Raw genomic sequence first — 144,179 nt, 5'->3', positions numbered from 1 at the left:
TGCATCACAAGGAACCGTAATAGCTGAATGCTCAAACCCTTAATTATTACGCGCGTCTGCTGCAGTCTCAACAATTATTACTGAATTAAACACAGGCACATCTTTCGGTGGAATATCATGATATAATTTATTATTATACATAGCTATATTTCCTAGTGCATTAGCAAAACATGTACAAATGAATTCACATTTTTTTTTTTTTACATTAAAATTATGATAAATTTGTCAGAAGTGCAGATAAGGACACTGTTATGCGATCCAAAGGTTTTTATATAAAATATTATAACTGCTTAAAAACACATTTCATATAGGTATACGATGATAATAACCGTTCTGCTAGTGCTTAAGGCGATTTATAACAATTCTTACGAATTATAGTCTCGATGTTATAAAAAATACTATACGGTGACGAATAATATTATTATATAACATGTTGTTCGGCCTCGGAAGAACGATAACTTCCACTGTCAAAAACACGTGTTAGATTCATGATGACCACCGGTGAACTATCACACTATACAGGAAATTTTTATTTATTTTTTTGTTTCACTCAACGGAATTTTGCGAGGTTTCGTAACAATAATATAAGCTTAACCCTTAGCTACACGCGCCATTTTTTTTTCAATAATTGCACGCGCGGTGTATTTTATACACCAATTTGTTTTACGCAGAAATCAATGTCGTATTGCATATATACTTGACTTTATTTACTAATAAAAGAACAAAATACTACTTAATATTGTTTAAAATTTAATTATAAAAAAAAAATTAATAAAATAAAATTTTGTTATTACTATATTATTATTGATAAAAGCAAAAATATCTTACTCGCGCGGTGTATTTCGTTCACCGATACAAAAATATTTTATACGGAGCTTGTTTGTGCGGCTACAAACATCAAATGACGACTGAAATGGATTAATAACTATTACATATTAGATAAGAAAAGGTTAGATTAGGAAAATAACTGAAAACAAATAAAAACTAAAATAGAACAAGATAAACAAAAATATTGGTGTACAAAATACACCAGCGCGTGTAGTTAAGGGTTAAGGCACTGCCCCTGTATTCCGCTCCGTATAAAATACGTATATAGTCCGTGATTCACCAAATTATAGTAACTCTGAGTGATCTGAGTGGTTGTTTGTTAATGTATCATTTTAAAATCACTATAATAATATAAACATTTAACAGTAAAATAGTGTTCAAAAATCCTATCAATAAAATATTAGGTAACTGTTGATTGATTATATTTAATCAATGTTATTTCATTTAACAGTAAAATAAACATTAAAATACAATATTAAACATCTACGATAAAAATAATATTAATGTTTTCGTCATATCAATTTCGTTGAGTAAAATAAAATGACGTTTGCGTGCATATGTTTGAAAACTGAGCGACTGACTTCAGAGCCGATGCAGATTTTTCGTAAAATTTTGAAATGGAGCTGATATTGTTCGAATTTTTGTAAACTTTTTATTCGGATTCGATTGATCCCTTTCAAATGTATCGTTAGTATATTTTTACTAATTTAGTACAATTGTGTGGGTTACATGTTATATATAAAAAAAAAATAATTTTGACTTTGTTGAACAGTTTATGGAATAGTTACTTAAAATTTTTTACTCAAAGTTTACAATCGATAAATTCGGTTAGTTTTTTAAATATTTAATTATGTAGGTTAAAAGTTGTATTGCGTGTCGTCAAGCATATAATTGCGTACCTACCTATCTAAGTTAAAAAATAATAAATATTTGTTAAGTTGTTCATGATTTCGTTTAAATTATGTTTGTGCACTTGTCACATGTGTGCAGTTAATAATAAGTTCATGTTTCTTACTACTTGTTGTCCGCTAATTTAGTTTTATCATTTATCGTTATCGTTATTAATGTTATTTAATGATTATATGTTTTACGAAAATGGAATTAATAATAAGTGGGAGATTGAAAAATCTAACATAGAACACAAAGATACTGTTTACTAAATTAATGATTAATAAACAATCATAAGACTTTTTTTTTAAATTAAATTAAATACATTATACTTTTATAGTGGTTATCGAATCCTTCGAAAATTTCCAAACAAGTTCGCTAAATACTACTGTAATAGCATTAGGTCCCATAATATCCCAAATTCACGAATATAAAGGGCAATAGCTGTTCTCGCCACCTACTTAAGAAACTATTGGGATTCGTAATGCCCAGAGGGTGACATTGAAGTGGGCGAGGACACTTAAATCATAAGTTCTTTCTTTCTATAGTAACAGTTAGCATCGTTTCTGTCAGTTAGAATAATATAAATTTAATTTAATTTTAAACCTAAAAACAAAAATTACTAAAACGAAAAAATCAGAAAACATTAATCATTAATGTAATAAATCTATATAATATGTTAAAACGTTATTAAATTATATGATGGTTACATACAAATAACATAGATTTAACTATAACAATATGTGTAGTAATTTAAATAACCAAGTAGGTAATGTACATACTGCGATAGAAATATAGATTTAAGATTTTCACAAGAATTTAGAAAGCACTTTAAATTAAATGCGAAAACTGCTTGAGATATAATACGTATCTTACATAAAATTATGATTTTATTATGTGTGTAATATACATGTTACAGTTAAATACGTTAAACTAAAATTAACGTTATTTTCTGATAATTAACGTTAATACATTTTGTAACGAATAATTAATTATAGGTAGTACTTAGTAGTACAATGTTATTCGATGGATAAGCGCTAATTCAAATTATTATTGATAAGTGATGAATGATGATCATCTTAAATTCAACGTTTTATATCATACCTAATAAAAATCAATATAATAAATTAATCCACCATTTTAATTGACTAAATGTATTATTATCATTATTATTATTTATTTCATTGATAATAATAAAATATATTTTATATACTGAACGGAGTGATGAATGTATTGATTTTACAATGATGTGTGTCTTTTTGTGTGTCTGTCATCACGTTTTGGAGTAGTAATAGTACTTTGATTTTTAACTTCAGCCCTTCTTTGAAAAAGAAAACGAATCTAGCTGGTACTTTGGAGGATCAAAAGTAAAAATTTTAGTAGATTTCCAGAGCTTGGTTCGACGGTGGAGGAGAAGAGGACGGATAAGCAGCTGTGGAGGAACTTCCTATTCCAACAACTGAAGGGTAAGAAGAAGACTAGACAGCTTATAAGCCAACAATATCGGCTAGCAAAGCACCCTAAGCTGACTTCGAACCTGGAAGCCACCAGCACACCGGCCTTAAAGAGGAAGTAACTCGCATTTCAATATCATGAATAAGAAAAACATTTTTTAAAGTTATTGTTAATTTTTAATAATCATTAAATATTTGCAATATTTAAAAAACGTGTACAAATAATTACCTATTTCCACAAGAGATCCGTGATATTTAGAATTACATATTTTTCAAGCTGCTCGACAGGTGCACTTACTGTAGGTTTTGCATTTCATTCTACAGTGACAGCATGGTAGTACTTCTCTAATTATCATCGCGTTTTCTTTTGCTGATTTAACTATTCAGTAGGTACGATATGCAACTAAGCAAATTTTCTTCACGAAAATCTAGTAATCTAATGTATTTATATGTTTAAGAAAATCATTTCTAGTTCCTAAAAATTAACAATTTAGTAATTTAGAATTTAAAATATATTATAAAACAAATATATAGAAATATATTTAAATTGCATAATACATTTATATTATATAAACGATATTAAAGATAATACCCAATAAATGTTGTGGTAATTTACGAGTTAGTCAACAATGGGTATAGAAACATGTATAATTATTGTATCAACTTCAAGCAAATAAAATTTTTTATTGGATAAAGTTATCATTATTTTGCTCTTTTTTTCTAAAATATTTAACCAATTTAATCTTTTCATCATAATATTTCTTGACGTTGATCAACTAAAATAAATAAAATAATAAAATTACAATTTTATTATAATACAAAAATAAAGTAATGTTTAAATTAATAAACATTACAGCTATTCATTATCTAATATCACTATTGTTTTCAGGTTATAGAACCATTATGTGTTAAGAACGACTTATTGTCATTATTTTTTTTCTAATCTGTTAGTACAGTATAACATATTTTACTTTTTATTTCAATTGCATTCATATTTAAAGGTTCTTTTATACGTATCATGTTTTAAACTGTACAGCGATAGAATGAGATGAATATAATTTACAAAAGTTGCATATGGATAAAAGTTTAACTGTAGGTAAGTTCTACGTAATAATAATATGACCGATTATTGATAAAAATAGAATAATAACAATGGAGTTATAATTAGATAAATATAAACTAAATAAATTTATTTTATAAAAAGCCCAGAAATAAGATAGATTTTAATACATATAATGACGAGTAATATGCACGTTTAATAGGTACTGGCACAAATTACCCCAAGTTAAATTCCTATAATTTATGTAATATTAGACATTTTCGAGAAGTATAAAGTTCACCGATCAAGGCTTAAATATAAAATAAGATATAGAAATTTAAATAACAACATTTTCCAATTTTTTATATTTTTTTAATTAATATTTATTTTTTTCAAAAACATTACGACTTAAATTTTGATAATACAAGTGAAATGATTTATCTCCAATAGACTTAGCTTGTGGAAGAAACAAGAGTTAAAACTCGTAATTTTAGTTATTTAATTCAATATATAAATGCATCTTAGTTCACGTGGTATAATACTATAATAGTATAATATAATAATACCATAAATGATGACTATAAAATATAAATCATAAAAATATAAATTAAAAAGAATAATTCAGTTGAAAATGACAATATTGACTATATAAATTTTAATTAATTATTTACATAGAAAAAAAAGATAAAATAAAGTGTTATAACTATTATAACATATACAATTTATGATAACATGTTAATTTTAAAATATTTAGATTATAATTAACATGTTTTTTATAGGAATTAAAATGTTGATAACTTCATAGATCATAGATTTTATGCAAAATGATTTGGATATTTTTGATCATATTCACTTTTATATTTATGAATTCTTTAAACATTGCAATAAAAAAATAACAATCATTTTTAGTTTTGCGAAGTGATTATCGATAATTACTAGTAAATTAAGTTATTTTCATAAACAATATATGTTGTCGTAAAATATACAGTATACACAATAATTAATTTTGCGTTATGTATTTAATCATTCTTGTCGTATACGGTGAACCAATTAGTGGAGATGCTATACGTCTCCATCATATTATTATACAGCTGCACTGGTGACATAATTATAATATTATAAAATTACAGTAACGAGAACGATGAAGAATGTATGCAGACATCGGAATAATCACCTTGATTTCGTATTGAACAATAACTAATAACTATAATATATTATACTGTATTTATAAGATAATAAATGTAATAATAATAATAACGTACCTATACAAAATACCGCCAATTCGAGCACTGGACTATTAGGTATTTATGATCAATAGTGTAATAGTTTCTAGTTTTTTAATAACTAAAATCTACACGTACCTATTGTTAATTATTTTTAAACAATATATTATTATAAAATTAAGACCATGTGAATTTTTGATATCGAAACGCGTTTACAGTATTACATTATTATAAATTATACATATTATGACCATTTATACATGCGAGTATAAATATGGTATGCGTAACTTATATTAATGCCAATCATTTGTAATCATTACGTTGATAAATCTATGGGAGTTTTGAAATATTTGCACATCTTTATGAAATAATAATGTATGAAATAATAATGTTACTATTATGGTTAACATGATTGTATTCATCATGGTCAGAAATTCGGACATACATACAATTTCGGTTTAAAAAATGTACGTCAATGTTGTTGAGAAAAAAATCTGGGAAAGCATCAAAAATCATAAAAATATAATATACTATAAAGTTAGTCACATTATAATGTATTTAAACGTTGTAGACATTAATTATATAAAATTAAACGAATTTCGCTTAATTTTTTGGTTTACAATTTAAATGTTTCGAAAATAAATACATATACAGTATGCTTAAGAGTATAAATTATTAAGTTTTAATGGTTTTATATGTTTATAAATGACCATGTTCAGAGACCCCTGAACATTAAAGTATAAATTATAATATAGCTAATAATAATTAATATAATGTTTAACGTGATTCACTCAATTGCTTCATCACCCAATGTGAATATACATTTAAATTTTTGCATTATAGAAGTAAGGCTTCCATTAACCATTACACCAGTTATTAATTCTTGCCCATTGTTAATTTTTTCATTATAATATATAATTTTGTATTTGTTTATTTTAATTTACTACAATATGTTAAGCCAATCAGATTTGTGTTGCTCGATTTGTGTATTTAGATATATTCGTTTTTCATGTTCCTCGAGATTATCAAGACATTTTGATTAGGTACGAAGAAGAATGTCACGGTATTGTGTTTTATTAGAATTGAAACGTCACAAATGTGTCACAAATTGGTTATTTCCAGCTATATGGTAATAATTGAAGAATACTATGCAAGTAAAAAATAACTATTATCAATTAAATTATAAACATATTTTTATATTTTTATTATCAGGTAATGGAGCAGGTAATTCATATGAATTTATTTAAAGATAATATATTATATTAAATAAAATCAAAATGTCATATTATTTTGAGTTTTATGTACATTGATATAAAATGTGTTCCAACTATCAATATAGATTTAAACAATAATTAAACTAAGATTTTTAAATTTTAAACTTTTATGTGATTATCTCGTAGCATACGTCTTGTATACTTCAAAACATTCTTTGTGTCAGATGATACATTTACGAGTTAGATCTTGAACTGAACAATTTTAGGTAAGCACTAATCTAGTTGGTCCTGATTTTTTTTTTTTTTTTGTAATACACTATTTGAGTCTCAGATTGTAGATGCTTAAATACATCAGATATTGTGTATTTGTATATTTAATTAAGATGTCCTCGATAAACATTTAATAATACCTACCTATAAACATTAAACAGCAATAAAGACATATTAACGTGATGACATTGGGAGATTATAATGTCACACTTTTATAAGTATTGGTATTTGATAATGATATCTATTAATATTATATTCGTCAAATATATATGCTTTAAAATTTCGTTTAATAATTGTTTTGCGCTAAATCGATCTTTCACAAATAATACGACAACCTGTTGTATTACTTGTATTAGGTACTTATCAAAAATATTCGGGAGCTAACTAGTAAATATTAGTACCTGCAGCCTTTTAAGTGTCCACACTCTTCAGTATCTAGGACCCAACTCATTTTCGTACACACAGATATTTAAAGCAAAACAAATATTTAACTTACCGTTCGCAACGTTACACTTATTTCCGGGTTGAACGTCTGGCCATTTCAAAAGCTGGGGTCACTACCTTAGGCCCAACCTGTGAGCGACGGAGTTATAGGGAATGTCTTATTTTTTATTGGGCGTACGATAAAAAATGAGTATATTATGAAAAATAAAATATATTATAATAGTTAATAAGGAGTGATAAAAAAAACAAATGATAATATTATGTTTTTATTACTCAATCATTTATCAGCTACAATATAATGGTAATATGATAACAATAATAATAATGTTAATATTAATACGATGTCGGAATGACACAATGAGATGTTCATATACGATAATAATAATAATAAAGCTGAAACACGTAGCCGTGTCATACGCACTTGTTATCCCTGATAGACACGTCTCGTTGTGATATGACTGATATGAGTATTATTAAGTACATAATAATATAATAATAACATGATGGATTTCAGGAAATAAAAATAAAATATCGGCCTTTATTAATATAGCAAAATAAAAATGAATACCTCATTATTTATGACGATTGTATTTTGTTTAATGCCGGTATTTTTATATTTATTTAATATCGGCCATCTCAACATTACTAACAAGCGGACACCATCACAGGAAAAAGGATCGGGCGAGTCTACATGGTATACATTTTTGCTTCTGAGATTTACAAAAAAATTATAAAACAATAAAAATCTATGTTGGCTGTTAAAATGTGTTCCGCTTCAGGCGAGTGATAAAGAACTAGTGAGAGAGAAAAAAATAAAACGTCAGCAATTGTCAATTAGGATTCACGAACCATATACAGTGAAAGAAAAGTGATCGAAATACGTTACATAATAACACTAAATAAAATGCACATATATGAAATCAGAAGAGTTGGAAAAATAAATGGTTAACAGTGATTATTTTTGGATATATCATATAATACCACGAATCTATTAAAATAATAAAATAGTATATAAATATATTAAATAGCGACTATTTGTCGCGATACAGTTATTACTCAATACCATTCACTCGTTTATCCATTTATTATTTTAATACATTATTAGAGTATCATGGTTATATAACGGCAAATTAAAAAAAATAGTCCTATAAGAAAATAATAATGCCTACTATTGTGTTATTGTTGTAAAATATAAATGTACCTACTACCTAGTATAAATTTCAACTTAATTTAAATTCAGCTTATAACTATACTGACTACTGGATTTATATTTTCTTAGAAATGTTCAAAATATATGGAAGTATAATATATTATTATAAACAATGTCCCGAGAGGATTTACCCATTGCGATATCTCCTGAAATAATGAGGATATCATAATTCTATTTTCTAAAACTCACAGGGACAAGTATTACAAGTATTTCATATTTGAATTGAATTTAATGTTTCGGTAAAAGTTTAAAAAAATAATTTATTATTTAATTATTTAAAAAAAAAATCGAAGATAGCCATTTTGTAGAGTTTATTTTTCTAAAACGTATTAATATTTTATTTTCATTAATCTCATGATTTTAATATTTTTTTTCTAGTTTTCAGAAAAATTGTAAACTATATTTAATACCGTGTATATAAGTGCCAGTGTTATCAAAAACATGTGGCCCGCGGGATCATGCCCGCGGAGTATACAAAAGTATTCTTAAAACTAAAAAAAATTTTAAAAATCACGATCCGAATGAAAATAAAATGTTGAAGTCAAATTTTTCAGAAAAATAAATTCTATTTTTTTGAAAATAATTAAATAAAAAAATGTTTTTTAAACTTTTTACCAAAAAATGAAATGAAATTAAAATATGAAATACTTGTAGTTCTTGTCCCTGTGAGTCTTATAAAAAACAGAATTATGATATCTATATTATTTCAAAAGATATCGTAATGGGTAAATCCTTACAGGGCACTGTATAATGTATATAGGTACATGTATATGTATATTAGCATTATAATTATTATTAAACGTAGCAATTTTTCAGTAGAATTATTTTTACAAGCGAAATATTTAAAAATATACGTTTTAAATATGAGTCCAGGCATTAATAATGATTTTGTCCATCTAAAACTGAAATGGGCAACTTCCTGAAGATTTCGCGATAATTTTCTTATTGAGGGTGTAAAAAATCGTCCCGTTTTCTGGTTGAAATGGTACCGGGTCTGTTTAACGGATCGACGACGATTTCAAACGAATCCGCACTTGTGTCCGATTGCTTTTATGTTTTCGAGTGCAGATTTCATTGGTGCGCACAATATTATATTATACAGACATAGAGTATCTGAGTATTCTATATAACAACAACAGTAATAATAATAGACACTCACGATGCCTTTACAATATATAATGTACTATTTTGTGTACAGACCTACTGTGGTATAATAATAATAGTGTTATTGTTGACTGTTCTTTGAACACGTGTGATGTCCACCGTGATAATAATAAAAATCTATGCAGCATGTATTGTGGTTCTGCGTGTTATTAAATTTTTATCGTTGACTACGTGAGATTTCGTACTATGCCAATGAGGATATCTAAATAAAATAATAGGTTATAAATTGTAATATATATATAAAACAAAGTGGCAAAAAAAATCTTATAAGAATATACAAGTAAGAAGTTAACTTCAAATCTTTATACATACCTATACTTTTTTTTAAATATCCAATATTTAGACTAAATAAGTGACAGAAATAAAAATGAAAATAAAATTAGCATACTTTACGTATTAAAAAAAAAATAAAATAAAAATGTATGATAAAAAAGTGGATACCATTCTGCTGTATAGTTGGAGTCTGGTCTCTGGTGGTTCACTGTGATGGATGTGTTAAATTTGAATTGAATGATACGAGTACCTATATCGCCGTATACAAACAACTATTCTGCACGGAGACAGTTTATAAGCCATACTAATTGGTCCTAAAATATGCGAATTGCCTCCCTCCCAATCCGTATCATAAAAAAAAGTTTGATATACTCTATAGTTGCCTCCCGTATAAAATTCAGTAGTGGTTCAACTTCAATATAATATACCACTTAAATAGATGAATAAGCAAACATAATATGTATTATAAAAATTATAAATATTATAAATGTTATTATATAAATAATAGATATAAGATTAACTTCATACTAAAATCATTAATAACAATTATATTAGTAAACGCATTTTTTAGATACTCGTATTTAGAATTATTAAAAAAAAATAACATTATTAAGTATATATTTATAAAACTACACAAATAATAAATACCAATGTTTACAAAAATAATATATTTATATATATATATGTGTGTATATTGTATATATATAAGCAATTTTAAATATTATATTATAATATTAATATATTATGGTTAATTTATAATTTATTATGTTATAATTTTCACAATATTATACATTTAATTGTCATAATAAATAACGTTTTCGAAACGTATAACGTATAACAAGTCATGATGTTTTAAAATGTTTGGAACCAATTTATCATTTATTGCCTATACCCATTGGGAAGCAACTAAATACTAATACTAAAACCTTTTCGTTTACTATAAAATTTAAGGTACGTCGCTGTCGGGCGGCAAGCCAGCAACTCGTATATAGTCAGGAGGCAATTAGTACAAAAATTAATAATTATTAACCGTTTCGATCTCGGGAAGCGACTAGTGTACGCCTGTCAGCCTTCACTAAGTATTTTTCATAATATGTTTTTGGATACTGATATATTGAAGTGACTAATTAACTATTATTATTATGGTAGTTTAATATTATACGCAAAAACATTGAATTTAATATATTATTTTATTATAATAATATTTATTTGTTCCATATTATATTATTATTATAAACTTTGAGTCAATAATACATTTTTGTAAATTAGTGTTCATAGATATACAGGTAAATACGTAATATTATTATCTTGAAATAATCTACATAATATTTTTAAAATGTCATTGTTGCGTATAGTAAAATTCATAATGTACGTAAAAGTTTTTAGTCTCTACGAATAATATTTTTGAATCACAACTAAAAATTTAAAATTGTTATTCATCGTTTAAATTACACAATTTCATCTAAATTGAAACATTCAATTCAAAACTAGTTCAGCGTGAAAAATCACGTTTTTCCTTAATTTTTTTTATTTTTGTCTTCCTTTCACCAAGTCTAAAAATAAACTCATTGTCAATACTTCAAAAAATAATGACAAACATACGAAAAAATAAAAATAATCACATATCATTGTAAAATCAATATATAATTCCTCAATCTGCTTAGAATCTAAAATGATAAATAATTATTTCTAATAGGTAAGTCATAACTAATAATATCTAGTATTATATAATAAATAAACAAGTGCTTTGTTTTTATAGTAATTAATTATTTTATTACATTACCGCAATTGTTCCATTTTCTACCCTGAAGTTAACTCTAAGTATAATTACTACTAATATAATTTTGTACTAATTATTATAAATCGACAACAACATTCTGTATATTTATAAAACCTGCAGGTATATGATGCTGAGTGAGCGTTTACGTTAATAAACAAGTAGCCTTTTTTCTATTCACTCAACTAAAAATGTTTAAGTTATAACACATATAAGACATTATTAATCTAATTCGCACGTTAAGCCACCAGCAAAATGTTAACGGTAAACTTTTAAATCTATCTAATACGGTAATACATTTGTCGGACGTTTCTTGAGTGTCTTCTCCAGAGTTTTAATGGACTTAATACTATTACTAGTTAATTTCACCTTGGTTGACATTTATTAGTTTTTGCTTACTTTGATATATGATTATTTCAAGGTTAAAAAGAAAAACTTTAATTTTGAAGCTAGTTAACATTGAGGATTAAAATTTATTTCCTGCTCTCTGTAAAAAATTTTCATATTCATACTTATGGATTTAAAATAGTGACATAACCTAAAATATATTTTTTAATAAATATCAAATAGAAATAGTATAAGTAAACCGAAATTGGCTGTTTGTATATTAATGAGATAGAAAGAATGTCATAAACGTTTGAGCTTTAGTTTTAAATGTCAATAAACTTAAATCAATAGAAAATTACTAATGGATAATATATTATGAAATAACTATAAATATATTTATTATAATAATCAAAGTTTGATCGTAATCATACGGTCTGTGAGACACGACAGAATGATTAGGTACAGACCCGGTGTACTGATTTTTTTGTCTCTACACCGCACCTCCATGCAAAATAATTGAAATAAATAATTTAATTTATCTTAGAGAAGGCACTACTACTCATTATGCTCGTTTCAAAGGCAGTTACGTTGGATGCGAATTCGAGTCTTTCGCCAGTTCATTCGTCTCGCGAGATGAATGTTTAGTTGGGTTTTTTTTTTGTTTCATCACTCTTAATATTTCAAAAATGTTATAACCTCTGGGGTTGCACGTCCATCTTCTATCTAAATGAGGGATATAAAAAAAAACAATACAATACACCCGGCACATATTATGTAGCATATATTTTAAACAATTCTCCAACACGTGGTGCAATAGTCGGTATATAATAGGTATCACACTTTACTACGATACTATACATGCAATAGTATAAAATAATACAGTGGTAAATATTTGGCAGAATATTTGTATAAACTATACTGGATGAATGTCAATACATTATTATTATTATTAGAGTCTGTCAACACAGAATAATACATACATATGTATTCGCTACACCCTACACAGCTCCTAAGCCAAAATAACCTAGAAACCTCTTATATTCGCATACCTTACCTCAAACCTGCATGACGTCTTTAAACATGCATTTAGTAAAAGTCGTTAACAATTACAGTGTACCAGTATAATAAAGTTGTACGTCTATTTAAATATACCTACTGGCACACCAACAGTTTTAAGTGTAGCTTATTCAAAATGCTAATACTATTAACTCTAATTATCGATAATTTAATCGTCATCAATGTATACGTTTAATTAAAATGAACGTCTTATTTTTTATAATTATATCAGTAACCTACTATTTAGTTTATGTAGTGAGTTAAAACGTATATAATATTATATTTTATTAACTTATCGGATTCGGAGCCGGTGGACTATAATTATTGAAGACGGTTTTACGACTATGTGTTATTATTTTTCGATTACAAATTTTTGGTCGGGAAACGTGCAGCTTGAAGTGTTTGGTGTATTACTTGCAATCTATTGTGGAAATTGTAAAAAAGATTAAGTTTCCTATTTCGTTATGTCAAAATATTGATGATATATTACATCCTATATTTTTATGAAGGAACCCATCTTAACAATTTAAATTTTTCAGTTAAAGTTTAAAACGCTCAAACAATAGTTTACACTAATATTTTTCTCTTATAGTCAATGAACAAGTATATATTACACGTTGCTTACAAAATCTGACTAGCGAATACAATTTATTGAAGCTTAGTATAGCTGTGCGTATAAAATTAAAATTAGTATTTAAATTTACTAAAAAAAAATGTTAAATAGTAAAAAGTGGATAAAGGCATTAATAAACATGAGCAAAATTTTAACAAAGAAGACACTTTAATTAATTTTGTAAAAAACTAAAATCAAATACTTTTCATCTATATCAAACATCTATAATAAGATTTACGGTCTAAAACTTTTAAAATTATGTACTATAATAAATTATTAATGTAGAGAATATACATAAATAATATTGATTATTCATAACACATTATAAAAATATTAAATTAAAAGAAAAAAATATTATCTACTTAAAAAAATGATTAATTATGCATATAGCGTTTAATCTAAAACATAAAAAAAAAACCAAAAAATATGTATAATGAAGTTAACTACCAATATTATTGAGCTTTCTATGAGGGTCGTGATTGATACTACCCGTAATTGTTATTATGAGTAATCGCGGTCGGTCATTTTATTCTAAATTGTGTATCCTATTGAATGTCAAAAATACAATTACTAAATATATTTTGAATTCCATCGATTTGTAAATGTCGTGGTTGGTAAAAATACCTATAGTTTACTAAGTTAACAAATCAGATTTATTGGTTTATAAGAAAGAATATTATGGTTTCACGACGACATTATATCTATGTGATTGAAAATTACCTTTATTTTAATATATGTTGCAAAATAGAAACAACCAATTTTGTTATAAAATAAAAAGTTTAAATTATTTAATTATTAATCATTTAAAATACTGTATGTATTCGTCTATTTAATATAATATTATGTAGATTCAACAAAATATTCTAGTTTTAACTTACCATTTATCAATACATTGTCACCTAAACTTATATCATACTTTTATAATATATTTAACAAACCATAATTTTATTGTATTATAAAAATATATAGAAGAAACAAATCACATGATAACGATTTACATAATATAGTAAAAGCCATACTTACTCTACCGTGTCTTGGCGCTACTATTAAAACTACTAGCTAGTCTGAACATGGTCGGTAAGTGTAGAGTAACGGCAGCCGTGCTTTTCTACTTACCACCTCTTTTTTTCTGCACTACGTCTAGATGAAATGCGTAATATTTTGTTATTGAAATAACTTGTAAAATATCGTATTTATAATAATTATTATGGTTAAAGAAAAATTAACTTGGTGCAATGGTGCCCCTAAAATGCATAACTATAACGCCGTGTTATGCTTGTGTTGTGTAAATTATATTACCCATCAATTATCGAGAAAATGGACTCAACAACTATGATGTAGGAAATTATCTAATTTATTGATTTTTTTTTAATAAGTGTACTCTACACTCTACTTTACGTGTAGGTACATATGACTTAATTTATAACTATAATATAGCAGTGATATAATATAATATTATTTTATTAATTAAAACGTGCATTCAATTCCCATTTATTTTTTGAATTTTTTTTATTTATTATATAGATTTTATAGATTTTTATGTTCTATATTCTTTGCATAACACTTTAAAAAAGAGATTGGAAGACCTAAACTGTAATATAATATGTCAATATTAAAAGTACTTCTGCAATATTATTTAATTAAGCAGTCTAAATAATTTGTATTATAATTACTTGAAATGCCTAACATTATGACTTGTCTAAATGTTTTAAATTTAATTTTCTTGCTAATTAAAATATAATATTAGAATCTAATAAAAAAAATGATTTTATCTACCATATCTATCTTTTATTCTTTATCTTATAGAGATGCAACTTTAGTTATATATTCTCAACACTGGACTTAAAACCAATAGCAACGCTTTTGAGAAACTATGACGATATCTATAAGGTAATATGGTTACACATAACCACAGCCACATATTATAAGCATTACAAACGAAGAGGGTGTTTGCGTTCACCGCAGGTCCACAGAACGTGGTGTTCAAAAGTGGTGCTACTAAGAGTAGTCTCTGAAAATGTCCCTTTATGTATTGTGAATTGTATTAAATAGTATTTTTACAATATTTACTGTAAGATATTTTGACTTCGTTTACTGCCAAGAGCATAATGTACTTACTGATCGATTCGCCTGCTCACTGTTACTTCTAAAACATTACACGTTTCCATATTTAGTTTCTTTGTCACTCTTTCTATATATTTATGTATAGATCTTAAAAATGTTTAACGTTTTTACACTGAAAATGATATATTTACTTTTCATATCAACTATTTATAAAAATATATATGTATACATATAGACTATCACATGCTTCAACAATGTAAAGGTAATTACATGCACTTTTAAAACGATTATAGTACTTTTTCGGCGTACCTAGTGATTTTGGAACACATAAGTAATTTTTAATATTATAATTAAATAGTAAAAAGCTAAATTGTACGTCATCAAAGCTGTGTACAAAAGATTGTTGATAATTTTTCAGTTGTTGAAAACATTATGTACGACTCGTTGATTTGCATTCATAGAAATTTGATAAATCAAATTTGATAAAAAACGGATAATTACTATATCTAATAGTTTTGATTTTTAAGCTATTGACATATTAGTTGTAAGTTATATAATCTATTTATCTCGTGTACTTTTCAAATGTGCTGTTGTGTATGGAAAAAAACCCCTAAAATTCCTAAAAAATCTCATACAATTTTAACATATTTTTATACCACAGGGCACAGATACAGTATAATATATATACATAGTATATATATACATATATACTATAGTATTAACAGCTGTACAGTGAAATATCTGTTTATTAATATTCCTTAATAGCGGAAACACTAAATTCCCCATCAAAATATTTGTTACCTAATCTGTTAATTACCCACCTTTTACAAAAGTTTGCACCCCTGAATATAGGACATATTATTTTAATTTCTCTTTAACCTCGGTGATATTTCTACCTTTTACGATATTCGTATCTCCAACATAATATTTCGAATAATTTTCAAATTAGTAGAAGGAAAATATTGGTAGCTTGAGTATTTATTTTTCTTGTATTATCGCCACATGGGGATGAACCGTTTGCAAAATACTTATCCTAAAATACAACACTTACTCCCAAAGCATGAATATTACTATTATATGAATACAAAATAATACATTCCGTATAGAAAACATTCATGGACCAACAATACAACGTTCCCAAGGGACGATTATTATAAAATAAATTGTTATTTTTCATTTTTATTTTTAAATATCTAATCTATAAAATCAACAAAACTAAATTAAAAAAATTAATACTCCTTAAAATAACAAACCGTCAATTTATAGCAATAATATTCCGTTGCTATAAAAATAATATTGAATCATTTTTCCGAAAAACAATAATGATTATTATAATTTAAAATTATTCGACTATCGGCTGATTGTGCAGAGATGTTGCGTAAGCCGTCAATTAATAATTTCGTGGAAAATGTCCTATGCACCAAGACTGCTCAGTTTAATATTTTAATTTAATATAATTATATAATATTTCAATAATAACCTACTCATGTATAAAAAAATTGTATATACTTAATAGCTATAATTACATTTTTCTTATTTATTATTTTGAATATAATATATAGTACAACTATACAAACATCGTTAATTGTGATGGTTTACAGGCCAACAGTCAACTGTTTTAACCTCAAATTGGTCAAAAATAAAATTGTAAAACAAATATAAAATTTGATATGATTTTCTTGTATTTTAACTTACTGATTGCTAATACATATAAAAAATTAAGAATTTATTGATTCATGTACTCTGGTGTCTTTGTTACCAGGTATGTGATATAATAAACCGGGCATGTAGTTTTTATTTAATGTTAAAACCTTTAATTCAACTTTAAGGTTAGTTTTTGGTAGCAAATTGGATCTAGTGACTAGTTGGAATGATTAAACTACTTTTAGAAGGTAATAATAAAGGTAATTAATTAAAAACACATATCTATTTTTCGATTAAATAAAATTTTGTTTTTTTCTTCTAATGCAAAAATAAAATAAAAAAATAATAGAGATTTAAAATTTTCACTAGATAATCTTAATAGTATTTATTTTGAAACTTTTTAAAGAAAAATACTCTGCAATATTTAAACTGTATACATATAATATTATTTTATCAAATGTGATAACCCTAACACAAGTCACTAAAATTAAAAATATTGACATTTAATATTATTACTAACCAAGTCTAATAATGGTGTAACTATTAAAAAACTATTCACTAGTCAAAAATAAAAATAATTTTTATGATGATTATGATAAAATAATTTAAATATAATAAAATATGAACTCTTTCTTAATATAATTAATATAAATAATATAATCTCAATATCTCAGATATTATAAATTCTTAGATTATTTCAGAAAAAGATGGGCTACTGCTCTTCAAGTACATAGTAGATGTCGAGTGATTCACTGCAATTGATGTGTTAAATTTGAATCAATGATATTATATATCATAGTTAAAAAAAAACAATTCAAAGCGGAGACCTATAACAATAAATTCATATATTTCATAATATCTTTTTATAATTTTAATATTAGTATTAAAGTTATTTATTTTACTATTAATATTACGGTAGGTTGATTTAATTTTTGAAAAAATCATTGTATTTAGAAATATTATCAACATTTAATTATTATAATAATTAATGTTTAAATACTATATTAATGTAATAATGTATTATAAGTATTGTTAAAGTTATTAACTTTTAAATTAATACTATGCTTTATCGTAAAACAATGTGAACAGGTAATGGTTTAAAAAAGTATTATCTATAAATTTATCTACACATTTTTAAAATATTATTGCGTATAGTAAAATTCATAATATACGAAAAATAAAGTCTCTCTACTAATAATGTTTTTAAATTACATCAAAATAACTTACATTGTTATTCTTTGTTTAAATATGTTGGCAATTTCAGGCTACAACTCCGTTTGTGCACATTTACCTTTTTTTACAACTCGTTTGCGCAAAAAAAAACACAACTCGAATGCGCACATATAATATATATTTTGGCTACTTGTGACGAAAATCCCTAGTATTAAAAGTCGTTTGCGCTACACATTTTCCTTCTCACTTTGAAAGGCTTAGGACTGTCTTTCACTTTGAATTTGCATGAGTATATCAATGACTTGACGTATGTGTGGATGTGATGTATAAAATTAGCTATTATAATGTTTATGGAAACTTTCTGCGATATTCGTCGTCTTGGGATTGCCATTTGGTTCACAAGCCTATAAGATTGATAGAAAATTGCTGTTAGAATTAACATAATATGTATTCGTTGTTTTTTAATATTAATGTCATTAATATTTGTAACACTAAAAAAAAAAAAATAAAAAAAATAGAAAAATAATGGATAATATTAAATATTTATTAACTTTAATTGGTAACGTAAAATTAAAAATAACAAAGAAAAAATATAACATAGAAAATAATAAATAATAATGTTAAGTTTAATTTCCAAAACAGATTACTAATTTTTAATCATCAAAGAAATTAAATCAAATACCTATTCATTTTTTAAATTGTGTAGAACGTGTTTGGACATTTTGTGTCATTTAATATACTCCGTGACACATTTGGACTAATTTGACGACACATTGGTTGAGAAACAGGCATGGACAAATAAATAAAATACAACCTGTTTAATTTAAACAATGAAGTATTATTAACAAATTAACTTAAAAGGGTTCCTGTTCGATATAACCACGGGCGATTGTTATAAATTGCGACAGAATACCGGTTAGATAAAAAGGTAGGCAATGAAAAGGTCTAATGTAAACTCCACCAGTTTTATTTTCTTACCCGTAATGGGTATATGATACACCGGTGGAGGCTAGCTTAAAGCCATCCCACATTAAATACATTGACATCTATTGTGATGACATATATTGAAATTTCCGGCGTAATATTGAATCGACCCCCCAAATTAAGGTGTACTCAATATTTTACCCTTAATAAGTATCATTGAATTGGCTTCTAAGAATTTACTATTGAATTAGCTCCCTATAATCGGCAGCATACGATTGCGGGCGTTTTACCTTTTTAGGTATACGATTGCGCGTGAAATTGGGTGCGACGTTGCCAAATTTTTCACTAAACAAAAATTAAGTTAAATCATAGTTATTTTTAATATTTAAAGCTTCAGTTGAGATTATTTGACTTTTTTCTTTACTGTCCGGCTTATTTTTGAAATCCAAATCGTACTTTCCATCACTGCAATTATTATTATTAAAGTTATTGGAATTCATATAATAAATCATATTATACATAATTAAAGTTATTATATAAAAATGTAAACAAAATAAATTGCTTTACACGTAAAACTCAGAAGCAGTAACGTCCATTCCAATTTTGATTTTTCCCATATATCTAGCGTTTTTAATAGCTGTTTCGATTAAACGCAGACATTCTTTGCTATCAAGAATATTTGGTGCAAACCCACCTTCATTACCAACTAAGTTTACATTAAAAAAAAAGTACTTGTGGGCTTGTTGCGGAGTTTAAATGCATCCGTAACCGCAGTACTTGTACATTTTCCATTCCGTGTTGCATAATAAACAACATTAAAAAAACTAGCCTATCGTTCGTATGATGATTGATGATTTTCTTTAATATTTAAGTTTTAATTCGTTTTTTTAATATATTCGTGTTAATTGTTATATTATACTATTTGTGTAATTTTTATTTAAATAAAATATAGAATATTATGAAACAATATTAATAATATTATGTATTAGTATTATTAATTTAAATTATGATTACTTTACTTTTGTACTACATAAATTGCCAATATACTCGTGTTTACAACAACACTTTTTTAGTGCACTTTGGTTTTGCAATTATAATGCGTGTATCCTTGCCCACCACTTGTTGAATTTGATGCAAGAGCTGTCTTAAAAAATTGTTTGATCTCTTAGTATCTATACGTCATACACCACTAATAGCTGATTGATATTAAAGTTTCTAAGTCCACTGAAAACTGGTTTCTGGTGTTTAATTAATTTATAACACCATTTTAGAAGCTTATTTATTAAAATTATTATCTACTATGTCTAATACTAAAGCTACTTTATTTATTTTTATTATTATTATATTTACATATTATTATTGTGTCTTTTCCATTTTCTCTAGATTAAGCGCATTTAACGAAAATAATATCAACATTACCAATGTAATATAATATTAGCAATATACCTAATATTTACCAATAGCGTGTAGTTATGTAAATGTCGGCATTCACTATTAAATGTTTAGAAACAACATACATGTAATTAATATTTCAATATCTAACGATGACTTTGGTATACGAAGACATTCACCGATAACTGTTAGCATTCGCCAACTGCAAACACTAATATATTCATTTTATAATGATTATTGATTATGGCTTATTATTTCTCTGTATAGGGTTATTATGGTAACCCTAAATTGGCTACACAACGAACGGTCCTAAATAAATACATAATATTATAATGATTGTTTGATGATTTTTATTAAACTTTGTATCAAACAAAATTTTGTTTTTCGATTTAAACATTATTTTCACTTTATATTCACCGGGTGTGCTGAATATTGTTTGTATTGCGATTTACTTGAAAATTGCAATCACTAATGCACTTGGGACTGGAGCGTGTACTTGTAATATTATATAGGATTCTGTTTATGTTTACGTTTACACATTCAAAACTGTCATTAAGTAAATAGTTGGTGTTTTAAATGTTAAATCAATACATAAGTACATATATTACACAGTTGTTTTTACATTACTTTCCAGTGACATTTATGCGTTATCAAAAACGATTTTTGAATAAAAGATAATACAGGAATATTTCTTATCTCGTAAAATATTTACGTTTAACCTCCATACATATTCAAGGATAACAACGGACAGCAAAGCTGGACACTAACTAGGTAAAAAGTTACTTTTCAAGTAATTTTCTAATTTAACTAGTTTAATTCAATGCGTACAATTTTTTATTCATAATCTATCATCCAACGTGTTAAAAACCAAAATTAACTAATTATTTTTGTAGTTTTTTTATACTGTCTCATAAAAAGTAAATTGTCACGTGTAGACTGTATTATTATGTATAAATAATTAATATTTAGTATTTTTCGATAGTAAATATATTTCTCATAATATTCTTCATTGTAGTATATGAATTTACACCAGAGTTTTAAATTTAAATTAACTTATATTATACTATAAGTACTTAATTATTATAGTTAAATGTACCTATAATACTTTACATTTAAACAAACGGATTTCTAAATTTATCCTTTAAATTATAAAAACTAACTTCTAACAATCTAACTATAAGTTAGAAATTTGGACAATTTAGATATAGTTAACATATATTCCAATTTTGTTTTAAACTTTTTAACTTTAACTAGTTGAAAACAATGATTAACTTTTCCAACTTAACCTGTCAATGTACAGACAATTGATACACTATACATATTTATGGTTTCATTACTAATTAGTAGTAACGACTAAATTGCTGAACGTCTCAGCTCCATTCGTATGATAACCGACCGGAGAGAGCGAAAATGCGCACAGCATAGCCTGCTAACGGATTTGTCAGTTTAGGCAGCCATTTTGACTGCCGTTAGTCTCCACTCTCCGCCGAAATCGCTGTCTGATCGTCGTACGGTATTAGTGTATTTTATAATATTGTAAATGTAAACAATTGTCTATTCACCATGTTATTATTTCCTTTCGTTTATAATATAAAGTTACGTTAATATTTGTCTTATATTTATTAGTTTTAAATTTATTATTCTGGTATCCCAACCCTTCTTTAGTAAAAAAAAATCAAAACATTTAAGGACGGAATCTGCATAATATGTGTAATGCGTGTACATACGAACATACCTACCTATTAGATAGTACCTATAATATCTAGGTACGTGTGAATTTCTGTTGACGTGCAAAAAGATTTTTAATCGCATAATACATTATAATAATGTACCAAAAAAAAGAAAGGTAGTACCTTAGAGACCAGTTTAATGAACTTAATTAATTTTTAACTAAGAAACAGTCTTATATATTATATCTGAGACTTGAGCCTCATTATATAATACACAAACCATAATTTATAATTTAAAAAATATATATAATATGATATATATATATATATACTGAATACTTACTATTAATCCATTCATAACCAAAATATTTTTTGCAATGCAGCTAACTACCACTTCAACTACTACAATAAAATTTCTATTTCAAATATATAACAAAAATTAAAAACCTATAGGTTTACCGGAACATATCTCCAAAAATATACTGCACGACCATAATACTGACAAATGCCCGCCACTTATTCAACAATAGATTAAAAATTTTCGAAAACTTCATAAGTATATCAGTGAAAATGTTGATTTCCAAACACAAATATTTAACAAAATACAATATACTGACTCCGCTTACTTATTCAAACATAAATACACAACTTCCTGATCACTGTTAAGCAAACACAGTACAGGCAGCATAGTTATTATCGAAACCACTTACCTATCGGAAATATCGTCCCATCAGTACTAGCTAGTAGTACTTACACAAATATATACAATGACACGTCTAAAAATTACAATGGAGTTTGGTTTGTTTCGCGGAAATAATACACATAGAAACACTATAAATATTCATTTCTGACTAGTATTGGTATTTAATATTTATTATATAGTTGAGATATAGATCATTTAAAATAAAACACGTTTTATTTTTGAATTTGAACTTTCGCATTTCCATAGCCAATTTTTGAGCACTATAAAATTAATTACAAATCCCTACTTTAAAAATAACTAATATAACTCATTCAAGAACAGTTAACAACTGCTAACTAACGAATTACATTCATTGGGATCTACGATACTATGTATAGCCATACCTGTAAAAAGCAGACTTGATTGCAAACAAATCTACCTGATCCCACATTCTATAATATTATAATAATAAACTTATCACATCCTAAAAATAAAAGAGGCATGGTAGAAAAATTTGAAATACCTATCACTTACAAACAAATTAAGAAATATACAACTTTCAATTAAAAAATTTAAATTTTTCTTTATTTTAAAAATAAGAGATGAAGTAATAATCATCTGAGTCAAAATACAATATGCGTACTCAATCCATTCGATTACGAAGGATCCAAAGAACTATCCTTTCTCAATTCCTCATCGCGAAAGAAACGGTCTCAACACGTGATACATCACACATAAAAGGAAAACCTAATGATCAATTACATTTACACCAATCAATAAAAATACACAGAAGCATGAAAAATCTTTATTACTCAACCTCACTTTAATACGTACTTAACGAAAAAAACATGGAAGTATATTTATTTTTCTATAATTTTGTAAAACAAACATTGTAAATTATTGTTTTTTATTTATTTTTATTTATAGCCTGCATAGGTAGAGGTACTTATTTAATCTAAAAGTAGGTCCAAATAAAAAAAAAATAACCATCGATATTGAAGACTTAACGGCTTATCAGATAGGTAAAAATAAAATGTACTAAAATAGACTCTGACTCTATTTTACCGTATAAGTTTAATATTAAAATTGTACGGTGATAATAATGTAGTATAAGTAGGAAAAACAATTTTAAATGTACATAATACCAATGTGTTTAATTATTATAAGCATAATAACGGTATATACCGTTTTTATTGTAACTATTATCGTAGTAGTTATTTAAATTTTCATTTATAATAACATAATAACTTAACTACTTAACAATAAAAAAATATACCAAAATATTAAAATTGTTTTAAAAAAACGTATAAAAATTCTTAACTGATGATCGATTATAGGGTCTATTATAAAATTGCCAATATATATGTATATAGCTAGGTACCTATGTAATGTTTGTGTACGTATACATTTCACACAACGCAAAATACCTATTGTAATTTATGTTATAAATATTGTAAATATTATAAATTACACTATAAGTACAAGCAATGATGTTAGAAAAATTGAATACCAACTAGATATTCCAGACTTTGCTTTAATTATTACATATTTTATAAATTATAATAATACATTGATATTTCCAAGAACAAAAATGACAATTCGTAATGGTAAATAGTAATTTATTACTAACTTATAACTAAACGCAACTTGATATTTCATGCTGCTCGTATAATATATTATTTTTTGAAATTGAATACTAAAATGCTTCTATTATTAGCTATTGTATACGTATACGACATACGTAACTAATAACTGTTCAAAAAATGTGACGTGCAATAAAACCGAATTAAGTTTTAGCATTTAAACGTGTTATAATTCTATGTATGTAGTCGCTTATAAATACTATATAATTTTTAAGGAAAATAGGATTTTTCTATTTGCTTATTCATATCGCGTAGCAAAAAATCGAAAGAAAGTTTTGTGCAAGAAAACAAACTATTTCATAATGTAAACATATTGTATAAATATTGTATTTGCATACTACGTATATTTGAATTTTCCGTCTCTATTAAAATTATATTTAAATTCCCAAGATAAAATCGCAATCGACAATTTTTTTTAAATTGAGAAAAAATCCATTTCAATGAGCGTTACTACAATGTTCAGAAGTGAGAAACAGCAAAACTTACAACACAATCACGTTTATATACGACGAGTATTTACTAGTATTAGCAATAATTCGCGCCGAAAATCAGATATATTCATGTATTAAATATTTTCCAAAAGGTTTGCTCGTGGGTCTAGGAGCTGTTTTTTAAAAAAACAAAATGTAATCGTGCTTCGCATGAAAGCGAATTTACGTGCATGTAATAACAGGTACTTTATACTTAACGGTTACAATTTTATAATAATATAATTTATTTAAATTGTACGCGTGTTAACCGTTAATTATAAATTAATAATCTACAAAACGCTGGCTGCAAACATCTCTTACCTTACAAGTTACAATCATTTTTTTTTTTTAGTTTTGAGTACCAACTTATTATGCTAATATGTGTGACGCAGATTTTAAATAATAACTATGCAGGTTTTTGTATTTTATTTACCGACTTGCTAGTGCCTATAGACAAGTACCTATAACATTATACAATAGGTACTCAAGTATTTATCCATACTCAGTCTCAAACGATTGTTGTTTCAAAATGAACGGTCATAACTGGATTAATCAAAAATCAAGATGATGTCCACCCGAGTTTTGAGCACACTGATGAGCACGAAATGTGATCAATGATCACGTTATTCTATATTTCTGGTCCAAAAACTAATAATAAAATGGCAATAAATAAATAAATAATAAATATCTAGTATAACTTATTTACAGTAGGTAACAATTGTGTAATACAATTATATGTATAGGTAAAAATGTACAATTTTTAATTGAATATTCTGGTATAGAATATTGTTTTTGAAAACAGTGCTGTAACATATTATGAGCATATATAGTATACCTTAGGGTGGCCCTACATCATATAGGTGATTTTTCAATATAATATTTGTTCAGTCTTACTCCCCAAGGGTAGGTTATATACTATGCCTAACCTATAAAATATTATTTCGTAAATTATAAATGCATATAATGTTTAATATATCAGCGTTTAAAAGATTACAGATCATTGAGATAATAATATTGAAATTTTAATAATTAATCACAACAAAATCCATAGACTCATAGTACTTATTCGGGCAATTTTATTTTAAAATAAAAATGTAAACATTATGAAATAAAATATATAAACTTCTTTGAATGTTTGCAACCTACTATATAGAACAACGTAACATTTTGGACAATCGTATAATATTATACAAAATATCAACAAAAAGTGAGGTCTTTATTGGATTTGCATTAGCTTTACTTTACATTATATACAAAGTGTAAAAAACTAAAAATTGTAATATTTTTCAATTATTGGTTATTACTGTGCCCTTGAAATTATGAATTGCTTTCATTCGTTAATAATTCAACTGATTGCATAATTGTTATTTTTTTCACCATTATCAATACGTTACTCTGTGTAAAATGAAAATACCTACATTTTTTTAAATCACGAAATTTATTAGTAACATATATTATATTACATACTATCACAAAGACGATAGGTAGTATAAATGAATAACAAACTAGTTAAGTAAACAATTGCACAATTTATTCAATCCTCAAAGGGAAAACAATTAAATATTATAAATAGTTAAAAAATAATCATCTGTTGTTACGATTGGTTAATTTTTAGAGTTACAATAAGTGTCTCAATGGTATTTATTAATTACTTAATATGTTATAAGTTTAATATAATTACACGTTACATAAAAAAATATATCGAAGAAGTAAATAATACAATATTGGCACTTGTAAATAATTTTAATGTAAATTTATTAACCATCGGTATATAGAAGATTATATACATTAAAATAAATATATTATATATAAAAAAAAATTACAATAAATAACAATATTGAACCGCTAGATCGCAATTAATATGAACGGTGACACGGTATTACGATTTTTTTCATTTCTTTTTTTCCGTTAAAATGGCACTTGAATATCATTAAAGTATATAATATTATACCCGCTATACGTGTATATTATATACAGGCAAAAGTATTGATTTTGTTTGTATAGTAAACCATAATAATACATATATATTTGTATATAAAACGCGTTCTAATACACGTTCTGATATTTTTATGAAATGAAAAGCTTTAGACTTTTACTAGATAAACAGAAACAACGAGTAGAATACAAGTTCAGACAACAAAAAAAAGATATGTAAGAAATAATAATACTCAATTTTTTAAAAATTAAAAAAAAATACACTAGACAGGATTAATTAAGAGATTAATCAACGTTTTGATTAAATGAAGTAATAATAATTATAAATATCGATTAAGGGGTTAAACACCAATTATTCGTATACATATTTAACAATATGTTTGCTCCGGTGTATGCAGGTCTTCAGAGCCGGAACGGTTCACGGGAATCCGGTTTGGAGTCCCTGCGTTTCGTTTCGGACGCGTTCGACGGCCTTCGCGACAGACTAGACGACGACAATGGCGTGGTGGCCAACGAAGACTGCAACCTGTGTGCGAGGAAGATAAAACCAAAATTATTTTTCATCGAACTGATAACACGATGATGATGAACACCGTGTAACACAAGACAAGACCACTTATTAATACACTGTTATACATATACATATTATACGCATTATACACGACATACGTACGGGTAGACGACATAACCTACTTGTATTATATCATGTTATGAATAACGTTATAATAAACACAATTATAAAATTATATAACATAGGCAGAAAGCGGGGTAAGGTAGGCTTTTAGACTTTGTAGTTTCGGATAACTGACACGGAAATCATAACTTTTTTCAGTACCTTTGAAATTGTTTTTACATTATATACTTATTTTTATAATAATCGTAATGGAAACATAATATAACAAATGCATTTCATATCTAAAATCCAAGATTTAGTAAAACTCAGTAAAAAAAAAAAAAAACAGTGTTATTGTTTGTTTAACAAAAAACCGTAAGTTTTCATGAAATATCTAAATTTAATATACATAAAACTTGTAATTATAATTCTACATAAAAATATAATACATTATTTTTATTAATTAATTTAATAACAATTAAATGCTAATCCTAAATTATTTTAGATGTTATTAACAACATCATTTTTAAATTTTAGTGAAATGAAAAAGGAATATTATAAATGTGATTAATAATGTAGCAATTCAGAATCGGTAAGTAATTACAGATATCATATAATGTCATACTGAGGGTCTCCAAACTTTGATTAATAAAAGCACCACTTGAATCAATGAAATTCCGTCAATTAAATGTAATCTGATAATACTGATAACGTATTATATTGGACACGTGAGACATAATAATTTTCTCAGTAATTTGAAACGTCGAAATTTGACTTTAATTCGTAATAACTAATAGATAACTACATTGTATATGGTTAGGAATTGAAAATTAAAAACTAGTAAGTTGATTTACTTTTTAAAGTATATAATGTATATTATGTAGAAGTATACTTATTATGTATATATAATACAAACAAATACTAGAAAACACGTACAAAAATAAGATTGGTAAAATATAATAACTAGGAAACACACATTATTGCAGGCAATATAAATTATATACAACTAGTTGATTCTTTTATCGAACAACACTCATTATTTCAAAAGCTATTATATTAATGTTTTTGAAGATAATTTTTAATATTTTTTAGTGTTATAATTTTTTAAGTTTGTATGTTTTAAACGACAACATACATTTTTAATTTCATATTCTGGAGCAGAATATTTTTCCGAGTATTTCTATACATAAAAATTGAAAATCGGACGAGTAGTTTATGACTTATAAGTCTCTAAAGTGTATGTGAGCAGAGTGGAGTGGTACCGGTTATTACCTCGCATTTTTTATTGTCTACTACTCCGCTCACCAAAATTTTAAAATATTTATAACTTATAAGCTACTCTTTTAAATTTCGATTTTTATGTATCAAAATACTACGAAAAATATTTTGCTTCAGAACATGAAATTAAAAATGTAGAGTATCAATCAAAAAAGTAAGAAAACTTTAAAATATTGAAAAAAAAATATTTTTTAAAAACTGTAGTTTTATTTTGACTATATATATTATGTAAAAATTATTCGTTCATAGATTATAAAATAATGAGTATTGTACAATAAAAGAATCACTCAGTATATTATGTAGGTTGCTTGTACATAAGCAAACAGTGAGAAAATAAGCGGTGGGACTAAACAATAATATTTTATGTTAGCATGGTGTTGCAACTTGCAACAAACATCCTTATACAGAGTGATTCGTATAACCTCCAACACTCTTAAGTATAGGTATAAGTAAAATTTTTGTGATTTTGAAATAATATAATAAGTTTTTATACCAATATAAGTCAATCGTCGTGTTGAACTTTCAATTTTTTTATAAATATTATTTTGATTATTTAAGTTTTTGATAAAGATACCTGCACCACAAAATATATACAGTGTGTCCCGTTTTAAATGTACCACTAAATATCTCAGCCCGATAATCTTAGATTGAAATACGGTTTGCTGCAATAGCTAAGGGGTACTGAAGTACACATTTAAGGACAAATTTCAAATTTTTAACTCTTGTAGTATGCGCATGCGCAACACAAATTTTTTTTTATAAATTGCAACACCTATTTTTGTCACCGGATATGGATAGATTATTTTATTCTAAGTAATTTTGATCTATTGACCATAGTTCTAAACCAAAAATTGAATGAGTTACACCTTTTGGAAATTTTAAAATAATTAAATTTTTTTTAAATTTTTATTAAATTCTTTGTATAAAAATATGAGTAAAAAACTAGAGGTATGTTACAAATATTGTATAAAAAACACTATTTTAAAGCAACTACGTAGCAGGTTTAATAAATCACTCTGTATGGTATAAATAATATGTATTCGTATATTTTTGTCAGTAGTGCGTGTATATGTGACACACGCATATAGAGCGTATATACACGATGTGTTAGCAATAGCATGCAGGAGAAAACGATAATACAGCGAAAATAACACATACAAATGAATAAGAAAAGCATTGATGGGGTAATACACAACAAAAACGAAAATGCGTAAATAGTAATAATATATTACGACGCAATCGACACAATATTATATGCTTTGATTGTTGCGCTTTACCCGGCAGACGGAGACGAAGAAAGGGACGGCGACGACGAAAGGGGCGGTGTAGACGATGAGGTGGGCACTGTAGTTGAGGAACATTGATGTACCGCGAGAACGGGTATTTTCGAACCTGGTTGATGGTTACGGCTGCACAACCGTCCAAAAAATAAATTATGTTATTAATTTGTGTGTAACATAAATCGAATCGAAAAAACGCATCAGACAAATAATTCGGCACAGCCCACCCTGTAGTGACATATTAATGACGTTTATGTCACAAACACCGAGATCGATGTATTTTTTTGATAATTCAGGTAAAAGGTAAATAAATCAAATTAAGTATCAAACATTTGTCCGGCAATGATGACGTGTATATATATATATATATAATAGTGCGTGTGGTAGTCGAATAGAAGCGTCGTGACGTTCGATTTGGATTCAAAAGATAGGTAAGCATATTATAGATATGTAATTTTTAAGCTGACTTTTTCGAAATGAAAACAATTGTGTGAATACGCTACTATCAATAGAATTCGAGCGTGTCTGAGAATACCATACCTGACATTGATCAAATAAAATATATAACATCACGATGTACGTCGACACGACATATCCGATATATTAGGCGATAGAAAATATTTAATCGCGGGAATTAGGTAGTTATCCGGTAAACAGTTAAAATTCACACAAATTCGTGTATTGTTTACACACAAGAGATATACAGTGATAGTTTTAGTGTACAGACGTCGCGTAAGTGTATAAAACAAATGTTTTTTAAGTTAAAAAGATAATTAAGAATTAATCAAAGTTGTAACATTTTCACATATTTAAAATACACGATTATAATATCTGCAGGTGCATTTTATTTTTCCATCACCGCGATTGTATTGTATACGAAACGTGCTTATTAGAATGTTTGATAGAATACTAATTAAGTTAATAGATATAAAATTACTGTACTACTTAAAACGTTAAAAATGTTAGTTACCTAGAACTTGAGTTAGACAACGTAGGTATACTTGACGACCTGTGCATTGACAGGGACCTGCATGTAATAGATAAATAACAGTAATGTGGTTAGTGAGAGTAATAGGCGAGTTAATAATATTTAAAAAGTTAATGTTTAATTATATGATGATATTAATTCTAGGTAAATTATCGTAATAATTAATATTACATAATTCATACTATTTATAGGTATATAACATATTTTTAAAAAATATGTTAATTTCAAAAAAAAAAATTATCAACAAAAATGTTTTCAGAAGATCTATTATATTATAAATATATTTGATTATATAGATACATAATATGTATGTATGTATGTATGTAAATTGTATATATTACCTGGTAGACGATGACGGCGATTGGCTGGCCAGTGTAGACGGCGATCGTACTCCTCTGCCTGTAGTGCTGGCCTGTCCATTAAGCGTTGATTTGCGAGTGGCGGACGTTGAAGAGGGCGTCTTGCTAGGCGTAAGTCTTGGTATGCGACTTGGCGTAGTCGAATCTAAAACACAACGAATATATACGTTTTATTTGAAAATAAATGTATTCTATTTTATATTAAGTTATATACCAATGACTTGTATAATTAAATTTTTAATAAAGTAAAAATATGCTAATAAACAAATAATAATAATAATACCTAGGTTTTATCACAGATCATTAAATCATTTTAAAGTTAAAAAGAGTGGACGAGTTAGCTACGAATTTGTGAGATAACACTCACGCTTCACTCTGATCACAAACACTTTAAATGCAATAAATATTATACATTTATAGGAAAATTGACATAACCATAAAATACTGAGAAAATGTACACACGACAGTGGTGTATCCAAATAACCTATTTATAACGCCGTGTAATGTTAATTGTATTTTGATGCATTAAATACAATATAACATAGGTAATATAATTATCACGATATTATAAAAAGATACAAAATTGTTCACTATAAAAAAGTTGACTTCATAAAAATAATTATTACAGCATTTTATAATGCTTATCGTCGGCTAATAAATATAACTCTGCACAAACCCATAAGTACTTCAACAAGTCCAAAATATTTAATTTTGTTTTTAGAAATCGACAACGGAATTACTCATAGATTATGTATTATGTTACAGGCAATGTAGAAAATCTGGACACTGTGCACAATGCCCGAACATTTTGGGCAATGTAATAATGATCATTTTAATACTCGAATTGCTCATACATTGCAAAGTGTACCTTTCCCGGATTCAAGTAGGCAAAGTAAATTAAATACAGGGCGCTGCACACTGATTAACTACAGCATCTAAGTATATTCAAAAAAAAAAGGTCGCCCAAACACATTATGCTAAATTGCCCAAACACATTACAATTTTTAAAAATTCGCCCAATTTAAACACATTATAAGAAACTCGCCCAAACACATTACTTTTATTATGCAGGTAAAAATGTAATTCGTCCAAACGCAGACCGCCCGAAAACTATACTTAGATATTTTATTGGTACTCGACACTCGTAACCGATAATACGAACCGATCCGTAATCTTAACGATTAAGTGATCGCATAGTATATTGCACGAACATCATTACTGCTATTCACGATATGCAAAGAGGTGTTTATCCAGGGTAATGGTAATGTGGTACTACCAGTACAAATTTCTTTAAGAGAAGTGGTAAGAAAAAGTTCTAAATTGGGTGGCAAAAGGTACTTGCAATACATTATATAAAACTAACTGGTGTAAATGTAAAACATCTGGTCGACTTTGCATCTCAAAGTGCCACAATAGTGGTATATGTGGTAATGAATAAAGTAAAATAATGCTATATATTTATGTGCTTAACATTATTTTTTACTTTTTTAGTAACAATTAATTTAAATGATTATAATTTAATAATAAAAAGTATTCATTTTGCTCATATCAAACCACTTTTAGATAATAATATTAATTCTTCAGTTGTATGTACTTACCGGTACTGTCTAGAGACAAGTTGGAACCGTGTCGGCTGGGTGGTTTGCTTCCGGGACGGCTTTGTGGTCTGCTAGCTGGCCTGCTAGCCGGTCGACTGGCTGGTAGGCTACCAGTGAGCCCGACGTTCGATTTTCTGACGGATGGCGTGGACGGTTTCCTGACAACCGAAGTCCTCGAGTGCGGTGACGATTCGTTATCGCTAAGCGAATCTGGAGTGCCGGCCGTGCGGTTCACACCCATCTTGCCCATCGGCACGCTCCTGGAACTCCGTTCACGTACCTGATATACACACATTTCCAGCGTTAAAAAAATCCCTGATTACGGCACACCACTCATCGAATACGACGATGATAACAATACTAATGTGTATACGTATACATAATTATTATAAAAAATAATATTACGATAACATATTATATAAATAATGTATAGCGGCGGTGGCGATTACACTATATTATAATGGTAAGTTGCATGACGGGCATCGTGGATATAATATATATATATTATATATAGGTATATCCAATATAAGGGTCTCCACTGATTTTTGATCTTCTCCTCCTTTTACCATCTATATTACAAACAGCTTGGATCACTTGGTAGAGAAATTTCAGAAATTCTAGATGTTTAAAAAATGTTAACTAAATAATAGACTCATAGTAATTATTACTTATGGCCAAGTTAGCGTATTTTTTTATTCAGATGGATATCGTTAGATTTTTTTTCAAATTTATATTTTTTATTGAAAATTATTATGCACAGTTATTATTGGTTCGCTTTACTACTATACCCCTACACCACCGCCGCCTAATACCAGTAAAATAAATATAAATAAAACATAAAAAAAATTGAAAAAATGCTAGAGTGCAGTTTTTTCTTTTTTTCGACAATTTACCCAAAACGTGTTGATTTGCCTGCTGGGACCCATTGCAAGAGGATACGAACACGGCAAGGATTCTCGTTGTCTTAAACTCTCGAATATTGGCATCAACTCTCTCATAAACTCTTCGGCTGTTTAATTTTTAAAACACATGTATTTACTATCAGTCATCGACACATACTCAACATGCTCTCCCCCGAAGTGCCTCGACGTAACCAAAGATAATTTCATTTTATTTACTATTTAATAAGTATATATTATAATGATACGATTAACTCGTAAATATGATCGCGATATATGCGGAAGGAAATAGTAGGTTTTTGTTTTATTAAAAAAACCCTTGAGAATTAATTCATAAATTATATTATATATGATTTTCGTTTCTTTTCCACACCTCGCTATAAATAAATAGCATATAAAAAATATGCACTCTATACAAACCACAAGCCGACAGTTCAGAAGTAGAGCTCACGCCATGTATGTATATGTATATTGTATGTGTAATACTTACGTATTATTTGTACTACACGAATCGATCGAAAATTTACCAAACTTATAGGTACACGTACAAATATATATATATTTTTAGACTATCACTATTTTTGCACATTAGTATTTATTGATGTATAAATAAAATAGTGTGATAAAATGAACGGTGTAAAATCTAATTACATCTTTCTTAAGTTCCACAAGAATTTGTAAGTTATAACATCTTCTGTTTGAATTTTTTTAGTGACCTAATATTATCAGTTTCCTATTTTTACAGATGATATTAAGCTTTTATTTTTTTTTTTAAGTATTTAGCTGATTACTTGTATATTCAGAAAGATAATTCTAAGGTATATGAGTAGGTAAGTTGGGTCTTTATTTCTACGTCTCCAGATATTATATAATAAGACTTATTCAAAAATTTGTAATTATTTAGTTTCTTTTATGGTCTTTTTTATGGGGTTCGTGCAATTTTGTTTAAGAACAAGGGACTGATCTTAGTGCGTAAGATGAAAAAAATATTATGCGAATTATTGAAGTGGTGCAACAAAAAGGCACGACACACAAATACCTTGACAAATATTTGGCACAATTTATGTGATAGCATATGTAATTCCGTAAATTCAAACCAATTTGATTCAATTGGCCATAAAAATGTTTTCTTTTCTATAAAATAATACTAATTTTATATCATTTTCATTTTCCCAATTAATAGTTTTGAATGGCATAATGCAAATATTGAATAATTTAAGGTTTAATAAAAATACATTTTAGTTTTTTGGGGGGAAATCAATACATAAAAATATGCAAAAAAAAATAGTAGTAAAAATAATACCTATACGATATAGGTATGTTCAATTATATGGTAGTACGGAAAATTCTTGATTGATTCAGGTAGTCTAGATAATACATAAGCATCTAAGTTACACTTATATACGACTAACTACTACGCACTCAGAAAAGTAAAAACTACAAACTAAAAAAAATAGCAGCAGCGAGCAAAAAAAAAAAAATAAGTAAAAAAGCCAATATTTCACTGCACACATTATATTTACTGCACGATGCAATGACTATATAAGGCCAAAAAAGTGTTTATAAAGTATATTTAAGTACAGTCCGTGCTTTCTTACTTGGATATATAATAACAAAATAGTATATATATAATATATACTTAGTTATTTGACGGATATATTAGTCATTTTACCTTTGTGATCGGACCGGCAGTAGACACAGACCGCTGTTGTTGCGCGTTGTGTTTCGGTTTGAATGCGGACATGCTCTGTGATACGCCATCGGCCAATATGAACTGCTCACGGAGTTCGATGTTTGTGCGTCCTTTGGCTGTGAGTGCGTAAAGGAAATGAAAAGGTGTGATGAGAAGGATAAAATTGTTAAAAAAAAAAAAAAAAACAAAACAAAAACAAACAAAATAAACAAACACATCACAATATTAAAATAGTGAGAAAAAAAAACAAAAAAAACGTTAATGTGTTAAATAATAATAATAACAATAATTAAAATTAAATCAAATATAAAATAAAAAAACCAAAACATATTATTAGTAAAACTAATAATATTATACTATATAGTATATATAGATATATGAAGCCAAACCGGATTAGTGTCCTCACGCCAAGTTAAACATTCAGCGCGTATAAACTATTATACGTAATATTTATTAATATTAAATTATTAGCATGCTAGTGAGCGGTATATATTAAATTTAACTTTGCAGGATACGTGCATAGGCGAAACTATTGGATTTGTGTACGTTATATTATTTTTACTGATAATTGATATATATATATATATATAAGGTGTAACTAGACTATTTGACAAATTTCCATTACAAATGTTACTATATTTGTTAAATAGTCCTGTTACACCCTGTATATATATACATATATACATATATATATTATCGGTTTCGTCTATATTTTGGTTGCGCTGAAAGAAATATCTATATAGAGACATATTATATAGAATATAGTTATGCAACATATTATATTATAGCTATATATAGTTTCGCTTATTTGAACACGAGTACAAGGATTTCAGGATTTATGGGAAGCGGCTACAAACTCGCTACAAATGCATACGTGTGATACATATGCGCGAAATACGTGACACAAAAACTATATTACGAGTATAACATCATATTTAGTGTAGCATACTAAATAAATCGACGCAATACCTGCAAATTCTACGAAAAACGTATTCTAAATGCGTTACGTAAGTACTTAATTAAACTTTTAAAATATCATAAAACACAGTGTCTGACGTCGACCTTGTAATAATATACCTTTTTGATAGTTGAAGAATGCTTACGGTACGCAGCACAATGTACCGCCGAGAAATACAAAACAACAAAACGCAAAAATAAGAAAAACCATAAAAAAATAACCACGTGCATCGAAAAACAGGGTTCAAAAATATGTAACGACATAGCGATCATACAGTTTAATTGGACTAGGCTGTAAGGACACCACGGTTCGTGTTCTTCAGGCACGAATGGGTTGGGCATCGGCAACATTTCAACTAGACTCGACCAAAAAAATAAATCAAAATCAAAACGGAAAAGAAAGAATAATGAAAAACCAAAACCAAAAAAAAAAAAAAAAATCGTAAATATAGGAAATGATGGACAAGGACAAAATCAAAATTTAACAAATAAAATATGAGAAACAACAATATCATAATATTATGTTAAATTACGTACTTTGGAAACTAAAATCATATTCAATGTTAATGTAATATATATAATAGTATATTATATATATATGTATAATGTACACATGCGTTTGAGTTAGTATGTATAGAATATACACTCGTTTAAGTCCCTTTTACTTTCTCAAGAGTTTGTTTTTAATAATTATTAATATAGTATGTATTTATATATTGATATTATTTAACATATTCTTTTCTGTTTGTTAACCATATGTATGGTATGTATATTATGTTTACCCTTGTACTAACGAGGCACCGGTTAAGAGATACTAAAATAACAGTAAAATTAACTTATTAATTAGTTATTATTAACATACATATAACATATATAATTTATTTATCAAAAAATTACCCAACCATCGGTTAAAGATTAATTGAATTACTATTATATATATATATTTATTTATATGTATTTAGAATGTTTGGTGATAAATGATAATACTGTTAACGAATTACTCACCTCTGCACGGATCGTTCTTAACCAAAAATTCGTCGAGAGCGACCCAACCACCGCCGACACGTACCATAACGGTCGACCTCAATATGCGGACTAGACGCAGTTTCTGACTATCACCGAACTGTATGGAAAATCAAAATGAAACACGTCAATAATCGCAGCGCAAATCCTATAATTATTATTGCGCGAGTAACACAATAATACACAAAATCCTTCAAAACTTATATTATACACTCCGTACCCGGTATTTTCCTTCTCCGACTTGGAACACTCTGAACTTCTGTCGACAAGTACACAGCATTACCAGCCTCTTAACCTCATCGTGTATTTTCTCGGCCTCGGTGTCGGGTTTCTTTTCTTCCCAATCGGGTCGCAATGCGGCTATGAATTCTTTCCAGTCGATCAAACCAAGTTTGTCATGATCGAACATGTCAGCCACGGCGTTCATTTCTAGTTTACTTGTATCAAATTCTGTTTAAAAAAAAACGCGTGTATAAGATACAAATTAATTAGACAACTATAATAAGCACGCCCTCCAGATTCACAGCCTCACAGACTTTTTCCTCGTAATGCACCATTTATTGATAAATTGAAACATACCAAATAATATTAGACTCAAACAATTAAAATGCATACTATATATTATCGACTGTTAACTCACTGGTTTTCATGATTCCATCGATGAAGTCATCTCTCGGTATGAGACCATCATTGTTCTTATCCATTTTCCTGAATAGGTCTGTGAGCCGGGATTTCTTGTGGTTCATAAACTTCAAGAACTTTAGATAGAAATCAAAAGCAATTAATAAAACACATAATTGAAATATACAAATATTTTATTTGTTAATTTATTTTAATATTCACTTACTCGTTTTCTCCATAGATCCCACGAGAAGTTCCTCACTTTCTCGACTTCTCTCAAATAATTAAGATGTTCCTGCAGACGACGCTGGCGTTCCCAAGCCATCAGCCATACGGTATGCCATTTATCCCAAAGCTGTCGGCAACGCGAATTTCGTAACAGCGGCTCTTCCACTTTACTACAAGTAGAAGTAAAATAGAAAAATATTATGTTAAAATCTATACAAGATTTATTCTTCATTAAAAACACGACACAAACATTAAACTAGGCTTCTACATTTTACAAAGAGTACAGAAAAGAAGAATACAATACGGTACTTCATAATAAGTAACCATAATATATTTATATTTGTATAATATATATATATGGATAACCTATAAAAATGTAGACATTTTTAGCTTACCTTCCTTTAGCTGGGAATCGAGGTCCAATATGTGGCAAATGATCCATGGATTTATCCCGTATGATTTGACTGCCCCGACTAAAAAGAAAAAAAAGAAAAGAACAACATTTTAATTTTTGATTCAGATATAGCAATTTTAAATTAAACCCATAAAATAAATAAATATAAGTTAGTCAGTGTGATTTTAAATTTTAAATTATCAACACTAATAAAATTGATAAAAAAAAGTTTTGAAAATATTGTAGCTTAACAAACAGCGAATAAATTCAATATTTTATAAAAAAAAAAAAAAAAAATGTCAGCAATCTATAGACAATTTTGGACAACAAGGTATAATACCTATTACAATATGTATTTATAATGAATAGAACTTAAAAACGTAAATACGTTTCAGCCAATGTAAAATGCGTTAATAACTATTATAATATATGTATATATGTGCATAAACAAATATCAATTGATTACTGACACTTATGTATCCAAATTAACTGGCACCCGCCGTTTTTCCCGAAAGAACTTTTTCTCGATTGGTATTTTAGCCGAAAATCCGAAATCTTTTTTCCGAACAAAAAATAATAATTGTTATGACTTGTAATAGAAAAAATTAAATTAATATAATACTAAACAATTAATCGAATAAAATGAGAAAAAGTTGATAAGTTAAAAGTAAAACTATACTTGGCATACTAGAAAAACATGGATCAAATAATTTATCAATAATAGTAATAATAAAATAGATAAATTTAATATATTTTGGAAAAAATCACACTTAATTTATTCTATTTTATTCTTTTATATAAAAAAAATAAATGTGAATTCTTGTGTCCCGAAACTGACAAAGAAAAATAAAAAATGAGATAATTGAACAGCTTAAATAAGATCCATACTTAAATAGTATATGTCCACACAGTAAAGACTTGAAACTATTTATTTCTTATATTTGTTTTTATAACAAAAGAGTGGTCCTAATAGATTCTAGTGAGAGCTTAGGGATCATGTTTTTTACTACTTGAATATTTTAATTTAATTTGATACTTATCTTCTATATTTTTATTAATACTTAAATATTTGTTATTGTCTTTGTGAGATAAAATTTAAAGTTTTATTTTTCTGCTCACATAGTTTTAAAATTAAATATACCTAACATGCAGTAATATGATAAATTCAATCACTCATTTTAAAAATATATTAACATGAATATTTAATCACCCATTATAAATATCAATAAAATTACAATAATATGTATGTGCATTGTGCATTTTGTACCAACCTTTGTCTGCGTTGATCACTTAAATCATGTGAACTGCCAGCTAAGTCCTCTCGGCTGAAAATGTGCAAAAGTGCAATCTTATAAATATTAAATATTAAGCGTGCAATATTGTGATATTTATATGAAGCAAACATAAAATGAAAATATTTCTATAACACAATAAGCTCTAAGTAAACAATCATGCAACTGAAAACTAATCATGAATAAGATTTGAATATGGTTTTTATTTTACTTTTTTAAAATTAAGATAACATAAAAATTATTAAATATATCAAAAAATATACATTAATAAATACTGATATAACAAACCTCATAGTAGATATTTTCTTAGCTGATGGTTTTCTTCCCACTGGAGCAGCAGGTTGTTTAACTTTGCACACAGTGTCCACTTCAGTTTGTCTTTTAGAGGTGCTTTCCATGAATTCACGATGTTCTTCTATCAGTTTTTCAACCACTTCTACACTGTCTGGTAGAGGTTCAGATTCAAGATCCAACAATCTGTTTTCTAATCTAGTCAACCAGGAGAATAATTCTTCTAGTAATGAGTCCAAGTCTTGAAGAGACTGTAGGTGTTCAACTAGTCTTTGCTCACGCTAAAAATACAAATTATTAATTAACAATAGTAGAAACAGTTATTAACTTGACTTGTTTTGATAAGGATGTTATTTTACTTGTTTAGCCCAAGTCCAGACTTCTTCCCATCTAGACTGAATTATAGTTATCCAGTGCTTGATCACACCAACTGCATCTGGATGTGCTTTTTCTAAGATCCTTTGAGCCAAAGTAACGGTAGAATCTTTTTCATGTTCTTTATCAGACATTTCTTCAATGAACTTTCTATGCTCATTTAATTGGTTTCTTGTTTCTTGTTCATTATCTGGTAATGGTCCAATGAACCTTAATTTCATCTCTGCATCAGATAACCATTCTAATAGTAAATGCACAGACTTATGTAACTGTTCTGCCTAAAAAAAATTATAAACAACAATTTCAGTTAATTATATAAATTTATAATTCAATGTTTTTTATATTTATTTTTATTACTTGTCTTAATGCATCTTCAAGTCGTTCTGTTCGTTTTTCGCACAGTTGGCTAGTACGATTCCACAGGCCTTCTAAATCGTCCAATTGATTTTGGATTATAGTACGGTCAGCATTGTTGGCTTTTGACATTAGATCTTTACCAGTTTGTCTTACAGTTTTCATTTGTTCATAACGCTTAGATAATGTATCTTCAAATGCCTAATATAAATATTAACATAAATTATATACACTTAATAAAATTCAATGTTATTCGTAGTATTTAATTAAATTATTTACCTTATGCTGTTCAACTAAAGCCATTACTGTATCCAAATCTCCATGCACTGGTCCATCATCTGTTAGTCTTTTTTCAGTTTTGCGTAACCAATCCAAAAGAGCTTCCATAGCATCTTTAAATTGTCCACAGTACAACAAAGCTTCTTCCAACTTCCTTTGCCTATCTACAGATTTAGTGCATACCAAATTCCACTTTTCTTTTAATTCATTAATCATTTTGTTTAAGGGTTGTTCATCACTCTTAGGAGCTTTTTCTTTCAATGCTTTGCCCATTCTCATTGTAGAGTCATATGTTGCTTGTTTACCACTTAAGGCTCGTTGTACATCTCTGTGTTTGGCCAAACGCTGTTTAATACGCTCTGGATCATTACCAACACTGGCATCTTGGGTTAACTCATCCAGGTTCTTCTCTGCAGTAGATAACCAATCCATTAGGCTTGACCATGCTTCATTGAACTCACGGGCTTCCTTATAACCATGATCAAGTGCACGAGTTCTTTCAGCACTCTTTGACACAACACGTTCAAAGCGATGTTGTACACTAAAAATACAAATAATAATTTAAACTAAAATTAATTTTAAAAATAACATTAATACCAATTTTACCTGATTAGTAAGTTTTTGATGAGTATAACATCTTGTTTCTGTGAAAAGTACTTCAGATGAGTTCCTTTCTTGTCCAAATGAAGCATTATTTCCCGATGGGAGCTAACATCTTTTTGGAAAGTCTTATGGTCTTCAATTTGTGTCAAAATGGTAGCCAGAATACGAGAAACTGGTTTCAAGTTAGATAATGTTTTCTCAGCATCAGTCAGCCAATCAACAAATGCCTAATAATTATAATAAAACAATATATTTAAAATATTATTAAATGTGTATATTTATCAAACATACCTGTAAAGCATTATGGAATTCAGTAGCTTCTTTAAGTGCAATTTCCAATTTGATTTTCTTATCATTAGCTCTGGCAGTCACACTATCCCATCGCTGTTTTAGGGTTTTCAAGTTTTGCTGCAAATTTCCAGAGTTAGGTGATTTTTTCAGATATTCTTGACCTTGAGCCAAAACAGTTTCCACTTTTGGTCTATTAGATTCTAGTTCATCATATACTTCCATGAAGCGTTCTAACTGTTCACTTGCTGTTTCAGGTAAGCCACCAACAGGTTTTGATGTAGCTATCACACCATCAACTTCACCTAACCATGATAGCAAATCTTGAATTTCAACAGCAAACCTTTGGGCTTCTTGCAGTGCATCTTCCAATTCCAACTGCCGGTCAGCCGCCTTTTGTAATAAGTCTCTCCAGCTTTTATTCAGAACATTAAGTTTATCTTGAGTGGAGTTAGCTTCAGCAGATCCTTTTCCATTTTCAATCAATTGTCGACCAGCATCATTCAAAGTGTCAACACTTGACTGATGGGCATGAATGTCATTTACCAATACTTTCAGCTTAGCAAGTTCAACTTCTAATAATTGGGAATCACCAGCAACAGGTTTCAAATCTTTGTCTAATGTTTTATTAGTGCCATCAATCCATGCAAGAAGTTCTGCCAATGCATGATGGAATTGGCCTAATTGTAAAAGACTGTTTTCCAATTGACGTTGTCGTTCAACAATACCCTTCAATAGATTTTCCCATCTACGGTTCACTTCAGTTAATGGTTGTTTGAGAGCAGCTGCCTGTTCAACTGTAGTTCTTTCAGTAAGTTCTTGGGCTTGCCTATAATGTACAAAAAATAAAATATAAAAATCTATAATTTAATATTTTAAACGAATATTGAAGTATTTATATCCATATTAATTTAGAACTATTACCTATTAACACTTCTATAAAATAATAAAATCCATTGTAAGCCGTAAAAAAAATAATACATATGTTAATTATACAATATAAATACCAAATTACCAAGTACTCATCATTAATAATTATTTTTTAATATTTATTAACATAGTTACTGATTGTAATTACCTATTTAAAGCTTCTACTTTAACCATTTGAGGGTCAATATCAGATTTAAAGTTCTTAAGTTCGCCAATTTGATTTTTGACAACTTTAATGTCTGTCCCTAATGGTCCTAAATTGGCAAATCTACGTTCTGCTCCATCCAAAAATTTGAGTAAATCCTAAAAATAATTTGTATTAAATACTATTCACGTTAAAAATTGTATTAATTATTCATACTTGTAAGGTTTCATGGAATTCCATAGCTTTTTCCATAGCCTGTATCAAATTTTCTTCACGTTTAGCAAACAATGCAGTTACAGTTTCCCAAGCATTATCTAAGTCTTCTATATGTTTCTTAACTTCGGGCTTATCAGAATCTCCACACACTTTCATTAATTTGTTACCACTTGCACGGCATTGGTCTACTTCAGGTTTGGTCTGATCAATTTCAGCTTTAATTTCTTTTAAAGCTGCTTTTTGTTGTTTTAATATAGCTGGTTCTACAGCTGGTGCATCTTGCGAGTGTAATGAATCCTGCAAATTTTTTAGTGTACCCATAACATTCTGTAATTCTTCCCAGAATCTCTCAGCCAGTATGAGAGCTTCTTCAAGACTGCGTCCACGATCATTAGTCGCCTCTTGGACTTCATTCCACAAACTGTTCAATCGATCTAATTTACGTTTAATGTCTTTGACTGCAGGATCTGAGGAATTTGGAGCTTTATTAATAACATCATTAGCTGCTTTTTTCACTGCTTGGAATGCATCAGCACGCTTATGTAAATCTTCAACAACAGCATCGTTTTCATCTTGTTGGTCACGAATTTTGGGAGGATGAGCAGATATAGGTTCAGCACCAGATACTTGTTCGGCAGTATTTTGTAATGCTCTCAACATACCTTCCAATTTATCACTAAATTGACTGGTTTCTTGTAATGCTTTCTCCAGAGCTTGTTGCCTTTGCCTAAGTTCAGATCTAAGTGCTGCATACCTAGCATTGTCACTGTCCATAATGTATTGGATTTTCATTCCCTCATCATCGTTACATAATCTGATTAAAGCTTCACCAGTCTTATTCAGTTTATCCACAAGTGGTTTGTGTTCAGCAATAGACTGTACAAACATTTCATTTTTATCTTGTTGCTGAGCAATAATTTCTGGTCTCAAAGCAGGCATAGCTAACATTGATACTTGTCTCTCCATATCATCCAACCAACCAGATAAATCAAAGTGTGATTCTTGGAAATGTTGGGCAAGAGGTAGAGCTTGTTCAAGTATACTCAAACGTTCAGCACTTAATGATGATACATGATCCATAACTTCACGAAGATCTTCCATTTTTTCACGCATGAGACTTGTGTCATTGCTTTGTGTAACTTCTCGTAAAACTTTTTTAGCCATAGATAATACATCTCTACCACGTCCTTTTTGACTTGATATGTCATCATTGAGTGCCTTATGTTCTTTAAGTTGAACACGAATAATATCTACTTCACTACTTGGTGGTTCTGCATCTCTTAATTGATTATCTACTTCACGGAACCAATCTAATAGGTCATCCATATCACCAATGACTTCAAGTGATCGTTGTTTAGACAAGTGAATACGTTCAGCTTTTCTTTGAATTTGTTCAGCAATAGCGTCAAATCTTCGATTATCTCTCGTAACAAGGCCTTCAATTGTTGAAGCACCTTCACCAGGAGACATTTGGCACAATTGTGGTCCTATTTGATTAATATTTTCTAATACTGGACGGAATTCTAAAAAATAAAAAGTTTATTATTATTTAAATTTATTTAGTTGTATTTAAATAAAAAAAAAAAACAATTATATTTAGCAGTAATTCTATATACCTTGAATGTCAAGTTCTAGATTATGAATGTCTTCTTCTTTAGGTTCTGCGGTTTGTAATTGTGATTCCGCTGATAACATCCAATCACCCAAACGTTTATGAGCATTATGGAATTGTTGTACGAGTGGCAACATGCTTTCTGCATTCTTTAACAAATCAGTACCAGCACTAACCAAATCATTGTAACGTCTCTGCAATACATCCAACTTATCCTTTAACTGAATGGCTTCGTCGCTAGTTATGTGCTTCATAAGTTCCATGCCTGCATCCACAGTTCCATCAACATCTGATTGGTGATTTGATATTTCTTCACACAGATCTGCAATATCCTCCATTTGTTCCACTAGTTTGTCTGTATGCACAGGTAATACTTTGTATTTGCCTAAACGCTTCTCCATGCCTTCCATCCATGCTTGCAAATCTTGATAAGTTAATACCAGGTGTCTAAGGCCAGCACGAGAGTCTTGTAATAGTTGTCCCACTTTATCTGAGGTATTTACAAGTGCAGCATAACGATCAGCTGTTTCTTGGATACGATCTGCTACTCCAGATGCCTCATCTTCACCAACTAAAGCCATTAATGTACTAGCTACTTCAGTCAGATCGTGGAATTCAGGATTTTTGGATAGAATTTCATTGTGTAATTTCTAAAAATTAAATAAATTTTTAAAATAAAATTAATTAACTAGATGAATTAAATAAAGTGAGAAAATTGTAAAAAATATTCATATACAATTAAGTTATCATTATTAAATCATTGGTATCTCAATAACATGAAAGTATAAATGTATTGTTTGATAAAAAAAAAAAGAACATAAACAATATATTTTAAGCTAATAATTAATATCTAGTATACCTACAATTCTCCTACTTCATTCCCATAAAAATAATGATTTAATTTAATTTTACTTACAGTATGTTCTTTAATCCTTTGTTGTATTTTTTCTTCATCTGTAGGAATAAGTTCCATGTCCTTAATTTTTTTCTCGCTTTTATCCAACCACTCCAAAAGTGGTGTAATTTTTTCCAAGAACTCTTTAGCCACTACCATAGCTTTTTGCAAATCGTCCATGCGTTTTGTAGCACCACGATCCAAATTATCAAACCGCTGAGATAATTCTTTCAATTGTATTTCAATTTCCTTACGTTCTCTAGGATCAACATTAGCTGCAACCTCATTACCCATATCAAATATTGATGACAATGAATTTTGACGGTCAGCTAACATTTTCTTTAAGAACTGAAATTTTTAATAAAAAATTAATATATTATTATCAACCCAATAATAATTAAAAATATATATATTTACTTTTTGTTCTTGTAGTTGTGCTTTTACCACCTTGTAATCTGCTGATGGTGGTTTTTGATTAGATACTAATTCTTCTGTATCAGCTAACCACTTAGCAAATCCATCTAAAGCATCTTGGAACTTGCCAGATTGTAAAAGTCCATAATCTAGTCGCCTGTCCCTCTCATTTAATTTTTCTTTAAGTGCATTCCATTTATCGTTCATTTTTTCCAAATCCTTTTCTAAAATACCAGTGTTTACACCTCTAGCAGCAGATTGTATTAATCTTTGACCTATACCATTAACTTCATTGACTGACAAAATTAGTGGTTCAATGGTGTTTTTTCTGAAAGAACCAAACTCTTGTTGTTGGAATTTAATTGCCTCCACTTCTGATCCAATTGGTTTCAAACTTTTAAACTCATCAGTTGCATGTTCTATATCTTGAACAACATTATCATGCTTATTCTTAAAAGCTTGTAGTCTGTCTAAAATATTTTCAAGATCAGTTTGTCTGTTTGATGCTCGTTCGTCAAGTTTATTTAATAGACGTGTCAGTGATTCAGCTTGGTCACGCATAGAAGTAGAATCTTCTAAACGTTGGCCTAATTCAAGCATTACTGTGACATCATCTCCAGCTCTTGCAATTTTCTTGATAAATTTGTCTACTTCATCTAACTGGCCAGTAACAGTTTTAATATCTCGACCTGGTGGTTTTAATGAGTCAAATTCAGCTTCTAAGTCATTCAAGTTTTTACCAAGAGCTTTAACTTTATCTGCATATTGCGCCAATGCAGTTGAAGCTGAAAGTAATTGTGAACACCTATCATCCAGTTTACCTTCTAAATCGTCTAATCTATCCATAAGATTATCAACATCGTCTTGTAATTTTAATGAGTCACCAACACCCATTTGAGCAGCTTCTGAGGCTAAATCACCAGCTGTTTGCCTTAGACCTACCAATGGACCTCTTAATTTCTTAGCATCTTCTCGCAATGCTTTAATTCTTTCCAACAGTTTTGGATCACGTGCAGCACCTCCAATGGAATCATGTGAAGCAAGTTTATCTTCACAACGCTGTAATGAGTGTTCAGAATCTCTAAGATTGTCAGAAAAGTCAGATAACTTTCTAGAAATGTCTTCTAACCATTGTGTTTTTTCCATCAATTCATTGTTTAATCTATCCCATCGAGTTTTGATGGTTGATAGTTCTTGTTTTACAAGTTCTTTATCCACATCACAAGAAGAAAGGAACGTTTCTCCTAAGTTTTTGACATTCTCAAACTCACCAGAGTGTTTCCAAACTTCATTTCTAAAAGCAGACAGTTCTCTCAATTGTTTATCCACGTCTCTTTTACTAAAGCTGTTTGGTCGAATAAGTTCTAATTTGTTTTCAGCTTGAGCTAACCATGGTGTGAAGGACTCTTGGGCTCTGTAATATTTTCTACAGTGTTCCATGCATGTTTGAAGTCTGTTGTGGCGGTCTACAGCTTCTTTGCGAAGTTTGTCCCAGTTTTGTTGTATTTTGTCTAAATCACGTTGCAAATTACGAGATTCGTTACGTTGACCAATTCGGGATAACATATCACGACCTTTATTCAAAAGCATAATTACTTCATGTTCTTTGTGTAATACTTCTTTGTAAATAGGCTCATACTGAGAAACTTGTTGTTGTAGTATATCTTTATCAGCGGATATTAATAGACGTTCTGTAAGACTGCCCAATTGATCAGACAACCAACCAAGTGTCAAAGCACAAGTAGCTTCAAATTGTCTACCGTCCTTCAATGATCCTTCAATTTCAGCTTTTTTATTGTCTAATTTCTTTTGCAAGTTGTTATATTGACGATTAATAGCAGCCAGTTTTGCTTGAATATCTGCTTTACAAGCTGGGTCATCTAGTACATTACACAAATGATTTCCAGCATCTTCTAAATCAGCTAATAAAGGTCTTTGGCCTTCTAATTGTCTTTCTAAGTTTTGTATTTTTCTAAGCCTCTCTTCTGGTTCCTTATCATAAGAAATATCATCTAATTGATCAGAAATATTTTGTAATGCTTCAGTTAAACGAGCAAGACCTGCATCAAATTCTCGGGTTGAATCAGCTGCTGCACCAAGATTAGATGCTCTATCTTCTAATTTTCCAAGTAAATCTGACCATTTTTGTAAAATTGCTGTTAATTTATTAGAAAACCGTTGAGCATCCGGAGAGTTAGGATCTGGTAGTCTATTGAGTATGCTTTCACCAACAGATGTTAAATGTGTAAGTTGAGGTTGTTGAGTTCTAAACTCTTCTCTTAGCACTTGAATTTGCTGAACTTGACTTTGTACTATTCTGGAATCTGACGATATTGGACCCAAGACATTTAACATACGTTCTTTAGATCCCAACCAGTTCGAAAGGTTATCGTGCGAATCATGGAAATCTTTTAAATCTTCAAGAAGTTGTATACGGTTCTTACAAATATCATTTAAGTTCTTCCAACGACTAGTAACATTTTGAATATCATCATGTAATCTATCCGCTCCTAAAGAAGTTGGTTTCTTTTTTAATAGATCATTTACACCAGATTTAGTACTATCTAACAAAGATTGTTTTTCGTACATTTCTTCAAGTACAGCTCTAACTTGTTTTGCTGCTTTATCAGACTCTTCTTTAGTCAGTGGAATACTTTCTTTTGGTAATGACTTTTGTGTTCTATCTAAAAATTGATTTAATATTTTCATATTTTCAACCAATTTTCTGACATCGTCTCTAATTGTATCCAATTCATTTTGCCTGTCTGATATTTTTACACCTAATAAATTATATCTGTTATTAATTTCATTTAGTTCTTGTTGCACGGGACTGTCATCTAAACCATCTTCAATTCTATTGTATGTGAAACTTACAACAGAACTTCTTGGAGAATCCCTAGAAGTTTTTCTTAAAGAGTCCAAAGAATAGCGTTTAGTAGGAGATACTGAACTGCGTCTTCTCAAAGAATTGGTAAGACTAGAATCATAAAATGTAGCCCCAAGGTCATTAAGTTTGTCAATAGTAATGCTATAATCACGATGATCCTTCGAAATTGGTTTCAGTTCATCAATTTGATTTTTAATAATATTCATGTCTACAGCTACACTTTCTAATTGATTGACTCTTTTCTCAGTGTTATTTAACCAAATTAATACTTGATCTCTTAATTTTTCGTATGCTTGAAGTTGTTCTACTTTAGCTTTAGATAATCTCTGTTTTTCTTCTAACAGTTGATTCAATTGTTTCCATTGGTTTTCCAATCCTTTAACACGATCACGTACAGGAGGAGTATCGGTCACATCCTTATTGTTAATGAGAGTTTTTCCATCACGTATTGTTTGGTCTAAGGCTTGTCGTTGAGAGTCTCTTTGAGCAATTAAATCGTCCAACTTATTTTCAGGCATATCGTTGAAATTGTCTAATGCATTTGTCAGCCATTGTTCAAGCATTGCCGCTTGGCTATTAAATGATGACAATATTTGATTGATGTCATTTAATAGTTCACCTCGTTTGGCAGTCCTATCCAAAAGCTTTTCGAAACGAGTCATAACATCTTTTAACTTGACTTCAATTTTTTTGGCAAGTCTAGGATTGCTTGAGTTGATCATTAACTCTTGTGTAGAATGTGCGACACTATCAACACTTGCTCTATGTGTATCAATATCTGACTGCAACAATCTGTACTCCCGGATTTGTTCAGATAAACGATCTGTATGCAAACTTACTGGTCTTGTTATATTCCTATAAACATTTTCATTTCATTAAAACATGTAAATAATTTAACTAAAAATTAGTTGTTACTTGTTAAAAAAAACTAGAATAGTTTCCAAAAACATTTCTATAGCTCCAATAATAATCATTATTTTTTCAATAAAAAAAAAAAAAATTAAATGTAAGATAAATGATGAAATGAGATACTAAAATTAATAATTAAAGAACAACAGGTTAAAAAATGGATTGTTAATTGAAATTAACTTAAAATAATACAAACAAATAAACTTACTTTAATGTGGCTTCAGCGTCGTTTAACCAATGGAGTAATGAATCCAAAGCATCTTGCACACCATGTGATTGAACTAATGCAGTGTCCAATTGTGATAGTCGATCGGCTAAACCATTACATAAAGATCTGTACTTATCTTCCAATTCATTAACTGGACCTTGAATAGCCTCAATTTCTTTAATACCACTTTGACCTTCAAGTGACCTAATTAAGCCATCTGCAGCTTGCTTGACATTTTCAATAAGTCTAGCTTGTCCCAAAAATTCATTGTTCAAAGTTTTTGTTCGATTGAATTGATCTTCGAGAGCATTCGGATCAGCACCAATTGGTTCATTAAGAATTTTAATAGCTCTTGGTTCAGCTTCTCTAAGCCATGCCTTAACAGCATTTAAGGCGTCTTTATATTCTCTCTGTTTAGAGTTAAGTCCACTTAATTTATCTGCCAAAGCATTAGCTCGGGCTAGTAAATCTTTGTAATTATTAGTCACATTGATAACTGTATTTTTAACCACACTGTCTTGTGACGATACTGGTTCGATGTGATGAAGTCTTGATGGTAAACCAGTTCTGAAATCATTTAAGCAGGTTAGATATTCTTTAGATTCATCAATGAACTTTTGGGCAGCCATTGTGATAAAGCGAAGATCTGCTTGATGTGAAATAACATCAGACACAAACTCTCTTGTAGATTCCGTTGCCGATGTATCAGCAAGTCTATTTATATTAGCTAATGCACGTTCTTTCTCATCAAGAGTGCGTTGAGCTCTATCCATCCAAGTAGTAAATGTAGTAAGCTCAGATTTAAATTTGGATAATTCATCTTTAGCAGATATCAAGCGACGTAGCAGTTTATCAGTACGTTCATTTGCATGATCATACCGCGATTTAAGAGATTTACCTTTCTTCTCAACATTATTTATTTCTTCTCTAGACAAGTATTCACTACCTGTAGCAATTATATGACGCACTTGGTCCAAACATGTTGTAATAGGACGTAACTGTGAATCAATCTCTTCTTTAATCAGCTAAAAAATATTTGTTCATAAATATTATGTTAAATGCATAATGCAAACATTTCAAATATCCATACTTTTAAAATGTTTATTTGATTACGTAGTTGATCCAAATCTTCTTGAGCTATATCTTGATTTGCAATTCTGTCTTCAATTTCTCCAATCCAGTTTAAGTATTCTGATAATGTGTCATCGCAAAGTTTGTACTTTTCTGCCATGGCTTGCTACAAAATAAAATTAACGTTATACAAATATCGATAAAAACCATAACAGTTAAAATTAGAAAAAAAAAAAGTTAGTGCAATTATAAATTTAGCATACAGAATATTACTTTTATTGCATAAAAATTAAAAGCCGATTACATCTATAAACTAATTTTAGTTTTTATTGATTGTTGTTTTCACTTATCAATTAGTAATAAGCCTTTAGAAAAAAAAAACATACAAAATTTGTTATAATAACATCACAAAAATAATTTTGTTAGGCATATTATACAGGCAAAAAATAACTGATATGTATAGCTTTCTAAAATAATCTGGTTGTCCTGAAAAATAAAACACAAACACAAAAGCAATCAAATAAGAAAATATAAAAAAGCTTAACTCATAAAAAATAATATAAAAAGATTTGTTGACATAACAACTCGTATAATTTTAAATCACAATACACCATGCATGGCATACAATTACATCATTGAAGTTACCAAGGTTATTCCTGTGGTGCTTGATTCTAGTAGTGATACAGGTAAGGATGGTACATTTCTACCCTCATTATGTATAAAATCTTCCAATTCTTCTTCCGTTATTGATTCTTGTACAAAAAATTGAGGTCTCATACTATTAGATCGTTCAACTTTACGTTTACCACCTTTAACTTCAACTATTTCAACAGGTGAGGAGACATATTCAATTGATGATGGATCATATACAAAGCTTTTTTCTATAGCTTCTTTCATTGTACTACCTTGATAGTGGCCAGTAGCATCTAAAATATCTTTCTTCAGTGCTTGTTTTAATGATAATGATCTTGGCTTAGTTGGATCAGCTACTACAGCTGAATCTGGGTTAATAATACGCATATCAATGCATTCTTTAAATGATACTAATCTGTCAGTACCAGGTATAATAAAAACACCAGATTCAGGATCAAATAAATTTTGTTTAATTGCTTCAAATAAACTCCAACCTTCTGTTGGCAAATCAGTCCTAGGATCATCTTTAATTTTTAAAGCGTCTAATGTTTTTGTTAGTGCGACTTTCAAAGCACTTTTTGGTTTGAGACCATTAAGTTTTGATAAAAGTTGTAATTCATCTTCAGCCAAATTAATTTTATCTATGTTTCCTTGATGAACGGCGTCAAGTACAGTAATTTCTTTTTCATTTAATGTGACTTTTTTATTTAACACTTGAAACACCTCACCCCTAACCTCACTCGAATTGAGAGTTTCACTAAAATCAGTAATATATTCTTCATTTTTTACCTTTATCCTTTCAACTGGTCCTCGTTCAGCATCCATTAACTCCTTTTGAATAGCTTCCAGCAAAGTCATTTGTGGTCCGTTATCACCAACAACACAAGGTCCCAAAAGTTTGTTTGCTAAACCCTTATCCACTAGTCCTTTTTCGACAGCTTGCTCAATAGTTACCCAACCAGACTTCGAATCAGGTTGAGTAGCAATACGACCAGTTCGTACATCTAATACTCGCAAACGAATTGCTTCGCCAACTGTTAAAATTTCGCCAGTTTTAGGATGAACAATTCCTGGAGCATTAATAATATCATCATCAAGTCCAGTTGCCTCTTCCATACGTCGACGCAATGAACGAATATCTGCATCGCCATTAGATTCAACAGTTAGTGTAGAATGTTGATTACCCATTGCAGATGATTGGTGATTTATATTTTTTGCTGTTATAGTTTCGTCTATACCATTAGTTGATACACTAGAGAAAAAAAACACAATACGACTTTAATCATACAACTACAATAACATACTAAGACTACAGTATCAAGTACTAACTCAGGAATTGTATCATATATATTGAATTCAGTTCTGAATGTGCGCAACGGCCTAGCCTCTAATGTCTTCACATATTCCTGCAACATTTATTTAGACTAATCATTTCTAATAGATAAATTGATAGGTTTAAAGCCAAACCTTGAGCAATTTTACAGTAATAATATGTTGCTTAATAACTTCAAGGGAATAATAATCTACCATTTTTTAATTATTTGTAGTAAAAAATAAAAGTGCAAATAATTGATAAGAGGTGTGTTACTATGAAGGTGTAATCAACGATACTTAACAAAATATTTGTTTTCATACACAAGAGTATATAATTAACACAATGTATTAATAAAAATTTAAATTGACTTATGTAAAAACAAAGTAGTTTTATTTCGAAATTTCTATATATAAATATTTTTATTTTAACAAAAATAGATCATTAAATTTAATTATTTCTATTGTTGAGAAACAAACATTTTGAAATATGACTTTCTGTTTAGGTTTTATATAAATATATAAATATCAAAATGATTTAAAATTATAATTTTAATTTAACTTTAAGCATATACTGTTATTTTTAAATTATTTATTTATTATAAAATAGTTATGCAAAGATCTTAAACGGCACACAGACCAGGATGCATTTGTTTATTTAAAATAACTTATTTATTTTTAAATTATCTGATATAAACACAATATATTTAATGAGATATAAATAAATAAAAAAGAAAATATATGCATCCAAGATAAATAATATATATTTTTTAAATTTTAATTATGTTCATAATTGAAACATTTAATTCATTTTATATTTTACACTAAAAAAAAAAAAATTTTAGATACCCCTTTATTACTATTTTAATTGCAAATTAATTGTCATTTTATTAATTTTTTTTTTAACTTTGATACTTTGTTAAAATCAAATAATATAAAAAATACTAGTTAAAGACTTGGAGATTAATTAAGATTAAACAAACATTTATAATAATAATTTATCCTATGTTCTTAACATTATTAAAATAATTTTACTCACTTGTAATTCAAGATCATCAGTATTGACTGATGCTAGATTTTTCAACTGATCAATCAACATGTTTAGCAATGCTTGAAATCTATGGTTGAGCACGTCAAGTTCATGAGACACAGCCAATTCACCAACACTGGGATCCATATTTTGGCCTTTATTATGATTGCTGGCATCAAGGCTTGGATGAACTTCATCTACCAGCCACGCACAGTAATGTTGAAGTCGTAGGTCATATATCTATTTGCGGGTTAATTATACGCATAGTCTTTGTTATGGTCTGTTAAATGGTTATCATAGCAAATTTCAATTTATATTTTATGTTAAAAAGCATCGTTACCTTAGCTTCTCGTATAAATCTGCCACCGTCCACATTGACACTTTCAATTGCTTTAGTACGTTCCTGCACCTTGTTATACAAAGCCTACGAGATGTATTTGATCAATAAATATAAAACACTTTGTTCGGGCCATAAGGCTTTACTTGGATAATGTAATATACAGATAATACAGTATACATTTATGTTATATTAATATTTAATACTATGCAATATATTAAATTATTATGTATTGTTTATTTAACATGCAATGCATTGATTGAGTTTAAGTAATATACAGTAAATGACTCACCATAACATATTATATTTAATTAATTATGGCAGCTTCATATATTTATATACACTTACCTTAGTGGTTTCAGTAAGATCTCTTGCTTGCATTTTTAGAGGTGCAACATTGTTCAATTTAACGTAGCTCTCATCAATGATTTGAACTTCAGACTGGTACGAATTTTTGTATTTATTCAAAAGATCGTAAGCTGCTTCACAGCTCTTGAGTCTGAAAGAACAAAGATATACATAAATTATAATTGCAAAATATAATAAACGAAAAGTCTTTGTTATGGTAAATCACATATAAGATTATCAATTTCTTTTATTATATAAATAAATATTTAATTGATTTAATTTTGTAAAATAATTTATTATTTTACCTGTCGACTAATTGACTACAAACATTATTCCATCTACTTGTAATACGATTTACATCACTGTCGAGTCTATCCAAATCATGATGAGCAGTACGTGGTAAGTGGTGTCTAGATTTTTCTGTTAAACGTCTAGTGTTATGTTTATCTTCAACCAACTGATCAATGACCGGTTGTTGAAGGACAACATTTTTTTGCAATGCTATCAGATCTTGATGCACCTTTATACAATCATATACATACATACAAATACTGTGTACTTCAATGCAAATCAATCAGATGTACTTACTAATTTTAAAGCGGGTAATTCAGATGGCATTTCACCATAGGATGCTAATTTTATTTCAAAATCTGATATAACATTGTTTGCTTCATCTAATCCAGACAAAGTAATTTCTGCACACTTAAGTCTTTCAACATAAAGCTGAGATAGATTCCATAACTGGTTCCATTGGTTCAAAACCTTATCATGTTTAGCTTGTAAAGCTGCTGTCTTGTTTGGAATGTTTTTGAATGTAGCTTGCATAGCTTCTACGTCTGGACCCAAGTTCTATAGCACAAATAAAATTATTATTATTATTATATTACATAATTTAACAGATAATTAATAAAATACCTTCAGTGATGTTTCAAAGTCTTTGTGTTGAATAACCAAATGTTCCAGAGTGTCCATATCTCTTGGTATAGGGGCACTCAACCTGGTATTTAATGTATGTTCATATTCATCCAATGAAATTTGAATAGATTTAACTTGATCAGTAAACATTCTGGTAAGATTTTTACTGTCTTCTTCAGCTTGTGATCGTCGTTCAAATTCATCAAATAACCTGTTAACTTCATCCATTTCTCTCTTGAGTCTTCTTAATTGAGGGTCAGCTGGATCACCTTCTCTTAACAACTTATTAGCATCTTCATTTAATGCCTTACGAATAGCATTACGTTGATCAGCACCCATGGCCAAAAACTATGAAAATAAAACAAAGTTAAACCTATTCAAAAAATAAAAATATATGTTTATTACTTGAGCCAAATCCCATCCCTTGACAACTTTGATTGTAGCAAATATCATATTTTGACGCATACGCAATTGTTTACGTTGCCATAATGCTGTTGAACGATCATATGCTCTACGCAAACGATCTACAGAATCTAAAGCTTCTTGGTCGGGAGGAGGTATTAAGAATACAACACCGGGAACATTTGAATCATCAGTAAGATTCATTCCTCTAGACACTCTCCATTTGATTCGTCCAGAATTATCATGTAGCAACCATTGAGAACCTTTTTCAACATTAATCTAAACAAAATAAAAAATTATTATTAATACACATAATTATTTATACATATCATTATTTTGTTAACATACCCCATTTTGTTTGAAGCTACAAATAGCGTTCACTGGTATAGGTCTAGTAATTGGAAGTCTACGTTGTTTTAGTGGAACTACTTGCCTAGATCGATCTTCAAGTGTACCGATCACTTCACTGAAATTATTTAATTCTTCTCGGAGGTCTTGCATACCTTTCAACAAACGTTCTCCTTCATCCAAACTAAATTCTGATTGGCTAAAAACAGAATTTAGTAACTCATCTCGTTTGTTTAACCAATGTTCAGCTTCTTTAACATCAGCATAGAACTGATGATAGTAAGTAGCATGCTTTAGATGAGTTTCTAAACAAAGAGTTAACTGGAGTAACCAAGTCCATTGTGTTTGTAATGCAGATATATAAGCTTCAATACACTTTGATGCTAGATGACCCTGAAGAATCAACGCTTCTCCGCGATCTTGGACTGAACTTAATTGAATCTCTCTTTTCTCAAGTTCTGACATTAAAGACTGGAAAAATAAATAATATACATTTATTATACATAAAATAATTAATGAGCACAAGTTTAATCAAAACACAACCTCTATCCCTGATCCAAATGCATGCTTAAAAAAATATTTTAGATTAAAAAATTAATAATAATAATTAAAATTAAAATTAAACCTATTACATATTATCATAAATACTAAATATTACCTCATAGTATTGTCGGATTGATGGTATGTTTAAATCTTTATCACTCCAATCACGATTTAATTCAATTTCTTCTTTCTCATTGAGCCAAATAAGCTGATTTGTAGCTGATTGCAAGAAGTCTTGTAATGTTTCAAGATCAGATAGCCGTTTATTAGAGAAAGTAACTAATTCAGCATAAACCTTCTGCAATGTATTCAGGTGCTGTGAATACAGGGATAATTCGTCTCCGTGGAAATTACTCTTAGCGTTTATACAATGCTCAACTTTAGTATGAAATTGGTCAATTATTTTATGTTCACGCTGGTGTTGGTCTAAAAGTGCTTGGACACTAGGCAAATCTGAACCATACTCAGCCTCCTGTAATTGTTTCTAAAAAAACATAAAACCACATAAAATTAGATAAAATTAAATTAGAATAAAAAAAAACCTAAATTTTCAAATGTATCTTACCAATTTGTTATTGCACCAATCAATACATTCTTGTAATGAACGGAAATGAGTATTGGTATCGACAAGTCGAGTTTCCAGAATGGTTCGTGTTTGTTTGGTAACTGTACGTTCTTCAACAATTGGAAATGATAGAGTAGCCAAAGGAGTAAGAACTTTTGAATGCAATAAAGAACGCAAATTCACCCATCTCTGATGCAGTTTTTCTACCCTAAATAAAATTTAGAAATGAGAATTTAAAAATTTAATGAATAAAATCTAGCTTAAATAAGTTACCTCTTTTGTAACTCAGGTGCCTGCACATATCGTCCTTCTCTGAGTGCTTGTACATCAACAAACAATGACTGAATAGTATCTTCAGATAAACGTAACTCAGTTTCCAGTTGATCAGCATTGTGTTTCGCATCTAATGGATGAAGTCTATCTGCCCGGCGACCTTCTTCCACAATTCTAGTTTCCAACTCATCCAACTTCAAGTCGGTGCGCTTAGTTTCACGGTGAACTTTTTCTGCTAATCTTTGTAAGCGTTCAAGACGTTTTATTTCTTCTTGAATAGCAGAATCTCGATCTTGATATGACATCATCAAACGATTCCAGGTACGGTCAATAGCATCAGCTTGTAATTCGGGTTCAATGTCATTTTCCCCAACAGCCTCAAAATATTTCTATAAATAAAAAAATCCTATAAATATTTCTACCACAAAACACATGTCATATATATATATTATTACTTGAAGTTCCTTGTATAAATGGACCAGGTGTTGCTTTTCACGATGGCGAGGTGGAAGTTCTTCATTACGAAATTTAGTAGAATCGGATGCTAATTTTTTCATTTCAATAAGTGTCGATGGGAAATTACGGTCAGACATTACAGATAGTTTTTCACGCATCCAACGGTTCAATGATGAAGCAATTTCACGATATTCCCCAGAACGTTGTTGAGATTCCTACAAAAATATAAAATCAAAATAATAAAATTGTTGAAAATAAAACTATTATATTTTTACTAACAGAATCATAAAGAGGGTGCAAACGCGGAGGCTCCGGGAACACTTCGTGTAATGACGATATGTAAGTAATAATTGATTTTTCATCAATTTCGTGGGTATCAACGTCTGTAAAAGAAATTTAATAATAATTAATTTACAAGCTCCATTTTAATTTAATGTTGCGAATTGCAATGCACACTTACCTTCGGGATCCAATAATCTGGTAACTCCATATTCTCGTTCAGCGATGTAAAATGCAGACTCCAATCGTTCACGAACATTTTTACTTTTGACATTGCGCCAATCGACTAAATCCGGTCTGTGGTCAGATAATAAATATTTATTTACATTTTCTTCAACAATAAGACAATTTTTTCCCACAAAAGAAATATTACCTATTTCTATGTATAATCGCGTTGAATGCCATACCATCCCGCCAAGAAGATGTGAAGTCCGTCACTCGAACACCTGGGTATTTCGATGTTGATTTGCGAGCCCATTTCAATAAAGCGTCACGCGCCGATACGTTTGGTTCTTCACCGACCACAATGTCCGATATCTATAAAAAAAAAAAATAATAAAAAATAATAACAACAATAATAATATAAACGTAAAAAAAAATAATAATAATGAATACATCGAAAACCACGCTATTACAAGTCGACGCGCGTATTAAATGTCCACATAAGGTTTCTCGTCCCACCGGAGGCAGTTCGAATTACCCATATTACACCGGTGCCATATACATAATTGTAAATATAGTAATGTTTTTTTACACAGAATAATAATAATAATAATAATAATAATAAAAATAAGACAATTATTATTAGGGTCAACAATGCGCACACCCGCCGACAAAAACAAAATACAATTCGGTATACGTGTTTTTTACGATTCGACCGAGCCACCAGTCTTCTCCTTAAATGGGCAGTAGGTTCGCTCTAGAGGCCGTTTACAACACATTCTCGCCCATGTCATTTATTAGTAGGACAAATTATGTGTTATTTTATTCTTTGATTGAAATTATCATTTAACCGAACTAACGTAAAGTAAAACACATTTTTACTCATGAAGACGATTCCAAGTCAAAACTTCGGTCCAAAACAGAGATAGAGAAATAGAGAGAGGTGATTTATGGGTGTGTGTGTGAGTGTGTGTAATATGTATATGTGCGCGAAGAAAGAAATCAAAAACCAGGTCACCATCATTATGCACGTTTGAAGGAAATGTGCGGCATGCAAAAGAAACCATCCATGCGTGCCCTGATCATATAGTCATGTTATTCTTCACTATTACGGCAGCAGGTACAGAGTAAAACATAGACATTATATTATTGTATGTAGATACTACCCATGTTAACTATATTTCAGTCAGATGATGTACAGAACACAACTGTATACATTACAGTACACGGTACAAGAAATAACATGTAAATAATAGCGCAAAATAATATAAGTAGCTTTATCGATGTTTGTCTCGTTCTGTTTTTGATACAAATTTTTATCAGCCTGCACGGATAAAATACCGAAAAATCACAATTAAGCATTTATTCCTATGTATTGGAGCACTTCTTCATTAACAAACGTTACGTTCACTTCGAAACAAATAGTTCGTTCACCTTATTCTTGTTTCCGGTACGCGTCCACTCAAACAGACTGCATATGTGAGAGAAAATGTATATCCTAATATATTGAATAAGCTAATTCAACAATTTAATATCGATTTTTTAAACATTAATAAAATAATATAAATGGACCCTATATGGTAACCACTCATCTGTGTCATTTCTGACTGTATAACAAAAATACAATGCCCTATGATAAACGGGTGGTACAAATGGTACAATAAATTAAAATAGGTACACAAGTTGTACATTTTATGGACTCTTGTCGTCTGTTACTAACCAAACATAAAAAAAAAATACTTGCTAGTTTATCAAAGGTAGTGGTTATCTTAGGTAAACAAATATATGAGTGATTAAAAGAAATTATGTCATAATAAACTAAACATAAATAATACAATTTAAATACTTGTAAAATAATTAAACTTAAAAAAATCATTAAACAAATATAAATTATGTATGAATCATACATGTAAACCAGCTAATAACATATTATTATGACAAAATTTAATTTTAAAATATTAAAATCCAACTATGAGTTGATAGCTTTTAAAATACCTGCAGATTAAAACTTTTAATGCGAGGTGTTGATTTAGGAGTGCAACACACAATTTCACACACGAAAACACTATATTATATATATAACGGACTTCGATGGAAGACGAAAATTAGTCAGCTGTACAGAGGTCTATCTATTATTAGAAGAAAATGATGTACAAGCACAATTTAATATGAAATCGCCTAACGAAATATTTAAAAATAAGCGTTATAGAGGTTTCCGTCATAGGGGAGAGGGTGAATCCATAAATAGAGGTTTACTGTAATAAGTAATAACTGAATTAGGATTTACTCCGCGTCCAATATAATATATAGTTGCGTATACATCGACACATCATGTATATATGGTGCGTGTACAGTGCGTGTATGTGGTTAAGTACTTTACAACTATAAACATAATATGTCGAACACAGTATAAATTGTGTATATAGACATTTCATGTATCTATAATTTGTAAACTACTTTCATTCGAAAACAGATTGGCCTTATCTATGCATAATAAGAAAGCAGAAAAAGAAAAAAATCTATTATTCAATAAAACAAAACATGTGTCCTATATGATAATATAATATTATAGGTAACTACCGACATTGACAAGCACTAAGCGAGTATATTTTTTTCTGCGATAAACACTCGAATTAATTAGACATCCTTAAACGCTACACACGAAAAAGCCATTCGGACCAATTTCTTACAAATACGCGGAAAACGGCCGAGAATGTTTCGATCATTTCGATTTCAAACTATTTCCGTTTGTGGAAAAACTTTAAAACCGAAAACAGCCATCACGACAGGATAAATCATAATATATAGGTACATGATATACAAGCCTGCCGAACATATTATTATAACATATGGGTGCGAGGCCTATGGTGTGCACGATTCGTGAAACTACCTTGGCCTTCTTGGTTTTGATGACCTGATGGTGATGTCTGGACGAGGTCCTCTTAGATTCCTCATACGGCTGGTCGGAAACCATCATCTGCCCGGTTTTCATCATGCTCTCGGTGGCCGACACCTCGACGCCGCGCGTCAGCACTGTGGTTTTGCGTAAGACGCGAGTGGTGACCGAGTGCCTACCAACTTCCGGCCGCTTGTCCACCTTTTGCGACTCGTGATTGGACCCGGTCACCTCGGTGGACAAGTGCCGTTTTGTGTACACGGCCTGCAGGTCGCGCACGTCATCGTCGCCCTCCCGGGTGCCCTGCATGAATAGGCGGCTACCACCCGGCCGGCCGGCCGCCCCTGACGACGATGACACCTCCTTGGAGGCTTTGGTGAACCGGTACATAATACCGTCAGCGTTTTGATCTCTATCGATCTCGATCTATTTGGTGTTCGAGTCAATTGCTCTTTGCGCGCATAGCGGCGCACGATACGTTTCCGAAAACCGTTTTTTTTTATTTAGTCCGTCAAATTCGTTATTTTTGTGTGTAGTGCGATGATGTTGTATGTATAAGTAAATGTCGTGTGCATACGACAAGTTCGGGACGATAGCAGCAGCGAAACCGTTACTGAGCAACGATGAACAACGACGACGATAAACTGCACGCGCGACACGGCCGGTGCACAAGAGATAACTGAACCGTGTTAAGCCGTCGGGGGCCGGGCCGGTGTTGCAGCAGAAAGGCAATACGTGAATGAGTAGGAGGACGAGGAGGAGCGCGCGCACAGGTATACAGGTACACTATACTACGGAGTGTTGTCGCGGCTGCGGCGTGCGTAGAGGGGAACAACAACGACTGTGTATGGTACCTGCTCGCAATAATAATAATAAAAAAGCACACTTCAAGGTTATAACCACGCATACGCACCGCCACCGCACCCGATCACCAGGGAGAGAGGGGCCCATTGAATAATATTGCGAGAGACGCGATACGCATACGCACGAGGCTTTTCTCCGCGGAGTCGGGATTACGCGGTTTCATTGAAAAAACAACGATTGCCCAACGCAATTGACCAGGCTGCAGGACTCGATCGTCAGTCCTATGTATATGTAGGCCCCCTCGAAACCACCAACAGCCGTCGCAGATGGTGTACCTGAGTATTATGATATTATTGTAGGTAATGGAATGTATTACGATAACAACGCCTGGCGCCCACGGATGTTGAGCCCACGCTCGACCTGGCCAAAAATCTCATCGCCGCGTTTACGGCGTGCACCACATATCCATATAAAGAGCGCTCGGCCAGGTGCGTTCGGATCCTTGGGTCGCCGGGGACCTTGGGCGAGCCATAACGTAGGAGTCACCTGCCCGGCGGACGCTGGAGGAGGCCGCGGATTACATAAACACCGTTGTGCACAACATAAATACATTATGGGTATACGCACCAGCGCGGACGGAGGCGGAAAATCAGGGTTAAAACCGGATATAATGACGACAAAAATAGATTTTCGCAATCGCTTGTGGTCCGAGTGCTTTCCACCGGTTTCTACGCGCTTTATACTTATTAAACACATTAAAAATGTTTCCGGGAAATCACGACGTCAATATTACAGATGTCGGATACCTATATTATATAGTAAGGTACAGTGATGGAATAGACATTAAAGTATACGGACAATACATACGGTGTAACGCGATGACACGCGCCGCCACCGTTATAATTCACAACGACGACAATATTCGTGATGTACGTTATTATTATTACGAGCAACGCCTCTATTCGTGATATGATTTATAAAACAAAAATTATACCGTTCCTCCGTTCGAAATGTTCGAATAGGTACTCTCATTGTCTTGGACATTTAGAACGCACAATACCGTAGCTAATACTGATACGCAAATGCATTGACCAAAATATGATAATTTAACGCATTTCAATAAGCTTTATTGAAAAATTATTGCCACCACGTGGAGAGTATAATTTTAACTGGTGTACCAAAAACATACAAACAAATCTTATACGCGACATATATGTACAATTATTATGCGTAAAACTAATTAATTCACCGTAGTTTTTACAAGAAAAAATATTTTTTTTTAAAGGACAATATCAATATTATAAATTATTTATTAGAACTTACTAAATACTTATCATTTAGAGGTAATTTGTATTATTAAACAATGATGATAGAACCATTATCTGTTCAGACTTTTTACATTTATACTACAATTCAAACGAAAAAACTTTAATTTAAATTTATTTTAAAATGCACCATATTAATAATTAAAAATACATACTTTTAATCGAAGATATGTTTTTACAATAAGAAGCTAAAAAAAATATAGAAAAATAAATTTATTTATAATTATTACTATAATAATAGAATTATAGAACACTGAAAATTAATACCCAAATATAAGTAAAAAGGTGCAAAAAATTAAAAGAAGTAAAGTTAATAATTAACTATTTACCTGTTTTACAACTCATAATTTATTATTTTTTATTTTACACAATAAAAACATTCTTACTAATTATTTAAAAAAAATTATTGAGGTAACTACTATTACATGAATGTTTTTATAGTTGCCTATCTAACTCCCAATATAAAGTCTCTAAAAAATATTTATCATAGAATATACTAAACAAATATTTATATAATTTTTAATACTTGATTACACAAAATTATATTAAGATACTTATTACATTTTCAAGTAAAAACTGATTAAATTAATTCACTATTCGGAGGTTATTAAGATACATCAGGAATATGATAATATAATTATTAACATACCCATTGCTATTTATTGTATTTTTAAACAATTGAATTAAACGCGCTGTTTACTTGGAAAATCGACATAATTAGAAAATATTTTAAAAGGAGATATTTGAAATATTATTTTAATAAAACTAAAAATATATTTATTAACAAACAAGAAATCACAAAATTATAAGTAGATACGTCATATTATTATGTAGTCTTTTTTAATATATTCTAGTTGTAACATACTTTTAAATTATGTATTTTTATGTTTTGAATTGTTGAAAACGTAAAAACTAGCAATAAATACTATACTCGTATAGGCCATGATCAACCACACATGATTTTCAGGTGCGCCCTGTGTTTAGTTCTATCACACGTGACCAGCGTTGTGTAACAATTTATATGATATGGCTATCCGAACATAAATACTCATACCCAGCAATAAACGTTAATGATACTAACCTGGAAATGAAGTATGATAGTCCATATGAGACCCAGCGTGAGTTTTGGGTTGCCATCTACAATATCTTCGGCCCGAATGTTCACCAGTTTGATCTATAAACAAACACAAATTAATATATAACTTACAACTATTTGTTATAAAAGTAGAATTATTAACCTTTTTGAAACGCAAGTATTCCAGTGCCATCTGAACATTTTGTAACATATGAAATCGGAGTTTTCCTCTTTCTCTTGGCTGAAAATTAATTCAAAAACCATTATTATAAATATTTATAGAATATTTAGAGTACTAAGTAACTTGTCTTTGCTGATCTATTAAATATACGATATTAAGAAAAGATAAACAATACAATATATTCATTGAAACACAACAATAATAGGCACAATTTAATGGACTTTTTTTTACAATTTGTATTACACAATTTTCCCCAGCAAAACAAAGACAAGGATGTATTTCAGGCCTTGGCGCATCACTTTATACGGAATATCAAGTTCTAAGTAGCTGCTGGCCGTAATTATCATTGTCCGGTTTGCCGGGAACACCTTTCTTGGATGTAATAGCATTTTCCTTCAATTAGGTTTTTACAACTCTGTATATAATAGTACTAGCCTACCCCTTAAATTATAAAATACAAAAGATAACAATTAAAAACGACAGAATTGTCGAAACCGCCCACAAAAAATATCGTGTTGAGGCACTATCAAAAGTTTTCGATTACTCAAAACATCGATTATTATGGCCTAATGATCATCTGACACGTTACAAATCCCATCAAGGCACACCCCAAAAACCTTGAAAGTAATTTTTCTAATAACATATAAAATACTAGCCAATACATGAAAAACATTTATCTTTTTCTAAAAAAACAATACCTCCCTATATGTATAATTTTGTAATGAATGGTCTATATTTTTAATATTATTTATTGCTTACCAGTTGATCTCCGGACAGAACTTCGAGTAATGATATCAAGTTCAAGCCGTCTTGCAAATCGATGAATAAGTCTCCAACATGACGGTTTGCCTGTAAAACCAGATAATTTATTGTTAAACACTCACATTTCATATATGCATTTACCTGTTATTATTAAAGCATCGACAATCAACATATTTTATAATAATAACTACAGATCCACAAATTAATACAATATACATAATAGATTTAAAAACAATCAGAAAAACGTGATATAGAGACTACTAAACACATGGAAGGCAGTAACAAAAAAATATAAACTTTCTACACACACAAAATAACACAACCTATAGGTTAAAGTAATAATACTTCTAATAAATACATAAAAAATTCACTCAAAAGAAAATATTTGAAAACGTTCAACTTAAGAAAACTTACACAAGAACAACTAGAATTAGAACACGCCTGCAAACAAGTGTATGTCTGAAACATACAATTTACTCATTTACTTTTAAAATAAATAACGATAAAAATGAACGAAATTCCGATCGTGTCAAATTAAAACGTGACTTATGATTATTATTTTTTTCTAAATAATCCTACCTTCGAGTATTTCCAATGCTGCTTTCATATATTCAGGGAAAATGAAAAAAAAATATAAAAATAACTTATATAAACAAGTATTTATCAATACAGTAACTTAAAAATTAATAGTATATATTGTAATACGTAACACCCTCTAAAAATATTCTATTTATTTACGGTTGTATATAAATATTGGATAATAATTGAATAATAATAATACGAAACCGTAATAATACTCAAGAAGGTATACTCTCTATAAAATATAATGTATTGCAATTTAAGATTAGTATTTATTTTAATATTGTTGAAAGGTAAATTATATTTTATTTTAGATAACGGAAGTAATATATACCCACCATATGCCAATCCTTAAAACATATTTTTGCCAAACCAAAATATATTATTCAATATGAATAATATGATATTTAAATATTTCCGTTTTGTGTTGGTGGATACATCATTAACTAGTACGAAAAAATAAGTTGGCGTTGATATTTTTTAGGTACCTAATATGTTATTTATACCTTGACCCAAAAATTATAAATTAATAACGAAAAATAATAAGCATATGCACAATAAGATCAAAAAATAAATAAATAAATAGAATCATTGTTGTATTTACAAATAAATTCGTTTATTTATGTGAACATTTACTAAAACAATAGGTACCTAACTTTATGATGCCTTCATCAATTTGATGCAAATTAATTTTTGGGATTGTATGAACATATATTTGTAGAATATAACAAATAAAAATGTAAAATGTAAAATGTATTTCAAGTACAAAAAAAAATAATTTAGTTTCACATTAAATACTTAACGAACTTTACTCTAGTCATAAATAAAAGTATAAACAAGCTAGTATAAGAATACAATAAAAGCAATTACGGCATAGAGAAAATCACCCTCTGAATTATTTAGGAATATCATCATAAGATGTATCGTATAATATCTAAACCCGTTAAAATATAGTGTTAGCGCGAGCAACAATTATATTTTTTATTTTATATTTGCATGTACACACTTATGTAGTTTTAAGATTTTTAACGACATTTTCGACATACAGAGCATATAACATCAAAATAAAATATTCATCCATAAATATTGGATAAGCCATACAAAAATAATTATAAAGAATTTTTATAGGTGTATTATTTGCGAATTTCAAGGGCATCAGAATTCTATCTCTTAGTATAACTAAATTTTACTGACATTTTAAAGGCTAACAGATATTGTCTCTTTTTAATAAATAAATTATACAAACTATCAATAAAAAAAAAATTGTTCTTTGTTTACAATATAATAGTTTTTTTTTAAATATTTTAACGAATATATGTACCAAAGATACAAAAATGATAAATTGTTTGCACCATCGTTTTTAGGTCATAAGCGCAAAAGATAAAAAAAAAAATAAAGACATTTTATTAAGCACCAATATAATATTTTATATATTTTATATGAGTATTTCAAAATATTTAAAAATACTCCTAGCTATATAGCTATGTCTTCCATCGGAAATTACGTAAGGTATGCTGTTTTTAGTGGATGATGCTGATAACTTTTTCACAATGCCCCCACATTAGGGACTTGATAAATTATTTTTAATACATAAATATATTAAAAATAATAATTTATATCATTATAAGTTATAACAATAAATATTATAACATTAATAAAAGGTTAATACACTTTTTTAAAAGAGAAAGAAAACAAGTTTTCTTTTGTGTCTTAGCATTAAATATTTTTCTCTCCCCCTTTTAAAATTTAGTCAAAATCACTACTTCATGGAAGTGATAATTTAGAGTCAAAACTTCAATCGATTATAAATTAAATATATTTTTTACATCATAAAAGTTTATTTATATGCAACTAAACTAACATAATATCCTCAGTTATTTGTATAATATATTATCTATTATACAGTAAGTTATCATTACTATAATTCAATAATTAAACAGTTCATATTAAAAAAAGAAATATATAAATAGTGGATTCGGAATTCATAACACAATGATGAGTATGTGGTATGGTATCACAGTAAATTATACACTAAATTCATGTTAAAACTATCTTGTAGGGTTGTATACAAAAGCGCTTAATGTTTTTAAAATGTGTTCATATTCAAAATGTAATCAACGCATTATTTTAAGATATCGATATAATAAAAAAAAAACACCATCATACAAAAATATTGATTTTATTATTTTTAAAATAAATTCTTGTTGTAAAACTATATATTGAGTTACATGACAGTTACAATTTTAAGTAACATAAGAAATTGTGAAATAACTTTAAAATATATCAACCAAAACCGTATTATAAGCAATAAAACGTGAGACTTTTTCTTAAATGTTAAACCACAATTATTTTTAAAATATAAAATATGTTGTTTTTGAACATAGATATATTTTATTACTTAAAAAACTTCCAGGCTCAACTAAACATAACAGAGTGACTAGGTAATAAAATTATTTATACGTTAACCAGTATAAACATTTACGCATGTTTGTTTTGTTCAATGATAAGACTCTTTTGTGAACAAAAACGATGCAATTCACTATTCAAATAATGGGAATGTATAATATTTTGTTCTCGACACGTGCATAACTATTAATAGGTATCTATAATGACTATTGACTATACCATCATCTTAAAAATTTAAGACCAAAGTTTAAGAATTTTAAGTATAACATAATTATTTTTATTAACATTCGACTTATTTATGTTCATATTATATATATTATTAACATTGAGTATATACTAATTATACTAATATATAATATATACATATTATTATGATACGTATATGTATAAGACTAAATAGTAAAATATATAATATATTACTCACTTTTTTCAAATGTTTGTTTACCCATTTTGTAAACGTTTTCTTTTGTATGGCGTCTCTTTCATCTGAAAATAAAAGCAAAATTTTAATGTAAACATAATATTAAGGTCTATTTTTCTGGTTAAAAACATATTTCCCATATTGCAGTTTACACAAGTAAATCATTTATTATTAATATATGACCTATATAGTTATAATATATAGCTCACTATGTATAATGTACTGATATAACATTATGTAAGTACTTAGTACCTACACACCAGTTTTACAAAAAACTTCATCTAGCATATACTTATTAGTTATTATAATACAAATAAATTTACGTAAAACTACATAAATTACGACATTTCTAAATTTTAAAATGTATAACAACAACAGTTCAGTTTATACCCAATATAACAATATTCATTAGACATGCAATACCGTGTAATTACTGTATCTGGGAGCGTTCCGGCTACACGTAATCGAATAATTTACAAGAATTTATTTATCGCTTTTGCGAAACGCTTCGAATTTTTTCTTCGACCTATTTGGAATATTTTACGCCTTTGGGCTTTCATTTATCGTTACACTAAAATTAAAATTTAGTATATTTATATTTTATGACCGTTCTTGTCAAAATTGAAATAGCTACCTAATAATAATTAATATATTATAAACTCGTAGATAGCATACAATATGTTAGATAATATTTACAAAAACACATTATGGTAATTTATTTAGACACAGTCAATACTAATTTCTTATTTATTTTATTTTTGAAACAAACCAAATTAATTCTAACTGTTCTATTACATATGTCATTGTACATATTATGGTGATGTTTACATTGTCATATTCAATAATTCAATGCACACATAGATATTTTTAAAACTGTAATGAATAAAATTTACTTATTCCATTTTATAAATCCATTACATAAAAAAAATGCTTATATAATATTAATAATATAATGTATATATTATATATTTATGGTTAAAACTTAGTGCGCGCGATGTCTCCGTCTTCTAAGTTGACACGAATTAACATAATACGAAATTATCATAAATTTTAAAGGTAAGAAAAGTATATTATCAGTGTTCAATAGTCGTTTTTTTAAATAAAAAAAAATGTTAGAATATTATGAAAACAAGAAGAATTTGTAACTTGTAACTTAATAACGTTTTAAAATAATCATAATTCAATCGCTTAAAAATTAAAATATATCCCAAAAAAAGCAACGGAGATGATAGATAATTATTTTACCTTTAAATCTGATATTATAGCTTTATTTATGATTATTTATAAAAAAAAAAACGATCAACATAAAATGTATTCAGATGGACAATAATTTATCTTGTTGTTTTTTTGTAATACGGAGAGAACATACGCGGACATCACGTCCTCTTAGTAATATTATATTCAATATTGTCAGACAGGCGTAGATCCAGAATATAAATACGAGGAGAGGCAATCGCTCCTTAGCCCCTTTGAATCCACGCCTGTTATCAGACAATCATGTTAAATTCTACCTTTTATTAAACTGTATGCAATAAAATGCAAAACAAAAAAAAATATTCTTCAGAAAATATAAAAATAATGATTCTTTTATAAATTATCAAATGTTCAACAAAAACTTTCTGGTGAATATTTTTAAATACAAAAATGACACATTCGGCTTAACTAACTAGAGACAATTATATGTAATAAATGGTTATATGGTACACATTTTTAGATTGGCAGACAGTCAAGTAAGTATATGAAATGGAATAATTCTAATTTAAATCATAATTTGGCGTTGGGACTACCTAACTGATATACATTTCTACGTCAAAATCATATATTTCGAGACCGTAAAAACTTAATTTTGATGGATTTATTGAGCAAAAATAATGATATATAAATCTATATATTTTATAAAATTATATGAGTATATAGATTATTTTGTGTTAAAAGAAACATATATTTTTAATCGTTTAAACTCTTAAGTATAAATACAATACCTAATTAAACTAATGTATTAAATATAATATTTTGAGATTTAAATTAAAAACCATTAATAATAACTCAATTTATTTTAAATACAAAATATAAGTACCATTTTAGTCCATGACACTTATTGCAAATGTTATGTCTCAGATTTCAGATTCATTGGAAATAAGTGAAATAAAAAAAAAAATAAACGTACTTCTACAAAAGGTCTCTCAGCACATTTAAACTTTAATTAAAAATATGTAATAGGTAGGAAGGTACCTATAAGATTAATTTAATAGTCGCGTTTTATAAAGAATATTTTTAGAATATTTATATAGCCGAAAAGAGAACCATTAATTTTAGATATTTAAATAAAAATGTACTACACATGAATAACAATACATTTTAATGCTAAAATAATTAAAAGATTATAATATAATTGTGTTTGTGTGGTGCATTTCCAAATCAGGCATAAATATAAATATATATAATATAATATAATGAATCAAACGTTCTTGAGAAGGCAGTAAAATAATCAGTGAGCCTACGCAAAAAGTATGCCAAACGTAATATCATATATAATTAATTAATTATTTATACGTTATCGTATAAAAATAAATGCTTTAAAACGATTGCGCAATAATTCCATACGTTTAACAAAGTAACAATAAGACTATGGCATTTGAAAGACGTAATTTAAATAATAATAAAAAAGAAATTGAGTTGTTTGTTTAATTTAGATATACCTACATAGTTTTAATTTGAAATTAATAGTGGACGCTCGAGAATTAGGGTGGTCCTATGTTTATTATATAATAACTATTGATTATACCTGTGTATACGAATTAACCTGTATATTTTATTTTCATCACGTTTTCACTCGTTCATAATAATCGTTTAAAACACTAACCTATACAGAAAAAAAATAAATTTTTTATTATTTTTTCAAATGAAATATAACAAAAACATAATTGAATGATTCTAGAACTAAATAAAACGACACGTTTTTACAGTGTATAGATTTTCAGATACCGGAACGGGACAATATATTTAATGCTATTGATTTTGGTAATTCAACTATGGTCCGATACAGTAAAAATAAAATATTCAATATCATAATATATTATAATTTTATATACTTATTAGTTATTATACTCTGGTAATAAATACCATGCTGATATCGTAATAATATTATTGTTATTTGTTACATAAAGCCTGTGTAGCGAGCGACGTCGCAGACATTTTTCAAACGCATTCTCCTCTGTCGGACATAAATGAAGAAAATTTTCTATAATAATTTCACCTCGGAGAAAAACAAAAGATCCGAGGTAAGGAAAACCAACAACAGCAAAACCTGACAACCTGAGGTCGAGCTCTCATTGTCGGTACACATAGCACGACTCATATAATCTATAAATACATATTCATACAAGTGTACGATAAATTTTCTAATTAGCACAGCGGCTGCTGTGGATCGTAATACCTGTTCATTGTACGTCATAATATTATATACAGAGTGATCTATTTCACCAGCAACACTAATTAGTAATTGTATCAACCAACCCATGCGATTTCGAGAGAAAACACGTTTTACACGAAAAACTTATACATCATTAACCTCATATAATATGTTAAATATTGTAATACTAAACAAAGAATAAAAAAATAAAAATTATTTTTAGAAAATTAAAAAAGTTAGCGTAGCACCCTGTATGAAACTCATAATAATGTAATGAACATAACGAAAGATCTATCGAGGTGTAAGCAAATACCGACAGTATATATAGCAATATAAAAGCCCTCAGGGATAGGGGGGGGGGCAGTCAATCGATCTTTCCAAGTATTTGAACACGTATGACTAATTATATAAGTACATATAATAAATAATAATATAATAATGTGCATTATATATTTATTTGTTACGCTGTCGCGGGGTCGCGTCATCGTCACCTCCAGCGATACAACAGCAACCATAAGTTCTCAATGATAAAGTGGAAGCAATATTTTATAGAACTTGCTTTTCTGGTTTTTTGGAGATCTGCTGATAATATATTGAGTTTCAATGCTTAAGAATTACGAATAAAGGTTTAAATTATTGTAAAAAATTGAATCCATGATATATTTTGTATGTTATCGTTTTGGAAGAGGTCGTGAGACGATTATAATTTCTTTTTTAACAATAATGAGGTTTTATTGTATATGTTTATTTCTATAAAGTTATAGAAAAAAAAATTGATAATAATAATCTTGTTTAAAAATATACATATGTATTATAAAGTGTATATATAGCTGTACACAATCTTTCGTAAATCGTATTATTATAAACATTGGTATAAAGCTTGTCCCCGCGAAAAGAATTTCAGTAGACGCCTATATGGCAGCTGAACGCATTCAAGACGACTTTTATAGTGCTGCCGACATCGTATAACATACATATTATTATATACGAGACTTCTGCACGTACATGCGCGCGTGTGCAATGCATGTATACATAATATAATAATATAACATAATAGTAATAATATCGTGGTTGACGTAACCGTTTACCTGGTATTTTAAGCAGCTACCAGTCACCATGATGATTCAACGCGCCTAACTACGAACCCGGTTCGCTCGTGTAGTGTATTTAATATCGTCTAATTAGCAGATCATTGAGTAGAAAAAAAACTCGATGTAGATAGATTATACAATATATAAAACGATAATTATTTACGACGTCAGTCATCATATTTCTCTAGGTCAGTATTCCAAGGCCACAACTAAAATAATAATGAATTTGGAGTAATCGAACTATAAAACTTCCCGGACCGGAAATTATGTAGAAAGACCAAACGAGAGCAATGTGTTGACTAGACTTTAGTGGGAAATACATTGATCTCCATTGCTTTTATTAATTTTTCTTTCTGTAATATGGTTGATTTTTAGTGTAATAATTACCAAAACTAGAAGCAAATTATACAAGCACAGCACACACTAATAAATCCATTCAATTTTATTCTAAATGAAAGTTTTTACGAATAACCAGAATATTTATTAAATAATTTAATTTAAAAATGTTCAATAAATAATACCACAAATGGAAATGTAAAACTAAATTTTAAATTATAAACAGAGTTGCAAGTCCCATTAATTTTACACTTTTTATACGCAGTAAATTTTGTTTATATTTATTATTTTTTTATAACGAGTATTTTATTTGGTTTATTTTTATTTTGAAGAATGCATTTAAAAAAAATGCATGTCACACAACAATATTTTTACTAATATACCTGTATTGATTAAAAATGTACAATTAAATAATTAATGCAGAACTAGGTCAAATTAAAATAAAGAATACCTTGCATTAAAATGCATTCATAATACATATGCCATATGCGGTTATATTATATGTGTATATAGTTATATTATAATAAAGATTCGGCCCACAAATATTCAATAGGTATACCTTAAATAATAAATTTAATAAAACTTTATATAATTATGTATATACGATGGACTATAGAGTATAGACAATACCTTATAAATAATATTCATAGATTTATAAATTAATCAATGTTATTATTACCGAGTTATCAATTTATATATACTAATATGTATTTAATTGGCAACGCCATTTAATCAATTGAATTTCCAATTGTAAAATTATTATAAATTTAAAAATATAATATATTAGTATTTAAAAACATAAAATTCAATAGACACTTTAAATACGTCTTCTAGAAAAATTAATAGTTAAATTTGTGTAACTCATAGAAGAAAATATAGATAAAGAAATATTATTTTATTTGTATGACACAATAATCATTAATTTTTAATTAGTGTGAATGTTTTTTGTGAAGAGGGCGGGGGTAGACTACGCCTTTGGTGGGTGGTTACTTTTGTTTTACTAGAACTATATTTTTTTTTAAATATATTCCACTGCGATACTATATTATAAATACCAAATTAATATATTTCTAATAACAAATAAATATTGATATTGATTAATATGTTATAAATTTTCCCTAAAATCTGAAATCCGAAATATAAAATAAAAGTCAAACATTAGTAGGTACTATTAATTATTAGTTATAGCTTATAATTTATTAGTACCTACTATATACGACATAATATTTTCAAAATATAAATACCTAATACAAACACTTAGGATACAACCATAGATAAGCAAATATTATAATAATATGGATATAACTATATACATTCCTTCAATTAAAAACTTATTTATACCACTACATTAATCAGTGGATCTTCGTAGAACATTCTGAATAGTAAACTTGACTTTTATTAAATTATTGTCCTTGACATAACAATAAATAACCTATTTTTTCTTTTCTTGTATTATTTGCATTCAACAATTTATATGAAGTATCCACTTAGAAAATATACAAATGTTGTCACCTATATGAATTTTTACCAATAGTAGCATAATGATGTTTTAACGAGTTGTTAATACGTCAAATTTAAATTAATGATCTTGAGAAAATAAATAACAGTCAGTGAATAACATTATATATTGCCACTGCCCACTCGAGTACAAAGGAATACAATTAATTTTAACTGTACCAACGATTTTGAATGCCTAAAAAAGTAGATTTAAATAAGAAAAAAATTGAAATCCCCAAAAAAGTAAATATAAAAAATATTAATGATTGACATAAATGTAGACAAAAAAATGAACTGTACAATATTCCAAAAAAAAATTAATGATCCATAAATCATATTAAATATTATTGTATAATATAATTAACTAAAAAAAACATACATCAATATTAAAATACTATTGTCTATTTGTATATTTAATTAATAATATTAAAGTATATAATATCACAAAGAAATAAAGCGAAGTAAACCTGTATACTGACGCAATTTTAGTACCTTAATAATACCAAATATGTCATGTATTAAAATTTGCATACCAATTTAGATTTAACAACATAATTTTGTTATATTATGCAGATACATTTTTAAAGTAAATTATTAAACATAAAAATATAAATTTATAAATTAATTAATGTAATTATTTTATATTTTTATATAATATAGTTTTCATACCATATAAATAATACAAGACAATTTAATAAATTTATGGTATGAACTTCTAATAAATAAAATAAAAAGGTAATATTTTCCATAAAGATTAATAATAATGAATTATAAACTATATTACATAACTACGCAAAATAAATTTAAAGCTATGATTTAATGAAAATAACCTTAACTAGGGAAAAAAGTTAATAATCATAATATCAAGTCAATTGTTTTTAATTAAAATTAAATATGAATATAATATTTATTGAGTATGAAAACTAACTTAATTTTAAAAACCTAACTAAAAGTAAACACCGCGATGTCTAATCTAGGTACATTAGATACAATGAGAATGAAAAAATAACTTATAATAATGAACATTTTTGTTCATTATTTATAAAATTTAAGTTACATACTTAACCTTATTAATTTAAGTATACATTTTTAAAATTGAAACACATGGATGTTTAATAATATGTATTAGTTATAGATAACTATAATAATAGGAGACATATCATTTTAAAGTATTAATTCTGAGCGTCATAAACTCATAAGTATGTTATATTATATATTAAATGATTAATTAAATCTTGCCTATTTATCGAACCTATAAACACAAAATAGTGTTTGTGTAACCTACAATGATTAATCCATTTAGTATTTTAGTACATAGAATTTAAATTCTCTTTACATTAACTTTTTATATCCATTCATATTCGAAGTGCCAACTATTAACTATTAGTAAATAGTCCATATAATGAGTAAAATAGACTCCAAAAAATGAAATTTTTACTTCAAAATGAACAATACATTACTCACTATTATTGTTTATAAGATAATGTACACAAAAAAATACATTATAGTTTTTATCGAACGGGTATTGTGTGTTAGATTTTTTTACATTAACCTATAACTTATTGTCATCATACAAATTTATTATTTTACAAAATCTAATCGTTGTTAAATCACACAAATTATAGAAAAATATTAAAAGAACAATACATTCAATAATATAATGTTATTGAAATGAACTATACCTAATAAAGACTATATTATGGACCGTAATAATCTTATTCGTGTTAAAATACCGATCATCATCTTACAAAAATGCGCGATACCAAATCCAAATGTCCTTTTAATATTCCAGTGCGAAGGATGGCCTTCGGAGTGAATAATGGGTTTTGCGACAGTTTATATTCCGAATAAAAAAATTGTAGTAACTATAAGTATGGTGGGTAACAAAAATACAAGGAGATTAAATTGAAGAAATGTGATTCTAATTGATTATTGTTATTGCACGGCAATCGTGTGTGGTTTCTTTCATCTCTTCGTTATAATTTATATAAGCAATATCATATTACCCGTCTTTGGCGCCATATAGTTTGCACGCACACACATACATACATTACTCACTACGAAACATTCGATTGTTTTGCGTTTAAAATAATGCACGGAAAATGGTAGGTGTAAGTATATACAGACTGTAAAGAGTAACCGATATCAGCGACACGCCCATGAATAATACTTAATAGGGATAATTCCACCGGCTTGACCGGTATTACGCTCAAAAACGAAAGTTATTATAAATGGAGAGGTTTTCCCACAGTAAAAAATATATAGTAATAATACGATTAATAATATAAATTATACAGGGTGTTTCTAAAATGAATGAGGTCAGTAGCATAATGGTACTTATTGTGGTGGCCTAATGAAAATTGTTTTCTATCTTCAAAATTAAAGTCTATTCAAATTATTTTTAAAAAATTATCGGAAATGTAAATATAAATATTCGAATTGTATCTTTTGCAAAATTCTCATACGCATCGATATGTGAGGTTGTTACGCGTTTTTCACGCTCAAGTCGCCGACTAAAAAAAAGTGGTGTGACACATTGTTTTGTATGAAAACTCTGCAAGATAAACTGTGGTGCAATTTATTTGTTCTCATTTTACATACATGATTAATTAAAACACTGATTTATATTTTAAAATAATAATAGGTAACTAAAAAAGTTCAGTATAAATTTGCAAATAGCTTTTTTTATCTTGAAAAAATATCTTTGTTGAGCCACTATACAGTACTCACTGCTTATTCTATTAAACTTTCATTTCAGAAACACCCTGTATAATATATATGTAGGATAGTAAAGCATAAACAAATTTTAATTTTAATCAGCTAAAATGTTCGTTTATTGTTCACCCCAAAATAGTGGTAGGTAATTGTGTTGTAATTTTTATTTTTGTACATGCAGTATCTGACAAATTAAAATATATTACTATTTTACAAATATATTATGCATTTAAATTACATATTATATTATCTATTATCTACATTAAACCTCAAAAATTTTGCAATATAAACATACACATTTGTTAGATACAGAAATTCAAAAAATATTAACATAAAAATTTAATATCATCGTTTTTAACGTAAATTTTAATAATTTATAGGGTAATTTATAATTGAAAGCGTAAAGGCATTATAAATGAAACAATTTTCAACTGTTGTAAGATTCTAGCTGGGCCTCAAAACATGACCTCTCTTAATGATAAAACAGGGCTAAGTATTGTAATTTATTACAGCGCATTTCATTTATGAATTTTTTTAAGTACCTACGATGGCAATTTACTTATTTTTAATTGAAAAAATAAAATTTGTTAAAAATAAATAAATATAAATTCATGGTACAACTTAGTAAAACATTTTATTGAAAACTTAAAAATAACACGACATATTATAATAAAAATAATTTATATTAGATTATTATAGAATATTAAAATTTTTTACAAAATGAGGAAGTTTGTGCACTATTTATTTCTTCACTCTGATTCACGTATAACATAGCAACTTTGAGTTTAGCAGAACTAATCTTATATTGTTAATTTTAAATCAGAGTGAAATGGCCTATAATCAAGCTTATAAGCATAACAGTATCTGTCAAAATATCAGTGTTTATACATTTAAGCATGTAAACTTTACATTGTAAAGTATTTTAAATATAACATTTTCAAAATGCCCATGTATTGTAGAAAAATTGGAAAATCATAAGAAGCTAACGTGCAAACATAGATAATGTACTTAATTAATAACTTTATAAGCTATATAATTCAGGCGAATAATAAAGCAAACACCACAACATTGGTTCTATTGATCGCTAATTTTCCATGTTGTGGGTGACATATAAATCTAATAAATCAATAATAATGTGATGACATTCTCTTAAATTAAACATATATATTATTCAAAATTAATTTGATTTTTCAGTAATCAAGAGAGTAGACCGTGGGCTACCGGACAAAAAATACTAGACTTATTATTGGCCGTTCATCTCTTAATATTAGGCATTAAATAATTTTTTTATTAGTCCTACTAATTAACTCTAATTTTAATATTTTACGAAATCAACTAACTTTTTAATTATTTTCTGATAGATAAAATATTATACATAATATACAAATTCTAATTTCATAAAACTTTGTTTGTGACAAAAATGATTACATAATAAACAACACACTTAAAAATATATATTATTTTTAATACCATAACAGCATAATTAAACACAATACTGTAAAGAACATTCTAATCTTTAATAAAAATTTATGAAATAAAAAATAGAAACAAAAAGTATACATACAAATCGAATAAACAATGAACAACTCATAATATGTGTGTCATATTTTTTTTATAGTTCTATAGTTCACTGATAATAAGTAGCAAAATATAGAACTATTATTAAGTTTTGTAATCAAAATTAATTCAATCTAAATACCTAGTAAAAACAATAACACACACTTCAATGAATATAACTACTTTTCTTGATTGATATTGTATAATATTTAAATATATACATTTAAGTGCCTTCCTCCTTAAGTACTGATATGTCCCTAAAAGAATTAACATTTTGCCATGTTTTCTATTCTTTCTATATGTACTTAACTATTATTATATTCAAAATTATTATTTGTTACATTTTACCAATAATAATTTCATAACGACGTATTAATATTACATACAATTTAATATTACGAAAAAAAACTTACTTAAATAACACTTTTAATACACCAACATAACTCGTACATATATAATAGATATATATGTAATTCTAAGATAAGTTAATAAGATGAAAGAACTAAACATAACGCCGATGTTTGAATAAACATATTTAATATCAATAATGCTTCTTATATTTCTAATTAAATATATTTTTGATACTTATATACCTAGATATGTTATCTAAAAATTATATAGATACAAAAAAAGTGCAAATTTATCAAAGGTCAAAATTTAAGTATACTTTTTACAAAAAAGATATTTTAAAATATGATCTCGTAATTACTGAACTATAATTAATAGTTTTTATTATACTGTTAAAAATCTACTAAGACTGATAATAAATTATATTTGTACAATTAGTATACCTATCAAGGTTTTGTGTAAAACGAATTACTGCAGTATATCTGTACAATATTTTTTTTTATGTTTATATATTTATTTAAAATCTTAATTGGCTTAATACAAAATTTCTTTAAATTAAACAATAAAATTTCAAATGCTATGGACAAATTTTAATAATCAACAATTTAAAATTAGGTAATAACTCATATTTACATTTCAAACACGAAATTTAAAGAAGAATTAATAATAACAATAATTAAAAAATAAAAATAAATATAATAATATGTAATTATTTTAAATAATAATCATTTACTGTCAATTTATGGCTTAGAACTTGGTGTTTGCCTTGATCTTAAATGAGAAAATATTTTGATATAGTTTAACTACATGTGATCAGCAAGAATTATTGTCATATGTATAATAGGATAACGATAAAAACGAATGATATTGTTCCAAGTGGTTGTGTACCTATATTATACGTGTATTTCCTGTCTTGAAATAAATTGATAATATTAGGCTATACAACGATGACCGGTCTTCGATGAGTAATTTTTTTTTTTTTTTTTGGTTAATATGATTTTGACCTATACCTTTTTAGGTGTTGTATTAGTGTACTACAACACTGAAGGCAAAAACCACTGACCCTGCCCACTACATTCGCCTACTCTTAATCCACACCCCGGGCTTTGTCAATCCTTATTACATCTTATTACATAAATAAAAAGTGCAAGGAAAATTATGTTTTCCTTTAAGAATAATTAATTTATTAGATCTCATTGGAGTACAATGCTAATGCGACAGCCATGCCATTATTCTATGATATACTTTATACATATCACGTGTCAGAATAAAGTCCTATTGAAAATTATTATGTGGCGTAATTTCTGGATGTGCAATTATTGAAATATTACGAAGGCAAACGTTTCCAATAATTTATACCGATGCGTTATAATTTTTCACTACATTTTTTCAATTCAAGTAACATTTAATTTTTTTTAAATAAATGCAAGGTTACACCATTTGTCATTGTATTATAAACTATGTGCAATAAGCTGTGATGTACATAATGTAGGTATACTAAACGTAGATAAATTTTAATTGGTATTTTTATATTGAAAATGAAATATATAAAATTAGGAAACTATAGGTAGTTTTTTTTCAAGACTAATAGATTCTTATTTCATAATAAAATGTTATATATAAAATGGATACCTTAGTCCAGTTTAGTTGTATTATCTAAACAGCTTATCAAATAACTTTACATTAATACAATTAATTTATGTTTTTACTATTTTGATGAACATAGTTGCTAAATTATAATTGATTTTTTACTAACTATAAAATTACATTATTGATTATTAATGCATTATTATCAATTAAGGGAGCAGACTAAATGAAAATATGCTATTCCAGATGATTTTATAATGAATATTCATTGCCTCAAAGCCTAAATATTCAAATACCTAATATGAAGTTATATAATAGACACGTGGAACCACATAAAACGGTTTCACACATACATTGTATTATATATAGATAATACTGTCTATGTATTAATAAAGTTATATATTTATATAAGAGTTTATTAAAGCTTAATAAAAACCACCCATATAAAACGCATACTATATAGTATTGTAATTGAATAAATATAAAATAGACATATGTCACGTATATTGATTAGCTCTACGCAGTAACAACGTCTAAACAAACATAAAAAATTAATCACACTGCTGTTACCATCCAAAACGAACCCTATACACAACCGAGTGTATTATTACATCTGATTGCGATGTTAACCGCGCAAGATGATACCTACGATATATTAAATTATTATGGTTTTTAAGTAAAAAGATTAAAATTTTCGACCAGCGCGCGGGTGTAACACCTACGCGTGAAAAAATAGAAATTCTACGCGATAATTCCAAAAAACTGAATAGCAATCTCGCGCGCAGTTTTCCAGACATCGAGAAATTCCGCCTACAACGCGTCGTCCCACGCAACCACAGCGCATAATACTCGAAGTCCCAGTGTCATTGATATAATATGTACAATTATAATACCTAATAATATTACGATCTTAAACCAACGGACTCGACATCACGACACGGACCACTGACTGGGCGGCACCGTCGGGTCGCACGTACTGCACGTCGTACGCGTCTTGCACCGCGGGTCGTGAACACATTTCAAACGCCCGTGGGACAAGTGTCTACACCCGCCCGCCCGGTGATTCTCACCCACAGACCTTGGACGACTGGCGGTCCGCGAGTGCGGTACGCGCGCGCCGTGAAGAAATGTGTCGCGCGACCGACCGCGGCGGCGGAGGAATCGGTCGTGCACGGCCGCTACCGGCACAGACGACCGGATCGACCAACCAACCGGCGGCGGCGGCGGGGGCGCTCGCGTTCACGGTTGACCTCGTTTTTGAGCGCCGCCAAAAGAAACGCTTCGGAACAGAAATATGCCGCGGCAGTAATATGCCTACATACCATCAGCGATGATTCATCACGTTTAATATACCCAAGTGCACGCATATATACGGCACGCGATTGAATTGTTAAACATATATATGTGCGACAAACCTTTGAACTTGCTCAGGTTCTCCTCGTATCCGCGTTTTGACTTGCGTGGAGTCGTCGTCGTCCCGGTCCCGTCGCCGTTGGCCGTCGGCTCGTCCGGGTCGAACCCGAGACGGTCCTTGTAGTACGACATGTCTAGCCGGGTTGCAGGACCCGCGCGAGAGCGGCACTGCTGAGGGCTGCTCCTGTTTGTCGAACGCTAACGCCGCGGTCTTATTGCGCGTCGATCCTTCGATGAGAGGACGAGGGACGAACGGGAAAACAAAACAAAAAAAAACACAAAATTTGAACCACGACTATCGACGTATTATTATTTTTTTTTGTTTGTTTGTTTAATATTCACGCTCGCTGTGCGCGATTCGACCCGGCGGCAGACGCACTTGCTCCTAATCGCTGATGTACTACACACACTCGCCGCGCTGCAACTGACGGAACGCCAAAAACAATATTGTATACCTACAGCAGCCTTCGTTATATAATAATACCGTCAGGACAACGGGTCGCCGATCACTGGTCACATGCTCGCGTTGCACACGCGTATAACGACATGATATTATATATATTGTATGTATGACACACGCACACGCACGTTTTGTCGCGCGCAGAGTCCTGTACGCGCGCGATCTCGCGGGGCGACCGACGACGGGCGTACGTGTGCATTCCCCTCCAGGTGCCCCCTTCCTGTCGTCGTCAAACCGGCACAGGTTTTCGCGATCGTCTCGGGTGGCGATATGGTCGATGATCGAACGGGGCGCGGGCCCCAAATGGAATTCACGCGCGCGCCGGTCGCACACCGCGGGACGGTGGGCGGCGGCGGTCCGTGGGACGCGGGATTGGCGTCCTGCGCTGCTGCCGCCGGTTCGCCTTACATGGAACTGCATTATACACCCAGCGACCGCTGCTGACGGTTTTTCACCGGAACAGGTCATCGGCGATATTATGTGCACGAGAAAAAAAAACGGAATTGCGTTTTGCGGGGGGAGGGAGGCGGTAGGAGGACGCGCCCGGAATGACGACGGTATAATATTATTACATAGGCGGACGTGGGTAGAGAGACGCTCGGCGAGACTAATGTAACGCAACATATATTATAATAATAATATATAATATTACAAGTAGCGTTTAGTATTAGGTCCATTTCTTGCACGTGTATACCTATTTAGTATACCTACTCGTTTGGCAAAACCTCGAGGCTTCGCAAACAGATATTTTTCTCGCGTGCTATGCCATCCGCGGTAATTATCATGCCACAACCGTCCACCATTCAACAATCTTTATTATAGGTATTGATATAGATGGGTACATAGTGCCGTGTGTATGTGTGTGTACGATTCGTTCGTGGGTTTTCGCAGAAATTAAAAAATACGAATTTGTACAAATATAATGAACTATGTATATAACCTCCGGTGAAGAAGATAATATGGCAATGTAATTGCCCGAGTCGTAAATCCCAATTGAAACTTGTCAAAAACAATTAATAAAAACGTTTTAATTAATATTTTTCCATATGTGAGTATAGGTATAGTACCTACCTACTAATTATTATGGTAGTCTTGCGAAATTATATTAAAACGATATTATTATTAATAAATTTATACCACAAGTCAAAAACTCGTTTTACATTATAATACCTATTTAGAAATTATGCATACAAGTTAATATATTATAAAGTACTCAAACTTTTTATATTATATTAGTTATTCTGCAGCATCATAACAAATCTATTAATAACTAAATTTGAAAGATAACCTATTTACAATTTAAATAACGTTGTAATAACAGAGCTGTACCAATACAGTATTGTTATAGAATATAAATAAGTTAAGAAAATGTAATTTTTAAAAACAATGGTTTTTTTCATAACAGGAAAATATATCAAATAAAAATTTCCCTACAGACTACCGTTCAAGATGACGTAAGGAATGTATACGTAATATTAACTTATTTGTAAATATAAGTAAATTAAACAAAGAAATGATTTTATTCCTAAAGGCCAAATTATTAAAGGTCGCTACCATAATACACTATAGGTTAACGGAAAAAAAAGTTATTTTGCTTCTATATTCCTTATTATATAATTACATTGTAAATATCTGATATTGTCTGTATTACTTTAAAAATTTAAATAATTTTGTATTATAGTTAAAATTTAATATGTAACTAAATATAATACATATTACTTTTTCAAATAATTTTGGTTTTTATATTTCAATAAAATAGTGGCTGTTATACATTTTTTTATTTAGTACAAGTTATCGAGCGTTAAAATCTTTTGACTACGTACATTGTGGTACAAATGTAGAGATTTAAATTTGATAAATACCTATTTAAAAAAATAATCATTATTTTTGATTCATAGTGTAGATTTTTATTTTACTTGTTAAAGAGTTAGGTAAATATACATTAAACTAATATGTTTAATACTACCTATTAATAAAATTTAAACCCTATTATTGTGTTATAACGTGTAAGTAATTTAGTTTTACTGATAGTGTTGAAAAAAATAATTCATATATTAAAGTTCTTAAATATAGGTATATGATGTGTTATAAATTAAATTTCTTTGCCCTATATTGTAAAATAAAAAGATCATATTCAGTATATCAACCAACATTATAAGACATTTACATCGTATGAATATGAATTAAGATAAAAAAAATTGGTACTAAATAATAAACTTTAAATTTTCTCATCAGGAACAATATTAATCTTAAAAAAATAATAGTAAATTTCAGTAAAATTGATAATATAATCGTTATTATTTCCGTATATGGCTTATAAAGTTTTAAGTTTGGACTGGGCTATTTGGTGTCATACAATAAACAATTTAAAATTATTCAACTGTTAACAAATAATATAATACATTCATATACCAGGCAATTATAAAAGTAATGAAGATTTTGTAGTTTTTATAATTACTTTTTAATATATAATATGTAATATATACTTATAGGTAAAGTTCATTGGTGAATATTTGGTCAAATGTTATGTGTATTGGGGCAATTATAAACACAAGATAAATTCAACTCCCCCCCCCCCAACTTACTGCCTACATTTCGCACCAGAACAATAAGAATATGAATCTATATAAAGTCAATAAATAAAAAAATAAATGATACTATTAAGTTTATTTTAACTATAAATCTATAAATATAAAAATATTGCAGGGACATTCGGTAGGAATTAACCACCTCTATGTCTTCTTTAACATCAACCAATAATAGAGTTTACGTAAATAAAATAATATGCAAAGCAAAACTGGAATTATTATACCTGTGCATAAAAATAACGTTTACGAACATTAAAAGTTCATAAAAACAGAAAGTACTTAATTAATAATAATGTATATTTTATTCTAATGAAATCAGAATAATCGGATATATTTAATAAAATATCATTAGAGGTATTTCAATTATTTTAACTTTTTAGCTAGATGAAAAGAATATGGAGTACCTAGTGTATATCATTTAGAATTGATACAGTGTACTAAACAAAACATCTCGTTAAAAATAATAAATGTTTAACAATTTATATCCAGCCGGATTTTATTTCTGTTCTATAGATTACAAAATAATCTTGTAATTTATTAAAATAATATAAAATATGCATAATTATACAATTTGAAATATTAAATCAGTTTATATGGTTATGATTTAGAAGTTAGAAGACACCAATACACATAATATATATATATATATATATATATATATATATACTATTGTTTCAAAAATTACGTTTCTAGTACTAATAATTTAGGGTCATCATGAGGCTTAAATTATTTTATGACGATGAAATAAATATTATAAGTACCACAAATAATATAATATTATACTTGGGATGCCATCTTTATAGAAAAAAAACTATAAAAATTAAAAACTACCTTCGAATTTATGTATTTACTCAAGAAGTAATAATAAACATATTATACTGATATTAATGTTATTGAAAATTAAATTATCGCTAATATCGCATAATATCCATAATAATTCTTAAACATTGCGCTAAAAAATATAATATATGATTTTATAAAAAAATAAAATATTTTTTAAGTATCAGTATTAATTTGTACATTTTTAACAATTAATTCTGGTCATATAAAAATATTCCGCTTTAATATGAATCCTCATATTCTTTTGATATAAATATTATTATCTAATTAAAAATCAATATTTAAGCACTTGATTATAAATGTTATAATAGTATGTGTTGATATTATTAACGACATAAGTAATTCATAAAATTAAGGTTTGAACATGTGTCATTATGTGTTCGTATGAAATAAAAATTAAATATACCAATACCTAATACACGCTACGATTAATTTCTAAATACTTTGAAGTATTACTAATCGTATATTTTTATTAGAACATGGCTTTTATTATGTTTTAATTACAGATCCGGCTTTGTATAAGTTAACGAAAGTGCATGATATTGTCAACTTACACAGTAATCGGATTGTAATCTGTCATTAAGTCGCTCATAGTAGACCTAGCTGTCCTCGATCCAATGACCATTAAATGGATGTAATATGAAACACTGTCAAGGTTTTAATGTGATTCAGATATTCCTAATTTTTTTTTTATAAAGACAGACTTCATCAAAATTCATGCATCGCAAAAAATGTATTTAAAGTAACAAGGCCATATAACAAAATTATAACCTTCTTTTATACAATATAAAGAATACCCAAATGAACGATATTTAAATATTTTAGAATTTTGGTAATATGTTATTTATTATAATAGAATTAGTATAGTTTATTTTATGATTAATTGTAAAATGAATAATATATTATACTGATTAATAAAAAATATAAAGTGGTGTATCATAATTTGACGACAGATTAGTATATATACGAACAAAGATGTCAGATAACAGCAAGGTCTGCGGACTATTTGTTATCACAACAACAATGATCCATAATAATAAAAAGTATAAAAAATTAAACTTTGAATATTGTTGACATAATTATTATTATTTTTTGGTACCTCATAAAAATCAAGGATACATTTTCAAAACTGACATTTATAGTTTATACTCAAAAGGTTTTAATTTAAAAACTCTATAAATTATGAAATCAAAATAAATATGTTGGTATTTAGTGAGCCATCGTATAAATTTAAATTCTTTATAAATACGCTATATATATAACTAACTATTAGACATTACCTACACGTAAACGATAAAGGTCAACAAACTCAACATTAATATTTTAATAATGAATAAACTCCATGAAATATTTACCTAAAACGAATGTGAATTAGAAATCTACAATCTAACAGGCATAATGAAATAATCAGAGAAATAATAATAAGTATATATACCGGTGATTATCACACATAAACGGTACTGTTATAATATGTATTACATAATATTATTATGGTATAACGACGCGATGTCGTCCATCCCTCTAAGCACGACGTAATGACTCGACAAAAACGCATACCCATACGATAATAATATTATACCCATATACATTATGTATAAATTGACTTGAATTTGGACACAAATAAAATAAATCACAGCCATGTTATAATCGCGTAAAGAAAAATTCGATGAACATTAGATTCATAAATTATACGAAATGGCGGCACAAGCAATATGCACACGTCGCGAGTAGTTTGACGAAATCGCGTGCATAAAAAATATGCTTACGTCGCGTTTGTTAATATTTCCGCACCGCTGTTCACCATGTCTAATGTGCAGCAATAGAGAGTATTACGAAAACGAAATATTATTGTTAATGATTTAAGCCGATGGGTTTCCAATAATTACGCCTAATAACTGCGATTTTCAAACACACACACACATACACTCGCACAAACTGTACATTATTATACACTTGTATATGTTACTACCGTGGGAAAATAGATATCAACCGAATAATTTTCGGCGGGGGTGGTGACCATGCGATAGCGTATAAATGCAAACAAATAACACAGCCGGCGGTGATGCGCGACCATACGAACGTTCACCCTATTTTCACGCATACCCTCGAGGGGGCCCTCCCTTCGAACGAACCAAAAACGGATAGTAAACACTATATTAATAAAAAACAGTAGTATGCGACGATGACGATAATAACAATAATAATAATAATAATGGTAAACACAATGCGCGCACGACGACGCCGTAGCGAAAAACACAATCGTCGTCGTCGTCGTCGGTAGGTTAATTCGTGCGGTCCCGCGGTTAAGACCGGCGTCAAACGGTCGCGCGCACGTTGTATACCGGCTATATTATATATTTTATTGTATGTTTTATAAATCTCGAAATTATTATTATTATTATTCGTATCGTCTAAGGATCGGTTTCTTTGCACAGTTAGCATAACTGCTCTAGCCTACGTGTATAAATTATGATACGGAACACACTCGGGGGGGCCGAGACGTGACTTTGAAAAATATATATGCACTTATTCCTGGCCGCCACGCACAGAGAGAACCGGTGCTCGCACAGATTCCGCTTCGGGCAGTACCGGGTTCACATATATACCGCCGCACATGCACACCTATACCGCCGCGCGGCGACCACTCACCGCCGGGACACATTGTTTTCACGTGAGTACAATAATATTATTAAAATTTACTTAGCGGTGGTGTGGTATACTGTACACGCAGTAATGAATAATGATAAATAACGATTTTTATCGCCCGTGAAAAATCGCGACTGTCGTTTTTCGGAATTCCCGGCGAGACTTGCCGGCGGGTGCGTCAAACCGCGAAGAATTTTTTTATCTATTTATGTATTCGATAACACGCGCGTAAATGCCTACCCTCGGCCGGGAAACCTGTTTCAACACGGGCGTCGGTGACGATGACGAGGCAGATGACGTTATGCTAATATTTATACTCGTCAATCCGGTCGTCGACAGAAATTTTTTATTTAAAAAAAAAAAAATATGTTAACTAGGACTTGTGTTTGTTTTCGTTTTTATACGATTAAATCGCGAGACGTGACCGTTATTCACGAGCTGATCTTCCTGGAAATGATGTGCGATACACTACATAAAGCGAGTTTTCGCAATTTCGGTGTGGCAGGATATCGCGATCGAAATTACCATTTATAGCACAATCATGCAGTAAATAACGTGAACAAGCTTTTGGAATGGGATCGTTTTGATATTACAGATAAAAATCGCAATTAATCCGATCGCTAATCACTTGGCGAGTCAGCTGATAATGGTCGTGGGCGAGTGTGAGTCTCGATCAAAAGTGTTTAAGAACTAATGCCGGGGGTCCGCGTGGACATCGAATGCACAGCGCAAAATATAAACAAAACCAAAAACAGCACTTACATGGTAATCGTTTCTATTTTTTTCTACCACCTCGACCGACGGACTGTGGAAAAAGTACGACGACGAAGAATTACCACTGCGCCGCCACGCCGAGTCGCAAACGAGATCGACAGTTTTAATACCTATGTTGTTAGTAACTGCATAATGACGCGGGTGAAAATGTAATAATAAAAAATCGAATGCGACGATGTATGCGTATAATATATTAATACTCCGTCGTACTCGTGCAAAATCAATAATAATTAATTATTATTATTATTATTATACTGTAAAATAATGCAATACTGCGATAATGCTCGCGGAATAGAATTGTAACGAAATATTAAACGCAAACAACAAATAGGTACGACAAACGCCAAAACGACGACGCGGCACACGACTGCGGTCTACGGGTCCGCTACGGGTTGCCTATAGCTACACCACGATTTAGACGGATGGACAAACGCACACGCCACCACCACATTCGATACCGTGGTCCGTGGGCAAAACGCACGCACACGTACACACGAGTGCGCAAGTGTCGAACAGATGGAAGGAATGCGTCGTGGAGTGTGAGGGGGTCATGAAAAGGTGATGATGGTGGGAGAGGGGTTATGACGAAAAGTAACCGACGAGACGGATAATAACGTTATTATACGCGCGTGTATTATAACAATATATTATTTTATCTTTCTATTTATTTTTTGCCCACCGGCATATACATGAGCTGCCATCTGTCGATAGACTTCTGCGGCTAATCAGTCGTCTTACTATTTATAAAGGTGTTTTCACAAGCACCGGTTTGCGACGCTGCGCCACCGATTACCTGTTGCTGCTCTCGGAAACCGCGCAAACCTCGGCGTTCCGTTTAGGCAACCCCACTAACAAAATTATTCCGGATGACACCGCCGCCGACCAGTAGCGGTTTACAAGATAATGATGTCACTTAATTATTGACCGGTTTTCGATACTGCATTATTTGCATAATTAATTCACAGTTTATACAATTTCAACATAAATTATTAACCAATTAAAACAGATTCGTGGATTCGCCGACAACGAAAAACCGATAATACAAATCCTCCATAGCGACTGCAGATAACCTAATATTTTAGTATTCGTTAATTATAACATGAAAGGTACGCATGTGTACTAACGATATTTTGGTGTTAAACGCCCAAATTTTACGTTTTCAACGCTCACTTTTACCGTTGTCTATATCGGTAGACCACAGATTTCGCAGCCCGAAAAGTTCACACGCATTACCGCAAAAACAGCAGTAACTTTCTCTGACGCTGAATGCTGATGCAAAAAAGGTTCAATCAAAAATCGGACAGCGCTTTGATGGACGCGGAGAAAACGACAAATTTCCCAAGACTGCGAAACAACAAGTAACGGAAAATTTCACGACTGCTATATACCAACCATATATGGGCGGTAACGGTGGCAATCGCTACGCAGCAAAGTTTAGACAGTGATCGACTGCATCCGGTAAAGAACTTCACATGATTTCGCCATCAGAATATAACAAACGTGTCCGGAAAATTTCAGTCAAAACCAATACTGCGTTAATTCACCAAAATATATTCTCAAGTGTATTTTCCAAGCTATAAAGATGAACTTACAGTACCTAATAATATTACTATTATTCCATCGCGTAATTTTCTATTTAGTGTTACCTTTAATGTTTAGAATTCAAACATCAGAATTCATTATATTAAAATAAAATGTTAATATTTCAGTAAAACTAAAACATATTAAAACAATATACCTATCATGTTCAATTGGCATAGTACAGTGGAACCTCGATAACACGAATCGGTTGGGGGCGAAAATAAAATTAGAGTTATCGAAAATTCGATTTATAGAGGTTCAAGTTATCGAGGTTCCACTACCTAGCAATAGAGAATACTTCATATAATATGAATCACCTACTTATTTGATATAGGTACATTATCATATATCTAGAGATCATATATCATAAACGGTAGTATGCATACAATATATTTTTATTATTATTTATTAAAACTAATATTATATTATACATAATATATGTAATTCTTTAAGTCAATTTTTTTTTGTTTTTTTTTTTAATTATAATATATATCTCTGCAATCCTAATTTCACATATTTTGATGATGGTAGCTCATAAAATATTTATTTTGTGTAATATACATTGTGTATACATTTTAATCTTAAAACAATAAAAATAAATTATAGAAATATTTAATAAATATAATGTATAAAGATATATCAGACATTTTTAATACCTCGAATTTGCAATCACGGCGTGAACGCATACTGCAGCATAGTTTAATTAGTAGTAAATACTAAATAGTACCTAATACAATATACGTGAATGCGTAAAACTGCAAAACTTCTAGTAAGGCGCATTAATAGTTCTAAATTAAAATTAATTCCCGTTACTAAAAACAAATAATACATACTGCAAAGGTATTATTATTATCTTACTCTGATTTTATAAGTATAACGTATCGTTGACATAAATAAGTAGAACAAATATTATGTACTTATAACTAAACGCGATTACTACAATTACGTATTTTTTACAAACAGTTACAAACAACACTTCAAATGATTCCACGATAGTTCAATTTAAATTGTCTTTATCAACGAAAACTCGCGTGATATAATTTCGTAAAAAACACGAGCAGTGTTGAAATAAGTTCAAGAATATTTTTTGATTATCATGTTTGACAACAATAAGTATACCACAAAACTTTCTGTCGATTGACAGTTGCAACTTGCAACTCTTTCAATCAAAGTAGAATTAAGCATATTTAATAGTTATCCCCGGATATAGTATTATATCTTAGTATAATGTCTACAAAAATCTTAATTTTATAATAATAAAATATTCAAGTACTATTTGAAATTTATATTACACATAATAAAATAAAATGTATAAAAATAAAACTAACGTCTAAAAAGTTTTGACTTGAATTATGATTCATGGGCAATGGGCTATCATAGTGTTTGGTAGGTACTGTAGGTATTTAGTCAAATTTTTACTGGATATCTTGTAAAATGTAATTATCACTGATTTGTCAGCTTAAAATACATAATACATATAATATATTCAATATGAAAATAAATAAAAAATATACAATAAACATATCAGCGTGTGTATTTCTTAAACATTTAAATTTTAATGGCATTCATCAATCAACTAGTTATGATATTTTAATATAATCAGACAGTAAATTCACAAAAACAATTAAATAATCAAGATTAAAGTACAATTGAAATGTTTCTGATAAAATTTTTAAGTATCTATAAAAGTTTCTATATCTATCATTAACCATACAATACTAGAACCCAAAAAAGGTGTTGGCCAAATAATTGTTTGTGACGCTAAACCATCATTAAAAGAACAATAGACAAAATTATCCAAAAATCAAAACAATAGTTTATTTACGCCAGTAATAAGCTCTAATCTTCTTCATATTTAATATCATACAGAACAACAGAACTCCGAAAGAGAAAAAATCTGGTAGAAAAGCTACGCTCCATTGATAATTTAAATTATTTCAATGAAATGAATATTAATGCCATATACTTACTTTCAAAAATTAAACCTTACTAAATTTGCCTAAAATGATTTTATTAACACTAAATATTAATAATATTAATACAACATTAAATTGTAATAGTATTTTAAATACCACAAGGCATAGGTATTGTTTACAAAACCTATAATAAGTACTTATTAATATAACAGTTTAAAATTATAATATCCCCATAAGCCCAAAGACTTAATATTATAATGGATGAAAAGAAAATAAGATAGCATTTTTATTAGATAGTGACTACAATCTTAGTAGTTGATTTCGCTATACTTCACAACGTTAAAATCATTCTATTCGTATCTAATTGAAAATCAAAACGAGTTAATGATTTTATACTAAACATGGCTCCAGTGAGCTTTTATAGAATTTTAAAAACAGCAGCAACAATTTTTCAAGGGACTTGATTTTGTAATTAACATACTTGGATTAAAAGTAAGTTCTATCGACTACTGCAGTCACAATTAATTTACCTAAGATTTCAATTTAACTAATTGTTGACCTTGGACTATGAATTATTAATTTATGAACCTACTTGTTCATTATGACTTATAAGCCAAAAAAAATAATTAAAATTCTACCTCACAAATACTTTTATAAAAGTAATTTTCCGAGTTATTAACCGAAAAGAGACTCGAACAATACGTTTATATGGAGATAAAAAAAACATCCAACAATAGCATAAAAATCATAATTATTATTTATAATATCAGTATTACACACAATATAATAAACAGATACCTGTAATATAAGATGTTCAACAAGATCATTATATTTAAATATAAATTGGTTTAGTTAATAAAAATTTAAAATACAAGAAATTTGACTTTTAATTATCTTTATTTTTATTTTTATTTAGAATTTTAATAATCTGTAAATATATTTATTTTTTCAATAAACATAAATTATGTTTAAAAATGAAGAAAATAATAAAAATTATTCATATTTTAGAGAATAAGAACTTGAGAGAAGAAGCCATTCAGTAATAAAACTCCGTTGATAATATTCTAAAATCATAATCATAATTTGGAGGATATTTTGTTAAGACATATTAATAAAACTCTAAAGATTAAACTTAAAGATTAATATTCCAATAAGAGGTAGATTAAGTAGATATTAAATGATATATTATGTAGAAAGAGCGGGAAGTGGATTATTTCAGTCGCGGGGTATGTCTGTGGTATAAGTGTTATTTGAACTAGACTGAAATTTACTTCCCCATGTCACTAATAATTTTTTGTCACAATTCTACCACCCACGAAAACCTCTATCAATATTATCATCTATGTCCTATGATAATCTATAATAAATTGTTCTTACCGTTCTCAGTATTCAAATATGCTTAACTATTACATCGAAAAGAACGGGAATAACTCACTCACCAACTATAGTATTTGAGATCATATTAAACAAAACACATCATTAATTTTATACCAATTGATCTTTTAATTTTAAATTGAGTTCCATTTAACTATTCAGTATTTATTGAAGATTATTTTTTAAATTTTCATTGATATTTGATTTATATTAAATGTATTATTTATTATTGTAAATAGTTAGATATACTAAATGTTAAATTTGTCTATAGGTATTCGCGTATTTTGTATACGCACAAATAATAGTTTCGTGTAATTACATTTTAACCCATAAATAAACAAATAATTAAATATTTATCAGATTTAGACAGCCACTTTTTCAACTGCTGGAAATCGGGAAATTTCCATATTTTCACCGCCAAAGTAGAAAAAAACATGCATTGTCTGTTGAAGTCATTTCCCAACGCTTTAACGTCATCCAAAATTAAACTTTCGAAGCAAGCCCAACAAAAAATAATAAATATTCATCGGGATATTCATATTTTTTATTATAACAGGGAACTATATAACAGGGAAATCGTCATGGAATCATCCGTCATTATAATTACATGAATAATGTATCACTATTTTATTATTTAAATTAAGTGTAGCAAGGTAATAATTTAATTTTTCGAAGTATAGAAAATAATTATGAAGTAACTAAATAAGGATAACTATAGTATTTCTATCATCTAGCTTAACAAACATTTAATAGGTATTAGAAAAATGTAATCACTTTTTATTAATGATCTCCAGAATAGTAGGATATAAAAAAAATATTTAAGATCAAATGTATAATGACTAATTACAATACGACATATGGGTACTGTAAAACTAAAGATAATATTAGTACGAAGAAAGCCAAAAATGTAATTTAATTAATTAAATCCATCATAAAAAGCATAATTGATTTATAATTATTAACAATAATAATAAATATAAAAATTTGATTTTGATTTTTATAGCAGTAATAATATATTAAATAAATATTGTACACACAATATTTATTTTAACTTATATCTAAAACAAAAAAATTCAAAGTACAGGAAAAATATCCTAAAATAAGTTAAGTATAATAAAACACACAATATCAAAAAGTACTAATATTCCGTAGAACACACATACTTCCATAATTCCTAGAATGATTCGGATAACGAATTAAAAATAATGACTACCTGCAAATAAATTAGAAAAGGTAGTATAACTTTTTTGATAAGTAATTGTTTATAACTTTATAAGTGCCGAAGTTGTTCAATAGAAATATAATATAAAAAAAAAATGTTTTATCTCATATCATATGACAGGTGAAACTACCCGTCAAATTTATACTTGATAACAAATAAGTAAAATATTTTTTTCTTATCTAACAAATACTCCATGTTGTATGTACATTGTATATATATTAAAATACATATAAAAAACTCGTTGAACTAAACAAATATGAAAAAGTGCAAATAAGATATAGGTATGAAGTATGTATACCCAAGTATTTTGTACCTATACTACTCGTTATACATGCAGTTATATTTGTATTAAAATATACAAAAAAAAACAATTTAAACGTTATGTTTTTCACTTTTATACATCTAAAAAATTATTATTGGTTTGCAAGATTATGAAATCATTTAGAAAAATTCTTTGAAATAAAGCATTACTATTGTATATAATATTTGATTTTATCAGAACCAGCCTCGGAGAATTTTGAATGTTATTAAGCAGTATAAATTGTATATGTTGTAATTATTGGAATTAATATGTTTTTAAACGATTATTTTTATTTATCAAAAAATATCTATTTAACCTATATAATGGGTTATCTCTACCAATAACTGGGAACAAATTAATTATTAAATCTTAGTAATTACATATAAATTATTTTTATTCAAATATTGTACTTAAATCATCTTAAGCGCATTTAATTTATTATTTATTATTTAAATTGCTTTACAAAACTTTAAAAAATTAGTTTTTTTTTAATTTGATAGCAGATAGTACCTTAAAACTACCTACTACAACATATGTACGTATAACTTTGAGAAATATCTGTTTTTATCTAGCACATATAGTTCAATAGGTATACTTAATTTGTATTAGATACAGACGATACCGTGCAAAAATAATTTAACTTTAAGATTTTACCTGATTTTATTTGATACTTAAAATCAACAAATGTATTCAAATGCAATAGAATTGAGTAAAGACAGTCTTTGTCTTAAAATAAATTATCGTTATAATTTATACCATCCATCATAAAATTCATTAAAAATATTTAGACAATAGAAAGCGTCAGACCAAGAAACATAAATGATACGAGCGTACAAAGAAGTGCGGCCAATTCATGAACCCGAGACGAAAATAGATGACGTATACCTCTCGCTGAAAGTTTAATGTCATGCCCGCTCGGGAAGCTGAAAACGCGACGTACCAGCAATCAGCAGCATTCACCCTAGCTGGCTACTAGCCCAACAAAAAATCTTCAATACCTACTCGATATTTGTATATGGTTTTAACTCATACGGCAGTTATTGTCAAAAATTATTATTTAAACATAAACTGTATATATTATTAAATCATATGGTAGCTATAATAATAGTTTATGTTACCCGTGTATATATGGTAAAGTCGTTAAAAAAAATTAAATTACTATTATTATCGCAAGTATCCATATAATCAATATTGTAATCAGAACTGTATACCTAAGCACCAAACACAGTATAAGATATGCGTTTTTCATTAAATTACCATCAGTTGATCCGGTGTTATAAGCGTCGGCGTCACATCGGAATCATCGATTAACGAGCGTTATATACAGATTTAGTATCTTTTAACGCACTTTCAAATTACACTGACGATTGAATGGACAATAAAATCTGGCAAACGCCCATTCGTCCCTACCTACTTACGAAAATATACAAAATATATGGCTGACTTGACCGAAACGACTCACCACAATTACAAATCTATATATTATATCATTATACATATATACCCGCTAAGTACCGATAAAACGATATACGCGTAGGGTAACCAGTAACCACCCACTACTTTGTACATATAGTGTACTCTACTACATCGAGAGACGTACAAGGTTGGAAGGCGATGAAGCATTTATGATGTTCTTATTGTCATGTATAGTGTATAAATTACAGTTGCAGTTAATGCGATTTTAAAACGCGAAATTAAATTCGAATCAAATGGTTTAAAAATATAAAGACCCTATATTGCAATGCGCAGAAAGTCGTACACAAAACCGTAACGGAACACGACGATGACGTGCGTCGGGTTCTCGGGTGCTTATTCTTAACCGTTATTATAGTATTATTATTTCACCTAGGTATGTCATTACGACCGCCCTACTATCACTATATATATATATATATACCACCCGGGTATAATAGATGGCGATAACACGTCTGTATAGCGAGTCCGATCAAAAACTCATCTCGAGCGACGGAAATGATCATCACGGATTTCCGGTCAGTCAATATCCAATAAAATGCCATTATATGTTATTCGCGACGTAACGGACTGCAAACGATGACGGAAACGTGGTGTCGTATTATAATAATATTATGCGTGAATAGCAGGCTATCTATTGTGCATCGGAAATAATGACGACCACACGTTGATGGTAATCGAACGCGGCGGACTGCTGCAGCAGCTGTAGCCGACGTTCTCGTAACCGGACGGTGTGTTTCCGACTAACGGAGCTGTCCCGAAAACCCGATCCGCGCGAACCCTCGGGGCGTACGAGATCAGAGGTGAGCACCGTAAACGACTGGCAAACGGTGGCGGATGGTCTCAGATCTCGTACACACACACGTTGTGGAACGTGTCTGGCGGCGACGGACGGTCGGCTGTCGGACAAGGTCGAGACGTCGCGGCGTCTACGGCGGTAGCGTTAAAAAAAAAAAAATAATAATAATAATAGTAATACGCACGCCCACGCATAGATCGCACGTAACCTCTCGATCACAATGCCGCCGCGGAAATATGCAAATTAACGCTTGCGCGCGTGTACATCATTTATCACGATCGACCGTGTTGTATATATTATGATATGATACGTTTTCGCGCCGTCATCGTCATCGATCAATGATAAATATTATATTAATAATAATAATTGTAGTTCACTGGGCCAGCGAACCCCTTCACTAATATCATTTCCGATGTTATTATTGTTGTTGTTATTATGCAGCAGCACACGTGTGCTGCCGACACGCCACGACGGATAGACGATGATAAGACGTTATCGGCATTATAATATTGTACATATTATTATATTTATATATTGTATACAATGTACGAAAATGGTCCGCAAGCGAACCGGTCGAATGAGTTCAAAAAAAAAATAGTATAATAATAACAATGAAAGATTCTTTTTTCATTCTACCCGACCGGCCTGTCAACGTATAAAAATGTAGCAGCATAAAAAAAAAATCGCAAACGAGTCATTGAACGTTTAATTTTTATTTTATCGTGATCGAGAGTCGACGACTTTTCCACCACAATATAATACTATAATATAATATTATTATTATACTGCTGTAATCGCCACAAAAACGTTGTGACTGCATGAGCATAGGTACTCACTACCACCACCAGTAGTAGGGTTAATCCGTACCGAGGTCAAAAACATCTAGGCCAAGTCATAAATCTAAAATATCAATAATAATAACAACTAGGAACCAAATAGATAATTTAACAGCTTAATGTTACCCTTTTTTATTTTATTAACAATGATGACATGGTATCTAAATTCTGTATATACATCATATCCAATTTAGAAAACATTATTTTGATCACTGATCATATTGTCATAACCATAGGTATATTATTTAAAATAATATAATACTTGAAACATCTATACACTATAGTATGTTGTATACCACAATAATGTCACATAAGTAGTAACAAACTTGAGTGTTAATGTTAAATCACATAATTATTCTATAAATTATAACAAAACCTATAACCACACACATCATATAAATGAATGCTTCATTTGGTTGCAATGAATACTATATACTAAGTAAAAGCAATTTCCACCACACATAGAATAAATTAAACTTAACTAACTTAATAACAGAATGATGTGCTTTAACAAGAGCAGACAAATCAAGAGTATGGGTTGAATGGAATGACCCATGATCTAGGGTAAAACACAATTAATGTTTATCATAAATAATCATCCTACCATCTTAATCAATCCAATATTTATTATAATCTATATTGTATAGCCCTTAATAGTGTATTCGTGGTCAATAGTGAGCAATATTGTACCATATAAAATGAAAAATAAATTCACTTACCGGCTATGCGGAGTACAGCCCGGTCAGCTGGGTCCAACTGGAGTATGCTGAGCGGTTTATCCTTTGCCCAGTCCTTAAGGCTCTGGTCCGAATCAAAATCCATGACTGTCGGCTTTCGAACAACTCATCGGCCGCAAGCGGTAACCGACCCGTCTACGGCCAACCCACAGTACACTCAGGTCGGCATCGGCTGTAGCTACAGGAACCGTACGGCACTCGTAGCAAAAATCCTAGCTGATTTCAAAATGATTTAGATTTTTTATGAAAACAAAAAAAAAAAATTTGAAAAAAATCTGCGATTAGATTTGGAGGCAACAGTCGGTTATTGCACGGCCCTACCACCCGTCGTATATACCTGACGGTGGCGAGACGGCCACGACGCAGAGAAGACACGGCACTGATGCGAATTTTGCGTTTCGACGATCACGGACGCGGAACGTCGGCGAGCGGTGCGCTAACGTACCGGCGGAGGCGGTCGAGGCGCTGGCTCCGAGGTAGTAACCGGCGGCCTAGGTGACCGCGGTAGGCTAAGCCGATGGACCGGAGGCACGGAAGCCTGTTAAATCGTTATCGGCGTGTTGAAAAAAAAATTCGCGGCCGACGAGAGACGAACCAGTGCGGTGCAGTGTCGATCAACGTGCTGAAAACGACGATACGAGGTGCATGACCCGGCAAAGTGACAAGAAGAAAAAATATAATATAATACGCACGGCAAGCGGGGAGGACAGGAAGAGATGATAATGCTGTAAGCACGGTGTAACTACATGGGTACACTACACACTAGGGGAACGCGACGCGTGGAATAGGGGAATATTGCAAGAGTAAACAGAAAAAACGTAGCGCACGGGAGGCATACCGCGTACGCGAATAATAACAATATTCGGTACTCGAACGATTGAAACGATATTGAATCACTCGTGCCCGCCGAGCAGTGTGGCCAGCGGAGCAAACGCGATAACGGCACCGCGCGCGTGTGATAACATCGTTCCGCAGTTGGCGACGCGAGCGCCGTCTGTTGGTCGGACCGGCAAACCAGCCGTTACGTCTCTTTTGATTTTCTTTAAAAAACGATGATCGACGACGGTATTGTTGTCCGTGAAAATGTCGTGTTCCGCATATTGTAAATACACGTCGTCGTCCGTACGGAGTTTAAATTTTAAAAAACGCGATTAGTTCGCCGTTTACTGCTTAGGCGTTTTAAACTCGCACGCGGTTCCATGGCCAGCCGACAGGTGGCACCATCATACGCGGGTCGATGACTTCCGGTCGCGTCTCCGACGTCGTTTTTCTTCTGGTCGGGCGGACAACCTGCTTATCAGATACTGTAAAAAAAAATCATTAATGAATAATATCGTATTTTTGTTGTCGTGATAATAAAGCGTTTTGCAATACATGAATAATAATAACAAACGCACGGGAAATTTTTTCTTATGTGCTGACGCGGTGCTAGACGGGAACGGAAAACGGTTTTTTACGACTCCACCGTCGCTGTCCGGTTCTCTTCAATCGTTTTTCCACCGTCCTGTTACCATAACGTCATCGCACAACCAAACACAGCTCACGGTTTTCGTATTACTATTAATGTTACCGACGTCAGAGTTATAAACTTCGAGTTATTTTTCGTCTTACATTTGTATTACAAGCAAACTAAAACTGGGTATAAACATTTTGGTTTTTCGAAAACAACGCAGTTTGCGCCGTACAACGTGTATATCAGGTAAGTTGTTGGCCCCATGCCCATATTTATTCGTCCTACAAGCTACAATGTTCACTGTAGTTGTTGTGTTTTACTATTGTAGTGGTCCAAGTCCAATACTCGATTTATGCCCCATGTACAAACCAATATAATATTACATTGATAATATTGCATCGAAATATGTATATTTTATTGTACTAAATTTCAATATTGTTGTAATTTATCTGTAGTCAAAGAATTGCGAACAAATGGTGGCGGTACTTCCTGCCTAAAAAGAACATCCTGTTGAAGCATATAATTAAGAAGTCATGGAGTTTCAAGTGAGTTGATTATAGACTATTAGACATTTGCAAATTAGGTTTTTCTCTACTATTGTTTTTTAATAAGCTGTATTGAACTACAAAATTACATATTTTATTATGAAAAAAAAAAAAATTTTAATGTCACCATTATTATTAATACCTTTTTCTCAATAAAATACAAATATTGACCTTCTTAAATACATTAATATTATTTTTTTATACATTAAATGCTTATGTGATATTGTTATTACCCAAATAAAATATTCTTAATAATATTAAATACCTTCACGTCTATACATCAGGTAATCAATAATGACCATTGTTTAAATTCTAATATTTATTTCCATGTTATGAAGATTAAGTTTTATACATAAAAGAAATTGTATTTTTATTTATACATCATTAACATATTATTATTTAATATCAAGTTTAACATCAGTCTAATTATCATCCAAACCAGTTTGTGTAACGTTTATAAATTCATAAAGTATTTTACGCAGTAGGTAGGTGGATACTGTTATATTAGATAATACAATAATGATTTTATTATGGTAAATTTATTGTGTACTTACACTATTTAGTTAACACTAAAAAATAGTTCCAAATCAAACATCCCATATGTAATGTTCTATAAATTAATTTTTTTTGATTAACTTTATGACATCATATTTTGAACATCTGCGTTCTAGCACATCTGCTAAATGTTCATTATTCTTTTGTATTTCAAAATGTGTATTATTTTACCAACATTATAATTGTATAAAAATCATTGTCTATATTTTTATTATAATTTGCAAATATATATAAAATAGAAAAACAAAGATACTTTACCTAGTTCATATCTTTAATAAACTTCTATGAATAAATCTTATAAATGAAATTTGATTCATAATTCAGTACCTTATCAATAATTTAAGTTAAATTTAATTACTATTTTTTTTCAATTATAATATTTTAAAGCATAAAATTATAATATTTATTAAATTACCGCATTGTATAATGTTTTCTTAGGTATAATACTAATACTTGTATAGTTGTATGGCTTTTTGAATACACTGTATTATATTTTTGGTATTGATTTTTAATGGACAATGGTAAATTATCTACAAAGTACAAGTTTACTTTTTAGCATGATATGATAAAACAAAGAATTACACCTAAACTACCAAAAATGACACAAGTAACTGTTTCAAGAATCACCACAGAAATGGTATGATGAAATGCATTAAATAAATAATATTTTATTTTAATGATCTTCATTATAAATTTAATTATACCTTTAATAAGACAATTGTGTTATTAAGAGGTGGCACCTATTTTACCTACGTTACGGTTTATCTGTGAATGTTTTTTAACAATAAATGAATTATGGTATTAACTTATTAAATATAAATACCATCTATTAAGTAAATATATTACTAGGTTTCTATTTCTTTAACTTTGAACTGTCAGATTTATTTAAATTACGACAATATTTTTACGATCATTATTTGTATAAGTTCTAATTATACAGATAATATAGATCGTTTTGGGTTGAATTATGTAACATTTACCTTCATATTTCATAGTTTTAATTATACTAAAGTTGTAAAATGTATGTACAATAAAACTGGTTTTTACATTACCCAAGTAAGTAGTCTTAAATATAAAATTGCTCTTAGACATTTAAAATAATTATTATTTAAATATATTACATTAGTTTTGAAATTGTAGAAGTTAAATTAGGTATTAATATTCTATTACCTATTTACTTTGTATAAAAATACTTTTAAATGTATCTTATTAAAATTTACAAATTTCTAAAATTAAATTATATTCAAACATTTTAATTTTCAATATCATTAGTATCATTCTATTCTTAAAAGTAGCTGAACATATCAATATCAATATCATAACATAACAATATCATGTCTTAGTACTTATAATCCTGGTGTCTTAACATTTTAAATAATCCCTTAGAACAAAAATGTAGTTTGACAAACAATATTCTTTTTATATTATGATTAAGTTTTATATTATTTAGTTAGAATAACAAACAACTTCATTATACTTAGATAATAACAAAGTCCAAAAATAATAATTATAAGTAGGTTAGTAGCTTTAACTGTTGATACTTATGTAATATATACACACCTAAAATTTCTTGGCCACTTCCTAGCTAACTATTCATTCAATAAATCTAAATAAATCTTATGGTAATCATTTATTAATAATTATTAAAGTTTTGGATTTATTGTACTATGAAAGCTTAACAAAGCATTTGAAATAATGTGTAAAACTGCAGTTTAAAATACAATTCAAAATCAAAAATGATTAAAAATACTGAAAACCTAAAACATATAAATAATGAAGTATATAAAAGTATGCACAGTAATGCATTGCTAAAAAAATGTATGTTAGGTAAGCCTAATGCATTTTCACGTAAGTATAAGTAAGAATGGTAAAAATTAGTCAGAAATAAAAATTTCTTGCTTCACTTATAATAAATATTTTCTCTAAGCTTTTATTATGCATATTAGGTATGATTAATTTGCACTTAAAGAAAATTTATTTTTTATATTTTAACAAAAAAAAAAACACCATAAAAATTGTACGTTGCACATGATTTTTTACAAAACCAATTTTAATTATCTACATAAAAATTACTCAGACAAAAAAAATCAGAAATTTATTCTTTAAGTGGTTTAGTTTTTGGTTATCAAAATCTAATAAGTCCCGTCTAAAACTTGAATATAAAAAATTACAAATATTGAAATATGAAATAATTATCGATTATTCTTTTTACGTCTTTGAATATTCTAATAGTTAATATTATATTATATTATATTAATATTTTATTCTATTAGTTTTTTACGATGCAATAAACAGTATACTCACGAATCATCTTAAATTTAGTAAACAAACTATAGAATTGAATATGATGAGTATACCTATATGATAATTTGTTTGGTACATGTAGACATGTAGTTATATACATTTTGGTATAGCCGTATAGGCGTTGGTAAAATCTACCAGAAAAATTAATTTAACAAAAATTGGATCCTTTAAAAATTATTGGTCATTGGTAAAGTTATGGGACACTTCAGTTCTGTGTGTTCCGATTTTGACGATATGTTAGAATAGACCGAAATACACTTTTAAGTTTTTATCTGAATGAACTTAATTCAAATTTTATCCTATATCGTATACTTTGTGTTACAGAATTTTCTGTAAAATTAAATTTTTTTATTTACATACCTATATGTTTCAAATTAAAATAATAATCCTTCTATTCTCCACTTTAAATAAATTGCTATCGAAAGCAACTAATGAATTTAAGGAATATCTGTAAACTTGATCTAGAAATGACAAATATATAGTATTTATTTTTATTAAATAAATATTCATTAAAAAGTAATAAAATTCTTATATTTTCCTCAACTCGTAATATGTTAAGCTGAAACCATTTAAAAAGTTAATCGAAGTCATTCAACTACATGAATCGAAATGCGCGAGCAATATAATGCACATATAATCAAGAACGTCAATTTGATTTTTATGAGTTATGTAAATGTAAAGGAAAAAATGTCGGGAGTGGTTATCTTAATTTAATTAACGCTGGCGATAAGATAAACTAAAAAATAGAGCTTATAATTATGTTACCAATTGTTTTTTATATTACTACGTTATAATATTTTATCGGACCAATATTTTAATGTGTTTATAACGTCGTCTCGTGCCGATTAATAGTTTAATGGGTCGTCTTTGTGTTGTTTAAATACCAGATAGCACCACGAAAACCTTGAATTACTCACAATACTGTGTTTATTCAGACTGGAAGGAGTCCAAGTCCGCGCATATGGGGTCTTCTCGTATTAATTTTAATCCAGCTCCAGTCACTAGTCAGTATTTACCGGTTATTAGTAAACTGCTGCATTGGATTCCCGCGCTCGGTTGTGTCTGTGCCGCTATTACGTATTTCGTTCGTGATTAGTGATCTTTAATTTAAAGTATAATATTATGTGTGAATAAATCTGAAACGATTATTAATATATATATTATTTCATTATATATTTAAATTTCGCTCGTATACTTTTAAGAACCGATTTATATCTTTATTTTTATAACCTAGTCAAGTTTGTGAGCAAGTAAAATATATATTTATTTTTTAGTGATTACTGGCTATGTGTGTAACTATAATAGGGTAAATAATTTAATAGGAATTATTTTTATTTCATTTCTTGATATTTTATGGCTAATTTTATAGTTATTCAATAGTTGTACACACAATTTAATTATGTATAATTATTTTCACTTAAAAAAAAATAATATTTAATTGGGCGGATTAGGTTAAAAATATAATTCCAAAACCTATAAAAAAAAGATATCTAAATTTAATTTAATGTAGGCACTAACAAAATATATTATTTTAATATACAATGAACTATAGTTATTCCCACCTTTTATAATACCTTAAATTTTATTTTATGATAGTTAAATGTATGATAATAACATGTCACCAAACGGCTTATTACATCTCCAAATTTGTACATCTTAAACCAATGAACAATCAGTAGCGTGTATACGAAATGTACCTATTCATTTATTCGAGATTTATCATCTGTGTATATGATTGTGAAAGTTATCTGTGATGACGAAATTGTTCGTTTCTTTTTTTATTATGGAGTTCGCAGTGTCTCACTATATTAAAATTACAGTAAAACTTCAAAATTTACAATGAATCAGAATATGAGTAATCTTCTAATCATTAGAATCGAATGTTGAATTGTATTATATATGACATTAATGATTTTTTTCATTTTAATTATGATTTAAATATGCATGTTGGTTACAAAAAGTAAACTTTTGCATATAAGTAACAATTTTATGTAAAGCGGTTTTTACGTTTCAACTCACAGAAATGACTGCTTTAAATACAACCCGGATCCTATTTATTATATAATATATAACATAAACGTATAGTTAAACGAAAATTTAGTTTATTTAATCTTTCACTGATTTAATCTCGTTGCATTTAACGGTCAGATTAAGATGTCAAGATTAATGACTTCCAAAAATTAACCATATCATAGTACCATCATATTAACTTACCAAATTACCTAATTTAGTTCAAATTATATTATTTATTATTCAAAAATATCAAATAGGTAATCAAATAGGTATAGTATCTTATTCAATACTTATATCCAATAAAAGTAATCTCCTTTTCACTGTTGATCATACATGAATTAATAAACTGTTAAATTGTGTGTGCAACTTTTTCGGGTTAAAAACAATTTTATCTATAATTAATAAGTATAATACAATTCACGAAACGTTATCGACGAATTCCAATCTGTAGAGAATACTAAATATGCCTTCATAAAAACTATATTCAAATTCTTAATACTATCCCGCAGGCCTGATCGTTTTGTTTTCAACGAACACTAAATTATCATTTGATTTAAACTACATTTAAGGTTTGCATTAATGATTTCGAGTTTAAAATGTTTAAATTACTTTTCTTTAATGCGTATATATTCTTTAAAAGCGATTAGCATACCTTTCTTAAAATCAAATAGATATTTAATGTCTAAGACTATATATCGCCAAGACAAATGTGTCGTGACCATATTTAATAATATAGTACACCTTAATACGCCTATTCCATTACACGGTACGTTAATTTAATAGTGTTGTCGACTGACATTCGAGAAATTGAATCGCTAAACAAAATATGAATATCTCTTATTGTATATTGTTCGTCCAAAATCCAACAAAATATTATATTCGGATAACTTTATTAGGACACCTAACGAATAATATTTTTAATAATAACTGTCCGATAATAAGCCGATCCCACGTCTTACCTTGTTGAGCATTGTGCGTTTACAATTTGTCAAGGGCACGGTAGGAATTCGTATTTTCACAATCTCCGACGCAACTATATATCTTTATTATACGCGTCTACGATTTTTTTCTTCTTTTATTACTGTTTATGGTTTTAATTAGGTTTTTATTTTCGAAAATAACTAAAAACTTTCATACACCATTTAAGGACGGTAAAGTTGTTTGAAGGAGTAAAAAATCACTTTTTTTGGCATTGGTCCCTTTGCGGTTGACAGGTTAAACTAAATTTAGCCCGATTTATCTTATACTGCGCTGCTGCACATGCGATGACACTTAAAAAAGATGTATTTACATAAATTGCGCTATACCGAAGAAGGGGATAAGGAAACGAATGGTTTTATTGCTCTCCTCTAAATAAACCCTCGCGTGAAGTGTCATCCGCCGTGCGTAACCTCTCCGCGCCCACCCGTAACCACAATAATAGCATATGTTATACGTTATAAATTATAAATTATTATAATTTATAATACACGGGTATTGTATAATATATGTATAGTTTTGGAATTAGTGATGATAAAAATTGTCATTACTGACAACTTACTGCAACGGGGTTGTTACAAAAATCGACTTTGCTCGACGGACGGATTCTCTGCCGATTGGAAATGTCTTCGAATGCGTTTTAGTGAAATATAATGTATAATATATAGGTACACACATAATATTGCTATTTGCTTGTATGCGTAAACGTTTTGTGAAAGTAAAACATACATCGTTGGCATATACACGTGCCTATTGAGCGCTAGGAGGTTTTTCATATATATATATACGTATACTCCTATATACATACATTATTATAAAATTATTTTTTATTTGCGTATTTTTTGTTAACGAAGGTGTTAACGGGGACACACCTGCGGCCGCAACAGCAGCAGCAGCAGCAGCAAAATTATATAGTTGCCGTTTCGTCCCGCGTTGTTGCACGCGTCGCGTCGGTTACGCGCGTATTGCCTAAAACCCGGCCGTACCCAAAAATATATTATAATAATATAATGAAAACCGACGCCCATTCGCGCACGCACGAGAATCATAAAATATAATAACAACATATCAGCATATTATTATTATTATAACGTATATAGTTGCGTTGCGCGTGTGGTTGTGTGTGTGAACGCTCTAAACCAAAGGCCGAGAGAAAAAAACCTGACTACGACGACGAAAAAATAATATGTTCGGCGGTAAAAGACGACGATTCCTCCTCTGCCGCCGACGCAGTCGTACGCCGCCTCCGCCTCGCGTTCTGATCGCCGACCGCGCGGCGCCCGTGGTGCACTTGTGCAGCAGCGACTCGCACCGCCGCCGAAGCGGTCACGATGTTAGCCGGCGCGCTTGACCGCGTGCTGCCGGGCCGCCGGTCGCCGTACCTGCACCGGGTGAACGTGGAACGGCGCCCCAGACTGCCGTCGCAGTCCCGGCCACACAGTTACCACGGCGGCGCGACGGCCGAGTCGCAACGCCGCGACGGTCTGAGGACGAGCGGACGAAAGTTGGCCGCGAAATTTTGGTCGTCGTGCGGGTCGTCCCGGTCCGCCGCGGTGGTGGGTAGATGCGTTCCGGAACCGGCGGCCGTGCGAAAGCGGGCGCCGGCCGCCGCCGCGGCCACGACCACCTGCAGCAACGGTGGATTCTCAAACGTTTCGCACACGTGGCGTTTCAAACGGCTAAGGTACGACGACGACAAAGCGCGCCATCAGTATATTATATTTTAATATTGTGTTATTATTATTGAAGTCCATCATATGTCGTTTCGCTTTCTTATACAACATAATATGTCTTATAATATACATTATTGCTATTATTTCAATATGTCCTACGCGTCCAATCGCGACGACTCTACGAGTGCCCAATCGTTATTACAGGTGCTTAAAGATAATACTTTTTACGGTATTTGCGTTATGCCATTATATTATTTTATGTCATATATTATAATATTATTATCGTCTTGCGATCGGTCGACCTCGAAAGACAAAAAAGGTGTGTGCCCGTAGATCGTCGTCGTCGGCGACACCCGCCGAGTGGGCGACTTATTTTTTCCTCCGTTACCGCGTGTTCGCCGAGACCTTCCCGCGATGACATATTATTATAATATATGTATTATGGTTCGGCAGATGTTGGGCCGTAGCCGCGAGACGTTCATGGTTCACACACGCTCGTGTACCTATATATTATTATAATGTGGTAAGAACCAGATCTCGAAAGTCGTGTGTGCGTGGTGGAAAAACGACAGAGAACACCGGCACCGAGTTATATGTCCGTGCGTGCGACGGGTGTTCGCCAACGAGTATGCGTCGTATTATAACGTTCCATGTCCGCCGCGTTTCCATTCGCGAGATACCACTTTGGGGATCGCGTCGTTTCGTCCGGTCCATTATTGTATACGTCGTCGCGGGCGTATATCGCGTCCACGCACATAACATTTCAATGCATACTCGTTATGATGTGATTCACCAAACGCGATCACCTCCTTTTTCTTCAACAATACAGTTGTATTCGACATCTGATTTTTAAAATTATTATCAAATACTTGACATTTTTTATGCTATTTAGGGGTGTCTTCCAGAAATACTAATCTTGTATTTTTCAAATGAGAATTTCCCTTTTCTACTGTAAATTATTTAGCTGAAAAACGTTTTGGAAATTTTTACGTATAAAATTCAAAATCTGACCGAGTAGTTTTTGAGTTATTTAACTTAATGTATTCTAAGGAATAAGGATAGGATAATAGGTCCATGATAATGGGTTTGAAAAATATGGACTATCCTATTCCTACAAAAATCTCAAAAATTTTAAAACTTGATCTTTAAGTAGGTATATATTATTTAAAAATTCCTTGAATAATAATTCGAATGAATTCATTATTAAATGAAAAAAAATGGGGGTGAACTTGCTTGGTGAATTTCTTCTGTATATACTGTTGAAGATCATTGCTCGACTCGTCTGTATAAATCTTTGTTATTCATAAACATATAAACGCATAAGCAATCATAATCTGCTACAGCTACGGTTGATGGTGTCAATGATGTATAACGATTGGTCTTATATCAGACGACTAAACGACTTAATGTAATCTGTCGTGTTTTCGTGGTTTGAGTAGGGACTTTGATCAAATCCTCGTCAGAAGCTCTTCGAAACTTAATTTCCATTTATCATATTGATGAATATTATATTGTATTATAATTTATAGATATTAGTAGAACAAGAAAAATAACGGTATTGATTCTTAATAATCGTAATTTGATTAATATCGACACCCCCGACATGGGTGGATATTCTGCATTGAAGAATCGTGGTGATTTTTTTAATTAGGTAGAGCTATAGGATTAAAATGCCAATTTGTCGCTTTCTTCGCTTTCTATACAATATATATATATTATATATTATGCAAACAAGCAGCCCATTGCCCACGCTATGTATTATTTTTACTAGTTTAGGTAGGTATGCTTCGCTTTATCGACACCTGCACGACAGCACGTTTTTTTTTACGTTCTCTTGGCTACATTACAAATCGAATGATTAACGCATTTGGAATGTGAAAAAAGTCCGTTTTTCCCGTTAGTCAATCTATTTTGTTATGATAACAAAAAATTGAGTTATTATGTATACATCTGACGATATTTTTTAACATTACTTTTTTTATTATTATTATTAATTATTAAATCCACAAATTTTATATTTTTAACTATTATCTTATTCACACCATATATATTTATATACTATTGTTCTCTTTGTTCGATAAATTCGTGTTAAAAAAAAAATGCTACTATAAATTACACTTTATTAACTCATATACTATTTGCAAATTTTTATGCGTCACATCATTACCTACATGTTTTGTTTGCAGATTTCACTGACGGCATCATTTTTGGTCTTTACTCGATTTGTATACTGAAACACGATTTGAGATGCTTCTGCTATTACTTATTGGCATATTATAAAAATAAAACGCACTAGAAGACATTATATTATTATGTACTACATATATTAAACTATCCATGCTTGACCATTTGCCAATAAGTATCATCAATGCACAAAATTAATACATTTCCGTCTATGAATGTTTGATCGGATATAGGTAGTTGGTCCTGGTGGTAGACATCTTTATTTTATTTTTCTATTACGAGTTTATTCCTTCGACAAATAATGAATAACTATTATGGTATTATAAGCTGTAGATAATAACCGTATGATGTTTATTAAAAACAAATCATAGTAATAAGAAAATTAATTTGTTTGTAATACTTTGAACGTACAACGTATAATGATGATAGTATCATGACCATATTTCACGTATAATATTATATGCGTAATAAACTATTTTTCGAATCTTGCGAGTAGGATGATTACTTTCCGTGTTAGTACACGCATGTCATACATATTATATTCTGTATATATACACATGTATTTGTATACGTATTAGATTGCCCTCGTGTGTACTTCATCTATATATATATATATATATATATATATATATATATTATTTTGGACGAGAATAAATTAGGCATGTGCGTTTTCATCGCGCGCGCGTGGGATAAATCCGTACAACATAATATAATATGTTATAATAAGCGTATACTACCAATGTAATTACGTTGACCTTTGAACTCTGAGTGTCGATGAATTGATGACAAAATTAAATTCCTTATTAGTATGCATGTAGTATATTCATGTATTCATTTATTATACTGATTATAGTAGGTATTACGTTATCCCTCACACTAAACCAACTCCACGAAATGATGATGCGCCGTCGTATATTCAAATTAATAATTAGTGTATAATGAGTCGTTTATTTATTATTATCGTTATTAATAATAACCTAAGTAGTACCTGAAATATTTTCATATATATATATTATATATAACACATTGATACTTAGGTAATAGAATATCAGAGTACACATCAATATAACAATATCATCATGTATATGTTAATCCATCCCTCAATATGTATATTATATTTACATATATACCAAACCTAGCCTGTGGGTTTCTTTTCGATAATACGATAGTATAATTTATGGCAATGGTTGGTAAAATCGTATTTTGGTTGCATAATTCTAAAAAGATTTATGCAATTAACGTCAATATTGTATTTTATTGTATTTATAAACATATATTACAAACTATACAATTCGTTATAATAATAATATGTATAAATGATAAATCCTATTTTTCCAGTCATGGTAGCAGAACGCCGGTGGAGGAACCATCGGCCAAGTCAACAGAAATGGCTGAAAGCGGCAGCGGAGCCGCAATGGCTCCAGCTGCCAAAACGGGATCAATCAAAGTGCATTTACCCAACAACGGATTCAATATCGTAAAGTTCATAGATAACATCAATGTCAAGGTAAAATAAATAAAACAATTTATTACAATAATCAATCGCAATTGCGTGTTTAAATATTATAAACATAATAAACAAGGTGATTATTATTTGAACAGTATAAACACTCATTATTAACACATAATTATTTTTTTTTCGAAAAAAAAAAGGGAAAAATAAATGTTTTTTACATAGTTAGTATTAACAGTGTGTATCTGTTCATTTTTAGTGAAAACGTATACATTTAATTTTATTAAACAAACAATTGTTTTTTTCTAAAAATTATTTTGTATATGAATTGAATAATAAAACTGTAAAACAATTATAATTTTGAGCTTTAGAATTAACACTTGAAACTATGCTGGTTGTTATTATCAATAAAAATAGATTTTTTCATAGAAGTATACTTTTAATTATATATAAAAACATTTTTTTTTTTAAGAAGAATAATACACATATACTGATCATGGCAACGATACGTTCACGGTTATAAAAGAATCACCCTTGTATAATATTCATAACATATTTACACATATTCGAATTGTTGTCCGCGATATTTTTTACTATTGATATAATTATACTACATTATTCTATAATCTATATATAATATTACGTTTTGGACAGCAAAACATTGATTAAATGACGTTTGATTTTGTTTTCATGTTTCGTTTTCAAGGGTATCATATCTCTAGTCACTGGACGTTTGGCCAATGGGTGTCCTCAGTATCAAGGCGTTTACGGATTGCAGCTGTACCATCCGTTATCTGGCGAAGTTCACTGGTTACATCAGGATTGCACAATGTCTGAGGTTACTATAAAATTATAATAATAATAATAATGAATTGAATATTTTTATCTATGTATGTACAGAATGGACCATCGTGTTTTTCATTTTTTTTATTTAACCTTATGAGGAAATAGGTAATACGGTTTTGTTCATTCTGTAAATACGCGATGTCTATTTATTAGATTTATGTAGCATCTACATTATTCGAATAACATCAATTAGACTCGCAATTCCCAATACATAATATATATCATAGTAAAACAACTAAATATGTAATCATAATATACGTGTGTACTGTGTATGTAATATGTATATATTATTTTTTCCGCAATAGATTTACAACAAATATGACGAACAGTATCCAATGTCCGAATGGAGGTTTGAGCTACGCGTACGGTACTCGCCCGACGATATGGAGGACCTTTATGAACGAGATCGGTTTACGTATTTCTTCTATTATGATCAAGTAAGTACAATTTTCTCTAAACGCGCGTCTAAAATATAATACACATTGTAATCCTCCTTCAGCGGCGACCGAGAAGTAGATTGAAGTGGATTCACTCGCAACTTGCTTTCGTCGCATTTAACATATACTTATAAGTTATAAACACCATTATTTTTTATTATTATTATTATTATTATAGTAACTGTCTTGGCAACTAGGGCCATTGGCTACAGTATATTTGTTTTTATTTTTAAGTTAGGGGGTGTATTCTTACATTAGGTCGGGGGAGAGAAAAAAAAATTTAAAAAAAAAACTAGAATTTAAGTACACAAAATAAAATAAATACATACATAAATATATATATATATAACTAATGTTAATACATTAAAAATTATCAATATAATACTAGATTTTTGAGTGATGGAGATCTGTATTTTTGATAAATTTAAGGACGTTTGCAATACCAGAGTTTAAATTTTCAAATAAATGGTGGGATAGATTGTACTTGTGACGTTGTGGTTCGTACTTCCTACTTCGATTAAGATGTTTTTAACCGTTAAAAGAAAATTGCATGTTATGCATATGGGGGGATCAAAATTGTCTCTTTATCAGGTATTCTTGGTATGGCCTATTCTGAGTCGATTTATGGCCACTTCTTCTTTTCTTGAGAAAGAATTATTGGGCCATAGAAGGATATGATTTTTAATTTCATTTAGTTTGAAAACACCATTATTGATATGCCATAATATTAGTACCTATGGTACCTAAGTGATATATATCAGCCAAAATAAAATAGCTTTAATGTTACTATTGGAAAAAAAGAGTTTTTTTAATGAAAATTTGGCGGTCATCACATATTATAGTGACTTTTTTTTTTTTTTTTTTTTTTTTTATTTAGAACTTTCAGCTACAGCTATTATAGTTCGACAATTACAGTATACAATTAAATTAATAATATTAAACATGATAATAATAAATCTGATTAATACAAATAATGATAGACGGTAGAAAATGATTTCGTATCCAATTAAGATTAAGTAACATAATCACAGAATATTTAATAACAACAGTTTAGATATTTATGATTTCGCGAAGTAAGCAATTAAGGAGATAAGGTATTCTTAGAAAGTAATGTGTTTAATAGAGAGGATAAAAGAGAAATCAATGGAGTAAAGAGGGAATTAAGTTGCGTAATAAATTGGGATATAATATTGGAAATAGGTTCAGAGTTTAAATTATTTGAATTGCCCACAGTTGCTTCTGCATAAGTCCTAGGTACTCCTTTGCGTCGGGTGTGAATGGACGGGGGCTTATCTGAGATTGGCAAGACTCTTGTGAGCACTTTAGTGCGTTTTTTGATAACGGATTGATAAACACGGCATCCTTTGTAGTTGGCCGTGTGAACCTCAGAACAGAGCGCGCATTTGGCTGGACTAGCTCGATCCTTGATACAGTCCTCGGAGCGATGGTCTCCACCGCATTTGACGCATCTAGATTCATGTTGACAGTAGTTATCGGTATGGCCATAGGCTTGACAATTGTGGCACTGTGGTGGACCACGACGGGACAAATGAGGTTTCTCGATTATAACTTTGGTATTAAGTAGCGAAGTAATATTAAAGATATCATTGTTGTTATTCTGACGATTTAAATCAACAAAAAATAATGGGAGACCGCATTTATTTTTATTTTTGACATTAATGACTTGTTTCACCGAATGTCCTTCCTCCGACAAAGCCAGAGAAATTTCCGAACACAGTGTGGAATGGTGGAGATTTCGTATTGCGACTCTGAATGAGCGATTAACGTGAGCTTGAAAGGTATGGAAACTAGAATCAGTATCCTTGAGATGAGTCAAAATAGTATTGTAGTTATATACACCCCTGGGATAAACGATTAGGTATGATTTAGTGGACTTACAGGTAAATGCGTTAGGACCAGTTATCTTTGTTAGTACATTTGTGAAAGCGGAGAAATTTGAGATGTTGGAGATGTAAAACGGTGGAGCCCGTGGCGTGACGTCTTGTACATCGAGCGTTGGCTGCTCGATACTTTGATTTGCAGGACCCGGTTTTTCGTTACAAGCTGATGCACTGTTGGTGGATGTGATAAATACGGTGTCACTAGAATCCTCGGAGTACAGAGCAGCAAACCGATTAGGTGTAACGAATATTTTTGGTTTTTTATCGGCAACTTTTGGAGAAATTGACGAATTAGAAAGATTACGTTTGTTAGGCATAGACGTTTGGAGTGGACCGCCACCGGTGTCGTGGACTTTGTCTGCCATATTATCGGACGGCAAACGCGATAACGGAACTCATAAGCAACTACGTGCGTGCACATTGAGCGTTATAGCCGGACTGATTATAGTGACTTATACGACAGTATATTATATGATTCCCAGCCCAGATTATTGAACTTGACGACGATTTGTATAACTCTACCGCAGTATATAGGTACTATATATATATTTTACGAGTATACCATTTATTTATGGGACATAACACCACTGTAGAATCCAACTTTATATATTGTTTATTATATTTTATTACATTTTATTATGTTGCGTGTATATACAAAAAATAACTGTTTCATTTGTGTGTAATTTCACTGTATTACACCATATTTTTTTTTATTGTTGTTAATTAGTGGTAATAATAAAAATCTTCTACCCACTTGAGCTGCGTAGGTATTGCTAAACCGTCGAAACGTATAAGTTAGTACCCGCCATTGCGTTAAGAGGTTAGAGGACGTTATACCCGCATGTGTTGTTTTCGTCTTACTAACATATAATATAACAAATTTTCGTTCGACAGAATCCATTTTATGCTGTTAGCTTTAATGTTAGCCAATTGACCTATTATCAAACTTAAAAGTAACAATATTATCTGGGGCATTAGGTAGGATTTTATTGATATTTTAATTTTAAAATAAGTTGTGAAAATTTTAAAGTATTAATATTTTACATAGCTACAATTCAGCTTAAAATTAAAATATCAATAAAAGTCTACGTGATGCCCTGGATAATATTCTTAGCTTATAATAAGTAAATTTACTCTACTAATTATTAAATCAAACAACATAAAATAGCTTCTGCCGAATTCAAATTTTGTATAGTGTAAGTTGCTAAGACGAAAACAGCGTGTAAAACGTCTTCCTAAGTAAAATTGTTTATACTAAATCTATAAATCATGTTTTTTAAGTATTATTACCTAGCTATAATATTTTTTTTTGTGAAAAATAGTGTTTAAAATGATAAATTGGTTTGCAAACCGATAAATATAATTCTACTGTATACATAGCACTTGTAAAGTCATAGCTTTAAAAATAAAATACTAGTATAACTTATAAGTAGTATTGGTATAGTAGGTACTTATTGATGTGCACTACAATAATCTTTAACTACGTACCTATATGAAGATATGGAATTATAGGTGTTTAAAAATTTCAAGAATTTAGCAAAAACATAAACGACAAATAGTAAAATCAATATTTTTCATAAATGATGACAAGATAATATATGACACGATCTAGTAAAATGGCGCTACAATTTTTAATTTAAATTAAATTTATTTAAACAATTGTATATTGTATAATAATTGTTGACAAAAGCGGCTAAATTCGATTTTTTTTTCTTCGGTAGCTTTTAAACCAGCCATTGCTTTACGCTCGGTCATCATAATTGCACACATCTGATAATTTACCTATATAATAATTGTTATAAATCACGTATTTCAGGTACGGTTCGATTATTTGAGAAAAAACGACCCGGCTACCCGAGTGGATACGGAGATAGCTGTGCAACTCTGCTGTTTACAAATAAAATGCTTTTTCCGAGAAGTTCCTCAAATGTCGTTGGAAAAGAAATCTAATTTGGAGTATCTGGAACGCGAAGTGAGTTTACAATTATAATATTATTATATTCATTTTTCGTGTTGACCATACAAATATGATTATACCGACGTTCGACCCTTTAAATGCTTCATCGTTGTTTTTTGTCCGTCCACTCAGATTGGGCTTAACAAATTCCTGCCATACTATATACTGGAATCGATGAAACCAAAGAATTTACGAAAAATGATTCAGCAACAGTATAAAAAACTTTTACAAACGCCAGAAAAAGAATGTGTGCTACAATTTCTCAACCTCGTTTGGACGTTCTACAAGTACGACGAAGAGCAGTTCAAGTGTTCAATTGGAGTAAGTTGAAATAATAAAAAAAAGCTTATTGTGTTTCTTTTCTCTCATTATTATCACATAATTATATAGCCACATATAGACTGTATATAATATATAACTATATAAGCATTGAAATACTATCATGTGAATACAATTGTTGTGTTTTTAATTATTTCAGTCTGGCTGGACAATACCGGTAGATTTAGTGATCGGACCGCGGCACGGAATTTCTTACATTAACAACCAGGGATCGGCGGTAAGATTATATTTTTGTTTAAATATATACCGTGCTGCAGTAATTTAATAATTTTTGTTAATTTCCATTTGTAGCCCACCAAAATGGCGGATTTCGCTCACATCGAAAACATACAGACACTGGTGTCAGAATGTGAAACACACCGCAAAACCTTAGTGCAGCTCCAAGTAACCGACTCGGCTGATCCTCTAGTGCTTAGCTGTTCGACGCTCGAGCACATGTACAGCCTAGCTAATCTTATCGACGGTTACTGTCAATTGGCGAGGAAAACGAACATTTCGTTGTGGAATAAAAAAGGTGAGCAACGGATGAAAAAAATAATAATTTAATATTTACAATAAAATAACCATCAACATCATTAAAGTAATATTTATTTGTATATACCTGTACTTATACATTTAATTTCCAAGCTGCCGTATGGAACCGTTTTCCTTGCCCGTGCGATTCTAAAGGTTTGTGTTAAATGAACGAAAATAAAATAACAAACATCAATATCAATTAATTATTATTTATTATATATTATTAATATATTAGACAATAAAATATATAATTTAGACTTCAGTTAATATTTTTTTTGTTTACATATTGTTAATGACTTATTGTTTATAGACTCAGGGAAAATCAAAGCCAAAGTGCCCCTCAAGGTTTTCCGATGATTATCCTGACGACGGTCCGATCGAAGAAGAAGGCGATTACTCGACACTTGCTAGTACGGAATTTGGTTATATAAAGCTATTTTATGTATTATATTGACGTGTGTATAGATTTTTATACAGTATTGATTTTCGTGTTTTATCGAATATTAATTAAATGTTTATTTAAAAAAAAAAATGTTTGACTTAACAACTTAGTTGTTCTCCGTATATATTAAATATACTTAAATATATCATTACGAGTTACATTATGTACTTAAATAATCGGTTATAAAATAACGATAGTGGTAAAAAGTTCGCTCTTTATACTAACATGGTATTTTTAAATAATTTATTGTTGGTGCATCTTCATTAAACATTTTTCATTTCTCTCTTTATGTATATTATACGTATTATGTTCGAATTTAAAGAACTTTTGGATAACAAATTTCATTCAAATTACTTAGTTAAAATTACCTATATTTATTTATTTGCCATTTGACAAAATGTATATATTAAATAATGCCACGGCGCTATAAACTTGGATTCTAGAAATCTCAAAACACAGTTGATACATTTGCTTGTACTTTCTTCAAAATATATTTTGTCTTGCTATCATTTTTTATTGTTAAATTTTAGATTGTAATTACGAGCTGTATCGCGATCAGGTTGAATTGGGTGAAATCATTGGAGAAGGTCAATTTGGCGATGTGCATAAAGGAGCATGTCACATGCGTTCAACTAAAAATAAGCCAGGAAACGCTGTGGCAGTGGCCATAAAAACATGTAAGCCTGATGCGGATATGGCAACTACAGATAAATTTTTGGAAGAAGCATGTAAGTGTTTACAGTTAAATCGCAATGACTATTATTTTATTAACATATAATTAGCAGACGTATCTAAATTTTATTTTCACTAACGCTTTGACAACTTTCACAAATCAAAATATTTAATCAAACCAGTGTTAACTTTTTAACTACCATTTTTTCGGTGAAGAGTTACAGTTGTCAACTATGGCAACTGCCCCACTACCTAATACAATTTACACCTGCAGTATATAATTACTTATAACTTTTAAATAACAATTTATAAGCACATTATACTTATCCATATCCATATCTTGACCTCGAAAACTATTATAGAACCGACTATATATTTTATAGTATAAAAATAATTGAAGATATTTACACGCATTTCCTATTACTATGAATTTTGTATACGTTTCAGACATTATGCAACAGTTTGATCACCCACACATAATACGACTGATCGGAGTTTGTTGTTCGCCGCCTGTGTGGATAGTCATGGAATTGGCCAAGCTAGGCGAATTACGGGCATACTTACAAAACAACCAGGCTCATTTAGACTTAGCCACTCTTATCCTATATTCGTATCAACTTTCCACAGCTCTATCGTATCTTGAATCTAAGAAGTTTGTTCACAGGTAAAAAAATTGAGTATATTATGGATGATTTAGATTTTAGGTTCAGATTTAGACTTTATAGAATATTTAATATATTAAATACATTATATAACTTAAGCAAATAGATACATAATGAAAGTTTAATATTTATCATTGGTACAAATTAAATTGATTCGTACCAATGATTAATTAATTTATTAATTTAATTTAAAACGAACAAAAACTGTTTTCGTAGGGACATCGCTGCCAGAAACGTATTAGTGTCGTCACACCACTGTGTAAAGCTGGCCGACTTTGGTCTATCGCGGTGGGTCCAAGACCAAAGCTACTACAAGGCGTCCAAGGGCAAACTACCAATCAAGTGGATGTCACCGGAGTCGATCAACTTCCGGCGATTCACCACCGCTAGTGACGTCTGGATGTTCGGCGTGTGCATGTGGGAAATATTGATGATGGGTGTGAAGCCATTTCAAGGGATCAAGAACAACGACGTGATCGGCAAAATCGAGAATGGCGAGCGGCTAGCGTTGCCGCCCAAGTGTCCCCCGAGGCTGTACAGTCTCATGTCACAATGCTGGTCGTTCGAGCCCAGTAAGAGGCCCACGTTCAGAGACGTAAAGGAAGTGCTAAAGTACGTCAATGCACTTACAAAAAATCAATACTACAACGATTTGGACTAAGTGGTTTTAGTTTCAGTCAATATTGAATTTCGTCTATTTTGTTTCAGTGAGATATTGATCGAAGAGAGACACCAACAGAAGGAAACGCTTCGGAGGGAAAACCGCAGGGTGCACACTCTGTCTTGGGGTGAGTGAAAACAATAAAAAGAAATACCGAATAAAACCAACAACGTCATTATGAACGGAATATGTAGGGCGAAAAGGATGACAAATTTAGTACTGTTTAACTTATATTTTTATCACTTCCCGACGGACATCTGCGTGTGATCGTCGACATCCTGCCCCCCCCCCCCCCCAAAAAAAAAAAAAATTATTTTTACGATATGTACAAACCCATATTATATTATGGACATGATTTAGGATCCAGCGGCTCTCTGGACGACCCGTCGGCACCTCCCAAACCTTCCCGTCAACCGAGCGTGGACCTGCACAACAACAAGTCCGCGGAGCTACCTGTGTCCACGTACATAGTAGCCCAGAACGCCGAAGTGCTCGCTCACCTGTTGAAGGAGAACGAGCAGCGGGGCGTCGTCAACCCGTCCGTGTACACGACCCCGGCAACCGGATTCAACACGGTAACCGTAGATTTCCTTAATGACGTCGACGACGACAAAACAATTTCGGCCGGGAACAGTATACTGAGCATGGACTCTGTGGGACTTATCCCGATGGACGGCGGCGGTGGTGGTTGTGTCGCCGTCCAGCCGTCCACTAACAAGACATTGCCTAGGAACTTTACTTCGGGAGCGGCTTCGCTACTAACGCTACCGCCGAACTCGGCAGACAAGAGCAGGCGATGTTCAGACGGCAGTCTGGGCACGTGTGCCGCCGCCGCCGCTGCTGCTGCTACGGCGGTGACCGGTGGAGGAATGAATAATGATGAGGTTCAGCTTGTTGTGCGCGTGTGACGTACTTATATAATATGATATGTGCTTGTGGGTTTTGTATAGAAGGCGCACATAAAATTTATACACAGGGGGTGTGCTTAAGACCTCTACCGTAATAACTTGGATGAGTGCAAGAACTCGCCGCCATTATGTCCTTAAATAAATTTGAAGAGATTACAGTTTTTTTTTTCATTTGATCTCGCTATAAATTTTCATCGATTTTATTGTTGCAGAACCACTAAAGTGCCTAGTTTTAGTTAACGCTTTACACCTCTTGGCCAACGCTGTTTTAAACTCAAAAAATGTTACTCTATTGATTTTTTTCTATAGTCGTTATTATAGATTAGTTGGGTGATAAATTACAAAAGTGATTAAATTTTAATTTATGCCCTGGCTATTCAAATACTTAAATAATGTTAACCCACCAATAAATATCCATTGAATGTGCGCCTATAATTTGTGTTAATGGTGTATTTGTGTAATCTTGTGAGTAGCTATTTGTTGTAATTTTGTGTCTTGTTCATTGTTAATAACTGCCTTAATACTCTAGCACTGCCTAATATATTGTCGCTGTTTGGTTTAATTTTTGCTAAAAATTTCTGCTTTTTGCAAGCCGATTAATAAAATGCTATTTCACGCATATTTCCAAATAATACCATAGTGTCATGTTTATGTTGATAAAAATATAATTACATAGAAATAAACACTGACTAATAGTTTATGAGTAAATACTTATATTATGTGAATATAATTAATCTGGTTTTCATATTTTAATGTTTAGGGGGCCAAGCATTTGGTAAACAACTCTATCGGTGTATATGACAATGAACCCTTATCTGAGGTAGAACAGCTAGAACGCAAGCTAAGACAACAACAAATTGAGTCAGAAAGGGACAACCAATGGCTGGTCGAAGAAGAGACAAACTTAGTATGTCCACCTTAATATTCCATAAGCTTTTTCCAATGTGTATTTTAATATTCAATGTGCATTATGTTATTATTATAGAAAAAGCGACTATCTTTAGTAGCCAGTGTGTCAGACAATGAATCTATTGATGGTAGATCATCGTTGACACCTCCTTCTTCTCTAGATCGAAGCACCAAAACAAAACCTACAGAAGAACGGGTTGTTGTAATAAAAGTTAGTTTTTAAATAAATATAACAATATTTTAACATTTTACTTTCATACCTTGCATCTCTTACAGAAACTCGAACCCACGCCAACAGCCGATTTGGACAGAAGCAATGATAAAGTATATGAGTGTACGACACTGGTTGTCAAAGCTGTTATGACCCTTTCACAAGGTTAATATAATAACATTATTCGCATAATTAATATAAACCGTGTATAAGTCATGTATAAGTCATGAATAAATCTTATATGTTATTGTATTACTTCAGGGGTTCAACAAAATCAGACTGATCGATATTTGGAACTAGTCAAGGAGGTTGGTCTCCAACTCAGAGCTTTATTGACAAGTGTTGATAGCCTGGTACCATATTTCCCTCAAAGTGCTCACAAACAGGTAAATTAAAATAAATAATCACCATTCATACTTATTGAAAATATTTATATTTCTTTAGGTGGAAATGGCACATAAAGTTCTCAGCAAAGACATGGCTGAGCTAGTCAATGCCATGAAACTTGCTCAAAATTACTGCCATACTGCTGTCGATTATTTGTACAGCAAGTAAGTATTAACAAATGAATCTCGTTAATATTATAACAACAATTACACAAATTGAATTATTTTTTTACAGGGAAATGTTGTCTTCAGGCCATATTTTGGCTATGGATGCTAAAAATCTGTTAGACGTTGTTGACTCTGTGCGCATGCAATATCCTGAAGTGGAAGCGATGATCAGCGGCCAACAGTCTGAAACAGCCAAAGAACAACTCCCTGGCGTAACCGCTTCATAGTAGTACATTTTATAGTATGCATTCCTAATTCATTACGCATCTATTATACACCAATATTATTGCAATTATTTATTGTTTTTTTTTTATATATATATATATATATATATAATAATTAATTGACTGCCTAGTAACTTTATTAAAAATTATTTATTTTTTTTTACTAAATTTGTAAATAGTATATTAACGGAAGATATTTTATAGTATTTTATTTACATCCTCAAATAGAATTCATTATCGTTAATGCTATGTGTATATATATTATATTATATACAATTTATAAAATGCTTTTTATTGCTGTTAAAATTTGGAATTATTATTTGTTCCTTTTATAAATCGTGGGTGCGTATGTGAAAAAATTATTTTGATCCCAGTCTTACTAGTCATTAAATATTTTGCCCCTAAATAATATTATATTATATTATACGTAACTTATTTCCAAATAAATGGAATCAATAACCATATCTAGTGTGTAAAAAAATAACTAAGTCCATTTGTTTTATTATTTACTCCGCGTGATGTGAATGCATGTTAAAATTATACCAATTTATTTTTATTTTTTTTGTGTTGTATCAAACCAATTGTGTGAGTGTTCTATTTAATGGTTGTAAGTAAGAGAACTAATGGTTTCCGTTTGAAAAATTCTTCCTAATCAGTTTTTAAAAATGTTTAAAAATATATTTTCAATCTTTAAAAACTAAAATGTAATTCTATTCACACTTTTCACACTTAAACAGTAAATTATTTTTATTTGTGAAAAATATATTATTTATAAATGTTCCATTTTTTATTATTTAATATTAGAATTTTACTCATTAATTTCAACATTTTAATTTTTTTCAAAAAAATAAATTGCTTAAACGTATTAATGTGTTTATAATTGATACATTTTAATTATGTCAATATTAAGATAATTTTTACACAAAAAAGGCAACTATAAGTATTTTTATTTACTGTGTCTTGTATTACTATTTTATGAATCATTATAAATAGACTATGGTCAAAAAAAGTACTGTATTTTTTTTTTTTTTTTAAACTATTTATAAACATTTTTTTAAACAAAATTTAACATAGAATGGAACATTGTTACTAATATTTTTACTTTTTCATAACACTTATAAATATGAATTCCATTATAAAAATTAATTATTATAATACAAAAATAATCATCAAAACAGCGGAAACCATAATTTTTCTAATTTTTAGTATTATATCTCATATTATGTGATCTTAGATATTTTTAAATGCTCAAATGTTATTATTTTGATACACTGGTAATTTATTATTGTTTTGTTTTTTTACATAAATAATAAAATATGACATTAAACTAACTTCATAGTATTTTGTTAGTATTCATCTTTCAATAATTCTTAACTGTGATCCGTTCAATTATTAAACCTTAGTCCTAATTCCCTTTTTATTAACCATTAATTGTACCTGTGAAAAATAATATATCACTTACATTCTTACATACAGTTATATACAATATAATTTGAGTATATATTATGTATATTTATTATATTTTCATGCTGAACTGCAACCATATTTATACATCAGTATAGATTACTTATTGTTATAAGATACTCTACATAGTACAAAATTATAATTTAATTAACATTAATGAATTTTTACCTTTTTTTATTTGCTAATTAATAAATCAATTCTTTAAAAATAGTTTAAGTTTAAATTACCAATAATTAAATATGAAATAGGAATAACTAACAATGGTTCATAAATCATGACTCCTATAAATTCATATACAAATCGTCATTATTCAAACGTTAATCGAATTGTATATTGTATATTGCTTAATGCATGTATATATTACAGTAAAATTTGTTTAATTGATATTAACATTATTAATCAGCAATTGGCTTATATAGATAATAATGAATATTTTTCTAGGTTTTTAACATTAATTACTAATGATTTATGTTAATTCCATATAATATTAGTTAATGATGTTAAGTATATTTAAATTGTCATTTCAACTTGATGATAAACTATGGCATTTTGAATAGCATGATTTCTAACTACTTCACAAGTACATTTTTTCATTTTACACTTGTCTTACAGTTAGAAATGAGTTATTATCGCTACTATAAGATAAATATTGTTAAATTTGTTTTTCATTTCAAGTTATCCATATTGAATTATATTAATAATACAATTCAAAGAAAATTAACATATTTTAACACCTGATGATATAATGATTTGATCCAATGCACACCCTGATAGACTAACAAAAATATTATCTTCAATAGTTGCAATAAAGTAATAAGCCCCACTGATCATTGTTTAAACATAACTAGTGGTTGAAGTTAGACACAGGACTAAGTGACTAACATATAGTAGATATTATATATCTTAGTAAGTAGTTCTACCAACTACTGCTATAATACTATCAAATACCATTAAGTCCTTTAAAATAACATTGCAACAACATTTTCCATAGTATGTAAAAATTAACAATAATCAAACTAATAAAATAATAAACTACAATAATTACTAGTTTGATAAATAACTATTGTTACCTATTTACTAGAAAATAACATTATTTTAATATATATATAACATAATTTACTGTAATATAAACATTCAAAATGTAATGTAATATATCATATACTTATATTTAAATATTAACAGCAGTCACATAATTTCAAGCCTTTTAGTTATATTTAAGTACATAAATTATTAATATTTGATTCCTGGAATTCAATAAAAACAACTAAATAATACAACTCAAGATCAATCAAATGTTAACACATTACACAATAAAAACTCATAACTATCATTACATAAAATAAGATAATATAATTTGTACTATTAATTTTACTAAAACCATACAAATTTGAAATGAATATTACAAACAAACTTTGGATTCTAACATTTGAATAAAATGTCTTTCTTAAATAAACACAATAAATAGAAATTAAAATAATAATATCAGTTGTAGTTATTTAGTTTTAACAATAAACTCTTTATTTTTCTATAAAACTTAATTAAGAATATACCCAATAACAGTTTATCATTAGGTATGCCATTATTATATTGCTATATTGTAATACATATATTATTTTAAGAAATGTGATTTTTTTTTGTTAAATTTTAAAACTTAATAAACTATATTTTAACCTTATTGAGATGTTGATAACAATGAGTATAACACTTTTAATTCAGTACAATTCATTTGCTGCTTGCCAAGCTAACATGTCTGCTTGCTCATTACCATGATTATTATTATGTCCTCGTACGTGAGTCTATAAAATTAAATAACATATTATTTACAATAGTGACATAAATACAATACAATAATTTAACAATGACCCATATCAATTTTTTCTAAAAGTTCATTGTAACAATATAAAGTAAAACTAAAAATCACATACAAATGTTACAGAATTCATATTCCTTATGAGCCTGTCCAGTTTTTGAATCATATCCTTGTTGGCCACTATGTTACCTCTACAATTCTTCTAACCATTGTACTTCCATTTATTGATCCATTTTGTCATACAGTCACATAAATACATGGAATCAGTCATTATTTCTACACAATATTCGTCTAAAAAAAAATATATATATACAGATGTTGCTAAAAACAAAAAATATGCTGGATACTCAATTAGTCAAGTGTAGTCATTAGTGGTGACTATCATATTAAGATATCTGGCAATCAAAATTTGAGTAGATGATCAATATTAATGTTGAATCTTAATTAACAAGAAAATGTCATTATAAACTTTAATTGTTTATAAACACTTATTATGAGACACCCAACATTGTTTTAGTATTCCATACCCACAGCAGCAGCTATGTTTGTCACTTGGTATTTTTCATCAATATTACCTATGCCCTACGCTCTATGACTTTTTTACAGCTAAGAGTCAAGCTTCAATATTTATACCTAATATTAGGATAACATTTTATAAAATATAAATGATTTAACTTAGTCCGGAGTCTGATTTTAAAAAGTCAAGGGACAAACCTTCTACTTTGAATGCTTATGGATTCACTATTTCAAGGTCAATATCACAGGTGGTTGAAAATTACAATAAAAAAATATAAAACAATACTAATATTAGTAGACGAATTAGCCAATGTGCCTTTTATAGATACTCAATGTAGTCAATTAGTATATCAATGGCTCTAATTGCAGCGTATATCTCAGCATTGTTATTAGTCTGGACTCCGGGCATGCTTGATGACAAGTTCCTGCAATTGACAATAACTAAAAATAATACAGAATATGTACATTGTCTTAACGATATATAAACAAACACAAATAGCATGACGATTCAGTGGCGTCCAGACAGGTTAGTAAGTGGTGCAACTACATGTGCTCTCGAGGAGTGTGTGTGTATAGGTGGGTTGGATGGTATGTAGTTGGATAACTTGGATACCAAACATTATAGACTATGGTAAGACATCTTAATTATTATTTCTAGTTATTTTAAGAGTTAATTACAGTTGTTACAGATAACAGTTCAAAAGAACTTTTTTTTTAAATAAAAAAAATAGGTGGGTTGGTGTGTAACTTTTATTAGTTGCATGTGCTCTTAAAATACCTCTGTGCACCACTATGGCGATTTATGAGTAGTTATACAGAATGTAACAGATAGAACTGACTTTTGAAATAACTTTTGTTCTAATTAATATTTATAATTTTTTTTTTTTATCCTTAAGAGACCCTAACGTTGCATATATAATTTAATTTTTTTATGTTTATCTTTTAGTACTGAAAACAAAAAAATTTTAATTTGATTTAGATTGTTTTGGATAAATTTAAAATAGCCAATTTGTGAATCTGATTATAAGAACAATTTTGATGGTAAGAATATTTATCGAAGTTAAGTAGTTTATTTTTTAGAATTTTTTTAAAATATCAATATTTTTTGATTAAATTAATTTGGAACGTAATAATTTTTTTAAAAATATAATTTTTGAGAATTTGCTGATATGAGTATATTTCTTAAATTATTCACTCATCATATAATATTGCTACGTGTTCTGACGTCCTAGGTAATAATAGTAATACATTATAATAAAACCCTCTACACTCTATAGTAATAACAATAGACAACATTAATTTAATAAAACTGTTTTGATGTTTGCACTTGTCTATATAAGATGACTAGTGGGGTAAAACACCCGAATTCATATCGCAACTAGTGCCAACAAAATACTAAGAAAACTAAGAATACCAAGAAGAATATAGACTTAAGGGACCTAACCTACCGAAATACACCGGCTATAAATTATGAATAATATTAGAATATAAATTCTTCGCTAGGAGAACTAATCACCTTGGTTCATAACAAACTACGTACCTAGTAGCAATATGACAGAGAATACCAATACCATAAATGGACTTGTACGGAAAGGGCTACATCCTACCACGTATCTAACTAGGTCGTCGCACGTTCGCGGAATCCTAAACCGCGTAAACAGCTCGTGAACAACAAATGAGTCACACCCTTTGATCAGAAAGGACAGAGGAAGAGTAGGAAAAGGGAAACTGACTATATAAGCCCTTAGGGGGCCCTGAGGAGGACTCCGGCAGACGTGATCTACCAGAACCAGCACAAGCACTCGACACTACGAATCAGTCATTTCGACTTAGTCTATAATTTTCTAATTATTTGTACTTAAAACTAAATTACACATTGATTATTTTTTCAATAAATTCAAACTTTAAAGAATTTACATCACTCTTATTAGGTATATTTAACCACGGCTACACCACCACTGCATACCCGTTGCTAATTGACACAATATTAACAATTTCTGTCATACCTACGTTTAAGTAGCATCATTTTTTTTTTGGTCATGTCTATCTGTTACACCCTGTATACCTATAATATATTGATATACAATTTTACAAATGCAGCGGACATCATGCCACCAAAAAAAAAAAAAACCAAAATTTAATTTTCAAAGATAAACACTGAATGCTGACGACAACAATATAATATCAACACTTTTATAAAGACATCCTACGTATAATATGGTGTAGTAAGTATAATAGTAGTAGCGTTGTTCTCAGTATTTTATGATTTTGTCCGAATGATCGACCACCGTGCACAATGCACATAATTATGCACAAAAATTATAAATAAATAATATCTGTGGATATAGAAATCGAACGAAAGCTGTCACGTGATAACGAATTCTTACATCACGCAATATACTTTCAATAATAAAAAAACATTCTTTATCTATCAATTAATTTATGCGAAAATTATTGTTGGTATATAGGTATTAGGTATTAAGTATGCAATAAACTTACGATAACCCGGGACACAATAACAACAACAATATTGTACCTATAAGGCTATAAATCAAATTTTCCGAGTGTTGTAACTCTTTTTCAGTATAGCTACCTCGCATTGGATTTTATTTCATCAACTCGTCCGCATGGCCGTCTATATAGTCTATTAGGTACTCTATTAACATTATTTCTAACAAGGCGCGAAGATATTATCACGCCCGGAGTCGAAATCATTCGAAAACCAACCCCGACCTACACCGAGTAAGTATACTCTAAAGGTACCTATTTTCTATTTATATATGACTGGACGACATCAACTTTACAACTGACAATAGTGACACCGCATTAGAATTAGTACAACATTAATACAATTATTGCATAATTTTATTATACCTATTGGCTGTTACGCACATAATATTGTTGTTAATCTACGTAAAATATGTACAAGCGTAATATAATGTTATAATATTGGTAGGTACTCACAGCTCATGATAGTCGTCGAACCAAACGCCGACGCCGGCACGCGCCCTTCGCGTACCATTACCGCGACAGGCGCCGTCCACGTACACCACCACTTCGCCGTACCTGTTGTAGTTGAAAAACATGACGAAATTATTATCAATAATAATATAATGACGCTCGTGCGTGTAAAGACGATCTGGGCTCTGGAAATTATCGCCGCGACAATGGGTTGTGGTCACCGATAGAACGATCTGTATACCTATAACAAAACGTCCGGGGATGAAACGTAAATCCGACGATAATATTATTGTTAAAATAATAATATGTCGTAACGCAGAGGAGCGTCGTCGCCGGCGGTTGACTCTTGACTGTGTAGTAAATAAAAATATTAAAGATTATTATAAAATAAGCCAGATAAGACATATAATTAGGTACCTTATGTGGCTATATTGTTATTACTGTTATACATCGTCGACTGTTTTTTTTTTCGGAAATTCTGTACTTAACAATTTTATTTTTAGCCGATTGAGCACAAATCGTGAAGTTGATGTTACGCATGGCCTTCTTACCTGTCGTAAGACGCGTAGTTCGTTTCCGTGTAATGTTACGTATTTACGTTCAACTCGTCGACTATTATGGATCCACGCCGGAATGAAAACGTGATAAATCAAGTATAATATTGTCTTTATTTAATATTTAATTAAAATACAAAATTACGATAGTACCTAAGCTAAAAAGTGGTAAACGGTGTTACGATCTAATGACCTCACTGGATAGTGGAATTGAAGACCGTGAGTGCCGAATGTTTATACTGAATATACTGTTATGACTTGCCTCTGAACGTCTCAGATATACTAGTATACCTACTACTTAAACTGCCGAATTCTTGCAACGGTCACTCTTATTTTATATTTTTATGTGATCCAGCGGTTACCAAACTCGGCAAACTGTGATCCGCGGATCCGCGGAGTCTTTGGTGTTCCGTAATTTCTTCCCAAAAGTCAAGGGTTCCTTTCGTTTCACCATAAACACTTAATTTAATAATTATTCATTATTTTAAACGATATTTATACATACCTACTTTATTAATTTAACTATTAATAAGACCATCAATTCAAATGTGATACTTCACCGATACGTGCACAAATATTATTAAAATTCTGATAAGAAAATATAACATAATTAGGTACCTCTAATGATTAGAATTTAAAAGCAAACCAATTTCTGACTTTTGGGCTGTTAGAGAAAGATATTTAAATATTAAGTTAAAAAGCTTTAAATTACTTTTACTGCCTTTTGATACAACTGTAGTGAGCGCGTAGTGACCTCAGGTACTTGCACTGCACGCGTTATACATGTATTTCTCTGTGAACGCTTGTCGGTCGTACGTGAGTAGACAGAGCTGGGGTTTGGTTGAATAAGGTGAATAACAGCAGTTTGAGTTAGTAAATAATGGTTTATAAGTTTGAAGACAGAGTGAAATAACTCCGCCCGAAAAATTAGTGAAGTTAAAACTTTGGATCTGGACTCAGAATACAAGCGGCGATGTTAGGGTGCGGCCCAACGGGCAACGACTATAAGCTAAGACCGGTGATCTGGGATAGTACTGATAGTAGACTAATTCTAATCGTACAGCGGGTAGAGACCTGTATGCAACCTGTATATACCAAGTCTCCGCTGGACGAATGCACGGTAAAGAAGAGAAGACAGAAGTGGTGGATAAAGGAAGCCGAAAATATATTGATCTTTCCAAAATTATGATTTAATAGTACAACTATTATTGTGCTACTTTATATAGGTTGTTAATCTTCTATTTCATAGAATTGAAATTCAATTACATATATAACATTATGTGTAAACAGCTAAAACATCGTAGTCACGACTTGTGATACCATTGCAATATATTAATTAATATTAACATAACAGCAATAGTAAAATGGCTACGTTAATATATATATATATATAAAAGTAATAGTAAAGCGGCTCCGACGGTTTACTACATCTAATATTTTAATACTAACATAATAGTAATAGTAAAGCGACTACGTTTGTTTACTACACAACGCATCAAAAGTCGTTTTGTAAAACGACATTTTCAAAGTACGCACCTAAAAAAACCAAAAACCACACATGGAATAGTTATATAAGACATATAATACATATAAGACGAATGACGATATACGTATAACGTATTCAATTGACTACTGTGACATCGGTCATAACAAACTTAGTAGTAAAAAGCAGGCACGTTGCTCACAATAGACATGAACGTGACGTAACACTAACATTGTACTGTTTTTTCTCCAGTTTTATTAATAAAAATGGAATTATTACATTGTGTTGTCTAAATTTCGGTACCTAACCATAATGAGTATTATAGTATTATTATTATAATTTATAAGATATCAGAGAACGAGAGAACGTAGCACAAAATACATTAGAATTTGAATCGTTCTGTATAACAACCAATCAAACAAATAACAAGCACTAGTAACCCTGCTAGCCAAACAGAAATGTCTCCAAGTGGGAGATGCACGTCGCCGAACAAAGAGCAGTCACTGGTCACTTGCTGCCTGGAGTCTTTACATATCGAACAGAGTATTATATAGTATATTATAGTAAGTACTAAGTAGTAAAAGCGTTTACAGTGTTTACACTGTTTTAGATAATTTAATTCTATTATTATTCTGTATACACTACATTACATTTACTGAATAGATTTGGTGCACTTTTGCTTATAATAAAACTAGAAAAAGAAATAGGAAATTAAAAATATCAACAATCCAGTAGGTATACTACCATTGATAACCTATAAATACTAATCAATATACTAATATAATATATAATAAATGGTACGACCTAGTACCTATAGCAGAGGTTCCCAACCTTTTTTGACACACGGCACCCTTATAGTCATTTTCTAAAAATCCGAAAGCACCCTATGGGCTGTGCCGCAGCGTTTCCCAAATAGTGGGTCGCGACCCACTACCGGGCTAAGAAATTATAATGCCGGGTCGCAGAATTTAATAAAATTCTCATATTAAATTTTATTATTTATCATTTCGTTTGATAATTTCAACTTTTTAGTAAAAATTAATTCATTATTATATATTTGTTACAAATGAACGCTTCAATTCTATTAAAAAAATCTATATGGACATTCAAATGTGTTTTATTTTGCATCTTTTTGCACAATGATAAATGTAAAATATTTTGGTGGGTCATAAACGGGAAAAATATTAATTATCGGGCCAGCTCAAACAAGAGTTTGGGAAATGCTATAATAAGCCATAAAATAGAGTTATTTTAACGATTTTTCGAGGCCATTAGTAGTAAATATTAAAATATTCGCATCGATTATGATTGCTCTACAATGTAGGGTGACATTCCGTTCATCATTCTACCCTTTTTATAACTGTATCGTGAATACTCTTAACTCTTAAAACAACATAAAATTAATTTTTACTTAAAAAAAACGATTCACAGGTGGCCGAGGCCCACATAGAAAAAAATAAAATTACTATTACTATATTATATACTTTATAAGTAGTAGGTATAAGTAGGTACTGTAGTTATTGCAGTGAAGAACACTGCGATAGTGCGATCTATTCTACATGGCACATTAATTATTTAACGACGTAGCACTGAGGTGGTGATGAGAAGATAGGTAGTGTAAATAATAAACACTTGTATTTTGAAAGTATAAAGTATGATGTTATACTTTATAGTTTATTATGATAAACAAATTACTTTAGCTGAGTTTAGCTTACTAATAATATCAAAAATACTACTACTGGGAGCAGCGTCGAGTTACTACCCTACAGGCAAAATAATCAAGTGATTAGAACCGCAAATTTTCTGCACTTGAAAAATAAAATGTATTTATGTACATTATACATATTATCATATATCAACTTTTTTTAATTTATATTGGGAACCAATTCAATATTCGATGGGGTATTTTACCTAATATCGGGAGTCAACTCAATAATCGCCATTATGTACTCACGGCGATGTGGCTGTGACAATTTCCACGACGAGCAATAATTATAACATTAGGGTAAGTAGTCAGACTATAGTCAGTATAGACCAGTGTTTCTCAACCGGTGTTCCGCGGCACATAAGTGTGTTGCGAGTCGCGGCCATAATACACGCGTATAGTAGGTGTTAAAAATAGAAATTTTCCAGTACTTAATTTTCTTAGTGCTCCGTCAAAATTTATTGTTATAAAAAATGTGCCGTGAGCATAAAAAGGTTGAGAACTACTAACTGCTGTAGTAACCTCGTACTCGTGCTTTGACCGCGTTTGGATTACGAAAAGTAGGTATTTTATGTTCGCTAGTCCTACATTCATTAGCGTAATGTCCAAATTTATCGCAACGGTGGCATTTAATATTACTCTTATCTTTAGTACTTTTTAAATTTGATTTATTTTTATCCGATGTATTATTTCCGTGCACTTTACTAAAATAATCGGTTGTTTTTTCCTCCTCCATCGCATGGAGTACCGCATCTTCAAATATTTTAATATTGCGCGCCTTTAAGATTATTCGGATCGACTGCGATATACCCGCTACTAATACACTCAATGCGTGAGCTTGTACAGTTTGCGCTATTATGCCAGCCTCTACTTTCGGTTTATCTACGGTTAATGCGTGCGTTAATTCATGTGCGGTTTTTTCGATTCTTATAGAAAATTCTTTAACTGTTTCTTTAGTACTTTGTTTCATCTGACTAAGTTGTACTTGTAAATATGACACTGAATGTGCCGAACCAAAAACAGTTCTAAATATTTTTTTTAATTCCTCCTAAGTTGTAATTTCATTATAGCGTATTGCCTCAAATGCATTTCTCTTTAATTGAGCTAGTATAGCTTCTAAAATACTTGGTTTAAAATTATCGGGAATATTTTTAAATATGAACTCGAATTAAGCTTCGAAAGAAGCTAAGTCCAATTCAGTTCCCCCTTAAAAAGATGGAACTAATTTAAGTGCTCCCTCAAATCCTAATTTATCTGTGTTAGCCATTCTGATTCTAAGTGTTTCCGGATTATATGCTACGATTTGCCAATTTGCGCCTAACCCTAACAAAATAATTATTCAAATGACTTACAGAGCTTACATCTTGAGTGAAAACTTGGTCCTTGAATTGAAACTTCTTTCCTGGAATATTATTAAACCTGCGTGCGTGAATGCTCCGCAGAACTCTCTTCCTTCTTTGTTGCGCTTCGTGAACGTGGCTCCGTCGGTGGATCCCAGCTTACTTCTTTTGATCAAGCCAAAATGTTTTTCTGCTGATGAAGTGTGACCCCACACCTGACACCAAATTGTATGTAGTAACCTCGTACTCGTGCTGTCACCACTCGGTTACTGCAATTACTTCTTTTACGACGGTGGCACGTGTCGTTCTGCTTCAGCGTAGAAGGTAGAGGTTAAATGTAATATGTATAAATAAAGTTAACACTTCGTAAAATAATAACTGTTTATTGAAAGTTAACTTATAATTAATATAAAAGTGTTTCGATAGATTTACCGTATGTAAATCTACCGGAGAGAAAGTATTTAAAATAGTCTAGAACTGGGAAGTACTCGTATAAGCGGCGATGCGGCTGTTACAAAGTCCGCAACTCATACAATTACAAAAACTGGGAATGACTATAGCTCGACGGCTGTACAGTCTCTGGAGCTCTGGGTGATCAGGGCCCCTGTTTATATGAAACATGCTATGATAAGGAGAGGACGAATGACGTCTATGGGAAGGTGATTTTGGTACTAGCTCTGGTGCTAATCAATGAAATGCCTATATTAATGGCCTATTCCGGTGGCAAGATGTTGTTGTAAGTTTGGACTTTGGAACCTCGTTTTTATGTGAAAAACACCGGTTTACTACACTGGTATAAACTATAGAGTCTTTACCCTTATTTATATAGTCCTATCAATGTCTGGCAGTGGCGGATGTCTGCTAGCTTATCCAGTTACTGTAAATTATATGAATCGAAAAAACATGTTATTTCCACCTTTTGACCTAGACTTTCCACAGTTGGAGTTTGTGTGTGTGCACCATGTGTAAATTATTAATATTTAGCTTAATATTATGGACCCTAGCTGTTATGTGTGCGTTTTATAAATTATAATATATACTACGTTAGCATTTTTATCTGAAATGTGTTTGGGCTTACTTGTAAAGTACTAAATTTTTACAGGTAAACAAATACCAATTATACAAAACCAATATCAAAAAGATATAAATTAAATACATTTGTATCTAACATTTAAATTTTAAATAGCTGAGCTGTTGTAAATAAAACAATTTCAATTATTTCAAAATACCTTATCAAATGGTCAACTATGATGGTCAACTAAATGTTTGGTCGTCCGACTTTTTAGAAGTCCGATGGAAATATGGTAACGGTATGACGTAAAAATGCCAAATGGTAGATGTGGATAATTCGATTGAAACATTATTCTATACTTCATAACAACTAATAATAGTAATAAGTAATAAGTAAATAAGTTCTTATTAATAACTAATAAAAACTAATAGGTAACTAATTATAAGACGTAATGGACAATAGTATAATATAAACTATAAAATATATTACACGCCATATGTGGTGACATATAATATAACATTGTTGTAGATATATTAACTCTAAATTAATAATGATTTGTAATTTTTGGCGGACATTGTACTATTTACGTTTTGTAATAAATTCTAGTATATAATTCTACATTAGTTATATAATTTAGGTATAACATAGAAAAAACACGTTATACTGCGCAGAAATATTTAAAATAAGTAATTTCGTTACAGTAATAATAATTAATACATAAATATTATCGTTATTGGGATTAAAATATAATAACTAGCTGGCGATCGTATCATATAAGTTATTACTTCATAGTTCGTTTGCATTCAGATCTCCGTAGATAATTTGTTTTTAAAATTTAAACACCATTCTGTATTAATGAACTATAAAATATGTATAATAGGTAATACAATAACATATAATATAATAACATAATATATAACATTTAGTATATATGGTTAGTTATATAGAGTAGAAACTTAACTATATATACCTATACTTATTTTAATTAAAATAAAAATGTTTTTCTGAACTAATATTTCAGTTTTATCCTAAAAAAAATAGGTTATCTCCTTTTTTATTATTTAACATCATAATTTAAAATTGTTAGTAGAAAATTATTATTTAGGTATTCTATACAGATATAAATCGTAGACCTATAAGGACACTACAGCATGACACTAATATCTAATACACTATAATATATTATTATATTATATACCTAATAAATACTATTATATGCTGATAATGTACCGAAGTTTGGGAAATTATTTTATAAGTCATGTTCCATGGATAAAATTTTGTGGTTGGGTTTTGATTTTTTTACACATTTTTTAACATTTTAAAACAGTGTTTCTAGATTTATTCACTATGATCTTAGAATAATACCAAATTTAAATGTATTAACTATTGATATAATTTAGTGTTGAAGTTTTAATGTCCCAATTAGTCCCATTCATAAAATGAAGAAGTCTCTGAGTGTGCGAATGTTCGATGCACTCCCGGTACTGCTATTTAACTAACCGTGCGGTAAAATAGTTTAATATTTTAAACCAGTGGTGATCAATGCTGATAATCGAAAGTTAACCTGAAATTGAAAAAATAAATACCGATATCCAAAACCTAAATCAAAATAGGAAAATTTTTTTCGATTTCAAGCCCTGTAAAAATATGACCTTTTTTCTTGGGACGCACGACTTGGGTAGTTGGGTGATATCTTATTTTGAACGCACTCGGGCAACTCCCTCAAGATTTGACTGTCTGATTTTACGGACTTACTCACTCCTATTTATGTAATGATAACTATTGATGTAATTATATATAATTAAGGTTACTTAATTAAGGACGTATTTTCTTCGTATTATAGTAATATCAATAAAAAAAAATATGGTCATATATACATATTATATAATATATGTTTATTCGTTTAATCCTAGATTATTAATTATTTGTATTTATTACGCATATTATAATAAACTTATAATCTTACCTTTACTCACTTACAGACTTTTACATAGATATATGATCACCGATGGGAGAAAAATTTGTAGGTTGGATATTGATATATTAGCAGTTTAAATTTAGAATAAACACAATTTGTATTTTAGAATTATTCAACATTAAAAAACATTATTATAAATAAATAATCCTCTACGTACGACTATATAATATTACCACAACCCAAGACTTACGCTCGCTGACTGGACACCAAGTGCCGGCGTCGGATAGATGAGTGTTGTTCGAGCCGAGAGAATAATTTATTTAGATAAAGACCTTATACAGAGTGTAACTCATCTATTTGACATTATTGCATTTGCAGTATTACTGAATTTGTCAAATAGACGAGTTACACCCTGTATATTTATATTAAAGATTATGCTGATAGTCATTCTTGTTACCCATTTATACACTATATATAAAGAATGGCTATTATTATAGTATAAAATACAAAAATAAAGATGCTGATTATAACAATATTGTAACTAATATGTGTGTTTCAATATTTTATACATATAATATATAAAAATATACCCGCCACACTAGCTTGCATACTTATATTTATTTTATCTATGTTTACTTCAATAATATGGTTTTAGATTAATCAAGTATAATGTTTAGTGTTAATTACGATAACACTATATAAACATCATATCATTCATATCACTCAATCACTGACTTACTAAACAGTAGGTTTTATTGAATATAATAAATGTAACCATGTAGGCGTCTAGCTTATAGAAATAACAAAAATAATAAAAATATAAACGATGTACCCAATACATATTAACCAAATTACCGTGAAATCAATAATGTTAGGTGTACTTTCGACTTTTCGAGTGTCGAATATTGATGAAAAAATTAAGGTTTAACTAATGTCTAATACTGTAATATAGACAATAGTAGACTGTATAAAAAGTAAATTCTATATCAATTGTTAAGTTAAAATAAATATATTGAAATATACAGATAAATTCAAAAAAATAAATGCAATTTTTCCAAATTCTAAATATACAGTTATACTAGTACTAGTACCTAATCAATATTTGTTTTAGTTGCTTATTTCGTCTACCTGGTTAATAATTATGAACGATTGTATTCATTTATTTATTTTCAGGATTACTCTTTTAGATTTATTTTACTCGAATATTTTTATCAATTCGATATAGTGACTATAGTCACTGAGTGAATATACAAATATAGTTCTTTCCTCTGCATTTAGCGTGCTGTAGGTTCAGTAAATAATAAAATAAAACCTCGTGTTTCATAATAACAATGGAGAATATATTATTGAATAAAAAAAATTGTACATGATGTGCATACTAAATAGTCTGTATCATCAACCGCACGTTGGTTTGGTATCACATTTTCCAGTAAAATCAGCGGTTTTTTACATTTCAGTAAAATTTGTACGACGATTGTTCGTACGGATGAAGTGAATCGTAATGATGATGGTAGTCTGCGGTGCCAGAATACTCACCGTGGTGATTGGGTGCGTCGATCTTTTTGACAACAGCGTTGAAGCCGTGTTCGTGGTCAGCGGTATACTCGACCACGCGGGTTGATCCGTCAGGTTCCACGAGACGGTACGATCCTTTAACGTTACCGTGACCGTCACTCACCTCGTGTTGGCTCTTGATGTCATGCGTGTGAAGATCTTTCACATCGTACTCGAAATTATATGGCTTAGGTGCATGATCGTAGTGGTCGGCGTCGTAACTTTTGTACTCAGTGGGTGGGTATGCAACAGCCAAATGCCCGAACAAAGCGACAAACATTATCATCTGGAATATTCAATTTTCAAATTTGTATCTAGTTGATAATATATTATAAATTATAATATATTAGGTACACGTGTATTAATGTGCAAATATAAATAATATTCGTAAAGGCGATTTATATTTTTGCAAACCGACTGTCTAAATTAGAATCTCCAATGTATAAAAATTATAATTGAAAGTGTGAATTTATTCGAAGACATATTTTCTTAGTGATGTACAAAATATGTATACTTGTATTTTAAGGTATCAATGTATCATTTAATGATAATTAATATTATTGATTGTAAATATGAAAAATAAAAATTATAATCGTATTTGTTTAAAATTAGTAAATAACAAGTAGGTGTACAATATAATCTTACCTTGATAGCCATTTTAAATGTGTTGTAGATATTACACACTTTTACAGAACACAATGCTTGAAAATAAATTTGGTTTTATGAAAAAATAAATACACTGATGAATATTGGAACTCTGTTTTCAGTATTTATACTGTAAAACAGTTATAAAAATCCCTACCATACATTAGATTGTTTCCATTGATTAACTAAGAAATGGATCGAGTTACATAAACTCATTAAAAATAATAACAATTTTGTATACGAAATACCCATCTTCATAATTATTACTGACAATATATTACATAATTAATTATACTTCTAAATTAAAAAAAATGTTACGAAAAATGAATACATAAACTTATCATAATATATAATAAAGATATGTTATGAGTTTATGATTTATAGTAGATATAATAATATGTGAATACCATAATTTGTTCATTTTTTGGCTAAGTTAAAATAATATTGGCCTAAATCGGGTACCATATTTTACAATATTTTCGTAATATACCTATATCATATAAATAATTATATCATTTTCTTACTTTTATCACAGATCTGTGCTTTTATAGAAATTATTTACAAATTTTACAATTATTAACATAATCATAGCTTTAAACGTTTAACTGTGAACTATCATATTAGTTTTCTTAAAAGCTGAATTAATTTTGAAAGCACATTTGAGAGACGTATAGTAAACAATGAATTTCATGTATTGACACTAAATATATTAATTTTAAGAATTTATTGAACGCCTTACAAATACATGGGAAATAGCTATCAATAGGTGCACCGTTGAACTTCAACAGTAAATGAAATTTATCTAATCGTAAAAATTGATATTTTTAACATTATCTTATAATAAATTTTGTTATATGTTGTCTCTGTCTCTCTGATACTTAAAACAATTTACAGCGAATAGCGACATAAGCTTTACATATTTTAACCCATTACAACTGCAATATCATCCCTTCTACACTTTTTAAATTAATAAATAATTATAAGTTATATACTAATATGTATTTTTGTATTAATCTTAGACAAGATATAATAAGTAAAATAAGTTTTCTATTTTATGTATTTATATATGTGTACCTAATACTGTATAACTTTCGTCCCGCGTCACTACCGAAATCGTTCAGTGAGTCGTGACGTCACCTGTAGGAGACATTATTATAATTATCACTATTATATAATAGTGAATATTGTA

The 144,179-nt window shown here is 29.7% G+C and overlaps 4 protein-coding genes and 1 long non-coding RNA gene across 32 annotated transcripts; 1 reads left to right on the top strand and 4 right to left on the bottom strand.

The window, feature by feature from the left end:
* Positions 1-7,613: 7,613 nt before the first annotated feature.
* Positions 7,614-10,271, bottom strand: LOC132932072 (uncharacterized). Its single transcript, XR_009662808.1, has 4 exons — positions 10,176-10,271; positions 10,047-10,078; positions 9,771-9,936; positions 7,614-9,692 (listed from the first exon to the last, which is right to left on the bottom strand). It is a non-coding gene; the product is annotated as an uncharacterized LOC132932072 (long non-coding RNA).
* A 16,680-nt stretch (positions 10,272-26,951) lies between these two features.
* On the bottom strand, positions 26,952-102,524 carry LOC132931900 (dystonin). Of its 28 annotated transcripts, none has more exons than XM_060998017.1 (53): positions 101,969-102,524; positions 101,614-101,847; positions 70,132-70,193; positions 67,302-67,319; positions 67,137-67,181; positions 66,720-66,809; positions 65,943-66,020; positions 65,786-65,878; positions 59,891-60,054; positions 59,699-59,814; positions 59,518-59,621; positions 59,238-59,453; positions 58,783-59,171; positions 58,510-58,717; positions 58,060-58,428; positions 57,945-57,968; positions 57,402-57,872; positions 57,057-57,332; positions 56,652-56,999; positions 56,325-56,585; positions 56,042-56,256; positions 55,737-55,887; positions 55,392-55,475; positions 55,061-55,291; positions 54,040-54,116; positions 52,723-53,962; positions 52,097-52,243; positions 51,007-52,031; positions 47,006-50,744; positions 46,610-46,936; positions 45,698-46,343; positions 44,082-45,604; positions 43,869-44,023; positions 43,715-43,726; positions 42,794-43,619; positions 42,506-42,729; positions 41,900-42,440; positions 41,624-41,821; positions 41,251-41,544; positions 40,889-41,172; positions 40,580-40,633; positions 39,310-39,387; positions 38,913-39,084; positions 38,706-38,823; positions 38,286-38,515; positions 38,048-38,165; positions 37,318-37,398; positions 36,065-36,201; positions 33,494-33,773; positions 31,878-32,040; positions 31,519-31,575; positions 30,546-30,677; positions 26,952-27,903 (listed from the first exon to the last, which is right to left on the bottom strand). In XM_060998017.1, the coding sequence occupies exons 2-53, from the start codon at positions 101,714-101,716 to the stop codon at positions 27,780-27,782; spliced, it is 17,118 nt and encodes a 5,705-aa protein (XP_060854000.1). In that variant the 5' UTR covers positions 101,717-101,847; positions 101,969-102,524; the 3' UTR covers positions 26,952-27,779. The 28 variants fall into 28 exon arrangements, with proteins under 28 accessions (XP_060854000.1, XP_060854010.1, XP_060853970.1 ...); XM_060998027.1 differs by having other exon boundaries at positions 101,614-101,843; XM_060997987.1 differs by lacking the exons at positions 101,614-101,847; positions 101,969-102,524 and adding exons at positions 84,087-84,312; positions 91,381-91,787.
* A 4,973-nt stretch (positions 102,525-107,497) lies between these two features.
* Positions 107,498-127,369, top strand: LOC132932038 (focal adhesion kinase 1). Its single transcript, XM_060998227.1, is given in 23 exon segments — positions 107,498-107,738; positions 110,334-111,163; positions 114,675-114,843; positions 115,496-115,627; positions 115,941-116,072; positions 119,790-119,945; positions 120,063-120,251; positions 120,409-120,486; positions 120,561-120,783; positions 120,897-120,938; positions 121,096-121,121; positions 121,123-121,195; positions 121,758-121,955; positions 122,347-122,563; positions 122,778-123,173; positions 123,270-123,349; positions 123,583-124,106; positions 124,891-125,037; positions 125,116-125,250; positions 125,316-125,415; positions 125,512-125,636; positions 125,695-125,801; positions 125,872-127,369. Coding segments are annotated over 22 exon segments (3,762 nt in total). The 5' UTR covers positions 107,498-107,738; positions 110,334-110,810; the 3' UTR covers positions 126,032-127,369.
* A 1,558-nt stretch (positions 127,370-128,927) lies between these two features.
* On the bottom strand, positions 128,928-135,492 carry LOC132918080 (ribonuclease H1-like). Its single transcript, XM_060979160.1, is given in 5 exon segments — positions 128,928-129,288; positions 129,418-129,593; positions 130,152-130,243; positions 132,783-133,020; positions 133,331-135,492. Coding segments are annotated over 4 exon segments (474 nt in total). The 5' UTR covers positions 132,905-133,020; positions 133,331-135,492; the 3' UTR covers positions 128,928-129,204.
* A 6,617-nt stretch (positions 135,493-142,109) lies between these two features.
* Positions 142,110-143,115, bottom strand: LOC132931286 (cuticle protein 7-like). The gene is made up of 2 exons (XM_060997363.1): positions 142,991-143,115; positions 142,110-142,631 (listed from the first exon to the last, which is right to left on the bottom strand). The coding sequence occupies exons 1-2, from the start codon at positions 143,000-143,002 to the stop codon at positions 142,245-142,247; spliced, it is 399 nt and encodes a 132-aa protein (XP_060853346.1). The 5' UTR covers positions 143,003-143,115; the 3' UTR covers positions 142,110-142,244.
* Between the last annotated feature and the right edge of the window lie 1,064 nt (positions 143,116-144,179).

This window comes from Rhopalosiphum padi, chromosome 1 (assembly GCF_020882245.1).
Source record: "Rhopalosiphum padi isolate XX-2018 chromosome 1, ASM2088224v1, whole genome shotgun sequence".
NCBI classification, from domain to species: Eukaryota; Metazoa; Arthropoda; class Insecta; order Hemiptera; family Aphididae; genus Rhopalosiphum; species Rhopalosiphum padi.
The sequence above is the reverse complement of the archived record's forward strand: the minus strand, read 5'-3'. Positions and strand labels throughout refer to the sequence as shown.

Bases quoted from the DNA above. Each gene is read 5' to 3' on its own strand.
- LOC132931900 (XM_060997987.1), bottom strand. From the start codon at position 84,216: ATGTCGTACTACAAGGACCGTCTCGGGTTCGACCCGGACGAGCCGACG. The intron at 59,454-59,517 runs GTTAGTAAAAAT...ATATTTTTGTAG, and splicing joins TGCACCCTCTTTATGATTCT to GAATCTCAACAACGTTCTGG. The intron at 50,745-51,006 runs GTAAGTTTATTT...AAATGTTTATAG, and splicing joins GACGCTGAAGCCACATTAAA to GAATATAACAAGACCAGTAA.